Source organism: Leuresthes tenuis, unplaced genomic scaffold (assembly GCF_036924035.1).
Source record: "Leuresthes tenuis unplaced genomic scaffold, fLeuTen1.0.hap1 SCAF_1, whole genome shotgun sequence".
Taxonomy (NCBI): domain Eukaryota; kingdom Metazoa; phylum Chordata; class Actinopteri; order Atheriniformes; family Atherinopsidae; genus Leuresthes; species Leuresthes tenuis.
This window is the reverse complement of record NW_027325355.1, coordinates 16038636-16182814: the sequence shown is the minus strand read 5'-3', so window position 1 is coordinate 16182814 and position 144179 is coordinate 16038636. Positions and strand designations below refer to the sequence as shown.

The 144179-nt window shown below is 42.3% G+C and overlaps 3 protein-coding genes across 6 annotated transcripts; 2 read left to right on the top strand and 1 right to left on the bottom strand.

The window, feature by feature from the left end:
- The first annotated feature begins 64904 nt into the window (after window positions 1-64904).
- On the top strand, window positions 64905-108473 carry LOC140303830 (activin receptor type-2A). Of its 2 annotated transcripts, XR_011915218.1 has the most exons (12): window positions 64905-65284; window positions 84007-84214; window positions 85626-85759; window positions 88856-89010; window positions 99429-99572; window positions 99657-99800; window positions 101643-101788; window positions 101907-102021; window positions 102140-102278; window positions 102373-102503; window positions 103197-104965; window positions 105003-108473. XR_011915218.1 is itself a non-coding variant. In XM_072382799.1 (11 exons), the coding sequence occupies exons 1-11, from the start codon at window positions 65230-65232 to the stop codon at window positions 103389-103391; spliced, it is 1566 nt and encodes a 521-aa protein (XP_072238900.1). In that variant the 5' UTR covers window positions 64905-65229; the 3' UTR covers window positions 103392-108473. The 2 variants fall into 2 exon arrangements, 1 of the variants encoding a protein (XP_072238900.1); XM_072382799.1 differs by having other exon boundaries at window positions 103197-108473.
- Window positions 108474-109237: 764 nt separating this feature from the next.
- orc4 (origin recognition complex, subunit 4) lies at window positions 109238-112936 on the bottom strand. Of its 2 annotated transcripts, none has more exons than XM_072379518.1 (14): window positions 112817-112936; window positions 112031-112104; window positions 111831-111907; window positions 111337-111427; window positions 111158-111233; window positions 110986-111071; window positions 110859-110907; window positions 110617-110768; window positions 110351-110524; window positions 110181-110267; window positions 109988-110096; window positions 109803-109898; window positions 109651-109718; window positions 109238-109572 (listed from the first exon to the last, which is right to left on the bottom strand). In XM_072379518.1, the coding sequence occupies exons 2-14, from the start codon at window positions 112085-112087 to the stop codon at window positions 109390-109392; spliced, it is 1305 nt and encodes a 434-aa protein (XP_072235619.1). In that variant the 5' UTR covers window positions 112088-112104; window positions 112817-112936; the 3' UTR covers window positions 109238-109389. The 2 variants fall into 2 exon arrangements, with proteins under 2 accessions (XP_072235619.1, XP_072235618.1); XM_072379517.1 differs by having other exon boundaries at window positions 112835-112935.
- A 1487-nt stretch (window positions 112937-114423) lies between these two features.
- On the top strand, window positions 114424-141206 carry mbd5 (methyl-CpG binding domain protein 5). Of its 2 annotated transcripts, none has more exons than XM_072382681.1 (10): window positions 114424-114499; window positions 124855-125482; window positions 128598-128700; window positions 131195-131366; window positions 131766-134147; window positions 137862-138082; window positions 138179-139303; window positions 139744-139817; window positions 140077-140152; window positions 140242-141206. In XM_072382681.1, the coding sequence occupies exons 2-10, from the start codon at window positions 125370-125372 to the stop codon at window positions 140302-140304; spliced, it is 4329 nt and encodes a 1442-aa protein (XP_072238782.1). In that variant the 5' UTR covers window positions 114424-114499; window positions 124855-125369; the 3' UTR covers window positions 140305-141206. The 2 variants fall into 2 exon arrangements, with proteins under 2 accessions (XP_072238782.1, XP_072238703.1); XM_072382602.1 differs by having other exon boundaries at window positions 138176-139303.
- The last annotated feature ends 2973 nt before the right edge of the window (window positions 141207-144179 follow it).

Here is a 144179-nt window from a genome sequence, read left to right as displayed (position 1 = left end):
AACTAGATATAAGGTTGATTGCTTTTTTTTTAAGTTGGCAACAATAAGTAGAAGTTTGAACTTCTACTTACTTATAACAAGTGCAGCCATGCTTGTGGTAACACTGACTTTTACATTTCTATGGACCTAACGCACAAACCCAGGGCAAAAGGTTACAGCAGCAGCCTCCACCAAACTTGAAAATACGCTCAAAATTGCTCAAAAATGTCTCAAACGCAACAAAAAAAAAGCCACGGCATTGACCCAGCCTCCAAACTCCCCACACGCCAAGTCAACTGAGTATTTCTGAGATGTGCTGGTATAAGCCCGACCCTTTCCCTATCTTTTCCAGTTCATCTTTATTACTCTTTTTTTAACACCTTTATTTTTCAATCACATTTAGCCACTCTTCTCTTATGCTCCACCTTCCTTTCTGTTCCCTCCCTTATCAGCTCCTTTCATTTTTTAATCTACCTCCCTCCTCTCCCCTTCTCCTCTTTCTGCTTCACTGACCACAGAGCTCCATCATCATCACAAGGCCAGCCCAATTTTTGTTATAAAGGCAATAAATCATTTCAGCTTTCATCTATTGTTATTGATGAATGACCAATTATTTGTCATTTAATGCACTGAAAAACGATGACCCACGCACAGATTTTTTTCGTCCTCCACTGGCTGATATGACACAGGATAGCAGTGATGGATTGTATCCTTAAACTGTTATTACAAGTATAATCTGGCACTCAAATCCAACAGCTTACTTAGTATGGGTTTATTCCACAAAGACTGTATCAGTGGTATTAGGGAGTAACAAAGATGAGAAATCAATCCAGGGAAGGTGCAAATATCCTTTAAATTAGCTGTCGAACAAAAGCAACTTAAAATCTGCAGATTAAATTAATTTATATATAATAGATACAGATATTGTCTGGTTCTAATTCAGATTTCTTACTAGCCATTTGATCGTTTCTTTTCATAAAAACTCTTAAAAGGGTGGTCACAGTATGCAAATACAACTAACAAATTTAGTACATACACAGGGATCGAAATGCCTCAAAATACGACACGGTGTAACGAGAAAAATCACTCATTCCGAATATTTGAGTGCAGACTGAGCTATTGTTTTTGGGTTGGGTCTTTTGTCTAAATTTATTTGGGTTTGTGGGTTTTATTCCATGTTTTGTTGTCTTAGTCAATTTGACTTCTTTGTATATTTAAAGTGTTTTCTTGCACCTTAGTTTTGCTTCCTGTTCTTCTTTAAACCAAAAAAAAAAAGCGTCCTCATCTTCTCGCTCTTCTCGGCTTCCTGTAACTCAGAAATTGATTGCGAGAGGAGATTTGTAAGCAAGGACCCACCAGTGAATCCTCTGAAGTCTTTGGAGCACTTGTGACATCAGAAGGAGATGTAACGCGTTAATCCCACATTGCGATCATCTGACAGAAATCAATAATGGTGTAAGTGGCAACAAAACAATGGTTTGATGATGCAGTTGTATCACATATCATATAGCTAATTGACATAATTTTATAAAAACCCTGTTCAGGGTCCTTATGTGGGGTTAACAATGACCGCTGCCATATGCCTGTTGCCTCGCTTTGCCTCTCTTTGTGTCTCTCCTCAGCTCATATCTCTGGGCGGAAAGATGCAAAGTAAGGACTCAAGGAGGGGAACGGAGTGTGTTTAGTTGAAAAAGAAATGTCATAGAAGGCAGGTCTCTGTTTACTGATTGCCACACCTGGGTATTTTCCTAATATAAAAATATACTGCCCATTCTTTTTCTTGCCCCTTGCCAACCTGTCATAAATGCCTGTTAGATCACCGCCTTTAGGCCCTTGTTCTTGTCCTTCTCTCTGTCATTTTCGAGTGTTTCTTTTGTTTGTTTTTGTGGATTACCTCCTCCAGTGGAGGCCTTGATTTTGCATTGCCTTGCACATGTTAAAGGTTTTTTTCCCCATCCTTCACCTGACTGCTTTCCATCTGTGAGTCCAGATTTAAATCTTTCACTGAACCACAAACCATAACAATGTCATCAGGTGAGCAAAATATTCAGTAACAGATCAGCGGCTCTGGGTTTTACCTTGTGTAGAGTTAACGATGACTTGTGAAAGACATCAGAGCTCACCGCAACTGCATAAGAAGACATAGAGAGAGAAATCAGCTTCCAGGGGAAACACTCAATCAATTTTGGACTGATATTTCTGCTGAGCCTTCAGTTTCCAAGGTGCTCACCTATTAATATTTCATAAAAACCACAAAGTAAATAGCTAAACAAATTCTAAACTAAAGTTTCAAATGAAAATACTGGTGATTGCAAGTTTGAAACATTAAATAAAATATTTATAATATATTTATAATATATAAATATATAATATATAAATCATATACATGTAGAACATCTTCATTTGTTGTATTTGCAGACAACACATGTTCATGAGCTATCGGGAATCATTTGACTTCAGCAATAAAAGTTTAAGAGGGAACAAGGAGGTGTTTATACCTCAAGAGCTATCTATATCTATAGGAACTTTTGTATTTCAAATTAAAAGAATTGTCAGAAAAAAAGATAATTAGTCAGAAAGTTGAATGAATTAATCATTCATTTAATCTTATTTAAGCTTTTGAAACTTAAATGGATGGCTTGTTTCACTTACATTGAGGACATCTTGGATTGCATGGTGTGGATTCACAGCAGCAACCTTCACATGCAAATATCACATGTGGAATCAACTCCAAACCTGGAAAAATATCAATAATTTACGAATTATGCAGTCATAAGGCCTTCACACTCACACTTCACAGCTAAAATAACCAAAACTGTCTCTATTTGCATTTATGTAACTTTAAGTCTCTGTTATGTTGTCCAAATTACTATTTTTACTATTCAAAAATAGCGAGATATAAAAAAGTAATGGTAATGAAGCTGAAGTACATTTTGAAGTTAAAGTTCGCCCAAAATTGTACTTACTGCACAGTAACTGTAATGTCGTTACTTTCCACAAATACTTATATGCTAGTACACTTGATATTTGTCAGCTAGATTTACTTTCAGATTTTGCATTTAAATGTGCAATTTTAAATGGATTTTACCGCTGAAATTATGACTATTCGAATAACTGTACAATGCTTAAATGCCGTTTAAAACGTCAGTTTAAAACCATCAGTGTTTCAAACAGCATTTTCAGCTTAATTTTACTCGTGTTATTTTTCAAACGCAGAACTTTAATTACTTACAGCATAGTTTAACAGTGTGTGACTGCTAAAATTTCGAAAAACATGAAAACGGGCGCTATTTTTATGTAGTACAAAATAGAGACGCGGGTTAGCGCGCTTGGCGCAACGTTTGAGAAACGTTCACCAAAACGTACACAGATCAAGGGTAAACAAGGTGACAAGCGAACATTATAAAGAGTGAAACAGAAAATAATACAACTAACCAAACTCTTAATCATTTCTTTCTCTATTACCAGCTTCCTGTGCTTAATAACTTATGTTGAACTGAAATACTTGAATGCTGACCGTTAAAAAGAATACTTACCGGTGATTGGTCAGGCAATCGACAACTTGTCTAATTAGATACATGTTTGTTTCAAATGACCTGTTATAAGATGAGAGTTACCTCAATCTTAGCAGCGATATGGAAATAAGAAGTTCCTCTTTAGAGTTTCAGGTTCAAGGGTTATGATTATTTAGTTTTCAGATTTTACCAAAGCATAAAGCAAATTCCTCAGTAATACAAATGGTTTGGCTCAATTGACCCTTCGCTAAGCCCCTCCCACAAACGGCTTCTGTCCAATCCTACGTTAGCAACCGTAACTATGCACAATGGGCCAGTTAAGCTTTCAGCAGAAAGCAATATGCCGAAGCGATGAGTTTACGGGACTTGCAAGTCTGACAGTCGATATCCAAGACGTTTGGAGGGTGTTGTTGAATTCTTTGCCTTCCCCAAGCCCAAGACGCAACAAGAAAGATGCCGGGTGTGGATAAAGCAGTGTGGAAGACCACACGAACAGCTGAATCCCTTCAAAATCAATAAGAGCACTTATGTTTGTTCTTAGGTAAAGTGCTAGCTAACGTTAGCTAACCATAGCTCTGAGTGATAACGTCAACAAAGACGTCTCTGTTAAAACTTGACCCACTGTGTAATTTAAGCAAAATAAAAACTAGCAGATAGAGACAAGTTCTGACGTACTTTTATCTTTTAGCATTTTGGGAAGGGACGCCCTACAACTGACTTCCCAAATCCTGTGGCTGCTCTTTCTTCTTCATCATCAAGGAGGGAACATCACGGAGGTGGCAGGAAACCTCAAGAAAAAAGGTTTGCGTTCATATTCAGTGCATATATCATATAAGTGTGTATATCAGCCCTACTATATGTGCGCAATATCCTGGCGCACTGTAGACAAATGCAAGATAGTTTATTTTAGCAAGAAATTGGCAAACAGAACGATAGTTAAAGCTAACATAACATTTCATTTCAATTTAAAGAATATTTATCGAGTTACCCTGCTGTACAAGAATATTGTTGTTCTTGTATGTGCTGTTTTTTTTATTCGAAGTGTCAACATTTGTGGTGCCTAGCGCTTACATTGAGGGCGGTGTACTTCTCCCTCTATTTTGAGTTCCTCTTCGTCGAACTCCGCCAACATTTAATCTGGTGAACTTATCTTTCAAACACATTTTTTGCCAGAAAATTTCAGATAATTCCTGAGGAATATGACTTAACGGTACCGGTAAAAACTCGCTCAAGAAGGGAAAGCTTGACTGGCCTAGCAACAGTAACCAAGTAGGGCGGGGCTTAGCGAATTGTCAATTCTGGCACAAAGCTAATAACAGATAAAAATCACCAAGCCCAATTACAGAATGAATAATAACTTGGACACTCTGGCCCAAGTACTGACTCTGACAGGGACCTGTACAACGAAGCACCTTTAGATGATCAAGTTTAACTAATCCTAACAATAAGATCTTGCTAATACTAGTTAACAATGCAACACTGGCTGGTGTAGTTGCTCATTTTGTCTCACTAATAACAAAACAAAAAAGTGAGTGAGATACTGTAAATGATTTAGTTAATTTATTATCATTCAGGAACTAAACTAGAAATGTAAAAACATTTTAATTGTCCAGTGATGTTAATTAGCCTAGTTTTAAGCATGTGAACATGAAGTTACATGTACCCAGAGCTTTAGATGAAATTTGTCGAGTTTGATACACTGCCCATTCATTTAAGGAGCAAGTAAATCCTTTATAGTTCAGGGATGGTTTTAGATTATATTGTTCATTCCAAACACTGACAAGCCAAGAGGAATAAGCACAGATCAGTGTCTGCTTTTGGTGAAATGTTCTGTTCTCCTAATATGTTTCTCATGAAGTAAATGTCAGAAAGCATAGACTTTCAGAGAGTCAGACATAAACTTTACAAAAAAATTAAATGCCAAGTAATAGAATTGTGTTGTTAAGCAAGACTTAAAAACAGGCTATGTTGGAGCCTGCATAACATACAATAGATCAAACAGTTCACTCCCCAGCTGGACTTTATTGTAATCATTTTAATGGTCTCCAGCAATAATTGTCCAGGCTTTCTGAAAGTATATTCAAAGTCATACTTTGCACATTGGTTTTGGGCATTTCATTCCAGTCGTTGTATCGGACCATTTTCGTGGGAATGTTTTTGTGTTTGGTTTGTTTTCTGTTCTTTTTGTTTTCTGAGCCAGTTAGCACTGACTTATGAATCATTCAGGCATAAAAAGCCACCTAACTCAAGGGATGAACCAGAGTTGCGTCTACTCATAAAAGAGCAGTTAGCAAAGACCAAATTTTAAATAATATCTGTAACTCGCAGCCTGTCAGACAGATACGTTATTAGTTTCCATTTCTTTTGTTGCGTCACTGAAAAATGCCAAATATAACAATTTGATTGGCTCATAATAGATGTTTTGCACTAATTGTTGATTTGCAAAGAGCTATCAGCTGAAAGCTTGACAAATCCTGGCATGGTATGCAATGTGTCTGTTAAAAGAAAAACTAAGAAACCAGAGAGATGCAAGTGGCCCTTTAGTTGATCCATCGACTGTTCGCCAAATGACACAAGAATTGGACTGAAAATCAGTGGCAACAGTGTGGGATCATCTTGATAGAGAACGGAACAAAAGGCAGCCAACGTCCAAAGAAGAGCTTTGGGATGTCCATCAAGAAGCCTGGAGAACTATTCCTGAAGAATACTTAAAAAAATGACAAGAAAGCTTGTCTAGGAGGGTTCAGGCTGTGTTTGAAGAATAAAGGGGAACATTCCAAATGGTGACTTTCAAGCTTTTCAGACTTGTACTGACTCAAATTTAGCTTTTTGTATTGTACTTTCTTTTATTTTTTCAATAAATTGCTGCACCCATTTAAAAAAAATAGTGGCAGAAAGATTGGGGAGAAAGCAGCATACGCAACACAATGAGAGAATGATACAAAAAAGTCTGGGTGAAAACAGAATCTCAAACACCAGCACATCGAACTACACTACACTGCAACACAAACCACAAAAACACGGAAAAAAATAAGCTCATGTGGCAAACTGTGTACAGAAAAACAATCCACATAAACCAATAAAAGGAGAAAACTAAAAAAAAGTTCAATCAAAAAGTCTAAACGAGCCCAAAAACAACTACAATGTTTACATTCTTAGTATTTAGTTTTGAGTCATAGTTAGGGGATTTGAATATAATAATAATACATAATAATATCATCAGTTTGAATAAACACTTGTTTTGTTGTCTGCTCAATAAAGTAGTATCTTCAGCTCCTTTTCATAGGCCCACTATGTACTAGTATTAATCTGTTTGATTTAATAGGTATGCAACAGGTATTAAGGATCTTATTGCAGTTTAAATATGCAGCCAGTAGAGGGCAGCGTTTGACAAGATATTGTGTCTCAAACGCAGCCCTCCCATTCAAATGGTTTAAGTAGGTTATACTAGCTTTAAAAATGCATCATCATTATTGCATTCAGTCAAATTAGTGGGTGCAGTTTTTCATCTATCATGTTTTTAGTATAAACTATTTCTGGAGAAAAGGAATGAAAAACGTAGAGGCGTAGAGGTAGTGTTTCAGGGTTTAAATGAAAAAATGAGTAAGTGTCCTACTGTCCATAGAGAGTGATTATTTCTAGAAATGTACATGAAGATGACTGTTGTTTTCATCTTACTGAATAGATAACATGTGTTTATGATATTCATCCAGAGATGAGAGCTAAATCAGGTGTGTTCAGTATTTTCTTGTTAGGTTTTGCTGTAGTGCCTCGTTGTCTTTCATTACTATGCTTTCTACATCTACTGTCACTTTAGATATAGCCTTACTAAACCCAAGAGAGCAGAGCTTTTATTCTCTAAAGACTTGTGGAAAAAAAAAGTGGCTCAGTTCCATTTCATTTGTCATGGGGCTATTTAAGAATGAAAGATGCCCACCCCACCTTTTTTTTTTTTTTTACCCAAGGACATATGAGCTCATGCTGCCTGGGCGGCTGCCTGGATGAGGAGGAAGAGGAGGAGGAGCTGGATGCATTCATCAGGTGCATTACGTCACCACGGGCCAATCCCCTGCTCTCTGGCACGAGCTTTCACAGTAGCGTCTGTCACAGAGTTAAACATGAGTGAATTTGGCTCAAAAGAAAGGGGACAGAGAAGCATCACAAGGTCAGATCACAGCCAGCAGAGACATCATTTTGCTCTGCTTTCATGTCTATAACAAGTGGAGAATCCCTTACACACTCTGGAGGTTTGATAGGTCTTTAGTCTGTGTTAATAGACAAAGAAAATTATTGATTATTGAACGAATTTGCAGTTTTTAGTGAATTACACATGCTTGTTAACATTTAGGCATTAACAGGAAAATTCAGAGAGGGTGCTCTGAATGAAATGTTACATGTTCACATTTGGAGCACCAGAGCAGGCGATAAAATGGTAAAAATTACTTAATTACTTCTGAAAAAAGAAAAATAGAAATGTCCTGCAATTTCTTGAAAGAACACGCTGCTTTGAAGACTTTAAATGAACCACTTTTCAGTGACTGAAAGGGTGCCGGTGCAACGTTTTCATGAATGTTTTCCATCACACTTGCCATAGGATAATCGCTGTGCACCCACTGGTAAAAGGCATTTTCCATCTCTTTTTGAGTCACTTTGTGTTGATTGGCGCTCATTTTGCTCATTTCATTTGTTGGTTTGCACCTCTCTTCATTTTGAAGGCTGTTTTGAAGGTTGTTTGTTTCTGTTTTGTGCCAGTTTGTGACTGATATAGAAATGTTGAGTCTCTTGGTTATTTTTGACTGATATGTGCAGCGTATCACCGTGGCAACACATGTACAATTGACATGGCTTCCACAGTGGCTGTTTTGCAGCATTTCTTGGTGTTCATTTGGTAATTATTTAGGGTCTCTCCTTTGGTTGTTTTGAATCATTTTGCGGTCAGTATGATTTATTGTATATTTCATTGTTTTGAATAGTTATAGCGATTATATTATGTGGTTTTAAGAAAATTTGGAAACGGTTTGAGTCTCCTTGTTGTCGCTTTGGGTTGTTTGGTTTGTTCTGAAGGCTCTCTTTCTGTTTTGTGCTCCCTCGTCTCCTCCATCCTGTGGCAGTGAACTCAGTCTCATCGAGATGTCTTGAAGATTGGAGACACGGAGGAGCTATGAAAGAGGATACACAGGTGGGTATTTTGCCAAAGTCCTCTTTGCATCTGGGATGTATAAAGAGTTTGTGATGCACTGACACATTATCCCACAATAAATATAGATTCAGATCAAATATATAGATAGAATTTTTTCCATCTGACAGAAAGAATCAGCAGCATCGAACTGACTTACATCACTTAAACAACTTCAAAGCAAGAATGTCTCTTTAAACGTTACCTCAACTTGTCTCTCCTAGTCGAATCAAGGGTGCGCAAATGTGGAAATGAGAAGAGGGCTAAGTGTCTTTGTTCTGGTGCTTTTGAGACATTTAGAGTTTGTGCCTTGTAGTGGTTGTTTGACTGTCAGGAAACATTGAGTCATTTCAAACCCTTGAGTCAGGGGGCCCCTTAGCTGGCTTCGTTAATCCCTCAACAGCTTTTTGTGGCTAACAAGTCACAGGTGGTATTTAGATACAAATGCTTAACACCAAGTCATCAAGCTGGATTACTAGTGTCACTGACTGTCACTAGCTTTTGGCATTTCAGCCACTTAAAAGCAACATTGTCAGGTCAAATTAAACTTCTTTGTCATTGCACAAAATAAACACTTTTAGAAATGTTCTGCAGTTCAAAAGGTGTCGCAGAAAGGAGAAGAAAGCTACGCAGAGACTTTTCTGAATATCAGGATGGGGCTTATTTGGCTATTTGTGTGTTAGTTCAACCTTTTTTTTTTCTCACATCAGATTGTCTCCAGCAGAACCAGCCTTAACCAGTTAGGGGGTTGAAACGAGAGCACAGAGACACAAACGAATGGAACACAACCAAGCCAGGGACACCTGTGATGGGAAATGCAAGAAAAATAAAGTGTGAATGAAAGCAACGCTGGCAGATATATGCATGGAAAGTAAAGAGAGCAAAGTGAGAAGCAGTGCTCAGTGCATCATGGGAGGTCCCCCTCCAGCTCAAGCCATATAGCAGCAAGAGCCAGTGAATAGAGAATGAAACTGGAGAAATGGGATCTCTCCTGCTAATTAACACCACGACTTTCTCTGCAACAGTGTGGATCAGCTGCAAGAATCTTTGGGGCGGCCTAACAAAAGAATTGCAGTAGATTGGGATGAAAATCTTGGATTTTGATAATGTTACAAAGGTGAACAAAGGCAATTGTAGATACCCGTCCCACATGGGAGTTAAAGTATGTATCCTGGGCAAAGATATAAGTAGAATTCATAAAATAGCCTTCAGAAAAATAAATCAATGTAATCATAATCTAATTGGCAGCAGCGGAGTAGACAACAAAATGCTTAGAGGACAATTGATGTCGTAATCAGAGGTTACTGAATGCTTTCAAAAGCAGAAGTAATTAAAAATAAAAAATCAGGTCCTGTATTCAAGTTTGAAACGTACACATTCATGAATAGTATCATTTACTGTGGTATTGATCTGCCTGACACTGAACACAAAGATTCCAGCTTCTGGTGACCGGTAAGCTGATGTGGAAACTTGTTTTTCCACTTTGGAGCAGCAGAGAAACAAATCAATAGGGCTGATGGGAAATGTGGTCTTTGCTCTTTGGTCACAGGGATGACAGCATCCAAAAATGAGGCGCAGCTTTTGAGGTCACTGCTGCTTCAGGATGCTGCACGAGCGAGGCTGTGAAGCTGTCAGCTTCACTCTGCCTCAACCACTGTGTGTGTGCGCGTGTGTGTGTGTGTTAAGATTTTTTTACCCTGACGTGAACCCACCATTCATTCCATGAATTTTCCAAAGAAATGTAGATAACCCTTCGTCGTCATGTGTCCTCAATTCACGTCTCCTTCCAGTCGGAAGCAGGCGAACTGGTCAGCGCTCATCTACTGTACACACACACAGTCAGGCATATACACACACACACACACACATAGTGATATGATTAGCATCACTCGCCCTTTAAGAAAGTACACTGTGCTCATAAGAGAGCATGGAACAGGCTGTAAATCGAACAATGCAGCTCAATATTAGCAATAAAACAGCTCAATTTTTAGGGAAAGTTGCACCATTTATATGTATACGTATACATATATATATATATATATGCAAATGTGAGTATATAAATGAATACAAATTAAGGTTACTTGCAAATCAAGGCTGTAAAAGTGAAGGAAAGGTGGGATGTGGGATAGAGTTTGTAATCCAGTCCATCCTTCAGCATCGGTTAACTCAGCGGATGATTTTTACTTTTTTTTGGGTAAGACTGCGGATTGATTAAATATCTCCCTCGGCTTTTGAATTTGTTTTCAGCTGCATCTGTCAATCAGAGCGTGTGGAAGTGTCTGAGGTCTCTCTCTTCTTCGACGGCTTCCACTGGAGGGCACGAGCATATGTTTAAGCAAGTCTTCTGAATGAAAAAGTCAAAATAGAGGACAAAAAAAACAACACTTTTGTCTCTTGACAGCTCACAGTGCCCTCGTTCCTCCTTTTACTTCAAGTCAACAAAGATGGGTCACGCTTCCTGTGCAGCAGATACAGCTTTGGAGTATGAGCTTTTACTACCTGACAGACTATGTAGAGGCTCAGTCTTTAGAAATACATTCTGACACATTTCACATAACAAGCCTGCAAGTCTTAAGGCAAAGCAAAGTAAGGACTTTAATCTATACATATATACAAATATATATGTATAGTATACTTAGAATTTTTCTGGAGTTAAGGTTTCTAAGGTGCACCAAGATTGAAAAAAAGCCCCAAAATAACCAATTCCATAAATTAAGTGATTTTAAAAGGTCAGAAAAACCCCAAATGTCTTCATTACCTCGCTTGGACTTTAGAACTTTTGTATCCCTTTCCAAGCAGCTGAATTTATCACTGTTTTTGCGCATTAAAGCGCTTTTTTTAAAGCCCCAGTGTTCACAGCTTTAACATAAATTAGATTACAGTGTGAAAGTCTTCAACATCATGGTGGGTCACAGTGCCTGCACTCTTTGTTTTATGTCAAACAAATTTTTTGTGCTTTCGAGTACCTTTCCTCCCTAAAAGGGTGTGCATAGGATTGAAGTCTTCCAGGACTGATCTGCTGCTCCCATGTCTGCTGTTCTGCTCAAAGGATATTTGAGAACCTATAACCAAAACAAAGAGACATTCTGACACTTTTAGAGATGTCAGGGGAACCAAATTGTAGTACATACTCAAAATACTTCACAATACAGAGCAGTTATGGCTTTAAGACGCATAAGGAAGACCAAGCAACCCTAAGACTGAACACCTGATTCAATGTTAAAATGTAAAATGTTGCCCAATGACATCCTAATGCTACATTTATTGAACAAAAGTCACTCTCTAAAGGTTATCACAGTCCGTTAAGATGTTTCCTTTTGTTCCCCTGAGCTGTCACAGGCTATCAACCAATATTATTTCTAAAAAGTCACCGCAGAGCCCTGCGGAGAGGCTGCAGGTCCAAATCAATGAGGCATCTGTGAAAGGGCGGAGCTTAATCGAATAGCCCAACGACTTCCATGCCCTTCCTCCAACGGCCGTGCCAGCTCTCTGCATAAGACGATCACTGTGGTTTAATAGCATGAAGCGATAGTTAGATCAGATACCACGTTGGCAGCGGCTTCCACTGTCTCTCCAGCGTTATCAAGCAGCGTGTTTGGAGGGCCGATGACAGTGCTGGCACAAGCAGGGCTGGCCTCAGACCACTGGTGTTGAGTGTGCATGTCGGTGTGTGGCGCCTGTCTGGCTTTTGGCTGCAGCTCAAGGTTGAAGCCTGTTGGAATCAGGGGAATATGACTGCAGATGCCCAATGTGCACGTCTGTATATTCATTTGTACAGGAACAGAATGTTATTGTTACTTAAAAGCTACGGTCTAAATCTCGTGGGATCTTAATGAAATGACAATATTTGAATGTTGAATGCTTTTCAGGCTCACGGATGTTTTAGGGGGCAAACCAGCTCCTGCGGGTGCATCATGTGAGCTTGCCAACAACGACCTGGCGGCACAGAAAGGATAACAAAAGCTGAATGTTCCGAGACACAGTGAACAACGGTGTCAGATTGAGTTTAAAGGCTGTAAGGACACCAGTTATCTGAAATGCATGACAGAGGACAAATCATTTATATGACATATGATGGCTGGACCAGCTTAGACCGGGTACACAAATGAAGCTCTTTCTCTGTTTTGCCCTTTAGTTTGCATGCAAATGAAGTTTCGGATCACTTGAAAAGTCAGTTTACTGTGTTGAGGCAGACTACAGGAAATAACGATGCAGATGATTTATGACATCCCTATTACATGTCTGCCACACCCAGTCAACCAACTGCCTGCTTCCTGCTTCCAGTATCCATGAGTGAGCACGTTATACGTGTTTTCAGGCATGCCACTGTCGGTAGATTGTTGTTATTGTGAAAAATGCACCAGAAATCTTGAGTGGATCCAGATTGGCGTCATTTTAAAACAGAAAACAATATTTATGTAGACAAGAGCCTCGGGTACATTTGAAATCTAAAACCCAAAAGTGTCCGAGCCCATGTTGCACACATGCAGGAAATAACAGGCTAAATGAAGCAATCAAGTCATGCAATGTATACAAAATTCTTTACATGATGCTCTGCATTTTATAGAACCTATTTAGAATTCATGAAACTGTCAAAAGCTAATATTTTGTCTTCAAACTGTGTTACAGTGACAGCTTTTGCAAATCAGAACCATATATTTAATCTAGCGGTTTGTATTTTCTTCAAACAGCAGAGGACCCTGCAGTATGGGATTTGGCTGAAGTGATCTTCAGGTCTGGATTTTGTATTTTGGGGATTGCAGTTTGTTTTGTATGCTCTGTATTTCATTTGCTTTGTTTCTGAGAACAGCTTCACTTTTGTGCAGGTCACACGGGGTTGCTTGCTGTGTTTGTTGCGTCACATCTGTGTCCGGGGAGTAGTTGACGTAGCCAGAATATTCTCCCGATCGCCACGGGATCGAATTTTGTCCACGACCAAATGGTTAAAAGTCTTCACTTCCCGAGATTCAGCTCGCATATGGATTTGTGAGCTTCAGCTGTTGAGGAAAGACATCAGCAACTAAAGCTCTTCCCTTTATTAAGTCCTGGCATATACCTCATAACAAATCAAATCAGGGATTCACAGTGTCTGTAGGTCATCCTTTGGTATTGGTACAGCTTCCTTGGTAAAAGAAAAACCCCAAAAAGATCAAATTAGCCAGAAAGAACAAATAAGCAGACAAAATAAAAACAAGCCACACTGTGCCATGTAATTGAAAAAATACCTTTTGATAACCCCTCTCTTGCTATCATTGTGTTACCTCAAGATAACAAAAGCTTGTTTTCTGATTATGAAAGATTACTATATTATTTTATCTCGGCAAGGCAAGTTTATTTCTATCGCATATTTCATGTACAAGACAATTCAGAGTGCTTTACATAAAAAATGTTTTGGGAAAAAAATGCATTAAAAAGTAAAAGAGTTGAAAAGAAAAAAAAGACATGTAGACATAAATTAAACAGAATATAAGAAATAAAGATTACTGAAATGCAGCAGTAGATAAAAAGGTTTTCAGTCTTGACTAAAAGCAACTGAGAGTTTCAGCAGCCCTGATGCATTCTGGGAGTTTGTTCCACAGGTGTGGAGCACAAAAGTTGAATGCTGCCTCACCGTGTTTGGTTCTAACTCCGGGGACAGAAAGTAGGCGTGACCCCGACAACGTTAAGGCCCCAGACCATTCAGAGATTTAGAAACCAACAGCAGGATTTTACAATGTATTCTGTGACACACAGGAAGAAAATTGGAGTTATATGGTCCACTCTCTTACTGCAGCTGTTTGATTGATTTTTATTTTTTTTAGGGAGACCCGTGAGAACAGCCTTACAGTCGTCCAGTGTACTGAAAATAAAAGCACAGACAAGTTTCTGTTGAGACATCAGTCCTTTAATCCTCTATATGGTCTTTAGGTGATAATAGGCTGACGTCACTACTGTCGTAATGTGGATGTTAGAATTCAGGTCTGAGTCCAGAACCACTCCCAGATTTCTGGCTTGGTTATTGTGTTTTAGCTTCAGCTTCAAGCAGAATCTCCTTCTGGAGACGTCAAAAATGCCCCAGAGACCTCTGTTATGATTGTTGAAGAGCATCTCGGACTGAGCAGTAAGTCAAGTCGTGGAGGTGGACTCTTGGTTACAGCAGTTTAGTCGTCATTATGGACGAAATCTTTAAGCAAAGATCAAACAAACATTTGTGCCTTTGCTTCAACCAGCAACTGCTCAAGTAAAGCCTGATGTAACAACATAACTGACATCGACATCATCTGTTTGCCGTCTGAAATGTTTTCCAATATGTCATCTGTGCACCTCGGCGGCATCTCTGAAGTGTCATCAAAAGAGAATTTCAGAGAGCATGAAAAATGGCAACAAGCACAGCAACAAAAACTCTTAAAAACCCAAAAACCGCTCAAGAAAAACACAGAAACCAGAAACGTCACATTTCAGGGAAAGAATTCAACCGAAACGCACTCAAGCCAAAGCGCAACAACTTTTGAAAGTGGTATTTAAAGTAAAAAGAGTCAAAAAAACAACAAAATAGAATCATTTCGGAGAATTCAACAGAAAGCAGCAGCCAATCCAAATCAAATCAATCAAACAGTCTGTAGGAGTTGGAGTTTTTCCCTGAGCAAACATGATGAATTAACTGCAGAAGTCTGGTGTAAAACCCATACTTGGAGGTTTTAATGAACAAAAACTGCTCTCTGTGAGCGTCAGAAACCCCTCTCCAGATGTTTGCTTCGACATGCTATCATCTTGATGAATTAGTTTGTGCATGTCTTCATTAGGCTCGGGGGTCAAACTTTAACCAGTTCAATTGCTCCTTTAATTGGAAGCCTTATAAGAGGATTGATTATAATTAAACCTGCCTGATGGAAAGTTAATATCTATCAATTATGGAGGAGATAAAGGAATAACATAGATAAAACACCGCTCATCGTTATTCCCTTGCCACTGATTTGTTTGCAGCTGAGGTTGACAGAGACTCCAGGCTGGCCTCAATCTGTCTCCAAGAAGACATAGATTTGAATATTAAATACTTTTCTTTTAAAAAGATGTCTCTCTCCAGGGAGGGCTGCCTTAACAATGTGTACTCTTTTAAAGCATCTGCTCCATTTATACAGAGGCTTACATATACATGAAGAGCTGTCAAGACCAGACATTATTCTAAACTTATATCTCATTTTCTGTCTGGCTTTTTATGTCGACGGAACATTTTTTAACAAAGTTTTATTCGCTTCGTGAGAAGGAGAGATTCTTTTGAAAACAGAGGTCGTTGTAACGTTATTCAAGCACTACAGAAAACAGATGGAGAGGAATAATATTGGGGATTCGAGTATTGATTATACTCCCAAGTTTGTAAATGAACCACAGCAAGAAAACCGACTGTAGGTGCAGAGAAGGAGGACGGCTTAACAGATAACTATTATCGTTGTTATTCAAGATGTGATGAAGAAAAAGAGGCATCACTGGCTCTGGGCTTTGCTCTGTTGTCACAAAAGCTTTCCTGCTTTGCTCTGCAACTCAAGACTTTTAGAATCAGATTTCAGGGATCTTTTTTGGCATGAAGCGTGGATTGTTTGAGTATTTCAGGTCTTGTGTTTGATGTAAATTGAACAATTTTAGAGGGGAAATCACCGTATAGCTCAACATGCACGTTGGTGACATTGGTAGTCAAGGTTACTTGATTATCAGACTTGAATAGACAAGCCTGTAAATTAGATAGATAGATAGATAGATAGATAGATAGATAGATAGATAGATAGATAGATAGATAGATAGATAGATAGATAGATAGATAGATAGATAGATAGATAGATAGATAGATAGATAGATAGATAGATAGATAGATAGATAGATAGATAGATAGATAGATAGATAGATAGATAGATAGATAGATAGATAGATAGATAGATAGATAGATAGATAGATAGATAGATAGATAGATAGATAGATTGATTTTTGTCCCTTCTAAGGTTTTAAGTTTTCTATCACTAAAAGGAACAACAACACGTGACATGTTGCACGTTTCATTATTCTGTAGCAAAGATTCCGCCAAAATGCTGAAGCAGTGTGGGAAAAACTAAGTCTGCCATGTTGCTTTCATAGGCTTTAAGAGGGTAAGAAGCTGCCAGGCGCTGCTAATGAAATGCACTGAATTAAATGATCATCAGCTGATGTGAGCGCCTCGATAAAAGCCGAAGTTTTGGCAGTTTTCTGGACTGGAGCTTTCAGCTCCGATATCAGCAACGATGTTAGAGGAGGTGTGTCGACATTCGTTAACGCCCAGTTCTCTTAAGGTCCCACCAGAGCCTTTGATGCAGGTTGAGGTCTGGACTTTGACTGGACCACTGCAGCACTTTTCTTTTCTTTTTCAGACACTCTGCTGTAGATTTGCTGCTGTGTTTGGGACCAATTTTAGCCAAGCTTTAGCGGCCCGACAGATGGCCTGGAGAGTGAAAGTTTTCCATCTTTCTTGCCATTGAATGATTAACTCTAAATAGTTTAGAAATTGTCTGATAAAACCTTCCCAGATGAATTCCTAATCGGATAAAAATCTGACATGTTAAACCTTAGAAGTGAAACAGAGAATACTTTCTTTTTTGCAACCATATGTGATTCAGCCAACAGCAGTGCATTTGGAGTGTTTTACTAATAGCTCAAATATTTCTAAGAGACACCTTATGACCATGCTTTATGCTTTGTACTCTTCTAGTCACAGGACTGTGACCATAGGTTTGTAGAAACTGTAGAAACTGGGTGCGGGAGACTTGGAATTGGCTCCGTTAAAGGTGGGCTCGAGGGTGTTTTTTTCAGATGAAGACACAGATGCAGAACACCAACAGATTTAAAAAAAAGAAAGAGTTGAAATGAAACCTGAGGCCGGGCTGGACTTTCAGACCAAAACATGCGGCAAACGTGGACAAAAATAAACCAAACGTTATTTCCTCGATATCACTTTAAAGTTGAAACCAAAAGCAGTCTGTCACCTGTCAGGATGAAAACAGTTTGCGGCCCTGATTTAAACCCACACCGGCTCTCTGGCCCTGCAGCAGGTGAAGTCATGCAGGCGTGAGAAAGCCCAGAGTGAAAACGCCTGTGGTTGACTTAATACACTGCAAAATATTGCGATAAGTGTGGGGCATTCACAGCGAGCCAGCGGGTTGGCCAGATTACACACTCCAAACCGCAAGACAACACCGCCAGCAGATAATATCTGCACTTCACTGTGCAAATCGGAGCACACAAACTGCAGGGCGGATCCTCCCGAATCAACAGTAAATGGTATGTTTTGTGCATTTAATTTCGCCTAAAAAACAACTTATTTGATCGTGATGATTATCTGCTGTTGTGTGCTTCAATTTAACTGCGCACAACACTCATCTGACAGATTAAAGGTCATCTCAGGAGTGTGGCGATACAGTGTGACAGCTGAAATAAGGTGGCAGGAAAACTGCACACACACACACACACACCTCCATCTGTTTACACTCACTCTCTGCTGGCTATCCTGTGTGGTCACAAATATAGCTGTGGGATTTGTTCCCCTCTGGCCGACTCGAGAACAAAAACACTTCATCAAGGGAAAGGTGTGTGTGTATGTGTGTGTGTGCCTCAGTGTATCTTTTTGAGTTTAAGTTTGAGGGCTCTTTCTGTTTGAATGAGTAGGTTTGGGATATGTGGATTTGATTTATTCTGGAGGGTTAATGTTTTTGTACAAGCTGACTGTGTCTGTCTGGTAAGAGTCGTGCACTAAATCATCAACTTAATTCTCACATAACCCTCACATTCACATGGCTATGATCTAAAGTTCCGTTTCCTGCAGTAGTTGCTTTCCGTTGCTGTTTTGTTGTGTTATATAAATGAATGTCAGTAGATGGCTGTGGTCTCCCTCTGGCAGGGCAAAAATGATAGAATCCAACAGCAAGCGCTTAACACAGCAACTGATAATTAGGATAAAGTGCAATATTTTTAAATTTGTGAAGATTCTGTCTTTCAAAGCAACCATCCAAGCCGGACCACTTAAAAATTAAACAGAGACACCATGATCCATTCGTAAAGTGATCTGCAAAATGGAAAATAGACATTTTAGAGTGATATTTCATGACTTCCTATTGGGACAGAACAAACTGAACAAAGCTCTATAAAGTGTCTTTGGTTTTGCTGTTTCCATTGTTCTAAAATGTATTGTGTCTATGATTTTTTGTTTCCTGATGAACTGTTATGTTGTCAGTTTTGCTGGTGTGTTTTTTGGGCAGTTTTGTTGTTTTTCCCATTTGAATAAGACCAAAAATAAACGACAAAACATGCTTTAATCAGCTGCTGTTAAATAATGAGCACTGCGCAAAAGGCACTGTTATGGATTTGTGTCTGAAAGCCCTGCATGAGATTTCATTGTTGAAGATTTTCCCATTGATGTTTGTGACTACAAACCCTCCTTTCACATTTGCTGACATATAGGACAGATAATCCTGCCTTTCTGAGGTAAACCCTGGATTGTAACCTGGCAACCCGACAACTGGAGTAAATCCTCATCTCTGTGTAACTGGAAAGAATGAAAGACAGCAGCCAGGTTTGATGTCAATGACTCCCCACACACTCAATCGATACTCCGAGCCCAAATGAAAGATGAAAGCTTTTTTTTTTTTTTTGCTTTTTTTATCCAACAAAGGGATCTCTGTGCTGTCACACACCAGCAAACATCGATCTGCAGTACTGAGCTAAAATCCCCCAAACCTCCACAAATGGATCTGATTGAACACTCAGCTTCAGGTCAGATGTCTTACTTATCATTTCATGCCTGTTTGACGTTTCTTCGATTTATCCTTACTGATTCTTAAGAGCTGTTTTGGGATTTGTATTCCCAAAATATTTTCAACTGAATGCTTCGCATTACATGTTTGATGTAATTGAATGGCTGCAACAATGTTTTGGCGTCTATTGTCGTGTCTTTTGAAGGGTTGACTCCGAAAAACTTCCGCACAGCCAGGCTTTCACACAAATGGATAAGCTCATATGTGCCTGTTGTTTTAGTCTGAAAGCACAGCTGCACATACAGCTGTTGAAGGTTTGACTCATCTGATTTACAGTCTCCATGAAATGGAGCTTAAGTGTTGTAACCTGTTCTGTGCTGCTCTTTTCCTCCTCCATATATTAGAATCTGCAAACAACAATGAAAGAGAAGTCATTTTGAAGGTATTATCTGTGCTATTGTTGCAGCGTATGTCATTTGCTGGCAGCGATTCAAAAATGCTGATGACTCCTCCTGCAACTTTACATCCAGTGAAATGCTGTGTTGCATTTCAAATGTTTCATTATTTCCGGTTAGAAATGAGATTTTTGGCTGACATTAAAATCCATTTTGGGTCGACTGTATAATAGATTAAAGTGCTGAAAAGATGTCCCTGAATCAACACAATCGTGAATGCATTTGTTGATAAAACTGCCAACATTTGATCATTGTCTGGACGCAGAATGCCGGCTGACTTTGAACATGTAGTCATTCGAATTTGGTTTCAGTGTCAGAGATCATCACAGAATCAATAATTAGGCTTTACAACATTTCAATCCGATCATTATGATTTTGCCATCTGGGATATCATCAGGGCAATATTAACTGTTAACAATTAACAATGTCTACATGCACTATTTCAGCTAATGACCTTAATGTGAATAAGAAATCATTCAGATTACGGTGTTTACTTGAGTTACAGCTAGGATAATCCATTCTTATTCTAGTTTAAATAACAGAGCATCGTTCGATTGATAATGACTCCCGCCCACATTATGCCCCTCTTCCCCACTGTATTATTTGCACCCATTCATAGTCTTTATTATAAGCATATCCCTTGAACAATAGAAACATGGTTCTCCCTCGCCTCAACAGAGCCATTCATCTCTGCACAGATTCTGCTGCTGGAGCCAGTGTTGCCAGTTCTTTTTCCACAAACAAGCAACCTGATTTATGAAAACAAGTCCAAGTTGCCCATAATATGCTTTAAAATGTATGTTCTGCAGCTCAGAGCATGTTCTGTAGGCATCTGTGTGCAGAACACGAAGCAAGGAAAACTGGAAGGATATCATAATGCAGTTAAGTTAACTGACATCCTCATATTCAACATCCTTATACTCGTTTTCAGAGATGCTGTGGAGGTTTTGGTGTTGTTATTGGGCTTTGTTTAATGTGGTGAAGTTTGGAACGTGAGCTTCATTCAGCAAACAGGTGAATGAAGAAGAATTATGTAAAAGTATTCACACACAAAACACCAAACCCTGCTTGTAGGCTGGAAACTAAATTGTGTTTTTAGAGAAGCAAAAGTTCAAATACAAACAAAGCGAAACAGTTAGAGAGAAAGTGAGCTCGCCAAAAGGCGTTCACAGGAAAAAAATCATGAAAACATTTTCCAGCTTTAATAGTTAGAATCTGAATTTAATGTCCATGATTCTTTAGATTTCAGTTTAAAAAGCAGACAGGAAAGCTCTGCCGTACAGTAAGGAACATTAGCGTGTTCTTTTATCTCTAATAACACTGTGTGTATGCGGAATATAAAGCTACAGCCAGTGGAAGAGCATTTGGTTAAATTCAAATGTGACCTGATCAGGTTACTATGGTTCTAGCAAAATTACATTTTCATTTGCAGAGAAAGTTAATAGTAATAGAAGTTTGGCCTATTTACTGTTCTGTGAACAACAGTTTTGGCCCCTAACCATATTTTCCTCAAGCCTATGCATTCTAAGTGAAAGAGATACTGGAAGCTGCTTTGGAGCTGAGCATGGAGGTGCACTCTGAGGACAGATTGTTCTGTTCAGGAAAGCAGCTAATTTAAAGTCCCGCATCCAAGTTCAAGAAGTCAAATACTCTTTTGTGGTGAGACTGCCTCAGTGTATTCTTTTTATTGTAAAATCAGGTAACAAGAGGAAAACAGATCACTAAAAAGAAAGAAAAAGGACAAAGGTTTCTTCCAAAGAAATAATAAGAAAGTGTCCGTTTTCAGGTTGAAAAAACATAAACAAGATTAAATCAGTTTCTTCAGTGCTGATAAGCACAGTGTGGATTTATTTATGAATCTTACCCGTGTCAGTGGAATTTGTCTTGGATAACTCACAGAACACGTTACTTCACGTCCACAGCGGACACGTCTATCTCTAAATTCATCCACCTCGACCTCTTTTTTCAGACACAATGTGAGGCACTCAGGAGGAGGGTGTAATTCACTTTTTATTGCGCCATGTGTGGATTGTAAAATGAATGAACTGCATCTGCCTCCCCATGAAACCAAATCCAGGCAGTTTGGATGGAAATGTGAATGTCTGTGGCTTTCGGTGTCATTACCGTCAGATAAGGTTACCTTATTGTTCATATCTTTTTTTCCTCGGAAAAAAAAAAGGTCAACCTCAAGGTCAATTAGCAACTGTTCTAAATTTGTGTCCCTCAGTTCACTTTTATTCCCACAGCACCAAGTCACAACTCAAATAAACCTCAGGCCAGAATCATTCCAAAACATGGAATACACCTCAACAAAATACTGTATCACATTCGGCCTTTTTGACCGTGAAAGATCAATAGTCTGACTGTTTACAACTGGTTTGGTGTAATTTGTATTACAATGAGTATTATAATGAGTCTCCGGCTCAAAGGGTAGTCTGATACACCTGGATAAAAGTCCTGAAATGTTGTTAAGAGATAAAACTGTCCTGGAGAGATCTCATCTCTCGACACAGGATCCCAAGCCCCACCACAGAGATAAAACTCATGGGGGGGCTCATGTGTAGCTGCAAAGTGTTGAGAAGTCATGCAAATGTGTGGACCTTCCTGCATACTGTTGTCTGGACCAAATAACAAAGCACTGTTTCTTCACAAAAGTCTCCAAATGAACGTTTCCACTCCAGTTACTGCTACGAAAAGCCATGATTATGGAAGCAAATACACAACGAGATCAATCATTTATGAGGATTTTGTTGAAAATCAGAAGGCCAAAACCCACCTACCCCCATTTTTTCAGTTTACAGTCACTTTGGTACTGGATAATCACTATTAACCCTATGGCGTCTGAGCCCATTAATGACGTCATGCGATCTGATCACGTCGGCGTGATCATAGACTTCACAGGGTTAAACTATCCACATTATCAAGAAATAGTCTTAGCCCCGACCACGGCTGCCAGTAAGCTGGACAGCTTTTTTAGTTCAAGTGAGGTTGGCATATAAAGGTACATCAGCGACTTCACAGTCATTAATCACAGGAGACGAGGTGCACTGGACTGTCCAGACACGACAATCCCCTGACAAATGTAGCTGCTATACAGCATCATTAGGATGTGAAACGAAGCATTCGTGAATTTTTCTTACAACGAAAGAAGAAGAAAAAACAGACACAGGCCTATAAGATGACGGAAAGATCCTTTTTGGCCTGGAAATGCCCCACATCCCCCAGAAGAGCTGAGGAGTACCTCTGGGGAGCAGAATGTCTCGGTTTCACTCCTTAACCCGTTGCTAAAGGACTAAGTCAAAACCTGAACCCAAAAGCCCATAGAGCACGAGAAGATTAGCGCTTACACTTCAGTAAGATCTCTGGAAATCTTTCCCTCTTGTGAGAAAAAGGGAATACTATATCTCCTTTAACAGTTCTGTCTTTTTCCATTCAGCAGTTTTGGTTTTGTTTGTGATTCCTAATATGTCAGCTTTTTTTTTTTTTACATTCAAACCTTCTCTTTAAACTTGGCAGCTTTCAGTGTCATGTATATGTAGCTGTGCAAACAATATTTTTCATTTGCAAATTAATAATTAGGGCAGTGTCTCTATCCATTTTTGGATAAAAATGGGAGGGGAGTTCAAGCGTTACGATGGCCGAGATTTACGACAGGAAACCATGCACAAATTTATCAATTTTAGCCTGATATCTTTTAACATCAGTGCCATGACCCACCAGCAATTTCAGATGCCAATGGTTCATTCCATGTACATGCAACAAATAAGGCTGTATGAGAAGGCTGAACAGGGTGGTAAAGAAATAGATTTTTGACTCTAGAATGACATAGCCTACTTGGTTTTCTTTTTTTACATCGGACATAGAGATTTTACTCACTATTTCTATCCTGTCTTAGACCTTTGTTTGCTCAGCTGCAGTCTGGTGAGGTTTAGTCACCAAAACCACATCATTGTTTGGCTTAAAATGCACCTTTTCTTAACGTTGCCTCTACACTTTGAAAACACATTTCAGGGGCTGTGTGAAAGCAGCAGCGAGACCAAGACTTAACGATATCATAAAAAGAAAATAAATTTGGCTTTGAGCTGACAATGACTGAAAGGAAAAACTTCTCTCCGAAAGAAAAAAAGAAGAGTACACTAGTCAACAATAGATGTGAGTATAAGTTGTTTTCAACAAAATACGTAAGCTACAAAAGCTGCGAAATTACCGCCGTTTTGCCTGTGATTAGTTTTTTAACACATGCTGTGCCGTTAACACGAAATGCATGAATGAGGCGTCCTTATGAGCTCAAGCAAAGGCTCCTCAAGGATGACACTTATTGTAAGAACCTGCTTTATCACAGCTTCAAGTTTCAACCTTTATAAAACCGTGAAAGTGCCATGAAGGCGCTTTCTTTCCCCTCGTGGAGCCTAAATGAAAGCTCACACTGTCTTTAATGGCCTTTAAACCTCACTGTGTGATGACAAACGCATCAGGTACTTGGATTTTTGTTTAAAAAAAATTTAAAAGGCGAACAAGATGCTGTCGACTCTTCAGCCTGTGGAGAAAAAAAAACATCTGCAGATGAGGTGTTATTGCCTCCACATTTCTGTTTTGATGTGTTAATCTTCTCCTCCACAGAGCTCTCTCTACAGGCAGCTTATGTACATTTGCTCGATTAACACCTCCTTCCTATTTTTGGGAGCTTGGGGAGTCATTTCATGGTAACCACATTTGCTTAATTACATAAGAGAGACAAAAAGAAGAGAGAAAGCAGTCTGGGCTCAGCGAGGCAGACTGCAGCTCTCTTCTTCAAGTCGGAGATGATGCTCTGACTCGACTCCAAATACAATTAATGCTGGGCAGGAGCCAAGGGCACTTCAGGCGGATGAGGGGGAATTCTGGGGAGGACGAAGACGGTTTTCTGGCGCCTGATGGTTCAACCTGCAACTCTCCTCTTACCAGATTTTAGAATGATATACGCTGATGGACTCTGTTGGATCTCATTGATCTGTAACTTATTTTGTAAGAAAGTGCTCTAATTCACCATCTACCAGCTTCACCTGCCTTTGTTGCAGAACGCCTGAAGCCTCTTTCTCAACTTTGTGTTGCTTAGCCTCATTGAGCCGCATTCCATCTCCTGATCTTGTGCAAAAAAGAAACGTGTTTCTTGTTTGCTTGTTTGAGACGGTCAAATTGGTTGTTTGCAAGTTAATCAATGTTGGGTTTTCATGCATTTAAACTCAAACAAACTCAGGTGTCTGTAAGGGAAACTTCAATGATAGTGAATTACACATAAGGGAGGACGAAGTCACAGCTTTTCAAGATAAAATAATAAATAAATTACAAAGACAAGTGAAGTGGAGCTTCCATCATAAGTCAGCTCACTGCCAGTCATACAAAATGAATGGAGCGCTCTAATACATTATACGTCTGCAGGAACATACACACAGAACATCACTGCTGCACTCCATCTGCCTTTTCCTGGAAAAATAAGAACACACACAAAGATTACATTTAAGAGTAACATCATAAAATGTCTGGGTCATTTTTCCATTGCCTTTATCATGGGTTTACCCTCGTATCTTTCACTCTGATGGCACTGTAGTCTCAAAGTTAACTGACATAAAGATGGTTCATTAAATGTCTGCAGCTGGTTGTGCAACATGAGCAATCAGAGAGGTTCTGCAGAACGCAGAATTTCAAAGAAAAAGAAACAGCTGAGATGAGGGCAAGACTCAAAAGAGAAGCGTTTGAGGAGACCAGCTGCTGTCGTTTTGAATATCAGATGTTTCACCTTCTTTTCTGATAAATAGGGTTTCAGCTGCTCGACAGCTCAGGGCCCTTTATGTCGCATTATTAACTGCATCATGTTCCAAACTTTCAAACTTTTGTAACTCACGCACAATGCAGTTTGTGCTCCTGAAATAAGCAAGACCTTCCCTGAAAAAGATGCTGTCTTCAAGGCAGTGTATTGCGTGTTGCTTCAAAACCTGTAAATATGTCACACTGAGGTGAAAGTGTGGGGCATGTCTTCTTTTGTTTGGTTTCTTTGTCTTGTCATTTCCTGTTTTATTTTGAAATAATAACTCTCCTCTCGTTTCAGGTCACTTACCCTTCCTCACGTGTCACCAGTCTGATTGTCTTCCCTGATTCCCAATTGTGTCCACCTGTTCCCTATTCCCTCCATGTGTACTTATAGTCTGTGTCTCCCTCTGTCCTTTGCCAGTGTGTTCACCCCAGCCTCGCCATAGTTACCAAGCCATAGTGTTCTGCTCCATTGCATCCCTCCGAGAGAGTGATTTTGTAAGTTTTGTGTCATAGATTTAGTTTAATTGTTCAATTTTGTATGGTCTTTTGTTTCCTCCGTAAGGAGTGATTTTGGTTTTGATAAACTTTTCATAGTGCCTCCAGTTTTTAAGGAGTGTTTTTGTTTTTGATGCACTTTTCATAGTGCCTCCAGTTTTTGTTGTGTTTTTGTTTTTTGTGACGTTGCCTCCGTCAAAAGAGTGCTTCCCATTATTTTGGATAAAAGTTAAGTCTTTTGTTTTCCTCCGAGAGTGGAATGGTAAATGGACTTGTACTTGTATAGCACTTTTCTAGTCTAACTGACCACTCAAAGCGCTTCTAACACTACATGCCACATTCACATACGTGCTTTTCTAATCATTCGTACACACATTTATACCCTGATAGAGGCAACGTGGGGTTCAGTGTCTTGCCCAAGGACGCTTTGACATGTAGCCCAGGGAAGCCAGAGTCGGACCACCGACCTTCCGATTGGTGGGCAACTGCTCTTCCTCCTGAGCTACAGCCACCTGTGGCTGTGACCATTTGTTTGATCATTTTTATAGTCACGGTTCTTCCTATTTATTTATTGGAAGAAGTATGTCCTAGATAATTTTGATAGCTGATATTTATTTCTCTGCCTTGGAGATCTATAGTCTGTGTTCTGCCTGGATGTGACAAAATACTGTAGTTCAGAACATGGGATGAATTGAATGCGTACTCCAATAAATGAGGGGGAGATATTACACCTTAATGGTGACTGTCATACAAGTATGATGAAAAGGAAGCAATAACAAGCTACCAAGCAACTTCTGCTTGCCCCTATAACACAGGATGTGACGACTGTCACATTGAACCTTGTCAATGCACCATTTCAATTCTAATTTTGATAAGAAATAAACAGGCAAATACTTTATACATTATCTTCGCTCTGCAGACACACACATACACACACCTCAACTTTTCCCAAGTGGTTTCCTCTTGTCTCAGCGACCCTGCTCGTCACTGCTCTCTGCCTGGCTCGCACACACCCCCCACTCCATCACTGTCAGAGCAGTAAGACTCCACTGTGTGTATACCTGTGTGTCTTGCATCTGTTAACACGTCCATGCGCCTGATTTCCCACGTGTTTGTGTTTTTTCACGTGTATCATTTCCACATCGCTTGACCACAGAGAAAGCATACACCCTCTTGCATTCTGACAGACACACTCCTGCCTGTTAGGTGCAAACATTTATTTCAGCTAAACTTTCTTTTGTGAGGTGCAGAGCGAGAAATAGATCCAACAAAAAAAAAAAACCCAAAGATAACGTTTCAGCTTCAATGCCTCCGAGGAAAGCTGATCTCTCCATATGTGTGCGACACCAGGTTCTATTTTTAAGCCGACTTTAAGTATTTAATTTGAATTGATTACAGAGGTGGCGGTGTTGCAGCTGCCACCATAATAAACATTCTGGGAGCGAGAGAGCTGAAGCATTATTAATGAGATGCTTAAAGGTGAAAGAAGAAGAGAGCACAGAGGAGGTTTTGGGATGAAAAGCAATTAAGATGGAGGTAGGAAAAGGACTGTCTGATATACAACCCCAAATCTGAAACATTAGGACAGTGTGGAAATTATGTCGTGACTGGTATATTTACTCTGAAATGTATTTAACTGCAAATAGTATGAACACAAGATTAATTTAATTTCTTTTTGAGACATTAAAAAGTCTTTGAGGAGGAAAGATAGGCAGAGGTTCTTCCGCTTATCAAAAAAAATGTGTGATAAAATCACTGAACTGTTTAGAAATAATATTCCTCAAAGAAAGACTTGATGGGATTTGCACATTTTCCACCCTCTACCATGCAGAATATCATTAAACTATAAAAATATATATATATATATATTTGAGAGTTTCAGTAGGAAAAGGCGAGGGTGAAAGCCAAAGCAGGAACCCTCAGAGATCTGCACCAAGAATAGTTATTTGTCAGTATCTCATTTAACCACAGGGCAAAGGATTACTGTGGGAAAACTTTGCTAAGCGCTACAATACAAAGTATCCAAAGTGTGTTTTTTCCTGTCCACAGACGTCAGCTTCTTTGGGCTAGGAGGCATCTGGGTTGGACCATCACCCAGTGGAATCATGTATTATGGTCTAACTAATCAGTATTCCAGACTTTTTGGACACTATGTGCTCTGGATCAATCCAAACTGTTGTCCGCATCAAGTCCAAAGCCAGGCTATGAAATGGTATGGGGTTGTATCAGTAAGTAGCAATGTTCTTTTGTGTGATGGCAGCGTTACTGCTGAAAAATTCACCACGATTTAAGAGCAACATATCTTTCCTTCAACATTTTGTCCAAGGACTTCCATGCATTTCTCAAAAGGACAATGCAAAACCACATTCTGAACACAGCAAAGAGGCATAACTGAGGCAGAAAAGGGTATATGTACTGGACTGGCCTGTAATCTGTTGAGAAAAATATGTGGCGAATTTTGCAAAGAAGAATACATAAATGGCAGCCTTGTACTATTGCACACTTTAAGGTGTGTTTGCATGAGAAATGAGACAAAATAACAAGTGAAACACTTCATTGCTTGGTGTACTCAGTGTCACAACGCTTTTCTAAGTGTTGTCAGAAGGAATAGCAGCATCCCGAAGTGGTAAAAGCTTTGTTTTCCAGACTTCTTTTTGGAACGTGTCACAAGCCTGAAGTGTAAAAAATAGAATTGTATTACTTACTGTTTCATATGAGGCCAAAGCCGGATTTTTTCATTTGCCCGGAGAAAACACTTGTCAATAGCTTGTCTGCCACAGTTAATGCACCATGGAGGCTCGTTCATTATAACTTGCTCCAACTATGTGCCACTCCATCAAAAGTACATGGATCTAAACAAGTACGACTGAAAATGTGTTTTTCGGCGAGATGAGGTTTTTTTTTTCTTCACTTTACCTGGAGAAAAGGTGAAGGCCTTTATGCAACACAGCCACAACAAAGAGCTCAAAATAGCAAAGACAGAGACAGGGAATCGAATGATCTCTGTTTCTGTTTCCAACAACTTAACTTTAATAAATGCTGATACAAATCCAAACAGTGTGGATGTATTAATAAAAGTCATCCCTGCGGTGCTGCAAGTGTGTTGCTCATTAGTTTCTGCTCCATTATAGAAAGCCAAAATTGATTATCACTGCAACACCTCCCAAACTCTGCGGCTGGTGCTGCTGCTAGGCAAAAGAGAGAGAAATATTCTCCAGACAAACTAAAGCAGGAGGATCGATTTTCGCTTTGAGGAGCTTGTATCTTTGGAGCTGCGCCCCTTCCTTGAGCTGAAACTTTATCCTCAACATCATCTTAAGACTTAAGAGTTTGTTCAAAGGACCTTCACAGAGCCCGTAGGTTTGTGTAAGAAAACACAGTTCCCAAAGGATCCATGTTGAGATTCCCAACAAGGTATACGTGCTCTTTAAAGAGGAGCTTTTGCCTCTTTCATGAAGTTCAAATCCTGATCGGGAAAATGGTTCAGCTTCACATACAAATGCTACAAAACAGTACAGCGAGAATCTTTAAGGTTGGCTTCGATTTAAAAAAAAAAGAAAAAAAAGAAGAATATTCTCATTTCTCTTTTTGAAAATTTTTCTGTGGGACTGTCCTCGACCGTAACATCCAGACAAGCTTTACTAAAACGTGCTGGAAAAGGAAAGGAATGTGCATGACAAGTCTAAACTGAATGTTTGATGAACACGGGTCGAGCGTCAGTGTTTCTGAGAAGTTTACAGACATAAGACGACTTCAAAGTTATGATCGAGATGCACTGGCGTGCTCACAAACTCGCAGACAGCAGATGCTTGCAAATACTCTTCACAACGCAGGCAGATATTTCCAAATGCTAATCAGAGTGAACGGTGCTACACAATGCTATTTATACCCGTTTTATTAGGGTTTTATCTGAAACCATCCGCAAGGTTTTGACTTTATCGAGTTGAAGAAGAAAAATGAAATGTTTACCCATTTTCATGAGATGACTCCTTTTCAAAAAAACAAACACGTGAGCAGCTTCTCTCCTTGTGCATCTTCTAAACTTTGATAGCGTTGGAAACTGTCGACGCAGGTTTGCATTTTATGTTTGTCACGTCTGCTTTTAGCGTAACTCTTTTTTTTTTTCACAATACAGTAACTTATGCCTCGACATCTGTCACTGCGTCGCCTGATCCAGCAACAAAAACATCTTGAGGGAGCCACAGTTACATCCAGATCGCCTGCTTCTATGTATAATGCACATCATTTACATTCCAGTGTGCAACAACTTCATTTCTGTTCTGACATTGAGGAATGTGCCTTCAGTTGTGTTTATCTTCTTTTCTCCCATTTCATCACACCACTCTTTCTTAGCTCTACATCATCAGGCAGACACACAGCACTGGCACACGCTCCATCAAGACCCATAAACCCTAAATTATAGTTTTAGATGCGCTTGCTTTAAATCCCTCTGAACATATGAGGACACCAGTTGCTACACTGTTTCTTCCCTCTTTTTTTTTCCGGCTCCATTTGACTTTTTTCATGTTACCCAAATGTGACTCCTATTTTGGACCCATCTTCGTGGACATAACATAGGGCCAGCATGGAACCCCATATGGGATCTAGTTTTTAGCCCATTTGTTACCCACTTAGGCCCCACATACACATGTTGTCTGGGATTAAACAACTTTATTTAGCCTCACATCCAGAGCAGTGCTGGTTCCTCACACAAAGCCAATAAGTGCAGCAGAAACAAAAGCTGTGACAGTGCTAAGTCACAGATGGTTAAGCTCCTGCGGTGCCCCTGTAAACCTAAAGACCAAACAGGCAACAACAAGTCAAAAGGCAGAAAAAGGTAGCAGTCGTAACAGGCTGGTTCATAATACAACACAATACAATACAATACACCAAGGAGGGAGAAAGTACAGGATATAACAGGGCAGTGAGAGGCAGAAATGACCAGAAAGTTTGTGAACAGTGAGGTTAAAGTAGGACTGAGTAGGTGGAGGAGAAGGGTCAGGGTCCTGTTCTCCTTCCAAGGATTAGCGTTTCAGATGGATTAAATTGTTAAGAGTTGCTGTGATCCAGGATTTCTCGGTTCTTCAGTCACAGCAGCACATCAGTAAGGTCACAGCAATGTCTCTTAGGATCTCAGCGACGCATCCGTGAGGTCAAACCAACACAGGCACACGGTTAATTCGCTATAAACGAGATTAGCCAACAAACATGAACAGTGTTATTTCAGCAGATCCTACCACGCCAGCTGCGACTGGTGCTCTGACGAAGACCATCTAAAATCAGGCAACTTTACAATTTAAATTAACACATCATATGGATTATTTTGTACAATGTGCAAAATGTACATGTGAGCGTTTTCAGCTCCCCAGGTGACACACATGGGGGGGGGGGGGAATACATGAGGGCAGAGTCCAAAAAAATCCATTGAAAAAAGACAGGGCAACCTGCTGCAGTGTGTCCTTTCAAATAAGAATTAGAAGCTCAACATAAGATGATCCCAACATGGTTCTGTGCAATTTGCAGCTCTCTGCTGTCATTAAGTGGCTGCAGTTTTTTTTTTTCCTTTTCACCTCTTTACATCCATCAAATCAGCTCTGCCGCTGTAATTACGGTGAAAAATGTGTTTTTTCAGTTGGTTCTCCTTTGTCAGAGTTCAGTTCGTAGCTCACTGTTCTTAATTTGCAGCTTTTAATTCTCCCTTTATGCTCAAGGTTCAGATTCTGAGCTCAGTTATACCAAAACCATCTTAAATGGCGTTTAATAATTAATTACCGTGCCATTACTGCAGTTTATTGCTCACCCCAATCGTGACAGCACAGCATTGTAGTTCTGTTCTCCCCGCTCACCACTCGATAGCAGCCAGGATTTTTTAATTAGCACCCCATCTCTCTTGTCATAAAGTCGCAAAAGAGAACGCAAAAACTGCCACATTAATGATGGTCGGAAGCACGGATGAGAAATGCTTGACAGCATGGGGTCCTGGAACTTGTCCTGGTAAAATCTGCTCAGAACTGAGCCAGCACTCTGGACATGGTACACAGTGTTTGCACCTCCATGCACAGCATCACAGTTTGCTCACATGAGCAGGTTTTACCAGCGCAAACAAACAGCCGGCGTTCCTTAAAGGTCAATTTCCCAACATTTTGCTGCAGGAAATGCCAATCATGCATAGACAGCTGCAGATCTCTGCTTTGACCATCGGCAAAGTAACTCGTGTAAACTGTGTGTGCAACCGGCAAAGGAAGTTTTGATTTGTTCGAGCTGAATCTTTTGGCAGTCTCCTTCACCAGAGAGTCACACATTCTGGACTTGCTGTGAGACGTTTGGAGATCATTTCTCTGGTTATATAATTTGTTTTGTAAGTTGGATTTTGCGGAGACATTTGATCATATTTCATACCCCACACCAACAATGACCTGATTGAGCCAATGGGAGTTTTGTGTATCCACCGTGTCCTGCTGTATATCCTGTTGTCCAAAGGCTATTAAAAGCACATAAGTGAGCCACCCTTTTGCACTGGGTTTAAAGTTACTTCTGTGCAGTCACTATATAAAATACATCATCCCACTGAAAGCAGTCCTTGTAGAATACTCTATTTTTTACTAACCTTTGATTAAAAACGACATCAATATGGCCAACGAGGAAGGATGATTTATTTCCAAAGTGGGGCAGGGGACTGCTAATAAAAACCACCAACATGTTACATTGATGACGCACTGCAACGGGCTTCTTATGTTGTTACTTACAGACAAATGCTCGAGTGAGCTGTCGCCAGCAGACCTTGCTGAGAGGATGGTGTGTTGGTATCTGACTAATACGTGAAGGAGAAACAATAGCAAGAAATGTTGTGAAAAGCTTGAAATGCCTTCAAATCCCACTGCGACATCTTTGAAAGTGGTGATTAATGATTTAGAAACAACGTATCTTCACAGTCAGAAATAAACTAAATCGATTTCGTTTTCATATCATTCCAAAACTCTGACGATGTACATTAGTGCGAACGATTTGCGACAAAGAGAAGATGTCAGAGGAAAAATGCGCCGCTCAGAGTTTGCTCCTCTAATGCTCCAGAGACCTTCAGCCTGACTTTGGTTTGTTACCATGTCTGCGTTGTTTTTGTTATTTTTCCTTTCAAAATTTACAAGGAGACATAAGTGGGACATGACCTTTGGCAACTGAATTCTTGCTGGTGAATTAGATTAGACAGATTGTCTTATTTATGGCTCCTTTGTGGGTGATTTTGAAAAGAAAATGAGCAATACTTGGAACTGAACCCACATGACCCACTGTGCTATTTGTCCTATTTGTGTATGTATGTATTCACTGTGCTTGGCTAATTCCAGAAAAGCGCAAAATATTATGAGGAATGTTTTGACATTACATAAACTCATAGTTGGAGTTATAGGGTTAGGGATGTAGTATAGTTTGTAGTATAGTATAGACAGTTGAAGGTTCATTTTCATAGCCAGCCTTCAAATATGGTGGCATCCTTCCTCCAACAAGTTTAATCTGACATGTTTTTATATAATACTGATGACAATTAACAAACAAGTTTAACCAAGAATGAAATTAAGAACAAGTCGAAAAGGGACTGATTAAAAAAGAAATAATCATTGAGAAGCAAATAAGATTGCATGGGAGGAAATAAACATTCTGCTCCACTGTGTTTAAAACGAATGACTGATAATGGAAGATAGAAGTGTGAGTTCATGAAGAAAGAAATCCTGAAAGGAAGAAAAAGAGAACGAGCAAGAAATGAGATGGAAACCTGCCATGATCGACAAAAGAAGATAAATAAGATCAACAGAGGCAGCAGGACTGAGACAGAGAGATGCATCCACAAAGAAAGAGCAATGATCATCTTGAACAAAGAGACAACGAGAAAAGTTCTGCATTGATTCTCAAAAGAAAAGAGAGGGGGGGAAAAAGTCCAACGGAGCAACAACAATGAGAGAGAGCTCTGCTTTTATGAATTATTCAGAAAGATGTGCTGCTGCTTGATGGCTTTAAGATGGAGGTAAATACTTGAAGAGAGGAAAATGGAGGAGTTTGCAGTCAAAGAAAATGAAAATGGAAGACAAATAGATTGCAGGAAGAAAGAGATAGAAAAGGGATAATAAGGTTTGAGGAGGGAAAAGCGACGTCTGCATGCAGATTGCAGATAAAATTCGTTGGCTTGCATCCAGAAGTAATTAATAGAGGAAAGGTTTGGCCAAGGGAGTGACATTTCTGTTTTATGAGTGGATGAGGCCAGTGTTATGTTGGGATTTCTCAAAAGTAATGATTTATCCTGCAATCTTGGAGAAAGGTCAAGACTTTACTCCAATGAATCATTGTGATGAAAGGGCTTAAATTATTAAAGGTAAAGGCCACACTTTGTTCCACAGAACCTGAGAACAGTGATATATATATATAATGAAATGCCAAAGAAAACACTGAAATTCAGTACTGAGGTTTAAAATGTTTTGAAGTTGAATTGTTACCGGTGCTGAATACAGCTGTGACAAAGCATTGACTTCAAGGCTCTGCTCTTTATTCAAACTCCTGACTTTTGAGTGTTTTTGAACAACTGGTGGAATGTTTACGCCGTCATTTCAGGCTGAATATGCAGAGCCTGACCTCGAACTCATTTCTTTTCAATCTGGAACATTGTTTTTTTTGCTCTTTTGTCACAAAGTGCGTGCGCTCGGTGAGACTTATTATGACACAACGGCTGAAAACAGACAGAAAAGAAGTCGCAAAGGTTGAAACTTCATCCAGAGATTTCAGTCTTTCAGCAAAAAAGCTGCAGCTTAATAGAATTTACCCAAATAAAAACAACAAGAGAACAAGTAAAAGGCATGTCAATAAGAAACGGTAAAATGTTTTTCAATCAGATCTTGATTTTGGCTTTGGTGTTTGAGTGGCCACTGCTGCTTCATTTGTTCTCAGTGTTCAGAAATCATTAATCAGAACGAGAGACAACAACAAAATCTCTGTCTCCTGTAGCCAACAGGCTTATCATGGGGCCTAATCCACCCCAGTGCACTTGTTATAACAGCTGACACACTCGTGCCAATCAGACTACCTCAGAAGCCCCTCCACAGCTACCTTCTTCCCCACCATAAACATCTTGTTGACCAATTGCCACCACTGTAGGGCAGCAGATTGAAATCACTGCCCTCGCTGTCCTCCGATTCATCACCCTAGTTTCCGTTACTCTCTTAGGGCAAATTCTCACCTTCTGAATCTATGTAGGGAAAGATCTGAACCTAAACAGCTTTTTTTCTTAAGTATCTTTTTATCAAAATCTACCCCGACATCTTTGGTATAAACACATAACAGCATGACATAATGACCGTGACCGACATGGCGTTTTATTTCATTTAGTTCAATGATTTATTTAATTCCTTCCAATTTTTTAATGTATTTTTTTAATGGGAATATATCTTTTTTATTAGGGTGGGGGGGGGGGTAGAATTCAAATAATACTATATTTAATAATAATATATTTACCATCGAGTGGTAGTGAATAGAACCACGATTTTCAGTGCTTCTTGAGACTTTTAACCTATTATATTCAGTGAGTTCTGCAACGATGGCACTTTGGTCCAAGTCCAAATCTTCTGCCTTGTTCCAGCTTCTGTCTCTTTAAGACACCTTTACTGATCTTGGAAAGCAGTTACTTCAGAAATGTCAACCGATTGGTGAAGTTGCCGCGAGAATGAGCTACTTTTAAGATCGAAAAGCAATTAGCGACGGACTTGGCAAGCTTGTCATCTATTGCATAGAGAAGAAAGTTATCTAGTTGTCTTTGTGCGGTGTGTGGTCCAGTGAGTGAAAAGTATCCTGCAGGCTTGTCACCAGCTGTAAAGGAGGAGGAAATGGAGGAGCAGGTGACAGTTATGAATTAGACATGCATGTACACTCAGTGACCAATCATTAATCCATGTTGTTTGCTCCTCCTCTTTTTTATTTTTGATATGTCTCATACATACACATTTCTAAACTCTGAATATAGATGATTTGTTTCAGTAGGTTTAACACCATCAGTACTTTGTGACAATGGTTTTGTCCCGTGTGGAGCCAGACCATTTGGTCTGTGCATGTGACATTAAAAGCTGATTGAAACACACTTAAACACACTCACACATTCCCCGACCGATCATCCCACATGTCCAAATCTTGAAGGGCGGCTGGAGTCCAGATGGAAGAGCAGTCATCTGCCAGTTGGAGGTTCCACTCCCAGCTTCCCCAGATCACATGTCAAAGTGTCCTAGGGCAAGACTCTGAACCTCATGTTGCCTACTGGTGTGTAAATGTGTGCAAAGGATTTTTGTTTTTTACACTCCAGTAGAGGACAAACTATAACCGTTTTATATGTCATAGCTAAAACAATAGAGCTATACCCTCATTCATAATTTAAAAAAAAAACAATTTTGCATGAGGCATCGCCACACATATTGGGAGAGTCAGAAGAAGGACATTCTAACTTTAAATACATGCACAAACATGTCTGAAAATATGATCTAGTACCTTTTAATGAGTCTAAATAGGTACTAAGTAGTACCATGCAGAAGATTTCTTTTAAAACTGCACCCCACCACCTCCCCTTGCTCTCATTCGAGGTCATGTCATGTCAGACAACCAAACATGTGACATAAATAAGAAATAATGTAACGATTAAGTTCACAGGCGATGTAACCGATAAGAAAAAGATACTGTGAGACACCAGGCTTTATAAACATCCATCCCCACCACCTTTTCAAACAGTGAACATACAAAGAACTTTTGATTTTACAGCATAATAGAGGCAAATGGTTCCAACAAAGATAATAGCCATATATATTACAGCCAATATATAATCATTTCATCATGTAAGGCTTAGCTTGAGTTAAACATTTCATATTGCAGTACGTATACCTTTTGTATTCACGTCCTGGGTGAGCCTTCATGTCAGAAGGAAACGCTCTACTGACGTCCCCGGTTGACAGGTTTTGGATCAGTCTTTGTGGGATGCGAAACTACCCACCAGGTGGGTGTTGTGCAATGTTACATGACAATGTCGTTAAGAAACAAGAAAAAAGTCTGAACTACACATGAGGCATTCATGGGGGCTAAAAAATCTTTTTCTTCTGTGGGATAGCTTTAAGTCCTTGGGTCTAGACTTTAGTTTTTGCAGTTCTGCCAACCTGTTACAGACCTTAACAGAAAGTCTTGCGTTGAATGTCATCATTACTGTTTCAGCAGTCACATCCATAGTTGAACAAATGAAGCCATTAAGGATCCTTCCTTTGCTTTAGAAGCACCTTAAGAAAGCAGGAGGTGGTGTGCATATTTTAGAGTGATTTCAATATTTTTTCTTCTTTTACTTCCCTAAGAACAACATGGCAAACTGACATGTCTTATGAGAAAATTTTCTCTCATTACAGTATCTTCACCCAAATATCCAATCTAACATCAAAAAGTTAAGTTAAGTTAAGTTAAGTTAAGACTTTATCCTGTTTGCTAGTTTTTAACCCGACCACTGTCCCATTTCCAAGCTCGTCCTGACCTGCTTTCCCTCAGCTAAGGACTGCAGCCCAAAAAAGAAAAATAATAATGATACATTTATAAGCATTTTGTCTCCTACAGATCTCAAACTATCAATTCCTGCTTTCTATTTTCTTTTCTCTGGATAAACTCCAGCTCACGCGCCTCTGTCGAGCTGTTTTTAAATTGATTACAGTTGTTACACAGTGCAGATGTCAGGCTTTTAACTAGAACTCACTATCAATCCCACATTTCCGCTTCCTCTTGAAGTATACAACACGATCCTGTAGATTAGACATAAGGCACTGCATGTCACCATGCCCTCATGTATTTTCTGATCATGTTGTCGATTTGCCACTTCATTAATATCTCAGCCTTTGATATCTATTCTGCAATAATACCAGGAAAGAAAATGGTACCTTTGATCAGGTCTTTGGATTGTTTAAGGCAGTCTTTAAAAAGCATCCTCCATCCCTGTCTTATTCTTTTTTTCCCCTCCTGCTTGGGTTTTCCATTTTACTTTATGGAACCATTTGTCTATTTTGTGTGCATTCACCACTTTGTAACAGTACGCTTTAAAAACACCATTTAGACAAAGCTGCATTAACTGAATAACTTTCAACTACAGTAAAGATTTCTCAGTGTTTAATTGCATGTTTCTTTTTTAAAGATATCTCACAGGAAATTAATCTGAATGCTTGTAAAAATGTCAAAGGAAGGTATGAATGAAAATCAAATATATAAACAGAATTTATAAATGACTGAGTGGTGTCTGTGCTTCCTGGCAGCGTGCAGGGACTCGAGTGCAGGGCAGTGCCAGGACCTTCTGGTGGGATAACAACTCCCAGCTGGCCTGGGAGTGACCAGTGATTCCCAAGCAGGAGGTGGAGGATGTTGCTGGGGAAAGGACATTTGGACAGGACAAGAGACTTGGACAGGAGGATAGATGGATAGTTTAAATGTTTAATCAGCTATGTGAAGGTTTGCTGGGAAATACAGGAATTCCCTAAATGAATTAAAAGTTAAGGGATGATTAATACTCCACTACAGGGGGGGACAATGTTGTACACCATGCACTTCTATAAATTAGGGAAGATGAAATCAAACATAAAGGAGAATTAAAACTAAGTTTGTAACATCTACATCTACAACACCCACTTATGTGTTTAACTCATCAATCCACTGTTAATACCTCTGTGGTCCTTAACTATAGTCATTGTGCATTTGTTTTCATCCTCCGATAGTTCAAGAATCAAAGCAGAAGTTTTGTCTTTCAGGCTGTAAGAATCTTAATCAAACCCATGAAAACATGATTGAATTGAATTAATGCTTGTAAGATTATATGAGGTTAGGTCCAGTTTTTTTGTTTTATTATCATAAAGTTTAATACAGCAGCATATACAGAACACTACATGGAAGTGTGATTAATTGGATCATTTTCAGGGGAACAGGGGACTGTCCCTTACAAAATAAATGAATCCCTCTTAAATGATGATAAACTGGCTTAAGTCCCACCTCAGCAGTTATTAATCTCTTACAAACATGCATTTATGTTCCTCAGAATTATACATTTCTAAGTTTTTAATCACTGACAAAACACCTCTAACAGTCATGACCACAATATTTTCCTCACTGAATATTCTACACAATATTTTCATCCAGCCCTGACCTTTGAGTCCCAGTGACTCTCCAACTGTGCCTGCTCACTCTGGCCCCCGGCACACTTCTACCTCCACCAATTGGCTGCTAGATTGAATTATTTTTCTCTCCTTTTCTTGAGCCACGAAAATGAAGCTTTTAGTTGTATAAACAAAAAAAAAACTAGAAAAATGTCATCTCTGTAAAACCTCTGTAGAAAAAGGGAAAAAGAGAAAGAGAAGAACTGGAGAGCATTGTGTAACATCGCCACATATAATTCACGTCGTATATCTGTCAGCTCTCGTGGGTGATGCATTTCATCCTCTGCTTTACAATCCGTCGTGTTTCTCAGTCGGCAGCCTTGAAGGGGAGGAAAATAGATGAAGGCTTTCCACTGATGCAGCTGCATGACAAGTGAAGACCAGATAAATGGGAATCAATCTGTTTGGATTCACAAATCATTTGGTTTTACATGAACACTGACAAGTTGAAAGCTGTTCTGAAGGCATTGTTTCCAGGAAATTAAAGGGGAATTTAATTGATAGTTTTCGCACCATAACCTTCAAATATCTTCTGCATTAATGCTGCTTTGTTTTCAGAGAACTGTCTGCTAATGAAGGGCTATCATTCCCGAGTAACTTACAATCAGATTTCAAAAACTGAACGCTAATTTTAATTAAAAACTGGGTAATGAATGGCTCTCTGAGGATGACAGCTCTTTGGGGGAAAAAAGGCAAGCAGAAGAAATTTACACATGTAACCACACTACTATCGCTAATATTTTCAAAGGGGTTTGACGTCCCGGAGCTTTCACACCTCCACACAAGATGGCAAGCCTCGTAGGGAGGACGAGTAGGAGGAAGAGGAAGCTGCATTCTTCCTCCTTTCGATAGCAGTGAGGCGAGGAGCAGATGGTGTGAGAGATTGGAAACATCGTTTGGAGTCGGCCAACCCTGGGCTAATGGCAAGCTGTGCTGGCAGCACTGCGAGTGTGCAAGGGGTTGAAATCCTTTTACTGAGCATAGCTGGCTTGTTAAAGTGCATTACTCTGTGTATGCACGTGTGAAGTTCAGAGCTGTGTGTGTGTGTGTGTGTGCGTGTAAGGCTTTCAGAAGTTTGTGATTGTGCAAGTGGCACTAACGAAGAGATAAACAAGGATGTGAGCCAGAGAGTTTGGGTGTCATCCTTTTTTTTTTTTGAAGACTTGTTCAAAAAATAACATTAAGATCCAAAAGTTTTAACATTGCCTGGATCCCAATTTGATATTAAAACTAGCGCCTGAGACGGTAAACAAGCCCACAGGAAGTAAACAGGTGTAAACAAAGAGAAGGAGTTTGTTTCTCACTGACAATTTTCCTCCTTAAAGTTTAATTTTCATCCCTCCACGCCTCCTTTCATTTCTGGGGTAAGTTACATGCGGATTTCATAATACACAAGTTCAACTGGTATTCACCTAACATTGAAACTGATCTGGTAAACCCCTGAAGATCTCCCAGAAGCCTGAATTCCCTCTCCTTTCTAGACATTTGATCATTTCCATTGCAGCTATCGGCTGCTACTACAGTTTGGTCCAGAAGTATCTCACCGAAATACGTGCAAGTTGCAGTTAATGAATGAAGACCAGCTTGAATTGCCGACCTCCAGTCTAGTTGTATGGTATTCACATCCAAATTGGAAGAAATCTAATTGGAACTTAAATAACAAAAATGTATGGACCACCGTTCAAGCATTTATGGACCTGTGCAGTGTCAAGGCACCAACATCATGGTCAACATTGATTGATGGAGACTGAAACAAGCTTGAAAGCAAATGCTTGATTTAGATCCACTTATAAGCTTTCTCTCTCTTGATATGACAACATCTAACAAATACTGAAATCTCCAGAAAACAAAGTACTGTGGATCAAATCAAATTGACTGAGCCCATAACCTTCAGTGAGTCTGTCTGTGACTCATCTGCTGGATCACCTTTGTGTCATGTGGGTTGTGAGAAAGCGAGCTACAGTCTAGCTGGCCAGGGCTCAAATTGTTTAACTCGTCTCTCGGCCAAATCCCAGCAGAAACTAAGAGCACAGTGATCGCCTGCTCTTACATTGTGATCACGCTTATTAACGGCGCCATCAAAACAACTTACACAACTGAGCATGTTCTCATGATCTATCCTGAACAAAAAGTCATTTAAATTCAACTGATATGGAAGTTGGTGGGTTTTCTTATGCAGAGCACCCTCACTGCCTTCTGTTTTTAGATCAGCCGAGACAGATGGGCCCAAAAAACATAAGACTCCGTGAGTTTCTTGTTTCAAATTGATCGTGGTTGTTTCTTTCCATCAGGATCATTACAAAACCGTGAAGGAAAAAGGTCCTTAAAGTTTTCTATTTGTAATGTTTGAAGCAAATTTACCTGATTTCAAATGCATGGTCCATCTGTATTCAATTTCTCTGTATCTATAGATATAGACCCTATATATCTAACTAGATTAAGTTAATTCTGAATTAAATTAAGGGGAAATCATTTTAGCCCACCAAGGGACAGAGATTTCCGAAAGTTTCGAAACTGGGTTGTCAGTGAAAACTGACTTTTTTTTTTCAACCAACAAAGATAATCTCTGAATTATTCCATTTTCTCTCGTCTTGAATTTGAGATGTGTTTTCATAGGCTTTTTTTTGCTCTTTCTCCTGTCTTCTATACTGTCGACTCAATACTTTGAACCAAAAAGTTCTAGGGACTTAAGAGGAGTTTTCTTTGCGGTTGGTTCTTTTCTTGGTTTATTTGGTTGCATTTGTAACAGCCAGTTGGCACTTGATAGATGAGCCCAAATTCCATCATAATTCCTCCATTGCTAACCAGCCCCATGGTCTCACTTATTATAGATTAATATAGAGATCAGTTGTTTTTAGATTTATACAAGATTTTATTGATGTTTATTCGTTTGTTTTAATGCCAGCAATGCCGCGTTCATGTGTTTAAACAGGCATTGTCCTTTTGGTGTTTTTGATGGTTGCCGTGAGGTTGGGGAAGCTCCAACTGTGAATTAAAAAAAGACAACTTAAAGAGGAGTCATATGAACTACATTTGGCTGAAGTTCCTGCAATGTGGAAACAAAAAAGAAGTAGGAGACACTCTAAGAGTTATAAGAACTACAAAAAGGTTCCTGCAGCTTTAAAAGCAACTCCTTAAACTTTAAAAGTAAAGTCTAACTAAACCTTTTCTTTATCTTTTTTTTACCAAATATTACATGGTATCGCACTGCTGTAAAACAGACAAAATGTTGCCGTAAACGTTTTTTGTTTTTTTTTGCTTATTCTTTTAAGCAATAAAGATAAGCTTTCCATCGTGATCTCTCTCACTTGGAGAGAGCTGAGATAAACAAATCGAGGAAGAAGATAAGAAACGACTGGAACACATTATCTTTTAAGCAGTGATAAAATACTTTCAGTTTTGGGAATGTGTTGTGCCTTTGTGCTTCGAGCCCTCAGAGGTTACAGTTTATGGAGCAGAAATTGGTCTGCAGAAATGAATTATTCCTTTTGAAAACATTTATGTTGAAGTTGATTTAAACTCTCTGACACACCAGATGCTTGCTCTTACAGTATTTTTCTTTTTACTGATCCCCCTTTCCAGGAGAAGATGTTGTCAGGTGATGTACAAATTTCCTCTGAATGAGTCACAATCCATAACATCGGGGTCAGTCGTGATGACTAGGTGCTGCCTACTCTTTCCAGGCTTTCAGCTAAGCTCTGTCTGTTCCAGAACCAACAAGAGGGCGCTTACCACAGTGTCCCAACCTGCAATCAGCTGTTTTCCTCTCCTTTCCGGCTACTCCTAAGCCCCAACTGCTAACCTTATTTAGAAACAAACAGGTCTGCCAAAAGCTGTTCTCACATTATTGAACTGGGTTACACTATTAAATATTGTTCTTTGTCTTCCAGGCCTTGTAGCATCTGCCTTCTCATTGGACCTCTAGTTCTATGAACTATAAGCACAGGTACATTTGTATGACAAGAAAAAAGTGTTCATAACCGAAACCCATCATGATATACTGTTAATGTGCTGCCTGCAGGAGGCTCTTCTTGGAGAGTGTTTGTCTTCCCTCATTCTTCACCATTGCAGGTTCGCTTGTGATGGGAGACGCAAACTGCTCTCTCCAATGTTTTGGCCACGTTTTTGGGTTTCACATTGTCAAGACTCCATGTTCCATGTGTAGGAGTTTGGCTTGGATCTCTCCTCTGCCTTGGATCTGTTTTCATCAATTGCAGGCGGTGATCTCATAATAAACTGGCAGCTCCAAGGGCATCGGCTTAAACCTGTCGCTAAAATGCGTCTCCGTGTGCGTCGTCACTGACCTCGTGTGATCAGATCTGACTTCCCGGCTCTGTATGCAAATAAACATGAAGGCAATATCTTGCACAGCCAGCTGTTTGCCACAGAGAGGACACCAGTTACGGGACATCTAAAAGATATCATTCAAATTATTCTCGATTCAGACATTAACGTCTTTCAGAGTTGCCTGTGTTACATCAATAGCTGTAAATACAAATGAGTTTCTCATTCACTCAAACACTTTCTTGGGTAACAGTATGTTTACGCTCAATATATGCAGCGCTATTTCTTTCTGCAGTCAGGCTCAGATGAACACATTGGGGACAATCTGGGGGTTCATCGTCTTATCCAAGGTTGGGAATTGGACAACTGGTCTCTTGAATGGAAAATGATGGCTTCTCCATACAAGCCAAGGCCTCGCCCTGTTAGAATACCAGTTTTGAGGACCAGAAATAGGCGTTAAGCTTTTGTGCTGCACTAACAATAGTGGTTATCCATTAAACAAAAATTCAGATGTTCTGTGGTTCTACTCCTGGCTTCCAAAGTCAAAATGTCCCTTGGCAAGATTCCCACCATCAGTTCACTAGTGTGGGGTATGATTGGGAAACTCAATATATAGAATTTCTTGTTCTATATGACTGTGTGTGGATGGGTTATTGGAGCTTTCTCTGTAAAGTGCTTGGAGTGGTCAGTAAGACTAGAAAAGCAAAGTTCCCAACCATGTCCTTCAGCTTTAACACACTTTCTGTTTGTGGCCTTCATCTGCCCACGTGCATTGTGAAGTCATCCCAATGCCTGCACCTCTGACCTGGAATCTCCGTGAATCATCTCAACGCTCATACTCTTTGACCACTAAAGCTGAGACTGTCCACACCGCTGATGTGACGGTTGGCTGAACTGCGAGCGTCCAGCGACTGTGTTCATGATTGTTGTTTGGAAGTGTTATTTTAGAGAGAAGCGGATTTGACGAAGAGTTATTGCAATTCAAGACAGACAACATATACCCTGGAAGTGAACATTACAGCACATTAAAGTGTGTTGACATGCTTTGTGTTCTGTTTGCTGAGCGTCAGTTTAAGTAGACCTGAATAAAGGATCACAAGGGTCATAAACAGTAACTCCTGCACATTTTCACGTGCAGAAGCTCGGCAAGTGCAGAAAAATTGGAGATCAAAATTGTGCTAAAACAGCTAAAACACTTTTTTTACCCCACTGATTGAAAAAGCAGTTGAGATTTTGAATTATGGAATCCCCTTTTTAATGGTATTTCTAAAATAAAATACCCATACAAGTGTTAGCATACATTTAGCAATTACTCTGCAGCTGAAAGAGAGTATTCATAAACCTTAACCAACTGCTACACCAGTTATTTGACAGAAAAGACGGCCCCAACCAGTGAGCTATCATTTGAAAATGTAAAGAGTGTGGCAAAAGAGGTTGGTTGCTGTGTCTGAAATCGGGGGAAAGTACAAACAAAATAGGACGGTTTGAGAAGGGAAACATACAGGTCGACCAAGGAAGACGTCAAAGTGTCAGAACAGAACAATCAAAGCAATATTCATTAAAATCGAAAAAAACAACAACAAAAGAAATGGGCAGAAACAGAAGTCGATGTTTGTGACCGAACTGTTGGAACCAGCTGAAGAAAATAGGATTTATATCCAGGAAGCATAACAGAAACCATCACTGACACATAAACAGACAAAAAAAGTTACAGTGGGCTAAAGAGAATAAGTCATGTGGGTGGGTGTGTCCATGAAAGTGATATCCAGTGATGATTCACCAATCTGCACTGCATAAGGAGGTGATGCTGGAACTTTTGTTGGGTGCCGGTTCAATAAAACATGCTGCCTGAAGAACACAAGAAAATGTACCCAATCACTGATGATATTGGGTGGATGTCAGGTATAGGAACAGGGGAGATGGCAATCATTACCAAGGGGGCATTTAAATGTTGGCACTTCTCTAAATCCATCGCTAAAAGGTAGGTCTGGTGATGCTGAGGTCATTTTAAAGGATGATGCATGTTGTCACAAAACAAAGAGCATTCAAACTTTTCTTTAGAAAGACCTCATCAGCTCAATGACATGGCCAAAAAAACAGTCCAGACCTCAATCTGAGTTCAAATGTATGCTGGAAACGGAAGAGAATGGTCTATGGCAGGACTATATCATGCAAAGCTGATCTGTCAACAGCTATATAAGAAAGTTGGAACCAGATTGATAACAAATAGCATTTTTCTCTCATGAAAAGCATGCCTCAAAGACTCATAAAAGCCAGAGGAGCTGCTACAAAGCAATACTCGCATTTATTACAAGAATTTGAGAAAGTTTCTTGAGATGTGATTGACAAGGTTATCATGTTCAGCTGATAAATAAAAAGGTTTTGTGTCATATCTATGATTTGCTGCTTTTTTACTAAATAAAACAACTGAATGAACATCCTTCAAGATAGCAATTTCTTATTTTTTTGCCAGGGGTTGTGAAACAGCAGTAAGTCTTCTGAATACAGTCACATGAGAGGGTTAAATGAATCAGTGCAGATAAAGACACTGATATGCAAACCATAACATTTCCTGCTTAAGACCAAAACATCCTTGAACGTTTCCCGTTGGTCATGGCTCATTTATATTAGTCATTATCATAACTCTTTAATTCTTGAGAACAAAAGTTGTGTAAGAAAGTCCCAAATAACTAAGTACAATTCTTTAATGGTTCCTTGAATCATTTAAGTTTAACAGTGGTCCGTTTCAGGAAATGCCAGGGCAGCTGGGAGATCCTGCGGAGATAAGTGGCGCCAAAAGGCACCGCTGATGTCGCTCTCCCTCCCTCCCTTCCTTCCCTCACCTCCTCCAGTCTGACAGAAAAAAATGTCAAGTGAGGACTCCAACTCCGAAAACAATGTTAAAGCTAATTCCTCCAGGACAATAGAATCTTTCTAAGGGTGTCATCAAATGAGAAGCTGACAGCTGCAGTTTACCTTTACGCTCACATTGCCATTGTATTTTTCTGTGTGGTTTTGAGCTGCGGCCCAAGTCTGAAAAGATGTTCACATGAGCGACAAAAAGGAGCCGATTTTCCAGATAGTGCAAAAGGAATGAATAACTTAAAAAGCTTTTTATCAATATGTTTTATTTTTCGAAAGGGTCAGAAGACAAATCACAAGATGATAAAGTGGATGGGTAATCAACCCTAACTGATGTTTTTCCCCCTTTTTTTTCCCCATCCTGGTGAATTATAGCCCAACTTTACCTCATAACAAGCTAAGTTGATTTTACCTTATTATTTCAAATAAATCAATGAGCTGAAAACAAAATCGGTCTCGGACAGTGAAAAATGTAATTTTCTTAGAATTGTTTCACTGTGATGTTTGACCTTCCCATTGCAGAATGATGACTTTGAATGTTCTCACACTCATCGGCTTACCTTCAAATCTAAACTGAAGATATTGGGACACGCTTTTCGCATACTGTTCATCGTGCACACTATGTGCGTTGTGGAAACTATGAACCTTTGTGTACAGATACTTAGAAGACATACCATTTCCAATGAAATTATCATTATCTGCGTGGGAACAGTAGGGAGAAGAGGAGCGTGTCATTTTAATAAGTTTAATGAGGTAATTTAACTTGTCTATGGAAAACCAGAGTCTGGAATGGATCTTATACGATCTTTTTCATTGTACCTCCTGACGAGACTGTGTCTTATGGCTTGATTATTTTCTTCATATGATCATGATATCTCAATTAATTATGATAGTTGTTGGTGCTCAAATTGGAAAAACTAATAAATGCGAAAAAGCAATTTTGTTACAATAAAGGAAAATTGTATGATTGCCATGTTTTGTACTGCCTGTTATTTTGTAAGGAGTCGTGGCTGTGTAATCTGGAAGCAGAAAGCTGAGGGCAAAGGGGATATCAAACATAAGTATTTGACAATTTTAGAGTCTAAAACTTGTGCTCATTTTACAATTTTTGAGGCTTTATTGTGAAGCGGTGACATTCTGTAAAGTGGAGCTATTGCTCCGGTATGAGACCAAGAACAGGCCTCGATAACTCACAACAAATACAATTTCTGATATAATACGCTATCTCTCAGGAGGAAAGTGTTGAACAGCACACCGCTGCTCCTACAACACATCAACACTGTGGATGTTACCATATAAGCTAAAAAAAAACAAAAAACCCTGCCACACAGCAGCTATCTTGGTTCCGTCCATTGTTAATATCATATTGGTCTACCGAGTCCAATCCAGTGCAGATACTTCCAATCACAGCGAGGGACAAGGATCGGAAGTTTTCATTCTCAGATACAGCTGAACATACATGCCTTTATCCAACACAATATTTGTCTGCGATGGTGAACATGGATTTTATGCATCTGGATACAGATATTTTAACCTAAATGTGACGTGAAACAGATTTCACAGTCAGAGTTGTGAAAGTTGAGATCGACTGAATGGTGCATCTCAGGTGGCATTCCTGTGAAGAGTTGTGCCTTTTTGCCCAATTTAGCCACCAGAGTAAAATGCTGTCATTTTGTATTAAATTCATTTTTATTGCCATTTTCTTGAAATTACCATGCAAGCACAAGTCTTATCAGCTAGCAAACAAGCTCCTATCTGCAGGTTGGAGGGGTAGTGGTGAATGATAATTGTCCAAAGGGCCTGGGTATTAACCAGAAACTACTAACCTTATTCAACCTTATGTTAGAGACATGAAAAGATCATGATTTATCGTTTCGAAAAAAGATTTTCACAGTATAACCAAGAAGAAGAGACAATGGGATCCAGCTGTGAAACATTGAGATTGAACTGATCTGTACGTCTACAGAAAGTAAAACAATCAAATTACATCTTTTTTTTGTTTTCTGTTTTTTTATGCCTCAAGTTCTGGAAGTGGAAAGCCATCTGTCATTATGACCTTGACAGTAGTGCCTTGACAGCACTGCATTCGACAGAAAATCAGTCTAAAGTGAAAATCTGTCTAATGTTGCAAAAATCGTCTTGCTCTTGCTCCTCATACTCTCATAATTTGCAAAAATCCACTGTGTGAATGAGTGAAAGTAATCAGTCAGGAGGACATATCTACAGCTGCTGTGGTAAATAGCCTGTGCACACATGACCTCTGCAGGGAGGAGCTTAGTGGGCACAGCTGAAGCACAGCAGAGAGGGAGGGGGAGGGACCTGTAAGTTGTATTTACTCAAATTAAGGTCGCCCTCTTTTCAAAGAAGTGAAGATCTGCTTCAACAAAATACTTTTAGAAAATGCCTAGAACCCCCATTTTTTTCCATGCTAGAACCACGTTTTACAACAGAAGCATGAATATACGCAAATTAAGGCAATGACAAAGTATTTGTAATTATGTTTAAAAGTGTTACAATTACCAGGTGTAATCGGATCCAAACTCAGCTCTCCTGAATAAACAGCATTCCACAACCAAACTGTCATCCCTCTGAAAACTGACTTATTCTCTTACTAAAACTGACAAACAACACTTTCATAGCAATTCACAAAATACAATGAAACTTAAGTATATTCCTTTGTGTAGTTATGACTGTGTTCTTCTGAGACAAATTCATGTCCCAGAATAAGAATCTGTAGATTTGCAATTTGCAAACAGCAGAGACAATGGGTTGATAATAAATGTGATGTTTTTCTCAATTACACACATTAGTACAGGTGAGCCATAATGTATGAGGGTGCAGAGGCTATGTTATTGCCAGCAACTCTCTAACATAAGCCGCAGTGGACTGTGGGAGTGCGTAGCCAACCATCTGCTGCAAGACAGAAAGGGTGAGGCACAAAATAACAAACACAGTGGTTAGGTTATGGTCTCAATTTTAGGGTCATGGGGAGCAATTATTTTTGTCCTAAAGTTCTGAATCCTCGAAATATTTTTTGCTTTTTCCTGGCAAACTTTTTTCTGGAGGACAGTGCGTGTACCAGCTAGGAAACGGAAGCTGGCAAAAATCATTTTATAGAAGATGATAAACGGAAAGTAGGTGAGAGGGAAAGAGGATCAGAGCACAGAGAGGGACTGACGGACATGAAAAGAAACAGACAGGAGAGGTCCTTGGCTGAGCCTTGTACAGCTGTTGAGTGCTGTCACAGCGCTCAGGAAGGCCAGAGCTATTATCTATGACCGTACACACTCACACACACGGGACTTTGAGTAAGCCTCCAAGGATCCATGTGACTGGATCCAAACAGGAGGCAGTAATTCATACCCTTCTACTCGTGTAAACATGTGTTCACTGAGGTTCTCATGGATGTGAAGTCTGGGCTGAGGACCAAGTCTCTGTAACACAACAAGTACACTCGCAGTACACTGTGCTGGCTGGGACAGCCACTGGTGTACTGTTTACATTTGGGCATTGACTTGAAGAGCAGTAAACACCCTTTTCAATGATGTGGTTTTAACTCAAGGAGGCTTGATCATGTTCGGTCAAAACTCCAGCAATCTAAATATACTTTGAGTGTACAAGAAGAACTGCTCTGATTACTTAGCCAATTTAAAAGTACACTGGAAAGCTTGCCAACGATCTCGTTTGATCAACACATCAAACAAAAAGCAGCTTCTTTTTCTTCCTGCTATCCAATATCAAATGTAATAACACCTCCTCACCTTTTTAACAGTTATCATTTCATTTCCATCAGGATCAAAATACAGTCGTTATTAAAGGAAACTCAACATGATGGAGTTTCTAACTCAGGCAGCGTCACGTCACATCAGCCAATTTTAGAAAATGCTGCTGTGGCAGAGAGTAAAAATAAGAGGCACGACGAGATGAGCTGCTTGTTCTAATAATGACCTCGTACATGGTGCCAGTTTGACCCTTTGTGATCTTGTGAGCAAGTGTTATGTTTGGTAATAGCTCATTGGCACCCTCCTCAAACTGATAACAGCGTGATCGGATCACCAACTTATGCATGAGCGTAGGGGCTCCAAGAGTCTCCAAGAAATTTACTTTGAATCATCTGTGACTACGTCCCAATAAGTGGGATTCATAGCAAATTAAAAGCCAAATAGGAATGCTGCACAGGTGTTTTACACTTCATATCCTTCTTCTTATTCTTCCATTTGAGTTGATGACAGGTGAGTATGTTCTGTCATATGCCACCAATGGGATTTGAAACAGGGGTGTTGCTATATCTAAAGCTGTAATGGAAAAAAAGGCCCAAATCTCAAACTTAAGTCTTCAACATCTGCTGCCAGTATAAAATGCGCCTCAATATATAACACTAACCAAACCAGACTCAAGAAATTCAACCGCAAATGATAACCAAAATGTTTTTTGGTCATGTCCAAACTGAGATGTTTCAACACTTTCACTGAAATCAAAATATCAATAGCTTTAAAAAGTACTTTGTACCATCACATTATCGTCATCAAATCTTGATTCCTATTTTACACGGAGCGCATGCAGCAAAAACAAGCACTTCACTTTGTAGTTTGGATTAAAATGTCTTGTCTCAACTTTGTGGATTTAATTAAAGAAAAATGTATGAATAATTTGTTTTGACCGTCGCTCTAAATCAATTTACTTCCGAATGTAGGGGCTTGCTGAGACCGTAACTTAAGAGCAACAAGTTCAGTGATGAACTTCAATAGAAAGGGTTTGGCAACGCTTATGTTTTCAACATAAGTTACTGTTACTTGGAATCAACCGTGAATATGCTTAACAGTAAATAATAGGTCCCCTCGGCAACAGTTTCATGCATTGACATCAGACTTGGTGTGTGAACTCGACAGTCCTTAATTAAGTTGTTTAAAATGACATAATTTGGCCAGTGGGGGACCTACAAAAGCCTGAATGTGCATTCCCTGTCTATGCTCACAGCCCCCTTTCGCTTCTCAGTTCTTGTAAATAAAAAATTAGTTGTTTAACTGTCACAAATTGATAATTTTATCAGAGCAATTCTGCCGCAAAGTTTTGCCCTCAGGGGGTTGATGTGACTGTGATTGGAGGGGTGAAATCAAGACCAAATCAAACCTCCTAAGAATGCCAGACAGATGGGGCGTTTTGACTCTGAATCATACAATCAATGAGCCATTTGTTGCTGTTGTGAGTCAATCATCTCAAGTTTAGCAAGTGGGTTTGACGTGTTCTTCTACAACCCACATTTCAACAAAGTTGAAACTCAGTGATTTTTCCTATGTTCTGTGTGTGAAACATCAAATATTGATGTTTGCTCATCTTTAAATTGGTGGCACATATCTCGAAAACGACTGGACGCGGGCCCCACAAGGCTGGGAAAGTAAAAGGTACTTACAAGAAACAGTTTGAGGAACGTGTTGTCACTAATTAGGTCAATCAGCCAATCAGGACGCTATGATTGGGTATAAAAAGAGGACCTTAAGGAGGCAGAGTCTCTCAGAAGTAAAGATGGGCAAAGATTCAGCAATCTGCAATCTGAAAATCAAAATTAAACGTGACCTTCAACTCCTCAGCTGGCACTGTATTACAAAACAGGCATGATTCTGTCATGGGAATCACTGCATGGGCTCAGTTTAAGGAATCATCGTTTATGAGCACAGTTCACTGCGCCATCCACAAATGCAGATTAAAGATCTTGCAAAGAAAAGGACGTGTGAACATGAACCTTCTCTATATCTCTATGTTCTATTGCAAACTCAATATTGGTTCATGGGAGTTTCAAATCACAACACTAGCTATTAAGATTTTGCATCCCACCTTTTTTTCACGGAGTTTGCAATCAGCAATAAACACACAGGTGAAGCTGATGGAAATCCCTTAATTTTGCTAAAAATGCAGCTGCCAAGGTTTGTGCCTAAATAACCAATAAACTTAAAATGTTTAAGATTTGAAAGAAATGTGCTACAGTTCATCTTGGCCTGACTTTTCATGAATGTGAACCTGAAATCAGTGGAAAAGTGGATTACAAATTCTTGAAATCAGTACAAAAGTGGGATTACAAATTCTCAAGTCATTCTCTGAGGACATAGATGCATCTACAGTGATAATACCAGCCAATATGTCAGTCTGGACCGGAGTTAAGAAACAACCAGCGGGTGGATAATTCTGTCCTTGGACCAAAGCTGCGAGCAGGGCTAAAGACTAAATCCATCATGGCATCGCTCAGTGAAGGACAAATGGCAACCTTATAGAGTCAAAAACTACAGTAATTATGAAAAACTGTGGATTCTCATTTGTTCCATCAAGGAGGTGTCTGAACAGTGTGCTGTTCACAAAGAAAAATTATGTCTGCTTTAAAGAAAGAGGTTGTTCCCAATGCGCTTTTATGTGAGGCTTAGCAAAGAAGGAAATAATTAGATAGGCAAAATTAGAAAAGCAGCGTGAGCGATTTCTCCCTCATCTGTGAGTTCTCTTTCCCTTAAAACAATGTCCAAAGTCAGCTAATACTGTGTGGAGGGCAGCTAAACTTGAGTAGAACCTTGTGGCACAAACTTTGACTTGTCAAAGACAGCCACACGGTCCTGGAATAGAGCAATGCACCTTTTTTTTTTCCCTGCTGTGACTCCATTACAGGATATGTGCTCTGTGAATCAAGCTCTTCATGCGATGGAAAGACTTCAGGTGAACCATCTTTTCCACACAGGTGCTGGTTTTCAAGCAATGTCAACAGAGCAGATGACTTTTTAAATGCACATCCTTGAGAAAGGTAATAGCAATATTTGCTCATGTAATTCAAACATAGCTAAATGTGAAGAATATTGATTGAATTGTGAAAATTCCATGACACAAATGTCTCTCTTGCTACGTAGGGGTATTTTTTTCACCGTGTCCTGGTGATTATCTTGTTTCTATACTTGGCACTGATAATTGTCTGCTGAATTTTATTAATACCTGCATACATAACAAAATATATTTGTATTTCTTTATTTTTTTCCTATTTATTTTTATCAAAGGTTCCTGATTTGAATTTGAAATTACAGGATGCATTTTTACCCAGTACAATGCGTGCAAAATACCAGCTACTTTTATCCCTAGGAGCTCTTTTAGGGACGTGAATGATTGCGTCAGTGTGAACTGGGTTTAAGTAGTGGGGTCGATTTGGCCGGTCAGTTTACTGACTCACTGCTGGACATCAGTCTGAGGAGCAGTGAAGCGACAGTGAAAAAAGAAAAAAGAGAGCATCAGCAGTCATACAAATCAGCAATGCGGCACCTTCCTACACAGTTTACACAGAGGTGTTGGTGGTTTTGTTTGTGCTTCAGAACATAACCAATGTGAAGCAATCTACAATCAATTATTTATTTTTCTGATTTGCTCTTAAAACTACTGCTAATTAATGTATCGTTTGTGGATGCTACACCACAAAAAATGTCATTCACAATTGTCATAATTTATATAGAGTGTGGCACTGGTTTAAATACTGGTTTTGAAATGCTAACCTTGCAATGACTTTCAGAAATACTGTCGTTTGTTTGTCACAATGATCTGTGAAGTTAAACTGTGTCCCTGTCCTGTGGTCCTATACAGAAAATCCAAATACACCTGCGAGGTGTTCAAATTATATATTGGAAACTACGTTCAAAGGGGTGTAATGACAAAATCAAACTGGTTCTTATGAGATTCTAAAGTCTACCAGCTCTAAACTGGGTACCATTGGCTCTTGGTACAATTATTCTCCATTGAAGCCAAATTTCCCATGATGGATCCCTATTTTGTTGTTTGATGTTTATCGGTCCTGAAACAAAGTCACGGCTAGTACTAAGTTGTCTCACAAAAGGATCCAAGAGAAGACGTTGAGACAACTGAGCTTGAGTAAAGACAAGGTTTATTAAGAAATTGGTGATGTGGAGAGCCAGAGGAGGAATCCTTGTGAACGGGAGTCTCTGAAAGGAGAGGGAGATGATTAGATAAGGTTTGAGTGAGAGATAAATTCAGGTAATAGCGCAGGTTGTTCTTATATAATCCAGTAGGGGTTCCGGTGCGGAGGGGGAAATTGCTGGCTGTGGTGCAGAGGTTCTGAGCCCACGGTAGGGGGAGCAGGCAGGTTAGTAAAGCAGGTAGGTGATGCTGGTTGATGGTTGTTGAATCCACAGAAGGATGTTGGAACATAGTCTTGGAGAGTGACTGTACCACTCTCCAAGACTACGTTGTAGGGAGACAATCTGGGGAAGTCTGATTGCTCCTGCAGGTCCTTAAGAAGAAGCCAGATGAGGAGCAGTTGTGAGAGCAAGAGCTGCTTCGCCCCAGACTTACTAGAACCTGCTCAACCCCACCTAAGGTTCAGAAACCAAAAAAACACCACAGCAAAGCATGATTGTGACAAATAAAGCCTCATTAATCCTCATTAATTCATTCTGTCAGGAAGGACTAATTTCATTGACCATTCTATACTATTAGAAAGACTAGAAAAATGGGTTGGACTGTCTGATACAGTCCTTTGCTGGTTTAGATCATACCTGCAAGACAGAGACTATTTTGTTTCTATTGGCAACTTTGTCTCCCTGAAGGTTAACATGAGGTGTGGAGTTCCTCAAGGATCAATCTTTGGCCCTCTCTTTTTTAACCTTTACATGCTTCCCTTAGGAAAACTTTTGCGAGACAACAATATCAACTACCATACCTGTGCGGATGATACTCAAATTTATATTCCCCTCTCTCCTGTAGCCCAATTGATTCCCTTTATCACTGTATCTCACTGATAAATGACTGGATGTCCCACAATTTCCTGCAGCTAAACAAGAACAAAACAGAAGTTATTGTTTTTGGTCCTAACAAAAATGAGAGAATTAAGGTCAGTGCTTATCTGAAAACCCTATCACTATAGACTACAAACCATGCCAGAAACTTGGATGTTATATTAGATACAGACTTACACTTAGAAAACCAGATTAATTTACTAACCAAGTCGGCATTTTACCACCTAAAAAATATAGCAAGGATTAGAGGCCTTCTATCTAAACCAGACCTGGAAAAACTTGTCCATGCTTTTATCTCAAGTAGACTAGATTACTGCAATGGGCTTTATACCGGCCTTCCAAAGAAAACCATCCAAAAACTGCTTCGTGTTCAAAATCCAGTTGCACGGGTACTCACAAAAAAACAAAAAATACGACCACGTCACACCAGTTCTCAGATATTTGCACTGGCTCCCTCTCTGTGAGAGAATTGAATTTAAAATTGATTTGCTGGTCTACAAATCTCTAAATGGTTTGGGCCCAAAATACCTGCTAAATCTTCTTATTCCCTGTCAATCATCAAGACCCTTAGGTCATCTGGAAAGGGACTGCTAACGGTTTATAGTCCTAAGACAAAACATGGTAAAGCATCATTCAGATATTGTGCTACTTATTTCTGAAACAAACTCCCTGAAACACTTAGATGTGCCCCAAATGTTGCTACTTTTAAATCAAGGCTCAAAACTTTCTTGTTTTGTCAGGCCTATGAAATGTGATGATGGGTGCTAATGGTTAGAGTTACAGATACTCTTGAGTGTTTATTATCTCCTTTTTACTTGTCTTATCCTTTTTGTTACCAAAGCATTTTATTAATTCTATCTTGCACTACTTCTGGTTCTGGCTGAGTAGATTTTAGATTCAAGGTTTTATTGTTTTGTTTTGTTTTACGTGTCTTTGCACATGTTTTTATCTTTTTATCCTTTCGTCCTTTTATTCTGTTATTTATTTTCCTGCTATGTAAAGCACATTGAGTTGCACTTGTGTATGAAATGCACTCTACAAATAAAATTGCCTTGCTCTGCCTTCCTTTGGATAAGAGAAATATCTATATGTTATGATCACAATTCAATATAGGGCTGCCATTTCTACCGTTCTCAGTTGTTTCGCTTCTTGAGATCTAATGTCACTGTTCAATCAGGGCCCTTAATGATAAGAGAAGAAGTGGAATCACCCCGTTGATATAGATTTTCTCAGAATGACAACCATTTTACTTCACTTATAGTTGGGTTTACCATTGCATTGTATTGTCCCCCTTTTGCCAGTGATACCCTTTTATTATCTTTTCTGGTCTGACAACTAAAGCACTGCATGCTGAACTTTAATGCAATAGGTAGCTGTTTTGCAAGACATTTTCCATCTCAAACAGTAGGCTTAAAATTGGGAAAAATAATGTTTTGTGCCCAGGAGAAACTTGTTTTCTTTCAGTAATAGCCCTTTATGTGCAGTTGCCTTCATAAACGCTGGCAACAACTTGTCTAAAAAGGTTTTAGGGTATTGAGTTGCATTCCCCAAATATCACGGTCTCATTGTGCAATTGCACAAGAGTCACGTCATGCTCGGAGCATGCAGCCGCCGCGGCTTTAACGTGGTGTTATTTTCAAACCAGCCTGGTCATGCTGTAATGTATGTTTGAGTGCTGTGTATTAAATTTGGAGCTGTCAGCGCCGTGTCACCTCCCAATCCCCCCTGCAGAGAGAAAAAAAAGAGAAGGACAAGTCATATTTCAGGAGAGGTGGCTCAGTTCATCAGCATTTGACCGCTTGGTGTCTGATCCAACCTCATAACATCAAACTTCATTTTCTGAATGACTGATCGGGGTTCAGAGAATATGCCGCTGCTGAGGTGACTAAAAATGACTAAAAAAGAAACGATAATACGCTGGGTGGAAACTCTACGAATCAGGCTGCAAACAACTGCTTAGTGCATAGAAATGGAAGGAAAGCAAGGAGAGGTACAGCTTTCATCCAACAGCTTGGCAAAGGTCAAGATTTGCATATAAATTCAGCTGCAGCAGGCCTTGATATGAGTGCAAACAACACTGAGCTCAAATCAGAATAATGAAAAACCATTTAAGGCTGGAGCTTGAAGCCTGACAATAAGCTTGTCCTTCGTTGTCTGTACCATACAGTGTGCATCTCTGCTGCCTGTGTCATCATCCAGTGAGGTTCATCACATCCATTTCGGATAGAAATATTTGCCCCAATAAAAGAAATATTGTTTCAAAAGGTTTTATTCTCGAAGAGAGAGTTGCATGCTCATAAGCCTCATAGTTATATGCAGACACACTTGTATTCATTCACTTTCCGCAGGCTATGTTGTGCTCTGATTTTCTGTTCAAACTGAACCCATCAACCTTTGGGGCACTAGCAGCCCGCTCCCACTTCCAGCCTGCCTTCATAGCCTGGTGCTACAGGGCTCTGCTGCTGACAGCTCTTGCGTGTCTGGGTTTAAAAACAGTAGCTGCTACAGATCACGATAGGCACCCTTGGGGTTAAAAGGACAGCAATACCTGCCCTTACGACGTAAAAATTAGTTGTCATCAACAATTGTTGATGGAACAGAGGATTTGGTGTGTTCTTTTCAGCTGATCCTATGTGTCTTCCTGACCTTGAGTCTCTGACAGCTCTTTCTCCTCAGCTCCATCTGTGCTGCTTTGGAGATGCATGGTTTTCATGCTGCAGCTACAGAGGCGAGTGTTCATTTTTTACTTGCTAATGCCTCCTCTTCTGAGGTTTGCTGTGTAGGTTCACACAAGGACAAGGAAGGCAGCTGGGTGCCAGATGAGAACGGTAATTAGGCCGGTATCCACCAGGCTTTGGTTACAGGTGCAGGTCTGCCTGCAGGGATGAACAAAGCTGTCAATGGAGAAGATCATTCATGCTGAAACAACAGAAAGGAGGGAGGAGGTTGGCAACTGCTACCGAGCACCAGTGCCAAGACAAGATAAATCGCTCTGAGTGGCATCACGACAAGCCCAAAGCAGGCACATAAATCATTTTCCTGCGAGTGTTAAGAGCAAAAGGAGAAGCTTCGATTCTGTTGCCTGTATGTACAAAGAGAAAAAAGTCGCACTGCTGCCCAGCCACTGAACTATCTGCAGGTAGCATTGTTTTTAATTACAAGTGTTTAATTAGACAAGTGGGGCTTTTTGTGTTAACCACAACGCAGAAGTCATGCGGAATTGCTGCCCTGCTGAGTTTTATATTGATGCAGAAGAGTATCAAAAAGGATCCGAGCAGTTCGAGTTCATAACAGAGGCCATTTTCATGTTTTTATAGATGTAGAGGTGCTTTATGAAAGCAAAGACAAGAGGAATAGTGGAAAGGTTTATTGTAAATATGACCAAAAGCACATGCCAATCCCATAAACTCCTGACCTTCTTTTACCTTAACGCACGAGTGCAAGGATATTTTAGACAATACCGTGGCTCCAACTGCGTGTCAACAGTTTATAACAGGCCCTTTCCTTTTTCAACATGACAAAGTGCCTGTCAACAAACCGAGCTCCATAAATGCTCAACCAGTTTGTTGTGGACCAACTTGAGTGACCTGAACAGACTTCTAACCCCATCCTAAAGAGTTCCAGGACTCATCCCCTGAAATAAGCATCTAACCTCGCTTGTTCGCTCATGGCTGAATTAAAGCTATGAGAGATTAAAGCTCTCTGTTTCTGAGTGAAATGTTAAAGAGCAGCTCATCATGATGTCACCCTGGAGAAGATGCCTGCATCAAAGCAGCAGCATAGAAGTTAAATGCCAACATCTTCAGCTGCCAAATTTGGCACAGATCTCTCTTTGTGGACTCACAAGTAGGGATGGGAATCGAGAACCGGCTTCCGGTAGTTCGATTCCCTGGAATTGTTAATCTGCCTGCCTAACGATCCCATTTATAGGTTCTGCGACCATCTTACGCATTTGCTCGATGACGTCTTGTGTACGCTTCGTATTTTGGCTCAGTATGTTTCCAACATGACGTCGAGGCAGAAGAGCTCCAAAGTTTGCTTATATTTCGCCAAAAACAACAATGATGGGGCCAGTTGCAACACGTGCAGAGCTTTGATCACATCAAGGGGGTAAATCGCTTCAACATGCTGCAACATTTGACCACACAGTGGTTTTTGCACAGGTGTAAAGTTTTTGACACGCTGCTGAACATATTCATAACATTTTTGAATCAATATTTCAGAGGAAGCATATTTTGGTAGTACAATAACATCCGATCAAATAATGCTCCTGCTACTCAATGCATTCATGTAAGACTACTAAGCACCTCGCCACCACTGTAGGATGAATGGCAGCATATTCATAATATTTTTTATCAATATATCAAGGGTAGCATATTTTGATAGTACAATAACATCCTATCAAATAAAAATGATAAAATAATTTAAATAAAAATAAAGACTAAGTTCTTCCACATTTTTTGGTTTTCATGCCTCTAATGATGGGACTGAAGGAGAGACAGGAGATGGGGTGCAGAAAGAGGGGGAGTGACACGCAGTGAGGGGCCGTCGATGCGGGATTCCAACCGCCTGCTCGTACAGTCTACATGCTGAATGTACTCTTTAACTAGGCCAAAAGAGGAAATAATCGAGATTTTGCGGATGTTACTCACTGTTAACAGCGTGGACTGATGAGCCGCAACACATGGTCTCAAAAAATTCATGCTGTATGAATAATTTTCATCTGATATTAACATTTAGTTGACGAGAACTGCAAGAGTGAGACAGGCTCAGAGGCAGGATCAGAGGCAGGCTCCCGCATACCTGTAGCTACCGCTTTCATCAAGGCAGGGAAAAGTGAAATGACAGAAGCGAAAATAGACAAAAATGTTGGTGCATACTTGAAATTAAAGTGTTACTGCAACCAAAGCCATTTGTACTGTCTATAACTGGATGAGAATTAGTAAGAGAAGCGATAAGGAACCGAATCGATAAGCGACATCGATCATGGAACCGGAATTGCTAAATTCTTAACAATTCCCATCCCTACTCAACAAGACCTTTGTAGGTGTCCTGTGGCATCCATCCACAAAGGCATCTGCAGCAGGTCCATTTAAGTCCTGAAAACTGCTCGGTTAGGCTGATCACATTTTGCGTTGAGGCAGAGTTCATTATTAAACTGGAAGAGAACACCGCTGCTGAGAAGGGATGCAAGTAGATTCAATCTGTCAAAATAAAATCCATATGATTGAAGCACCCTTGACTCTTTACCAGATCATCATACTGGAAAAATGCAGAATGCATACCAAGAACACCCCCATAATTTTGTGCTTCAGAGACGCACCACCACAGTTGTGCAGCCAGTAGTAGGCCGTTTTCTAGCCTCCAACACATCAGCTTCCAGAACTGACTGTTCACGTGCGTTCTAATATATCCAACCTCCTGACAGGTGCCACTGTAATGAGATAATCAATTACCCGCTGCTATCCAGCTCACCTGTCAGCAGTTTTAATGTTAAGGCTGATCGGTTTGTGGAATGACAGTGCTGAGCTCAGCAGGAAATGAATAAATCTGAAAAAGGAAAAGAAAAGAATATATTTCTTCGTGTATTTTTTTTTTTAAAGTATCAATTTTGTAAGAACATTTTTTTGTACGTTTTTGAAAATTAACTATTCTATTTACTTATGTTTATCTGTTAATTTGTTTGCTTGTCTACATTCTTTTCCCTACTTGACAACATGTAACTATCATGACAGTTATTCAAATGTGAAGCTATAATCAGATACATTTTAAAATATTCTTACATGTATTTTATTCTTTTTCTGTATGCATTTTCTGCTAAAAGAATAGCATGAAACATAAATTATTTTGTGTATCTATTTTCAGTTTGTTTGAATCCATTTTTTTTACAGAATTAATGTCTTTTGCTGCACCCCTCTAATTCCATGTTTTGGGTCATGGCATCTACGGTTGCCATAGTTGCATGACAAGACAATGGGTTCTAAATCTGTGCATTGCTATAGATGAAACTATCCAAAAGTTAGCATTTGTTAGCATTTGCTAGCCTCCATCTCCACCAGCTTCAATGTGAAAATTCACCTCACTCATTCAACCGTTCTTGATAATCGGCAAATGACACAATATTTTTATTATGAAACAAACAAACTTGTGACCTCAACATTTGTGCAGGACTTGATATGGGTAATTCTACTCATCTTATTTATTTCTAAAGCACCTGAACCTGCTCTTGAATGCACATTTTAAAGACATCAAAGCACAGAGCGATTTCTAACCTTCAAAACGGCGTAGCCCCCTTTTTAAAAAGGACCCTTTCAAACGGGACATGGCAGCTGGATTTGAGCTCTGCATGCGAAACTCCATCCTTCCATTCATCATTCATGCTTGAATCCTGAAGTGTCCACTTGCTCCCCTCTTTTGTTCTCACTGTCACACATTATTAGCATTTTTACTGTGTTTGCTCACAGTTACAGATGTATTTAGATCCTTTGTTTCTCTGCAATGCACTTTACAAGCAACCTGCTTTTTGTTAAAAGCACTTTGTCGATAAATTTGACTTCCCTTGACACTCAATACTGAGTCCATTAAGATGCAGAGCCATGGGGTTACTCTGTGCACGAGGGCCACTGGTTCCAGTAAGGTATATCAGCTGAGCTCTCATTAGCAAGCATCATCATACGTAATTCAGGCATGTGTAATGCCATTAGAGGGGATTTGGCATCTGATAGTTGAGCAATGGGATTAGCATGGGCAGTAAATCTCCAAGACTAGAACTGGTAGGTCTTCCCCATGCAAAGGAAGATAGACAGACCTTCTTCTTCCACATCCAAGTCATCCCTTTGTCATTGCCAAATGCATGCGAATACATGCTCGTCCAGGACGTAGATCCAGATGAAAATACAGTTGTACTTTTAAAAAAATGGCCATTTTTTGAAGAAAATCAGATAAAAGAAACAAGTCTATGAAACTGAAGCAAACCCCTCCACTGTTGCTGCAAGACATTTTGGTTGTCACTGGGGTGGAGATGCATCCTGCCACCATGCAGCATCGGAAAAACCTCAGAAGGAAACCCTATCTTTGACCTCATATGCAGTATGCAAAAGCCAGCAGGTGATGTATAAGGTGATCATGCAGCTATTGTTAAAGCAAGAACTTCCTGTGACGCAGGAAAGGCTCTGAAGGGTGAAGTGTAATCTGATTATCCAGCGGTGGTGACCACAGCTATTCTTAAAGCGTCATGATGAATAACTGGAACCCAAGTATTTTCAAAGAATGCTCCTGTCATCTTTTTTTGAGGATAGAGCTGAGCTTTGCTTTCCAGCAGAGTTGGAAATCGCTGAAAAAGTGATCGCATCTCCCGGAACATGAACTGAGCTCCTCCGTTGGTGCCTCCAGCTTTAAGCTATGTACATATTCATGCGTCTTGCTGGAGATGAAAGTCAAAACTCCAATAAAGAACAGGTGACTCAGCTTCCAGCTTGGCAGAGAAATCCTCTGAGACCTTTGACCTCCTAATCGTTTAGCAGCGCTTATAGTTCGAGATCTGCTCCAGGCTATTAGAGAGATTAGTGTCACACAGATTTAGTGACAGGGCCTAGCCTATATCTGTACATCGTGGCATTCTCAGCATTTATTACTTTGCACCCAACCCATGCTGAAATGTGATATGTGGCTTTATAGTAGCACATACTGCTGCATGAGGCCATAGTATGCATGTGCATTTGGTGTTGAGCTACAAGAAGTGATGGGTATATTCTTGATTGGAAACATGATATGTTTTATGGTTTGAACTTCTGAAAGCATCAGTAGAGCCACTCTGGTGTATATGACAGTTTTCCTTTACATTTGCTGTGTGATTTTTGGCAGAAAAGTATATAAACATGACCTGTTTAAAAAATGGAAACAGCCAATTTAAAAAAAAATCGCCTTTAATATATGTATCTATATATATATCTATCTATATAGATATATATATAGATAGATAGATATATATCTATCTATATAGATATATATATAGATAGATGTATATATATATATATGGAACCCTCCCAATCCATTATTAACGATACTAATTTCTAATTATGGAAAAGATGGCCGCCCCTCTTTTCTTGGGACGGCACAAATAGGAGTCCAAAACAAACAGCCTTCTCCAACAAAAACAATCCCTAAGCTCGTAAAGCCGCTCAAGCAAGTTAGCTAGAGTTGGCCAGCTTCTCACCAGAAATTGATAAAGTTTCCTTTCAAAGTTAAAGCGAACCAAAAAAAAAAACAAAAAAAAAAAACGCCTCGAAAGAAAATATGTCAGTAAACTACTTTAAATAATAATACTTGCCTACAGAGTCCGTTCTACTCCATGTGAGTTGTGGCTGGTTCATTTTAGCCCACAAACTAACACAAAATATAATCCTGTTACTTTAATTCTAGCTCATCATCTTAGGATCCTTAGGCCAAAGCTTCTTTTTCAGGCCTTATTTAGAATTAATTTAAACTAATACTGAACACTAATTGGTGTAATAGAGACTTAAAACATGAGGTAACAGCACGTGATTAACCTACATTAATGTGTTACAAATCTCACAACAAATTTTCAGTTGATTACAAACCAAAAGACGATTAATCAGTCAACGAATCGGTTAATGAATTAATCAATAGATAAGTAAATAAATTGTTCAAATTAAATTAATCTAAACGATTAAAGTGAACTTGGATACTGTGCCGTTGCAGGTATCATACATGGTTTTGTAGAGAGAAAACAACAACAACACACAACACAAAAAGCCGAAATAAAATGTCTTAGTAATGGGCCAAATCTAGAGGCAAAAAAAACAGAACCAGCTTAATACACTAAGCCATGTCTCCATCTGTATGACTCCCTCATGGTGGCGTTCGGGTCCTCACATGAAGCCTGTTCTTGGTCCAAATTTGAGGCAGAGCGAGCACGTTCCGATGAAACAATTTATTTTGAAAAGCCTAACCGGAGGTTTAATGTCTCAGTTTGGAAGACGTGACAGTTGCCAGTGACGCCATCTTGAAATTGTCCCGACCAGAGGAGGCGAGGAGGAGACGGACTTGGAAAATCCAGCTCGTCCTAAACTCGGTAGCTGCATTAGCTACACAGATCAACGGGAGCTTTGACGGGAATTGCTATCATTAGATAGTGTTTCCCCTTTTTCATTGAAGTCACTTCGACCGGGAACAGTTGTTTGGTTCACTTTGAAGAGGGCTATCGCGCCGTTGGGATCCTCTTAATCGGTTGTTTCCCTGCTGGAGCTGACGGCGCTGTGGTTGTGGCCGGGGAGCCCCGCCAGACTGTCGGACGAAGCTGAAGCTTCCATACGGAATACAACAACAACAACAAACGCTTTAAACCTACACTCATTCGCGTTTAAAGAGCGGGGATGCTGCTTTCGAATTTGTTTTGACATTTTATAGCTATGCGACAGAGCTCACTGAGGAGAAGTTTGATTGGACAGCGGAGTGCGCTCGATTTCCAGTCCGATGGATGTTAGCCCTGCCCGGCTGTCGCTCAGCTGTGTGCGCCGCTGTTCTGAAAATAACAGCTTATCGGGTACAGGTGATCTGTTCATAATAATGCTGCAGACCTGGCAAGTACACGAAAGCCCTGGCTTTGGTGCCACCAAGTCGCCGTCAATTGCTTGCCTGTAAATCTGGAAATACCACCAGCCATCCCCTCCTCTTTATTCTCCTCTTCGTCCTTCCTTTTTTTGGACTAGTAGGCTTTCATTACCAGGGATTTAGACTGTTTTGATTTATAAAAAAAAAAAAAATGCCCCTTTTCCAGAGACGGTGCTCCTTGGAGCAACAGGACGTTTGATTTTTTTTTTACCCATTCGTTTTGATTTTCTTTCTTTCTCTCTCTCTCTTTTTTTTTTTTTTTTACATTTTATTGCACAGGTGTGTTTGTTTAAGTTCTCTTCCGAGTGAGAGGATCGGATTCGGATGGAAAATGGGAGACGCCACAAAACTGGCCTTCGCCGTTTTCCTCATCTCCTGCTCTTCAGGTGGGTGTGGAGGGGGTTATGCGTGGCTTATTGTAAGCTGTGGGGAATCCAGTGCAATGCTTATTGTTACCTCTGCACAGTGCATTGCACAGCTTGTTGTGTGAAAAGAATGCAGTGCAATGAAATGCAGCCCTGTGGGAAGGGTGGAAAAAATCCCTCGGAGCCTTTCTGCCTCATTATTGGTGCCCTTTCTGTGTATCCACCAGCCTCCTTGTGTGGTTGTGCATGTTGCATATTTAGTCAGCTCAAGATGGGGCCTTAGGCCCTCAAGGGGCCTTTGTGGAGCTCTGAGTGATACATGCTGATACAAATTGGGTTTGTTTAGTTTAAGTTCATTAGGAGACTAGAAGGGACAATGTGAGACTGTATGAAGGAGCCTGTGCAGTGTAAGTGATTAGATTATAAGCCAAACCTAACATTAGAAGTAGGTGATTTAAACACGGAGTAACTCTTGGTGCAAGGCATACAAGTAAACAGATGTTAATGTGTGCCCCACAAGACAAATAACCTTTTGTTTTACTTTGAAAAAAAATCTCCTAACATGCGAGAACACTTTAAAGAGATTGTATAAGCGTGATATAGCTTGATCGGACAGTGTTCCTCTCGTATTATAGTGGCAGCAAAGCCATGTTCATTACCCGTGTTGGTAAACATTCATTACACAATCTCATTTCCTGAAGTTTGTTTTAGGAATGCCATCGAGGCGATTATGTGGAGAAAAAGGTCAACCACGTACTGCTGTTTTCCTTCTCTTGCACAACATTGTTTAGGTGGATGTGGGTGGACTTAAAAGTCAATTCCTGCGTGACAGGGAGATCTGCCTCTACTGGTTTGCACTTCACTTTCTGTAGCCAAACGTTTGGAAAGAAATGCTGCCAAAACGTCACTGTAGCAAGAAAGGGGTTTTATCGAGGTTGCTGCTTCCAATTCTAATAGATAGAACCCGTGAGAAGTGGCGCTCACCCTCATATGATACAATCGGGACTGGAATCAACCCAGATTGGCACATGTAGACTCGTATGACCAGGCAGTGTTCCTCAGATGGGTCAACAAAGTGCGAATGCCGGTGGTGCGTTGCCAAGTGTGGGTTTGTGGCACCGTTAGCTTCCTCGCATGACGGAAAGGTGCCAAATTGCAAACCAGGGATTTTAAACTTCCAGTTGTAACGGTGGCAGTTTGCGTTATCTGTTCATTTGATTGACAGGAGGCATTGCCTAACCCGAGATTGCAAAACAAAAATCAAGCCTGGAGGCAGAATTTCTCCTGTTGTGGTGTGCAGACAGGAAGTAGATTGTTGTAGGAGTGCGCCACATTAATACCGAACAGAGACTATGTTTCTTTTACATTTTTTCTCACTGTGGCCTGTTGTTTTTCGCGTTTGTCCAAGTGAAGAAAACAAGTTTTTTTTCTAAGTTGTTTGGGAGGCAGAAGAGGCCAGAACGACCAGGCTTATGAAAACACTATCTCTGTATTATCCGTACAAAAGCTTGTTGGGTTGAAATTCGACAAGTGCAAAAGAAAAAGAAAAAGTCAAATAAGCACTCAAGTCGCAGCGGAATACTTTGAGTGAGCCCTGGAGTGTCTTTGAGCATTTGGGTGGAAATGAAAAGGTTTCTCAAATTCAGTAATAGTCAGGGTTGCTTGAAGTGTGAGCCAGGTGCTGTCTGTGTTGTAGAGTGCAGCGGATGATTATTCTACTCACTCATTATGGTCTGAAGTGGGGAAATGAATGGTTTCCTCTTGAGGTGGAATAATAATTCTGCATGAAACCCAAGTTGAGTTGGCACAGCTCAAGACCTCTGATAAGGGCGGGGCACTTTGCCCCGAGTGGGTTGATGAGGTGTACTTCAGTGTGCCATTAGGAAAACCAAAATATATTCTACTATTAGCTGCTTCAAGCTTAACTATTGCTTATTTTTGTTCAGATCCAAGCTTGCTGTTGATAAGATAGCAGATGTTGATGAAATAATATTCTTGTTTTTGATGATCCGATCTCAAGTATCGGGTCTGGATCAAAGCTGTGAACCTATACTGTCGTCAGTCACTGTAATTGAGGTTGTTTTGTGGGGAAGGGGGGGGGTTTTGTTGTCACTTTCGTCATCCATAAAGTACGCCATCTCTTGTTTATAGAAATATTTGTGAGTATTTTTAGCTTTACATATGAGTTTAGATGGGAAGCAAAGAAGCAGCATGTCCAGATCCTACTGCGTGAAAATACAAGTTTTACATTGGGGAGAAAAAAAGGTGTCGACCATCTACGTAGGATTCATTTGAATACTTTACCTGCTTGTGGTGTGTACCGTAGCTGTCAGCCGTGTGCTGTAGGAAAATACCAGCCTGAGGCTCTTTTTCAGCAGAGACTCAACCTGAAACGATTGAGATCGCGATCAGGGACACAAGAACAAAGTTAACCGAGACATCCCTGCTGACCGGTGCGTTTAAGGCCTGATTTCGCATTGTCTCCTTGATAACATTTTAGAAAAACGGCGTCCTTTGAGATCAGTGGTTCTGCACGGTGAGCTGATCTGGGATCCTCTGCGTTTTTGGGCTCTTTTGTCGAATTCAGGACCTGAAAAAAAGCGCCTGCAGCGTCACATCCGGTCCCATTGAAATGAAGTTAGCCTAAAATAGAAAATAAAAGCTGTTGGTGCAGAGGAGGGAGTGAAAAAAAAATCTAAGATAAAGGGAAACGATTCTAACTACAAGATGATTGTACACACTTCAGATAGTGAGTAATTGTTCTAAGTCCAGCTGTGTATAGTTAAAGGTATTCCCTAAGCAGCATTTCTGCCTCTTTATTAGCCTGCAGCGTTGCCAAGATTAGCTTAAAAACCTCACAAAACTTGCTTTTCATGATATTAGGGTTGCTGCTTTAGAAGAGACCTGGTGTAATGTTGCATTCGGCAGCCGCTCAGGATCCTGATCCACGCAGGAGTGTCGAAACGCTGCGGTAACACACGGCGGGTCAAAGTGTTGGTGTGACGGGACCGTAAACGGGGGCTTTTTCTGCCTCTTCTGCGTGGAGCTTGAAAACCGCTGAACTCAGAGGGGACGTTTGACTTCCCTGCGGCTGATAATCGGACGTTGCAGCAGGCGCCAGATCACCGGCGTGACAGGTGACCTCTGCCTTACATCTCACGTGGGCTCGAACTGCGAATCGGCAAATATTTACAGTGCGGCCTCATAAGCGACGACATGTCCAGAGATCCACTGTGAACACGAGGTGAGGGGCTGCGAGGAAACTCGAAGATCGGTTTTCATCCCGATGTTTCCCATTTCAGGCGGGGAAATGTGGAGTTTTAATATCATTAATGTCATATGACCCTTTTGACTGTTCCATTTTTTTTCCAGCTGATTCAAAGCTTATGTGTTGCTTAAAGGTGAAGCAATGCGACTCAGTCCTCATCCTCCACCCCCTCTGACAACACTCTGACTCAGGTAATCCATCACTAGCTGTCACATTTCTGTGTGAGGCTGAGCAGTTGATGATTCCAGTCCTGGGCTCTGCCTTTACATTCAGCCTCCCGTTTGTACGCTGCAGCAGTTCCACACAGACATTGATCCTCTTGCGCTCCAGTGTAAGGTTACATCAGTATGGCTTGGTTTTTTTTTTTTTTTGTTGTTTGCTTCAAACAATCCTCAGCAGCAACAACTGATCTGGAGATTCTGTTTCAGCTCTGCTACACATCAAAATTGACTTGAAACAGTATCTGAACTCAGTCGATCACCGGTCCCGGGTCTATGCGTTCCGTCTCATTAAGCTGGGGGATAATTTACATTTACCAGCTGCGCTGCTTTGCTCCGTGGTCCTGCCACCAGATTGAGTCTTTCTGTCATCAAACACTCCATGCCGTGGACGCTCTTTTTAGCTTTACACGCCGCCTGTCGGCTTCACTCGAACCCCGTCTGACTTTCCTTTAGAGGACTGAAGGAGATAAGAGACTTTCGCCTGGGCCGTGTTCATTTTATATCATTTGAACATCTGCTGGTGGTCCTCCGGAGGCTTTCCCCCTCCAGATCGGGTGAAAACTCTCTCTCTGGCTTTCTTTGGCGAGTGACATCCCTTCCCAGACACGGTTCAAGTTTTTAAAGTTCAATGAAAACTGAAACTAGTGTGTAGTCCTGCTCAATGAGCTGAATATTTTCTCTGTGAGCAGTTAAAACGTCAACAAAAGCAGCGACTAACTCTCCAGTTAATTCTATCAAGCTTTTACAGTTATTTGCTGTCTAGTGGCTAAAAAAAAAGCACATTTAACTTCTCTCCAAGTTTGTAATTAGTCTTTCTATAAAAACCTTTCCTGCAACCAGCCTTCATCGTGTCGTATCTTTCTGTCGCAGTGTTTTTGGTGCTTCCTGCTGCGGTCCAAGGCAGGCTTACCAGCTCTTGTCCCATTTTCTTGCCCCCCGATCTATTTCTAATATGTTCTCATGCATTATGCATAAGGTTCCAGAAGCACAGGTGTATTTGTCGAGGCCAGATGTAGCCCCAGTCTCCCATTGGGCCCAACTAGGCAGACTGTTTCCTTCCAGGGCCGTGTATCATTCCGTGCTCCGACATCATGAAAACAAAGCACTCCACCGGGTTCGCGGAGGTGAAATGTTGACCTAAGGCAGCGCGCCGCCAGCACTGGTTTGGGAAATTACAACCCTCGACCAGGTAGAGCGCTGGTTAAATCCAGCCCACAGCCAGGTGTTTAGTGCTCTATGCACGCTATGAGTGGCGTGGATGACGGATTTTGGTGATTTAGGAGTCACTGATTGACCGACTCCTTACTTAAAGGTGCACAGGGTATTTTCACTGGAGGAAATCGCAGTTTTGATTGGTTGAAGATGGGTTTTTCCCTCCATCGTATTGCATGAGGTAAGAAAGAATAGATCGATCTAAACATCAAGGCGGCCGGTTGTCTTTTTAAAGTTAGTTTGGAGACACTTGACTTGATTTCTAACCCAACTGACTGTGTTTATCTTGCGTGGATGCAATAAAAGCAACCCATTTTGAAATCTTGCAGCAATGATTTAAGAGCTTTACGGGGGCCTAAGGCTTCTCAAAGCACGCTGGCCACATGAATGACTGCTGCGACTTTCACTGCGATTAAAAATCATCAGAACGCCATAATTGCTATTGAGGGGATTTTCTTCTGCAGCGGAGATTTGTTTCGACCTGCTCCCGGTGTTGTTCCACTGGCGTTGCCACACAGGGCAGCGCGGTGGAAACGCAGCGCAGAGGTGAAACGACGAGAGGAAATCGTTTGGAAAGCCAGTTTGGTGTAGATATCTGAGGCTGTCACCATCTGATGCAGTGGATATTTGATACTGCAAACAGGTCAAAGCAAGTGAAAAGGATTATTTGCAAATGCTGCAGGCCTCTGAGCCTTTTTAGAGCAGCAGTGTAGAGCCAGTGAAGGGAGTAATAGTCATACATATTTAATTCAGCCTTCACCTCCTTAGAGGAAGCAGCAATGTATGCTTAAAGCGAGATCTCTTGAGCTGCAATGTTCCGATTGTATCATAGTTTTTAATTGAATAACTCCTGGGTTTTTTTGTGGATCCAGTGTTTAGGCATTGATTTAGATCATAGTCATGTGGATATGGCATATGGATAATCCACAAGTGTGTAGTCATAGGAGACGGATGCGTCAGCGCGGCCACGGGTCAGCCTTCTCACATAAAGGTCACGTGTTCGACATCCCCTACAGCCGGTTATCCTGTCAGCGTGCCTTGGACGTAAATTCTACCTGCCCGGCTCATTGTAGGTCCAGCCAAAAGCCTGAAATATGAAATGAAAACAAGTGACAGGGGGAAGATGGTGAGTGTAGGGTGTAGAGTAAAAGCATCGCCTTCAGTGCAGAGCCCCCAAATGGTTTCATCAGAAAACTTTTCAGACATTCGAGGACTATTTTATCTTAGTCTCGGCCCCTTGATGTGTCGGTACCCAAGAGATTGGTCCTTTACTGTAATTAATGCGTCCTGCAGATGTTGCTTTATGTGCTTGGGAGAGTTTCAGTCTAGACTGGCTGGCTGCTCAGACAGAGAGGCCCTGCTTTGATCCTTGATTAAAAACTGCGAGCTGTACATTCATCATGCTCTTGTTTCAGGCTCTCTCAAGGGTCCTCGCCCGCTTTACGCTCCCTCCTTCCTCCTCCTCCTCCTCGTCTTTGTCTTCGGCCATCTCCTGCCAAGTTTCCTCACTGTCATGAAGGTCGCTCTAGCTTCTTATCACCAAAACCACTAAAGAGTAATGGTGTCAATGGGGACTAAGCGGGCCGGGATGAACGCACGACATTGTCGGCTCATCATCATGCCATTGTTGTTTCTGTCACTTTTAGTCATCCTAAAACGACGTCTTTGCTTTGGATAAGAGAATGAGAGGAAGTTGGCAAAACAAAACAGAGATCCACCAGGGAAGTGCATTTAAAGTGCCTTGTATCCTTTAATTTACAGCTTTCATAACTTATTTGGCCTCCATCTGACATGCCAGGCAGGTGAGGAGGGGATTTGTTCAGTCTTGAAACTCCTTCCGGAAATTAAATCCAAGAGGTGCCTGAGTCATCGTCACTGCCGCTGATAAACACGAGTATAAACCCTGCAGATACATCCCAGGCAAATCCTTCGCTTGCTGCACCTGTAATATAATCTCAAATAAAAATACACAAGTGTTGGTGTTTTATTTTGGCCGCTGTGCCTCGTGACTAGTATGTGTCATTAGTTTACACTAAATATAAAGCCGGGAGTCAGCGAGGTCGTCGGATGGCAGGGCGGATGAGAGAGTGGGCTTTATTGACTCGCAGCGTTTATTGGTTTGCCTCGCACAAATGTGACGCTGGCGAGCGCAAACAGTGAACATAATTGACCGGCAGACAACACATCTCGGAGGGCCACGTGAGATGAGTCAGAACGGGGCGGCGCATCGGTCGCGCACAACCAGCAGCAGCCTGGCGTCCAGTGTGGTTTAACCTTCACCACAGAGAGGATTTTTCTGTACACTTTTGGTGTCGAGTTCAAGCAAAGCTGCAGACGGTTAAAGCGATATCATATTTTGATGCCTTTATAACGCAAGCCTGGACTATGTTGTGATGTGTGAAGTCATTTTTCAGCAGTGGATTCTGGGTAATCTCTCCTGAACTGGCCAGGACTCGCACAGAGCCAATCTTCTCATATATAACGGCTCGTCTGCCAGTCTCCTTCTGCGTGTGCGCCCCCTCCCTCCTCCCCTCTTTATTCTGCACTCATTGATTGCCTGTTTTATAGAAATGAATTGAAATGCCCGTGCTGCGGGCTCGGAGAGATTGCAATATAACGGCAAATTTAATACACGGTTCAGCTTTAAGCCCAAGTGGCACTTAACGCACCCTTCAAATAAATCCAAACAATCCAAGCACAGAGGGGATCGGGGGAGGTGGGGAGGTGGGGGGGGACTCGCAGATCCTTCTACAGTACCCTGCGCGAGATAACAAGGCGTTTTAAATTGCTCGTCGCGCAAAGAATGTACGGTATGCAGTGGGTGACTGCAGGGACATGGGGCTCCACTGTTACGTGCTCCTTGTGCACAATTCGCAGCGAAACTCAGCAAGAGACCCAGGTGCTCCCCCCCCCCGACCTGTCCGGCAACTGGCTCCATCAGCACTAATTGAGGCGGAGACCGATGGGCTCGTGCATACCAGCGAGGATTAGAGGGATTGGATTAAGTTGCTGAGTGCGGTGGTTTTTAATGCCCCCCCCCCCTCCCTCCTCCCTGCCATGGAAAGAGTGCAGTCTTTGTGACCAGCACACCAGAGCCAACCCAACCACCCCTGCCATGTCACGACAACATCTGATTGAGCATTAATGTAGCACTCTAGAGAGTTCCTGGCTGCTCTGTAAAATGACTGTACTGTAAAATAGTGCCTGCCTGTGAGCGTGTGTCCAGGCTCAGACTGGACGGTTACCTTTCTATTCATTCGGCAGCAAGATTACCACTGCTGCTCGGGGGGTGGGGGTTAATTTAATTACATAACTTTGCCACGTCCTCTCTTTTTCATGCAGAGAAAGTCTTTATCTGTCACCTTACATCTTTTCCACATTAGATACTTAGGATGACAAAGTTCACTTCGACTGCAGGAATCCTGATGAAGCACCGAGAATTACTGTGTCATCTGTGGGATTTGAGATACTTTTGAAAGAGTGCGCTGTGGTGGTAACCTCGCCACGGGCTAGTGGTCCCCCTTGCTGCCCCTGCTGCCTTATGCCTGTGGTAGTCCAACAGCTATAAATGGTGTTTTGAAAAAAAGAAAAAAAAATCCATTCGTGCCGGCCATGAACTGCCCCCGAGGCAAGTGGTGGGATGCATATCTAACTGGCAGTGCCCACGTTTGGAGCCAGGCAGATAAGATTGATGGCGGATGCGGAGAAATGCAGCTACATTTAGATTGTTAGAGTGATGTTTATTTATCTTGGAGAGTCTTTTGATCCAACTGCCCCATCTTGCAGGGAAATTACACAGCTTGCACATTCTTGGTATGCTTAAAATGAGTTTAAAATGGAATGTATTGTGCAAATAAATTGGATGCAAAGAAGCAGTACAAGTGTCATGAAGTTCAGCTTGGTAGTTTGTGTATAAACTTGGCTTAGGCCGAGCTCCTGTGACGGCGTCAGATTCGATGTCCGAACGTCTTTACTCCTGGTTTCCGGCTTCTAAGTGGTTAACGAGGTCGATCGCAGCCATTCTCGGCCCGGCTCAAGAATCGTCCGCTCCACTTAAAAAATGCGGTCCGTCTGGTTTTGACCGAGGCCGCTTCAACAAACTGAGGTTTGACGAGTCTAGCAGGGAGTCAGTCACGTCAATTTTTCTTTTTTTTTTTTAAATGAAACACCCTGTGCAAACTCCCAATGATACATCACACTGTCACATCGACATAACCTGTGGCACCAGACCAGAAATCAACTGGTAACATGGATAGTGACGGATTCAGCGGTTGTAAAAACTCCCAACATGTCTGCTGTGGGACACCACAGATAGGCTACCTCTTATCAAAGGACCACACCAGAGAGGGCGATGCGTGATAAGAACTTTTTGGGAATAACCTCGTGTTTTTTTCCCTGCACCTTACACTATCATACAGACAACAGGCTCTACTTTAAATATTAATGGATAAGGTTGGTTTTTTTTTTAATTTTCATACTGTCATCGATTCTGCGTATCGATTAGGTTTTCTATTGATTCCCTTATTGATTCTTGACCCAATTTTCTATGAGTAACCGAGTTCATCTGCAGCAGTTGTCAGTGTCAACACATTCTGTTCTATCTGAAGTCCAACAACGGCACACGGCCGACAGGTCGGTGATTGCAGGTAATGGAGCAGCCACAGCACACAACAGTGGCCACCATGTCTGAATGAACCGTGCCGTAGCACTGAACACTTTCAGCAGAAGCTCGGGGGTGGCAGCTGACATTCAAGCAGTCTGTCCTCTTTAATCCATGAGGTACAGGACCTTGTTGGTTCTGCAGTCGGATAACGGAAGCTATTGAAAGGCGGTGCTTAGCAAATTCTTGACGGTAACGCGAAAAGGACACTGACGACGAGAAAATAATCCGCTAATCGTGGTATCGGTTACAATCACCCGAGCTTGTTAGCGCTCTACAGCGGAGAGCGCTGTTACCAAGGTGAGTTTTCCTTCCCCACCAGCCGCCCTCGGCAAACCGCACCGTGACATCGGGTTGCCAGATTCAAGAAAACGGCTCGAGGAGTTGCTTGTTTGACAAACCACCTTCACGCTGAGGGTATTCCATAAGAGCAGAAATTTAGTCGGATTTGTTTAGGCCCGTTGCTCAAAGCAAACCTGACAGCTTACAAAACATTTCATGCTCAACCCCACTTCACCCCAAAGGCATGTCAATTCTTCTCGTTCCTCTCTGCCCGTGTCACTGATCTGCACCCAGTGTAAACCGGGCTGGTGCTCGTGTGCCTCTTCTTTTACTGCTCGGCTGCACATTCGAAGCACTCGCTGCAAAGGACTTTTTTTCTTTTTGCTGCGAATGCAACAAGATGTTAACGCTGCTATGATTAGAAGTTTTCTGCTAAATGCATGTTGCTATTCACACCTGCATAAGCCACATTTAGTTGGGTCTTGATGGATGCGGGGGAGGGGTGTCGGATTGCATCTGCGGCAACAACAGGCGTTGCTGGGAAGGGAAAGAGGGAGGCTCTGTCGATGGCATTTTGACCTGTGGCCCTAGCCTAATGTCATTAGTCAACCCTATTCAAAAAATCACCACTCGCTGTTTCTTTTTTTTTTCTTCTTCTTCTTTTTAACGCTCACTGTACATATTCCCACACAAGCCACCACCACAACAGCCATACATCACTTCAAATGTATTTAATCTCTGCCCGGACACAGATGATAAGTTGATCCTTAGAACAAATTCCATCATAACGAACAATCCCCTGGTCCTGGCAGGCACACAAAAAGAAAAAAAAAGAAAAAAAGGGCTTTGATGAATGACTTGTTTACCTACTTCAGTGCACGCAGTGCCGAGTGCAGGCCTGGCCCGCCAAAATGCCACTTCATTACGAGGCTGCAGAGCAGAGTGCTGTACAGCCTGCCCCTGTGACCGGCCACAGATAGGAAATTAGATATTACTTAATGTGTTTACTTAGTGCTTCTTAGCAGTTATCGGGAAAAACGCACACAAGTCTGAAATGTCACATTTTTAATGTACTTACCGGCCGACAATGAAGTCAAATGTGTTAATTTATGTTTGGGTTCTGTAGGGTCGCGCTGTTACTATGCGGCGTCTTCCACCCAGATAGGAGCTGTCAGCGAAAAAAACCGAGACGTGAAGGTGTTGAGGAAAAGGTCACGGCGAGCTACAAAGCTTTTGCACATCATTGTGGTTTCACAGCTGGAAAAGTTTATTTCTAAAGCATATGAATGGGAGTAATGTGGCTTGTGTTTGCGGCCGTGTGACCGACAAAACGCTCAGGGCTCCGAGCGGTCATCCATTTTTTTTTATTTTTTGGACAAACAAGCTTGAGACTCTTACATTAATTTCCCTTTCTGTGTTTTTTTTCGCCAGACAGCTGACGCTTTAGAGTAGAAAGAACAAAAACCACTGGGTGTTGACTGGCTCCCTGCCAAAGTGGCTTAGTTGAAATTTCTCAAACACTTGGCAGGTGCTCGGCGGTCATTTCCCACCCAGCATCCAACTCCCTGGCCTGGCTTCAGATCAGAGCACCACCGTCTCTGCTGCATGGCTGCTGCCTCCTGAACCTCTGGCTTTGCTGACAAAGACACGTGATCTGGAGGAAACGCTGGAAGAGGAAATTGTTTTTGATTATATTTGACGATTAGGAAGCCAATTTGAGTACATCAATGCTCAGATATCCTGGGATTCAGTGCAGATATTTTCCTTGGAGTGAGCAAAGCGATTAGATACTTAAAGCTACAGGTTTTAGCTGTCTGTTTTAAGCTTTAAGGGGTGCATACGGTCTTAAAAGCATTCATAACTTTAAGGAATGAGGCCGCACTGAGGTGAATGTGGTGCATCACCCCCCCTCCTCCAAAAAAATTCATTCATTTTAGTGGAAACACACAGTCATCCAGGAAAAAACGTGGAATCCAGCTTATCTTTAGCCTCTCTCGTGCGATACTCCTTCTTGAAAACGTCACTTTGGTTAAAAAAACCCGAGGTTATGGGTCGGTGAGTGACGTGCGCAGGTTGAGGGTGAACATTTTGATGCACGGGAAAGCGCCAGGAAGGTCTCCCGAAGGCGCGTTCAGGTCAGCGGCCGGTTGGCTGCTGGTGGCTGTTTTGCTCTATCACAGCACATCTTGTTTATGGTGGAGAAAAGCATCGTCCTCTGCCTCTTCCTGCTCTCTCTGTCGGGGACTGACTCGGTAGAGCTCGCAACTCTCAAACTCAGGTTTCACCGGATTGCCTTGACCTCATGTGACCTCTTTGGCTGCCGGACAAAAGATTGAATTTTCAATCACGGCTGCAGATAATCAGTAATCTCCTCCAGTCGCGGCATCTCTGCCACGTTTGCCATCTTTTCCATCTTCTTATTGCACTCTCCCTGGCGAATCACATCCCCTGTTTGCGGCCTAATTGCTCTTTAAAAAGTCCCTTCTAATGGCCTTCGCCGGCCATTCTGCGGTCGCGCCCTTACGGTTTATTTCTCATATTCGTTTCGGGTTAATTAGCGCAGAGGCATCAGCTCAGTGCTCACATTGTGAAATCTTAAATGTCAGAGTGAATTTGAAGAATCGAGCCAGGGTCGAGAGCCAGCTTCTTTCTGGAAACCCTGGTGAATTGAGAAGTGGGTCGGGGGGTTTTTTAGACTTTTTTTTTTTTTTTTTTACCGGGGAGGCCGAAACGTCCGCAGCCAAAGTAGGTCGTGGTTAAAGTTAATAAATCTCTTGTATGAGTGGAAGAGAAAGATGTGCCTCAGTAAAATGCTACGAGGTCATTTTCTTTTCACAAGGGGGACGGAAATCGTCGAGGGGTGGGCACGCATTTTCTAAGGCAATGCAGAGAATTGACTGATTATGCTTCTTTTTGAGGAGGCAAAGATTTCTCTTGAAGTACGGAACAAAGAGCTGTATTCTCGAGGGAGATGATCAATTAAGCATCACAAAAGTCTTTGGTTTATTGTTGGGAGTTTCTTGGAAGTGGCCCGAGTGATGCATGGACTCCATGCTAGGTTTAAATAGATGTTTTTCTTTTCTAAATAACCTCCATATTAGCTTAGCCTCCGGCACAGTCTCACAGTTAGCCATTATTATCATGTAACGAGACGTGTTGATGTGAAGCAAGTGGCATACCGCTGCTTTTAGCCACTTCGTTTTCCCTCCTTTGAGCATTACTTTGCTTCGGCTCCTTTGTTTAGCTTCTTTTCACTCATTTATTTTGACACATCGGGGGTTTTTGGGAGTGCTCGGCCGCTGTCTGGGCCCGTGGAAGTCGGGGAGTGTGAAATTGTCTTATGGAAATTGGAGCTCAAGGTTTTTGTCTGGCCTTGTTTTGAACAATTTGGCGCGTTTGAGGGGAAAGAAATCGTCCACTGGTGTCGACCAAATTGCACGTTAGTGGACTGACCCCAAAAAAAAAAAAGAAATGCATCACAAGTGGAATAATATTGAGGTTGTTTGGACTTTTGGAGTTCAGGAAGTAAAGTGTCGTTTCCGTGGATGCAGGGAATCCATTTTCGGTTGATGTTAACTCATCGTTATGGTAATTAATTGGTGTCAGGAATTACTTTTCTTTGCCTGATTGGGGACTGGCAGCACGGGAGGCTGTTTTCCACAGAGAGTAAATGCGATTTGTCTGGAGGTTGCTGGATTTTTCTCTGTTTTCTTGAAACAAAACAACTGACAGGCTTGTAAAAGGGCTCCCATCATTTATTATTACTCATGGTTTTAGTTCATTTTTCATAATTCCAATGGTAGGCCTGTCTGCCTTTTTTTAAATGAATTTTTTCTACTTGCATATTATTCACTCAGAAGACCATTAGAGAAAATACGTGTGCTTTTTGAAATGCAGGTAAAGAGTTTAACTGACATCAAGCTTCTCAAAGCCCGGCCGGATGATGTGGTTTGAGGTCCAATCACTCCTGAATTTGTCCGAGTTCATAGTTCACCATTTGAAATTCTCAAGCAAGTTCACAGTCTTAAAAAATAACTTAGTTTCTGAGCTCCTCTGAATTCTCCCTCTGGCACCGCTGCCATTCATTATCCATCATTACTGCCTCAAAGCCAAACCGATTTGAAAGTGAGGTGGAAAAAAACCACAAACCTACATTCTTTGTTACATATATATGGCGAGAATATATTGTTGTATATGTATTATTTCCACCTTTGTCAGGTGCAGAAATGAAGTTGCGCTCACTTAAATTAGTCAGTTTGAAAATCTGTTCAAAATTCTCCTAAAATATCGAACGCTCAGCTAGATTCCGATGAGCGCCAAGGCGCTCTGCGCATGCCTCAAAGTTCCATCGGTTGGCATCAGTAAAGTTACAGCTACTGTTTCTTTTGTCAAACATCATTTCCGGAAGAAATGACCGGAAGCTTCCTCTTTACGGATCTAAAGTGGATCTAAACTTAATGCTGCTGCAGAGGCGACTGGCTTTGCATCTCTACCTCAGACAGACTGCTTCAGATGGCTATTTTCATTTTGTTTTGAAGTCTGAAGTCTGAAGGCTTCCCCCCCACCCCCTCTGCTGCCACGCTGGACACTAGAATTACCAGCCCCACTTCAGCCAGTGTGTTGCAGTCAGGCAGCCTCAGCGCATGTGCCCAAATTCAGAGGCTAAAGTCCTTGTTGCTGCCAGCCTAGGTCGGAGTTCAGCCTGCAGTTGTTTGCTGTATGTCACCAACCATTTTATCTCTCATTTTTCCTTTCTGCCCTCAACTGCCTGCATCACAGATAAAGGCATATCAACTCAAAACAGCAAGGGTACGCGTCACCAGTCCATTTCTTCGGCTTGTCGCTCAACAATAACTCGAGGTTATTCCCCCGTACTTCTCACATTTTCAGTTCGGTCGGATTGAATTCAGCAACCTTGCATCGCCGGCACCTGTTGTCAGCCCAGGCTGTTTGTTTTCCCTTGACTTTTTTTTTTTTTTTTTCCTCTCTCTCTCCGGTAAACCTTATTACAGTAAACAAAGTGAGCCTGTGTTACTCTGTTACTCTGTTTGACATTTCCAAGTGTGAATATCTCTCCGTGACAAAGAGGCTCCTCTCTTTATTGCCCGGCCATGTGCTTGTGGGTGGAAGCTCCATTGTACGTCCTTGCACAATCGCTCATGCAGGCTTTGCATTCTGTGACATTATCCGCTTTGGTGAACTTTAGTGAAAGCTGCGACTTAGTCAGAAGATTGATTCTTCTGCTTTATGTCCTTCATATCCGCAGCACTGCCAGGCAGCTCTCACCCACCTTTTACATTTAGTTGCTATAGGCAGCCGGCCTGCACTGTCACCTTGTTTCAGGAGAAGTGATGGATTTGAGCTCTTAAAGGCTGTATTTACAGCAAAGTGCTGTATTTGCAGTTCACATGGCTCTTTCAGAGACGGCGTAATACCTGAATGGCGGTGTTCTCAATGGAGCTGTCGAGGTGCTGCAGCTGGCCTTGGCTGGAGAATAAAAAAAAAAAAAAAAACCTGACAAGCTTGTCTTGCTTTTTAAATTGGGGAGCTGTCGCGCTTTACAAATGCATCAATAAGGTGGAGTTTGTCTTTATGGGTATGCACTCAAAAGTCTTTTCCTTGGAACTGAAACATTTGCTGTTCCTCCGTTGCAATTTCCAGGTGTCGGTTTATTTTTCGCAGCAATATTTTTCGCCTCGAAGCGGCAAGGATGGGAACATATTTCACCAAGCTGAGCCCTCAGAGGTCTGCAAAAGAGTTCCTATCGAACATCGACCCCAGGGCCCCCCCACCACTGTGTGGTTGATGTGACGGCCTTCCTGCTGTGGCCCTTTTCAGGCCACTTCGGGCTCCGTTTCTACACGGATGAAGGGATGACGCCTAAGCAGAGGGAAGGTGGTCCGCCTGAGGCCAGGGGCCCCGGTGTTCATCAATATCAGAATCAATAGGAATAAAGTTGGGATTTTTGCAGCGGTTATGTAACAGACTGGATGCAGTTCTCCCGGTGGACTCGACGATGCAGAGATTGACAGTGAATGGATCCTTTCCTTCCCTAAAATCCTCCTTCGACTGGCTCGTAATGCTGTCCGAAGCTGAACCTCCGTTATCCTCGCAGCTTAATCCATCTTCAATCATTTTGCTGACATCTTGTCGCTCCCGATCCTTTTTTTTTTTTTTTTGAGCTCTTGAGCTCTCTCTCTCTCTGCTTCTGCAGCTCAGACAAAAGTTGCTTTTCTCTTTCGGTCGCTCCTAAAGCAGCCGCGACGTCTCGGTCGTGCTGCTCAGTTCAGTCGTCGTTTCATTGTCTTTTCACCACATTCGGTCAGTGCGACCCTTGAAATTACACAGGAAAAAAAGGGGATTTAGGGCAAATATCAAAGAGTATAGCTTAGATTTGGATATTTCTCTTTGTAAACACCAATCTGTTACATTTGTGCACATATTCTGAGTTGCTTTGACTGAACTTGGACCTCAGGGGTTGGTGCAGCTGCATCATGTAAAAAGGGTATTCCAAGCATCGCAGTGTGCCATCCAGGGTATCACTGCTAGCATGAAGTGGCTAATGAACTAACTCTCATCCAGTTTACCTTCACATACCTCTCCATCATTTGGGCCTCAGCCCTTATCAAAGGAAAGTGATGCATCCTTCCCCTTCCATAAATAGAAGTTATGGAAACAATGCCCAGTGAATGCAGCTAAAAGGGCTGGTTGGAGAGTCACCAAACACATCCAGGTGTTTAGCTGTTTAGCACAGCTGTATGACTCTGAAGCGGCTCATTTGAATCCAGGATCTTTAAAGGAAAACATCGTGTTTGTTGTCTTTTGTCGCTTTAAAGGTTCAATCATCAGAAATCCCAGCAAAACATCTCAATATGTGGTCGAATCAGGGTTCTAATCTAAATGTGACGCAATGCTGATGGAATCCTCGTCTTATTCGGTGGAGCTTTATTCCGTGCAAAGCTGTTAAGAAGACCTATTAGAGAGGCCTGACTTTTCAGCAGCTCGTCTTCACACGTAATCCTTGCTGAGGATGTGAGTGTCTTGCTTCGGGGGTTTCTTTCCTGGCAGCGTTTTGTTTTGACAAAAGTTTTCTAAAAAGGAAATCGTGTTCTGTTTTTTTTTTCTTTTCTCAAGCAGCTCAAGTTAACGCTGTCGTTTCCCCTTAGTTTGGAGCAGTTATTGTTGTCCAGAATGTTTTTTAATTGAATGGAAAGAAAGATGTAGATTAAGACAACATGAGCCTCATGTCGGATGAGGTAATCCTCCCCTGGGTGTAATTCATGCTCACGTACACACTTTTTCCTTTTCACCCCCCCGGTCCTCGTGTGAGTGTAAGTAACCAATTATTTCTGCATTTCCACCATCACCCATTCCCCAGCCCAGGCTGCATTTTTCTTCTCTTTCACGCCGCTCTCTGCTGCAGCCATTTGCTCACGGCCACAATCGCGCAGACAACAGTTCCCAGCTGCACCTGTTGCCTGTGAAATAGTTTCGTGGGGCCTTCGTGGGAAATGGGTTTGACGAGAGAAAAATGTCGTCGGGGATGCTCGGGGCCCGGCGGGTGGGGGGGGTGAGTGAGGGCGAGGGTGACCTCGCCTGCCAGTGAAGTAGCCACTCTGCGCTCGCTCCCATTCTGCAGCTGTTAAGGTCGTTGAAAAGAGACCCGCGGCGCTTCCGGGTATTAACTGGCTTTGCTAAAGCAGTCCTCTCATTGAAAAATACATTACGTTTCTTAAATCAACCTCCTCCACTCAAACTAAGCCCTAATTTAGAAGCTACAGACGGCACGCTTCTCCTCTGCGCCTGGATTTCACCAGCAGAGGAGGAGCAGATAATCCCATAAATTTGAGCATAATTCTCTTATTTGTTCTGTACTTTTCTTTTGGATTGTGACGCACTTTTCAGACATTAAAAGCTGCAATGAATACAAGGAAATTAGGTTAGGAAGGCGAGTCCTAGAAGGCTAGAATGATAAAAGAAAATCTATAGTAAATTAAGCTGGTATAAACAAAACAAATGACAAGGAAATATTCTGCTAACGGCTCTGAAAACTCTGCCCTGGTGGGTTTCTCTCGGTTTTCCTGCAGCCCGCCCCCCCCCCCCAAACCTCATTAATCACGCATAAGAATCCCAAATACAGCATTTAGCTCAGACAGCAAAATGATTTTAGCACTCCAGACCTCAGCAGAGCTCGTTGGAAAATTATTCAGATTGATAACGTTTGTAGCAATTTCACATCGGCTGTATGTTGGGTAATGGAGGCCGCAGGGTCGGAGGATAGAGCGCGATTTCAGAGGCGCTTTTGACTTTCATGAGCAGGTTCCCTCACCCTTTACATGTAAATGAGCGACCAGACATTGACACCGTAAGGTATCTTTATCATACAGAGCAGTGCAGCAGCTGCTGAGCATGGAGTTCAGCTGGAGCGACAGAGGTGGAAAGGAAAAATGTCAGTGAAACCCTTTCTGTTTACGTCTCACAGCATTGAGCACCAGACGCCACACATAGACCACTGAGAGTCCACTCTAATACTTTAGGAAATGTCTGAAACACACAGGCAAACGGATTGGGTCTATCCTCAGTCTTGTCAGTGGTCTTAACTGGACTAACTCTGACAGGCGACGACAGGCAGCAGCAGCAACGCCACGCTGTCTTTTCCCTGGATCAACCTGCTGCCCGAGTTGATCCGTGGGAAATCAGAGTCGACTTGACTTTGTGTTTGCGAGTTGAGCTGGAGTGGATTTCTCTGCCGTGTCTGGCTGGAACTTATTGTTTTTTTTCATCTGACTGTTGGAAAACGAATGGAAAAAACTTGTTATTACTTCTTTTTGCTTTGTAGAAAAGTCCTTCCGCTGGTTATTCGGACAAAACTCAATGATTTTCTTTGCCGGTGACGAGACAAGACAATAGCTTTTCATCTCGCAGCCACGTTGGTTGTCAATTTCCCCAATCGAAACTGCTGCTCGCCCAAGTTTTTGATGCTGCGCCCGCTGAGCTGTTGTTTGAGCAATTTGATCTCCCTCAGGGAAAGTATCGAAACATATGTGGTTGATAACAATGAAAACAATTTAAGGAAGGCCGCCTTTTTTCTTCTCTCCAGGTGCCATTCTGGGACGCTCAGAGACACAGGAGTGCGTCTACTACAACTCCAGCTGGGAGAAGGAGCGGACCAACCGCAGCGGGATCGAGCCCTGCTATGGCGATAAGGACAAGCGGCGGCACTGCTTTGCCACGTGGAAGAACGTCTCCGGCACCATTGAGATCGTCAAGCAAGGATGCTGGCTGGATGACGTCAACTGCTACGACAGGTACGCCTGGAAGAGATTCCTGTAATAATAGTAATAGCGCCTTAGATCCATCCATCCATCAGCTTTTTAACCAGGTAATGGTTGTTTAAAAAGATTTGAATGTCTGCGGTTGTGCAGAGTTGTGCTAGAATTGCACTGATGCTCACAATATGTCTCGAGTCTCCTCACAGCCCCTTTTCACACTGGGATAATGTGACTGTTTGGTAATAATCGGCAGTCTAAACTGGTGACAGCAACTTGCTGGAGGATCAAGTCTTCTCTTCGTTCATGGAGATTAATGAGGAGAAGAAATGGAGCAATTAGTGTGATCGTGTCGAAAAGCACAACTCTGAACGCAATTGAATTTAATTTGGCAAACGCTAATTTGGCACAGGCCTTTGGGGAGGTGCCATATTGCCAATTTCGTCTCTTCTTTTTCGCCGCAGCGTCACTGCTCTGCTCCTCGGGACAGATTTGTAGCGGCGACCGATTTGCCAAATGTGCCTGAGACCGCGTTACACACTCGGTGCTACCGTGTGTCCAGGCTGATGGGATCCCGCGTGGACCAGCGCTAAGTTCACACTTGCTGTTGGAATGCGTCACCGCGCGCGTTCTTTGTGATCGGATATGTCTGAGATCTTGTTTAACAGCCGTTTGTGACAATCCCAACGTTTATCCCCCGCATAAATCGATCATCGGCCTCTTTGCAGTGAGCCGTCAGCATAGATTCAGTACCTCTGGCTATGCAGCATGTCGGGTGAAGGGCCAACTTTTGGTGTGAGTCATGGAAGGAGTTCTTTCTTACTAACTCTCCAAGAGGCAAAGCTGGCACATCGCAAGCAAATATCGCGAATTGCTCTGTGCAATCCCATTGGAAATGGATTCCTGACGCAAACGTCCGAGCGGCAGATGGATATTAACAGAAGGGAACGTGAGCCTGGTATCAGATGCCGGTTTGAGGCGGTTTGTGTTTTCCTTTTTTGATCGCCGAGCGATAAAGTTGCAGTGGAATCTGCAGCCCGCACAGTTCGGGTACCTCTGCTCAGACGGCGCCGCCTGGCCTCCCCGGAGAGTGTGGAGCAAGTCGAGGGCGGCTGCCACTTCCTTTGGCTTTTATCTGATGACTGTGTGAGAGTGAAATGGAGAATGTGTGCGTGATCGGTGGAGCGCCTGTGTGTGTGTTGGCTTGCGTGGGAGTTATTTTATAAATGTGTTGTTTCATGTCCTCTGCGGCTATAAGAGAATGAAGTGGGAGGGAAGGGAGTGTGTGTCTGTGAGTAGGGGTGTGTGTGTTTTCGTGCTTTTTGCATAACATCGTTTCTTCTGTGTGTGCGATGCACTTTGCAAAGGACGCGGAGCCATTCTTGGATTTCAAAGTGCAGAGGGTTTTGTGTGTTTGTGTTTCTAACTCCCACCTTCATGTCCTCCACAGCAACGAGTGTGTGGAGAGAAAGGAGAGTCCTGACGTCTTCTTCTGCTGCTGCGAAGGCAACATGTGCAACGAGAGGTTCATGTACGCCCCTGAAACGTCCCCGCAGAACGAGCTGCACCATTCAACCGCCTACAGTACGTACAGTCCAGCACAGCAGCGTCCCACCGAGGGTTGCGCTCCGTGGTTTCTATTACAGTTGGTGTTGGATTTCCGTGCGCTGAATTCTTTCTTACACCCGAGCGTTTTAGGTTTACAATATCGTCACTCAGGAATAATAATGAATAGTTCGGCAGCATACTTCCTGTGTAGAATCTAGCGCTCAAGGGGTTAACTTCAAGGCAAAAGAGTACCAGCATCGTCTCGTGCAGAGTGAGTGACGTAAGGTACTTATGCTCTGGACAGCTGCCATCTTCCGAGCCTCCAGGTGTTCAGGTCTCAAAAGATATATAGGATTTCAAGGTACGATAATGAAAGTAGCATATCCTGGTTTGATGTAGACGTGTGTGGGCTTTATTTAGGCTGCGAGAGCCGAAATGTAAACGTTCTCAAAGAGACTGAATTAAGTCATTTAAACAATTAAGCCTGATTGTGTGTGTGTGAAGCGATGAAATTGTTGCTTTTAACTTGTTTAAAGTTTGTTTCCGTCAGCCATCGGCTGGGCTGTGAACGAAAGAGACTTTATTCCTAATCCAAAACATCCAACATACACACATATTGTAGTATATTTTACACCATTCAGTCTGTGGGACGGTTTTAAATGATTTAATGCATGTTTTAACAAAGAATGCTTGAAAACTTGCGGCTTGTTATGACGGATGAAGTGGATTGAAGTCCATTTTTTTGGTAATTTGATTTTCATTTTATGCCACTATGATGGGATAATCTCATTTGAAATGACAAATGCTTTCTTAAATCTTTTCCCGCGCATTGATTCAACCTCTGAAATGCAGTTGTGGTTCATTGACGTTTTGTATTTGATTACACGATCTTTTGTCTCACACACACACACTTCGTCTCAGGTAAGAGGGCTTATTTCAGGGCTTCGTTCCCATTGGCCAGGGAGGTTTTGAGTGACAGCTCTTTGGCCCCTGCATTGTTCAGTTTAGCCGGCAGATTTTCCAGGTTTAATGTGGTGGACTTTGAGCAGCTACGCTGCGTTCCTTCAGGATTAAACTGTGAGATTTTGTCACATATTTTGTCTGTACTTTGGCGCTTTGTTGTTTCAACTTTTAGGTAAAGCCAAGCTTTACAATGTAAGACAACTCTATATTACTTTCTCCTGGGACTGCATCTTAGGTTTGTCTGGGTCCCCGGCTGATTAGCATGTAATATAAGCTCTTAGAATATGCACTTGTGTATCGAACCAGGAATGAACGGAGCACCCGTTGCCACTCATGTTTACTCCTAAACCCAAAAACTCTCCCTCCACACGAGCAGGATGGTCACTTTGCGATTCAATTCAATTCAATTAAATTTTATTTATATAGCACCAGATTACAACAGTTGTCATCTCAAGGCACTTAAGTAATATAGTCCAATTCAAGTCAATTGGAATTCAATTCATTGTAATCATAATCCAATTAATTCATATAGAGCCAATTTTAAAAAAAAAAAAAAAAAAAAAAAAAAAAAAAAAAAAAAAATCCAACTAAGGAAACCAACAGATTGCACCGAAACTTGTCTTCAGTCCAATCTCCCGTCCTGAGCCTGTGGCGACTGTGGAAAGGAACGACTCCCTTTTAACAGGAAGAAACCTCTGGCAGAACCAGACTCAGGAAGGGTGGCCATCCGCCTCGACCAGCTGGGGTTTGAGAAGGCAGAAAAGAGGGAAAAGAGGGGGGAAAAACACCATAACGCCATCCAAAGGATACCGATCAGCTGATATACACCACAAGTTAGCGACATGTCATCAGGCAAAAGCGAACTTTCATTCTAAAGCTTCACTTACAAGTTTGATTCAAAACAACTAGCTGGGTCAATGGTGATGAGATTTCAGAGTAATGTGTCCACCAAAAAGGATTTCGCTGGTACCCCAGCCATGCTGCGCAGTGCAGTAATGAGCTGTCACTCAACATCTCAGGAGCCAATGGCAAACGAATCCCACGGTAAAACCCTCCCACCTCTTCTGTGCCAGTAATGCAAACGGTTCTCAAAGAGAGAAAAGCCTTTCGAACACATAAATAACATTTTTTTAACTTCAGTATTTGTTGTATTTTTTCGATACATCTTAAATATCTTCAAAACATCTGTGCCTGAGGTCCAGTGTGGAGGATCCAGTGACATCTAGTGGCACAAACTGCAAATTACAACCAACTGAAAACATCAAAAGGCCTACTGTCGAGAGAGTGTTTATGAGTGAAGCTGAAAAACAGCTCGGTGCTTGATTTAATGTGTTCCAAACATTTGGTAAGAGAAATATACCAATATTGAGAAAAGGCTACTTTAGGATTAGTCGAGAGGTAAATGATTGCAGTTTGATTTTAAAATGTCAATTTCCATCAGATGGAGGTCAGATTAAAGCAAAACTATGACCAGCGCAGGATAGCGTGTGTTTTCCAACAGTGGCACCTCCGATGTCCTTGGACTTATCACTTAACAGCTAACAGGCCCGTCTGTCTCTTTGTATTCCTTTTGAATTTGACTCGAAGAAACCTGCAGAGATAATAAAGACAACTCCTCGCAAACCCCTCCGAGAGTCCCACGGTGCAGCTGGTGCAATCCCTTTCCCTCCCTGTCTTCTCTGCGCTCCCTGATCCCCCCCCCCCCCCCCGACGATGGCAGCGGTGACAGCACTGCCGAATCAGACCGTCGCACCTTGTGATGGGAGGACGGGCTGAGCCAGCAGGCGTCACCCAGCGACTCCTGCAGGGTCTTACACAGTTCAGAGCTCTGTTATTTTTGGCAGGCGGATTACGTTATGTCACGAGATGGATTTGCTAATCCTGCTGTGTGTGTGTGTGTGTGTGTGTGTGTGTGTGTGTGCGTGCATTGATATGATCTCTAAGCACAGTGGGAGTAAGCTTGGGTGAGGGCTGCACTTAGAGACGATGGTAGCTCAATGTCAAGCCAATCAGGCGTGCTTTACTCTTCCTGTCCCCGTCTATTTCCCATCATCCCTTTGTTGTTTTGACATAGTCCGGTATTTTGTTGCTGTCGCTTTGTTTCAATGCAGATAAAACAAATTCCTGCCTAATATTTCTTTTTTTTTTCTAATTTTCTTCACCCTTCAGCCACCTCCAACCCATATTCCCAGAAGCCCCAGCTCTTCAGCACCCTGCTCTACTCCCTGGTTCCCATCGTGGGCCTGGCCGCCGTCGTCCTCTTCTCGTTCTGGATGTGGAGGCATCACAAACTGGCGTACCCAGCCGCGCTCGTCCCCACACATGTAAGTCTTAACCAGAGTGACGTTTTTTTTTTTTTTCCCCTCTTGTTCATCTTTGTTCCTGTAGTCTGTTTTCAGAGGTCGCCTGTCAGTCACACAGCGCGGCGGGACAGCGGTGTCCCCTTTCTCCAAAGCTGCTGTGGTCGCAGTTCGAGTTTCTCTTTCTGTCTGTTCAGCCGCGGCGATCACCGGCTCCCGCTTTATCTGTTAATTGCAAACAAAAGGGAAATGTAAAACGTCTCGGTTCCCGCTTGCCATGTGATTTCTTTTTCGGAAATCGTACGCTGTAAGCACAAACGCAAGAGCTTGGAAGTCTAACTTCCATTAAAATCTGCCTCAGTCTGGTGGATTTTGTTGACATTTATCTTCTACTTGAGCTTATTAGCTGCTCCCTTAAAGGACTGTAACATTGTTGCCTCTTCCATGTCACCAGCCTTCAACTTGGCCCCTGATCTCATTCTGTCGGTGGGCTCAAACAGCCTCGGCCTCACCTGCTCTTGGGCGGAGCTACGGCCAGCCGAGAGGGACACGTTGAGCGGAGAGTCTTGCGCGGGGATGGCTGTGCTTTTTTGTCAGTTCTCTCTTTCGAAGCAGAGGCTGTGTCGCCTTCTTTTTCTCCCGCAGACTCTTTCAGAACAGACATGTCTCAGACTTGCTTTAAATGCAGCAGCTGAGGCGTCTGGAGGTTTAATAAGTTGTTCGTATTGTGTTGGTTAGTCTTTTCATCACGCTGAAGTGTGACACACTCAGACATTCTTCAGCACTCATTGTGCTGTTAAGAGTTAAAATAAAGACGTTGCCATCTGATAGTGGACTCAATCGCCTTCAGTCCCTCATCACATATTCACAAAGCCGCCTTTTCCTTTCCTGTTATGCTCGCCAGCATGTTTTTTTCCAGAGCTGCTTTCATGTAAAAACCTGATATCTACACGTTTGATCATATTCATGTCTTTGCTTCCCCCCCCACCTCTTTAAACCTTCCAGACATTACTCAAATGCCCTCTCTTCCAGGACTGAAAATAAAGCTGTTTCTCCAAATTCCTCCTTCGTTTAGTTTCTGTGATTTAGAGACTGTTTTTTTTTTTTTTTTTGTTGTTGCTCGACTGCAGCACAGCTATATTCTCGTCTGCTCGGCAGCAGGGGAAAAAGAAAAAGCCATGCAAAGCTCTCCACCGTATGGAAGAGGAGTCAGGGGCCTCTGCATTATTGATGAGGCTTTATATAGGCAAACAAAACTAAACGCAGAGAAGCTCGCAGCTCTACCTCCGAGGGATGGCGGTGGTGGGTTGGAGAGTCGGGAGTGTGGGGGAGGGAGTGAAGAGAGCCATGCAGTTCTCTCAACTTACTTATTGTATTTGCACAGTGCCGAGGCTTAGCAGGAGGGAGATAAAAAGACAGTTACACAATGCAATCTGGAAGCGGAGCTGATGTGCGTTGGAAAAACAACACCGCTAAGAGGCTTATGGAGCATCTTACCTGGAAACGGATAAATGAGTGAAGAAATAAACAACAGAAAACAAGATCACGGCCTAAAAAGGGAGCGGGGGGGGGTCGGGTATCGAATGATGAAATGAAACGAGCACTTAAAGATTCGCAAAGTCGGAGGGGAATGAAATGAAATGGAGTGGCCGGCGTGGAGCAAATGCTTTCACGCTGGGTGTGTGCGTGCACAACTGCGTTATTGCGGGGATGAAGAGGTGTGGATGAGCAGGAGAGGAAAAAGGAGGTCACTCGCACTGGAATGTATTTAAAAGTCAGCTCATATGCATTTCTGGGAGGAAGTGATGTGGTAAACTCCTCCCGCCAGCCGCTTCACAGTCATTAAAACAAACAGACCTATTGGTCTTGATTTGCAATTGATTACATCAGTTTTTTGGGGGGGTTTTTTCTCACCCTGCCTTTTCCTGAGTATAAGTTGGAGAAAACCATTTCGCGGACAGAGACAGATGCAGCGGGAAAAGCGATTTATTTCCATCTCCTTTTTTATTTTAGGGTTGTTGCTGAACGTTGTTTTTTTTTTTTGTTTTTTTTCTCCACGGCTCGCTGGTGTAAAGTCATCGAGGACAGCTTTCAGCACTTGTTACGCTGTTGAGAGTAAAAACACATGACAAACATCCTCTGCTCCAACGCGGGTCACAGAATCGCACAACTCGGCACCTGTCTGATGGCTACACACACACACAAAGAAGAAGAAGGTGCCTAAATCCTCCTCTCAACACCAAAGAATCAGAAGCTTCGAAAGTCACACACGCACACGAGTCTTGATCCTTTTATCAAACTTTCTGCAGGAAAGCAAACAGTTCCGCCTACGCAGTCAGATGCGTCACCAGATGATATCTGAATCGTTTATTTTTGCAAAGGGTTGTTTAGAAATCTGCCGTCGCGCTCTGAGCTTCTGCCACGGCGAAATGTCAAAAATAAGACCTGTTTATTGGAGCCTCTTCCTGCACCGTGCTCCGTCATGTATTTTTAATGTGCCAGCAGCAAATCGGCCACGCCTCTCGGATGCAGACGCTTTGCCCGAGTCTGAGGCTGCGTCACGCCGCACACGTTCAACCCGAACCTAGACGTAGACGAGGGTCAAATAAGAAACCCTCCGGGCCAGTTTTATTGGTGCAGTTTGTGTGGGTTTAAATGCTCCAACAGACTGCTGGGCACAGATTGATCAAAGGCGCACAGAAATGCCACAGAAGCCATTTTTGTAGATTTGCAAATGTTTAGCGTCTTTACAGACTTGATTTTTAGTTATCATTTTTTATCATTTTTTTTCCCTTTCTGCTCAGTTTTAGTCACTTTTAGTCCTTTTCACCCTTCGGGCGGTACATTTTTACCTCAGTTTATAACCCAAAACTGTCTCTATCCGGTTGCTTCGGATCCAGTTTTGGTGTTGTCTCTCTCTTTTATTTTTTATCTCACTTTGGATGTTTTTGTGTGGCACCTCTCCACGGTCGTGTCATGTTAGGTTATTATATGTCTCCTTTGTGCAAATTTTGTGTCCTTTTTTTTCAACTTTTTGTGGTAATTTCTCATTGCTTTCCGTCCCATTTGGTCATTTTTCGTTGGGTTTACATGAATTTGAGGTCCAACTGTGTCTCCTTTCATGTTCGGTGTCCATACTTATGTCTCTGGGACCATTTTGCATCTCTATGAGGTTGTTTTGATCCACATTCTTACATTTTTGTGTCACTTTGCGCTCACCGGATTGCTGCATCGCAGCATTGTGGTCGGTTTCCTTCTCTTTTGTGGCCTTTCTGCGTTTCTCTTTGTTGTTATTTTAGATCTGAGGGCTATGTCGGCATTTCTTTGCGCTCCTTTTGTTCATATTTCTGACACTTGTGGCTACTCTACGTCTCTTGAGGTTAAGTTATGTCATTTTGTTCAGTTTATCTCTCTTCTGGGCTTCTTTTATGTCCCATCTCGGTTGTATTTTTATATTTTACTTCACTTTAAGGTCTGATAAGTGTCTTTCTCATCATTTTGGTAATCTTTGCTTGACTTTGTGGTAGTTGGTGGTTGATTCTTGTCATTTTATCTCACATTTCATTTCTTCATGGTCACTTTCCATCTCTTTGGAGCAACTTTGAGTGTCTTTATATTCATCTCTTTTGTGCCTGGGATAATACCAAGGAACCCACTCATTCTTGGTGCCCCTTGGCCCGATCTTCCAATTGCAGTAAATCACACGCTGAAGGAATGGTATCTATCCATTATTATTTATTTTGCACATTTCTCAACCTTGTTTATCTCTCTCTCTCTCTTTCTATGCTACACCAAGCCACTGCCATTCTTTGCAAGGTAATAAAACTTGCAGCCTTCGCGTTGCCAAAGTAATTGTTCCAACTTAATGATCGTAATTGGATCCATTATCGCAGCTCTGCCGTCTAATTTTACAATGCCGGGCTGTGAAGATAGAAAGATATTAAGAAATCCCACTGAGTGAAAAGAGCTCCTGCCACACTTTCCTGCATGCAGACGTTGTCAAATTAAGATAAGACCCCGTTGGAGGTGGACTTGATAAAGAATAAGGCTTATTTATCACATCAGAAAAGACATGTTTGCTTTTCTGCTGCAAACATTGAATTTGTTGGCTTCTGATCTAGCGTGAAATGCAGAGAGTGACGGGCGGCAGAGGCACACGGTCATTGTGTCTTTGGGATAGTACCGCAGTCTGCATATTTGCCACCAGGCCACCATTATTCGCACCCCAGCGACGAGTGGAGGCAAACTGGAACCGATTGTGTCCGAGCACACAGACCCACAGCTTTCACACAGATCAGTCCAAGAACAAGAATGAGTCTTGCATTTGTTTTTTGTTTTTTCCTCGAACCCCATTTTCACACCTTTATCTGCATTTCCGTTTTGATTCTGACCGAAATCTCACAAACCGCTTTATTACGGACATTCCTAACTCTTGTTTGTCCGAGTCCCTCGGCATCCTTCTCCTTCAGCATGTTTTGTTCCAGTAATTAAATGAGAATTGACGAGATAGTTGCTTTCCCTGACTCGAGCAACAGCAGATCTTAAATGCATGTGTTCTTCTTCTTCTCCTTCTCATCTGAAGCTTTAAACCTCATCAGGTGTGGTACAGTTGGGCTTCTGGTACCAAAACTTGTCTCCTGTATGAGCGCCTCACCAGGGAAAGGACCACCAATCGAACACCATTTTGGTCATTACTCATCAAATAGAAACATAGTCACCTTATGTATGTAATTAACTCAGTTTACGGACCTTTTAATTTAATACTTTTAAGCTTTTTCTAACCTGCCGGAGCTTTCGTTATGTCTCCATCCCGACATTTAAGTAGTCGTTTGATCATTGAAACTCAGCACGTCTTTTCTTCACGTGAGCAAAAACAATCCATTTGTTTCCGGTTTTATTCATTTTAACGTCATATGTATCGATTAAGGCAGTTTACGTCGTCGGTATTGTGTAAGATGGCGTTCCGTATGTCAAACAACTATTGGAACAACTTTAATAATTTGTTGTAAACTAGGCACTGGTGTTGGTTGGGCTTCTGCCATCCTTTGTCTCTCTCACACGTTCTTCAGTCTAAACGTCATCGTTTGAGTTCCTAAAAATGTCTCATCTTGCCTTCGTTAAACCCCCCTTATCTGATCCATGTGGGATAACAAACAGCCTTGACCCTTCACGTGTCCCCGACCGACTCTCTGGGAGCCCTGTTGCGGAGTCTGAGGGGGGTGGGGGGGGTTATTCAGAAGCCACCCATCATCGCCCGCCTCCAACCTGCCTCTGCTTCATCTGCTAACGGACAGAAAGTAGCAATAATTTCTCTGTTTGCTTCTTATGTTCCTTTTTCAACAAGCACGCCTTTCACATTATGGTGGAGGTAAGAGCAGTTTAACTGAAGTTGAAATGACCAGTCCCCCCCACCCCCCCATCCCCTCCCTCCTTTTTGGGTTCAGAGCTTGACTCCATCTCAACCCCAGACCACCGTTTTGTTTGCCTTTTAAACAGTGTCTTGTTTACTCGGGTCCTAATACATTTATTTCTCCTTTTTCTTTTATTCTGCCTGGGTTCATTGCATGGATGGATATCTGCTTTAGTCCCCACCCCCTCCCCCCCCTCTGATATGTATTGTGCATGGCGGAAAATAGCCTCCACGGCTTTGAATGCAGCCCCCTTTTTTCGGTATGAATGTCCACCTGTGATGTTTATGTAACATACTGTTTGTGATGTGACCCAGTTTTGCGAGCGGCGTCTGCACGGCCGACGGTTTCCTATGTGGAGAGACAGCCGAGGTGTCTGAAACTGAAACCGCAGCTTGCTTTTCCATCTCATACGCAGACTGAGAGGGAGTACAGATACATTTTGCATAAGTGGGAGCATTACCGCTTATCTGGAGTGTTTTTTCAAGTCGGAGAGTACTAATAACTGAAGTACAAGAGGAACAAAACCCCTCGGAAATGTGCTTTGACTCAAAATGTATCAAAGTGGAGTGGAAGCACGGCTGCAGACGTCAAAGATTCACATCTGTATGAAGAAAGTAAGGGAACAGCTTGCTGAAATCAAAACTTTCTGAAAGTTAAAACTGTGGCTTATTGTCACTTCAGGTTTGCTCTTTTGAAGGTCACGTCAACGAATGTTGATTTTTAGGTATGGCCTCGAGATTTTGCAGCCACACCAGCGACAGGATGTGACCTTAAGATGTCAGAATGTCTGCTCTTTGTGTTCTTGTGCCTCAAAATCAAAGCTGACATTTTGATTTCTCAACGCATACTTCATTTGCGTTCAAACCCCGACTCGAAACGAGCTAAACCTGGCCCGAAGGACGTGTTTGGATGTGATGGACGAAGGCGTAACCCGATTAGGTCACAGGAGATGGTCGAGAGTCGAGAAGAACGGCGTGAAGCAGCAGATTCGGTTTTCCTGTTTCCTGTGGTCTGCTGACTAAGTGTAATGCGCCCCCCATTGAAGGCCATGGCGCCCTGCGATCGGACAACGGATCCGGTGGCTCCCCCGGGAGCGCCTGGCCTGGCCTGGCCTGGCCGGGGGCGGGCCAAAGCCTAAAAGGAAGACAAAGAGTTTCCAGTAAAAAAAGAAGTCCTGCTGAAACATGTTTCTTGATCAGATCATCAGCATTAGTCATGAGGAACAGGCAGGACTCAAATTCAGCTGTTATCCTTCACATCCTTCACCTCGGTTGCTGTCGGGCATCTCTGTCACCACCCAGGAATTCACCTTTTTAGCCCTAATGATGGCTTGTATTGTAGCTCTGACAAATGCTGCTATTTTGAGCCCCTTCGGGGATCAGTTTTATGTCTCCCATTTCCTGAAGCACACTTGATGAGCGGCCCTTCCTCCTGGTGATGTTTGTGCTGACTATCGCGATCGCCCCCCCCCCCATCTCTTTGGATGCCCTTTTGGAGACTTTGATCTCTCATTCTGGACTGACACAACAGGTCCTTCGGTGACTCTTGAGATTCTTTCCGATCGTTATCAGAGTTGAAAAGTTTGGGCTCGCGCAACAACAACAGACAGGAATGTGTGCCCAGATCGCATCAGACAGCATCTCTTAATAGATTGGCTCCAAGGTAGTCCTTCGAGAACAACCATTTCCATTGACAGGTGTCGACATTCACAGATCCCAGGTATATTATCCTTATAACGCTCCCCCATTTGCTTTTCCTGTCCATATTTAATTGCTCTTGAGACATTTCCAACACATTTTCACAGCTGCTGCATAGTTTTCTTTGCTTTTGTTGCTAATTGAGTCTCTAATCAAGCGTTTACAGCTCATTTTAAAGTCCAAATGGATTTCACCATCTCTTTTATTGGACTGGAAACACAGGCTTCGGCCCATTTACTGGATTACTTGTTTGTTTCTTTGAACTTTCTTTGAACTTTTCCAGCCTAAACTCAAAAAAATCGACGCGGGTCATTCACCGAACCGCAAAGCGGCGCTTTCCGATCACGCGCCGGTCGACTTCGGGTCACAAATTATCACCGTAGTGCGCGAGAAAAAGAAGAAAAAAAATAGTAGGTGAAACCTGATATCAGAAAAGTGAGCGCGAGAACATTCCAAACGCGGCCCTGTTTACAAAAACAGCACTGGAAACAGATGTTTCTGTGAAACTGTAGAGTCTTTATTTTGGTGAGCGCGATGTTGTCGGTGAGGATGTTTTCAAAGTTGCCACACTGAGCCCTTTTTTTTCTTTTCTTTTTTTTTCCCCCTCTCTGAAATCCAGCCTCAGCACCACGGTGGGTCATTTTCCCCCGTCATTTGGCCGGCGTTTGGTGTGAAAGCGCCGCGCAGACAGCAGGTCTGCCTCACAGCTCGCTGCTAGTCTAAGTAAACACATGAGGTCCCTCTCAAATCCTCCCTTCCCTCCCCTGCGCTCACCCTGGCAGCACATCGGACGCCCTGCTCCGGATACCTCCACCTCCACGCCGTGTTTTATTCTTTCAGGGCTTTCAGTTAAGTAGGCCGACGCATAAAACCACATGAAAGTGTCATTTCTGCCTTCAAAGAGTGTGTAAATCGGAGTGAGAGGTGAACTTTGTGCTACTTTATTTAAAGGCCAAAGTTCATGATCGGCCGCGATGCTTCCGCTTGATAAAAATCACAAATGCTCCCTAAATGATATACGGTTTGCTTTCTGTAGCCACAGTAATCCTGTCAGGACAGGTGGTAAAAGCCCCGAAGCCGCTTCTCCCACTTTTACTGCTTAAATGCTTTTTGGCATCGGCTGCTTAGCAGCGATTCAGTTGATTCCTCGTTTCAGGAGCTCTTGGACACCTCCGGTATTTGCCTTTTAAGAGAAGGTCGGGTGCAGAAACCTCCCCAGTAAATTAAGCCCGAGGTAATATGCGTGCCCTGAAACCTTCCTTTTATTCCCCCGGCAGCCGAAGAAAGCTCATAGGTGCGAGGTGTTGTCATCCATTGAGTCCTCTCTGGCTTGTGTCTGCAGCAAACCTTGTAACTGAAACCGGGGGCTCTTTTTTTTAAAAAATTTTTTTATGGGAGGTTAGAAAAACAGACTCGGATTGACAAGCGAGCACTTTTTGATATATTATCGCTGTGTCTGAGAGGAGCCCGAAGGCCCCCGAGGTCTCGAAGTCTGCTCCAGCTTATCAAGCGCCTTGAGTTCAAGTGTAAACCTGAACATCTTGACACAGAGAGAGAGTTCTTTTTTCTTTTCGCTGACAGCCGCCACACGGAGGCATGGAGGCGATGTCGAGATTTTACAGCAGGGTATCTGGTTTCATCAAAGGCCGTCCGTCATGTGCTCCTCTTTCTCCTCTACCTTTTATTCTTTGGAAATGTGACTCCCTCGCTGCATGCTTCTTTTTAAACCCCCCCCCTCCTCTCCTGTCTCCGTGTCTCATCTCTGTATCCCTGCTTGCCCTTCGTCCTTCTCCGAAGTCACATGTGAAAGTGATCAGCTTAATCCCGATCACCAGCTGTGTTTAACCTACTTTAGATTTGGAACGCTCGGATTCCTTGCTTTGGCTTTTGTTTACATGGCATTAGCATGGCCACGGGACACCTGGGGGGGGGCGTTTGACCTGCCGGGGGGTCACGCACCAGGGCTCCCTGGTGTTTTTGGTTTAAATTGACATGTAAAAAAAACCCAAACCGTCTGTTACGTGTTCCGTTGAGTCATAACTTTTTACCAAGAGCTCAGATTGTAATCGGCTTGTTAAGGTTCCGGCTCGTTCACGGTCATTGTTGGGGAAAGGCCAGGTGATGCAAATGTGAGAGCTTCACAGAGGCTCCGCAAAGCCTGAACCCAGCATTCAGCAGCGATGAGCTCTTACACGCAGCTGCCAAACACTCTGAATATTAGAACATCTGATGCCTATTAAGTAAGGCTGTAAGAGGACAGTAAAACACTTTCTAATGTAACCAAGAAACGCTCGTTAGCAGGAGCAGTGGTGGTCGAGCTGAGGTCTGATTCACGCTACTCAAGTGATCCTGGGTGGGTGGTGGTGGGGGGGGCTTACACACTACAAGATGTTTCACCCCCGTCTTGTACCTGCCACGGAGCTTTTTATTTCCCTTTTCCGAGAGTCTCTACCTGCAGATGTTGCTCTGCTCCTCGCAGAGCTGTGACCTTTTCATCACTGAAAGGCAGTGGGCAAAGCTCAGAGGAGCAATACTTCCAAGACGGTGTCACAAAAGAAGAAGCTTATTTTCGGGGGGGGGAATGAACAAAAAAATCCCTCAAACAAGAGCTGAAAGACTTAAGCTGCAGGTTGTCGCTTTTTCCTTTTTCCTTTTTTTGTTGGTTGAAACTGTAAAAGGGGATTAAAGAGAGAAAAGAGGTCGTCTTGGTTAAAATACAAAATGCATTTGTATTCTCAGCAGTGAGATTAGCGTGCTAATCAAGCCTTAAGTCAGAAAGGCATTCCATAGGTATTCTGTAGCTCGCTGGAAATCCAGATTGACGATCTCGAAGCTATCCCTCGGCTTCTCGTTGGAGTCCAACTGGCAACCGTCCTGTTACAACCCCGCTCCTCCAAACTCAAGCAAATGCAGTCCCGAAGGCTTTAATTTAATTTAAAACGAATGGGTCCAAAGCCTACGGGAGTCTGTTGCGTCCTCGCAGCCAACAAAACTTCACAGTGATGGAAACGCGCTGCACCTCCTAAACTGAACTCTCACAAGTGCAAACGGCAGAGATGTGAAATGAAGCGGCGAGGCGCCGCGGCTTAAAAGACAAAGGGGCTAAAGACGGAGCGTTGGCAAAATAATGACAGGAGGGCATCATCCTATAAAAGCGGGTGTAGAAATGCGAGTCTTAAGATGAGAGGGATTCTGCTGGCCTAAGCTTCTCAGGCATGTTGCCGCTGAGCCAAAAGCCCGGTCACATGCGGTGGGAACCTGCGCCGTTTTGACGCTCTTTGAAAGGGAAAGAAATGAACACCTTCCTTGGTTTCTGTTGTCCCTCTTTCTGCAGGATCCGGGACCTTCGCCCCCGTCCCCCGTGTTGGGCCACAAGCCGCTGCAGCTGATCGAGGTGAAAGCCAGGGGGCGCTTCGGCTGCGTGTGGAAGGCCCAGCTGCTGAACGATTACGTGGCCGTCAAGATCTTCCCGATTCAGGTTTCACGGCGGACAGTTTTTAATCAGTTCTGTAAGCGGGAGGGTTGCGGACGAGGTGAACTAACGTCTCCGTCTCCCGTGTAGGACAAGCTGTCTTGGCAGAACGAGTACGAGATCTACAGCGTGAGCGGCATGAAGCACGAAAACATCCTCCACTTTATCGGCGTGGAGAAGAGGAACAACAACCTCGACCTGGAGCTGTGGCTCATCACCACCTACCACGACAAGGTGCGTCATCCAAATGCATCCTTCAGGTTCTTTTGGGGGGGTTGTGTGCAAGGTTCAGACTGAAGCAAAATCTGATCAGCCTCAAGCGTGTTTTCCTACAGTAGTAAAGAAAATGCCTGACAAACCCGCCTGATATCTCACGCTGACCAGCTTGTTTGTGTCTATATCAGTATCAGTGTCTTGCATTGTGTGCTTTTTCTGCACAAATAAAAAAAAAAGTGGGGGGGGGGGGGACCTTTCTGCTCGATGCCTGAGGAGTTTATCCATACTGGCAACACGCCGCACATTATGCCTCCTTTTTATTTAGCTGTTTTTCTTTTCTCGAGTCTTTCTTATGCAGAGAAACTGAGCTCGAGCTCTTGTCTGTCCCCGCTGTGGCATTTGGGGCTTTAAGTGCCTCTGTGTTTTGAGGGTCATTACCGACCAAGTGGAGAGCGATTCTCGTACGCCTCGCTTGCCTGCATTCCCCCCCCCCCCCGCCAGGCCCAAGTTGTGAATCTAGGTGCTTAAGAAGCCTGTCTTGTGTAAAGAAAGGTTGAAAAATTGAAGGTTGTGGGGTGTGGCGTCGAGGCAGCAATCCAGCTCTTGGAAAGCCACTTAACCCTGGAGGGAGCTGCAAGTGCATCTCTGATTTGAAGAGGCTCTCGAGAGGAAATAACATTGGAGAAGTCGGTTTTTTGGAACGGACATGCAACCAATAATACATCGTGAATGAAGCTTCAACTTCTCCTCCTTTGCAGAGGAAAAACGTTGACAGTTTTGACTCCTATAGCTCAGCTTTCTGTTGCTCTGATTGCAGAGTTCAGCGTCTCCTCCTGTGCTGATTTATGCCTCCACCTTTGATGCCTCTGAGCAGCTTTCTGCATTAAGACTCGAAGCAGCCGCGTGCAGAGACTTGCTTTAAAGGCTCTGCAAAAACTCCCTGTGTTTTAATCTTCTCATATCTGTGTGAATATTAAAGGCTGCCTTTCAAAGGGATATTGACTGATTGGTAACTTGAGAAAGAAGAAAGAGCGCAGAATTCATGCGGCTTCATAAACACACACTGGAAGGTATTTATCCTGAAGCAGAACAATAAGACTCATCTCCATCTGTTGGAGCTGCCTGACCTCTAGTGGCCACTTCCTGTAACTGCTTCTGTCTTTGGCTCCGGCAGAAATGACCTTGTGTGATACTCACATAAATTATATATGTAAGATGTAAGATTTAATAAAGATACTCGTCTTTGACTGCATAAGAAGATAAATGAAAAAGGAAATGGACTCAGTAGCCTTGGATACCGAGATCTGGTTGAAGATGAATCGCAGCGAATTAAACTGCTACAAAATGCTACTTTGCTGGTAAACTGCACCAAGATCAGTAAACACTGATTTAAAAACCGAGATAAAAGATCAGTGATCAAACAGCTGCTCGAGCAGATTAATGAATCGAGCCGATCGGAGCCCTGTTCTTCACAGAAACGTGCTGGAAGTTGTTGGTTACTTTACTTGGTATAAAAAAGCTTCTGAACACCCTGAGATGAAATGTTCCACCCCAGAAGTCAATTTCAAGTTCTTTCTCTTCTCTTCAAGCACATCTTGGATATTAGTTATTATTATTTGATTAATGAGCCTGGCCTGAGCACATTTACATTTGTTGGTAATATTGCCGTTGCCATGGAAACATTGCATTTTGAAGAGATGTGGGAGTCATTACAAAGCACCCATCAGTATTCTTACAGTTCGTTATGTTTAATATTTGTAGATAATATTGTTATTTATGGCCCTTTATGGGCTGCTCCACTTCTTCGGTCACGTGTTTTACCAGAATCAGGACACTCTTTCCTCTCTTCTTCTTCATCAGGGCTCTCTGACAGACTACCTGAAGGCCAACGTGGTGTCCTGGAACGAGCTGTGTCACATCACTCAGACGACGGCCCGCGGCCTGGCCTACCTGCACGAGGACATCCCGGGACACAAGGACGGTCACAAGCCCTCCATCGCTCACAGGTACGCTGCGGACGAGTCTGACCATTCAAAATGGTGGCGTCGTCTTTGATTCGTTTTGGTGCCTTCGTGTCCTCCGCTTCTCTTCCACTCAGGATGTGTTTTTCTTTTTCAATCTCAGGGACATTAAGAGTAAGAATGTGCTTCTTAAGAGTAACCTTACAGCCTGCATAGCTGACTTTGGCCTCGCTCTGAGGTTTGAAGCTGGGAAATCAGCAGGGGACACACACGGACAGGTATGCTTTCCCCTTCCTCTTTTTGCCCCCATTACAGCTTATTCCTCAGTTATTTTTCTCTTTTTCTTGACGCTGGCGTTCCTCTCCTGACGCTGACCCGTTTGCTTTGATCCTGCAGGTTGGAACACGGCGCTACATGGCTCCGGAAGTCCTGGAGGGTGCCATCAACTTCCAGCGCGACTCCTTCCTGCGTATCGACATGTACGCCTTCGGCCTCGTCCTCTGGGAGCTCGCGTCACGGTGCACTGCAGCCGATGGTGAGAGCAACGCTTCCAAAGGAAAACCTTCACCTGGTTTATTGTCTCTCTGGAAACATGTTGATTAATGGTGGGCGTGTGTGCACGTTAACAGGCCCTGTGGACGAATACATGCTCCCCTTTGAGGAGGAGATAGGTCAGCACCCGTCTCTGGAGGACATGCAGGAGGTGGTAGTGCATAAGAAGCTGCGGCCCTGCCTTCGAGACTGCTGGCAGAAACACACGGTGAGCTCTGAAAAGATTCTCTCGAAACAACGCCGATTCACTCTGCTTGTTGTTCAGTATTTGCCCCGCAATCGGTGACAAACCAAGCCTGAAACGGACTCAGCCAAACATGAAAACATCCCAAACAATCCCAGAATGTGAAGAAAGGTTTTCATGCGTTTTCGATTAAATGAATTAGTTTGAACCTTTAATTAAAAGATGCAAGTACAAAGGAAATGCTTTTATCCATCTTTACAGATGGCCTTTATTGTTTTATTTAAGGTTTGATGCCAACACACTCAATAAAAGCCGGGCTGGGGGGAATGAATACCATTGTGTTTCACCAGCTCTCCTTTGAAATGACACTTTCTATCATTTATGCAAACCATTTCATGGAATTGTACTCTGTAGATGTTGAAAGAACAAAATGCTTTACAATTTTACATTAAAAAATGTTATTGGTGACCCCTGCTGTTTGGAAAGGCCGAGCCTTTGGTGGGTGCTCCTTTTATATCCAGTTTTGGCACCCTCGCCGATTAATCTGCTGATGATGGAATCTTCCAGGTTTGTTCACATTTTCAAGATGCAATGACGTCGGTCAGAGAAGACAGTCGAAATTGTTTCTTTGGATTTAAAATGTCTGTTAAGTTGAAATGAATTGAAAAGACATAACAGAGCGATTGGATCTGTGACCGGTGTGCCTGTGTCCCTCAGGGTCTGGCCATGCTCTGCGAGACCATCGAGGACTGCTGGGACCACGAGGCCGAGGCCCGCCTGTCCGCTGGCTGCGTCGAGGAACGCATCGGCCAGATGCAACGCCAAGCCCCCATCATCGGCCCCGAGGAGATCGTCACCGTGGTCACCATGGTGACAAACGTGGACCTCCCCCCCAAGGAGTCCAGCTTATGATCAGCCAATCAACCGACACCCGGATGAGCTAACGGAAATCAACGCGAGGAGATAAACAGCCAACCCTGGTCGGTTGGCTCGGTGTGTTTTTTTTTTTTTTTTCCTCTTTTCTTTTCAAGTTTTGTCTTCTTTTCTCTTCCTTTTTTTTTTTTTTTTTTTTCTTTCTTTCTCGTCTTTTCTTGGTTCCTTTAAGTGCGGGCCGCTACTCGCGTTCAGGAAACACCCTGCGCCCTCCTCACCACATCAGTCGACATCCACCTCATTTTGATACGTGTGCCTGAGGAATCTGAACGTCCCCCCCCCCCCCTCCCTAAGTCGAGACTCTCTCATCCCGAGCGGACGATTCAGGATACGACGTCGCTGAGTGACAATACTGACACGCAGGGACGATGACGACACTCAACAAACACTTTTATCATGTATTGTTTTTCTACACACACACACACACACACACAGGAGGGCGCCCCGCTCTGCTCGGATTTCTACGCGGAGAGAAGATCCCCTGCAGAGAGACTCTCGGCGCATTTTAGTGTTCAAAAAAGAAAAGGAAAAAAAACCCCCCCAACAAAACGAAGAGAGAAAAAAAAAAAAAAGAGACGAGCACCTGGCTCTTGATACATTTTGCTGTTTTCTTGTGTGCGTTCTTTTGAAGAAACGACTATCGTTCTGCCAATAAGCAACGGCTTCTGAATGTTTATAGTGTAATGCTGCTGTACATAGTGTATCATGGACCCAGACAACTTGGTAATCAAGCTTATTTTAAAGGGGGGGCGGGGTGGGGAGGGAGGGGGGGGTCCATTTTCAAGCATTACGACGATAAAAAACCATAAACCTCCTTCAACCAGGTATACCTCAGTTCAGATGGACACAGTTTAAATCAGTCCCTCTCCCTGCTCACAGCTCACAAACCTCGACTCTTCATCAGGCGACCCGCTGTCAGTCACGACGCTCATGGGTAACGGAGTCAGCCGCTCATCGACACACGTGGCCACACCCTCTCAAGGTTTCACCCCCCCCCCCCCACCACCACCCCTCTATCATGTAGTTTTGCCCCCTTATTGATTTGATATATTGCTGGTTTTGTTTGACAGTGGGATAACTTCATTTGATCTTATTTTTTTTTTGGGTTTGCCGTGTCAGCCGCCGCCGAGCTTCACTTTGGTCACGAGAACTGGAATTATCAGAGCCGAGATGTCAACCTTTTCCTTTTTGTGAAATCAAGTCGCGTGTCGTCCGACTCTAATTGGAAGAAGCAGATTGCCTAAACATGTCGCCGTGCGTTTCATGATCTTATCGGCGGTGTCAGATTTGAAGTTCACTTCCCAGCCCTCTCTGTATTTAGCTGAGCCAGCTTGCTTTTAATTGATTGCACACATCTTCTTTCTTTTTTTTCTCGTACTATCAAGAGTTTCTGCTCTGTTTTTGATACACCTCAGGAATCTTTGCTACTCACCACACCCCTCGCCTCCTCTTCATCCTCCCCTGTCTCGAACTGGAGTACCTCCTCGCTTGCCTCGTCTCGTAGCCGTGCCGCCGTGCTCATGAATCTAACAGCAGCTGGTCAAACTGTGGCTGTTTATACTGCCCCCATGTCTGAAAACTACAGTTAAGCTGGTCAGCTTTGATCATGTGTCTCTGCTGCTTCAAATCTAAAGGCAGCCGTTTTTAGACTGCTTTTTTCTTCTTTTTTTTGGGTCAATTGGGAAGAATGATATCTCTCGCTTCTCTCAAACCCCAGAAACCAACCAGTTGGGTGCAGTTAAATGTCCCTCACAATGACACTAACCAAACACGGCAGTTTAGATCAGCTGAGACGAGGAATCTCTTTCATCCTGGTGCCATTTCTACTTATCCATACTAGTTCCTCTCGTAGATGTCAGGCAAAACGGATGTATCTGTCACAGCTGTGGCGTTTTTTGACTCTTTATTTCCTCTGAGTGACGTTGAACACTGGTGCCGGCAAGACCTGCAGTCTCTCCTCAAGCCTTGGGGCGGTTTCCGTGGTCGCAGTTTAAAGTCAAAGGTGAAACATGACGAAACTTCTCCCGATACCCAACCCATCTCACGTGCTTTCGTATAAGAGTGCTGGGAATTTTGAGAAGACGCCGTATTGTAGTGACGGTGGAGAAAAAGAGCCAAGTTAAAAGGAAAATTCAGCCGGCTTTGTATCGAATAATCAGAATGAACGGAAGGACAATTTCCCATCAGACAAGGGGGGATCCTCAGGTATCCTCCAGAGTTTGAGATATTATTTCTGCACATGCTTTTGCAACAACACAGCAAACCTGAAGGAAGTTGAAGCCATCATCTTATTTACATACTGTAGCACGAGAACAATAATTGCATTTGTTGCTTCCTTTTGCTGCTGCCGCTTTTTTCTTCGAACCGACGGCTCTTCCAAAGGTGTAGGAACCGGTGGGGGCAGGTGGGGCGTGTCCCCCTCCGATGTTAAACTCATTCCTACGCCCTTGGGCTCTTCACCCGCAGCCATCCTCCAAGGTCCTCGTGAGGCTTGACCAGTCAGGGACGATCAGTACTGCAGACCCCAGCAGCCCTTCAATAAGCACTACCTCACTCGCAGGGATTTCTTTTTGGGGTAGAAAAGTGTGGCAAATAAACCAAAATCGGAGCCATTTTTCCTGCAGTGGGGAAAAACTTCCTCAAAATGTCGACGGAAAGGCTTCGACTTTTCAGGAAGTTTTTCCTGGCTGGAGCCGTAATGAGGTTCCAAAGGAAGTTTCCTCGTTTTCACCGCGATGAGAACAGCAGAAAGTTTTTCGCAGCGCAAAGGAGAAACGCCAGTATTATCCTTTTTCTTTTTTCTTTTTTTTAAATCGCAAGGTTTGCGCCCTCAAAATGCAAAACCTGACTAGTATTTCAACAGCTGAGTGGATCGTTGGTCAGCGAATTGCCAAAGTCACGTCAGCCGCTGCAAACTTCTTTGTTTTTCTTAAAAAACAATTTTTTTTTTTTTTTAAAAAGTCTAAACGTGCCGGAGTGTGAGAGATTCGGTTTGAGTTTAAACTGCGTTCAGGAAACCGACCCCAGCCGACAAAACACCATTCAGGGATTCAGTACTATGCTTTTCTAAGTTCTAGCGAGTTATATGCAACCAGTGCCGCAAACTACCCTACTCCTCTGTAGGATCAGCTGCAGGAGTGACTTTCAACACACACGCACACACACACACACACACACACAAATACCTTGTAGCATTTTAATTCTTTTTTTTTTTTTCTTTTTTTTTTTAACCGTGACCTTGCATATTGATATGTTGTATTTATTTTTTAATTTACTGGCCTGAGGTTTTCGGGGATCAGAGCTCAGGTGCGACTCAGAATAAAGTTGTATGAGTTGGCACAGATTAATGGTTGTTGTTGTTGCGGGGTGGGGGGGGTGGGGGGCGGGTGGGGTGGGGTTTGTGGGCGGGTTATAATTCAGGAAACACTTTCATCGATTCAAAAAGAGAAGATATGAACTGTAACACGCTTCTTTCTATTCAGTCTATGGACAAACGACCGAGAATGAATGTTCTACAGGCTCCTGGATTCCATATATAGTGTGTGTACTTTGATGGATTGAGCCCGGCCCCGTGTAACTTTAGAGGGCTTTGCGTTCGGCTGGTGTCGTGTGATTGTGCCCTGTCCCGTAGAAAACCGTAAAAGCAGCACAGCTGTCCATCCATTCACGCAGCTCTTGGTGAACAACCAAAAGAAAAAAAAAAAGAAAAATTCTCCTAATTTAGGTTACACCCCAAAAATCTCCTCATCCGAGAGAAAACTTCCCGTCTCTGCTCGCATTTATCAAATTCTTCCTCAAACACTTTATAAGTGATTGTGGAATCTTGTCTGCCGTTTTACCATACAAATGTCCCATCAGGCCCTGCTGAATCTGGTCACTTAAAGGTGCGTGAGTGGATCTTCTCAGCGTGCAGGCTTTTGCAATTTTCTACCACGACTTCCTCCAGCCCAGCATCTCACATTGCTGTGCATATAAACTACCAGTGAAACATTTGTGTCTTGTTGCCCCCACTATTTTAAGCAGTCTAGGATCTGTACAGACATAAATACCTGTATCGACTATATACTCTGAGCTGAATCTTTATAAGTGCGTGTTGAACTTCAGTGTTTCCTCTACATCCATTTTGTGTTTTGGCTCAGCGGAACCCCCCCCCCCCCCCCCCCCCCCCCCCTCTCTCTCTCTCTCAAGGTGCAACAAATAAATCAATTTTGAGCTTTGCGTCAGCTGAAAGCAAGAAGCTCACTTGTAAATCGTCCCGAGAAGCACTTAGAATTCATGAAAATGCTGAGCGTTCGGCCTGAGGCGTTCCTCAAGGAGCCTGTTCGGATCCCCTAATGGTTGCTCTCAAAGAGCAGTTGCAATACTCCCCCCGTGTGATAGTACAATCATCCGCTACAGGTATTTCATTCCAGCATCTCGGTGTCCTCCTTTTCCCTCTCTTGGTAAGAATTTTAGAGGAAACATTGAACTGCAGTGACCTCGCCGCTGAGACTGAAAAGTCTGGTTGCCAGGCCTGTGATTTCTACGGGAAAAAAAAACAAACAAAAACAAACACTACAAGCGTTTTTGACCCCACATTTCTCAAGACTTCAGAGTGGCAGCGCTGACCTGAGATCTGCAGTCTCTCGTGATGACGACGACATTCTCTTTTTCTTCATTAAACTTCAACCGGACGCATAAAAAAAGAAGGAAAAAAAAAAAAGTCTAGAAAGGTGAAAATGTCTTGTTTTCTTTACTCCTGATACATGTGACTGTAAATTTCATGTTACTGACGAGAAAAATGTGAAAACGGAAAGAAACCCAGGTCTGATATTTTTAACTGGAAAGTTGTTGGCATGAAGTGAACGACAAGTGTTCTGCTGGGTTTCCCTGAGCAGGAGTGAGTCTAAAGAGGAATCCCTTTGAAGAATAGACGACCCCCCGCCCCCCAGATACATTATCACAGAGGAGACGAGCGATCCCTGATCAGCGCTGCGGCTCTCGGCTAACGTAGCCAAACCATGGTTTTTATCAGCTGAAGTGATCCACGTGTTGTAAATAAATGTGTTTTTAGATTGTGAATGTTCATGCTGTTCTTTTTGTGTCACGTTGACTTGTCTTGACAGGAAGTTAGAATACTTTCAGAGGTAATTTGGTACCAATTAAAAGGAAAAAATAAGACTTTTTACCAACCCTCTCCCCTGCGTATACTGGGGCCATTCTGCCAGTTCAGTTCCTTTTTGTTGTGATGAAATTTATATCCGATTTGTTGTTTTTTTAAGCAAACGTAGGGCTTTAAAAATTCTATAATTTTCTCGAAGGAGTCAAAAATACAACATTAGGAATAACCCCATGTGTGCCTCCATTATTAAGGACTTCTAACTCCTATAGATGCATCTTTTGAGGTGGGGAAACCTGGTTGACATGGAATTTTACACACCACACTAAAATCTAAGTCAATCAGTTGTGTAGCTTTATTTATCTAGATTTGTAGTAACTGCTTGTATGTGCAGGGCAGGAAAATGTGCTCTGACACGAGGATAAATGGCTTGCTCTGCTGTGCAGGCCGATGCTGAGGGCAGAAACTCACCACTAGGTGGCAGCACTAAGCAAGGGACAATCTGACCCCAGGATAACCTCCCCAAAAAGCTCTTTCTAATGACTTCAAAATCAAACTTTAAACTAGATGCTAGGTGTTTTGTTTGACTCGCAACGGGAACAAGTCAAACCATTTCAATGTTTTATCAGTTTTTTTTTAAACTTTCAGTTGAGATGAGAGATATTTTAACTTAGATCATTTTGCATTCACGTGAGATACCCATTTTATGATTAAAAATGAGGTCTTATTGATACAAAACTCCCCATTTCCTTTTATTTCATGATAACTTATCATTTACAGTCAAACCTTACAGACATTTACAAAATAAACTGCATTCTGACAGCTCTGAGAGTCGGTCTTCTCCTGGAGCACAGCACAAACTCCACATTGAGTCCCTAACTAGGCAAATGCCGACATGGCCCACTGCTTGACATCAGTGGGGCATTGTGGGTACTTCTGCAGTGCCTCCATGATCTGACTGTGGTCCAGCGTGAGTCTCATCAGCTGGTACTCCCTCTGAATTTTGGCCGAGGAGCTGTCGACTGGCCGGATCAGCTCCAGCTGCTGGAGGTGCTCGAAGGCCTGCGTGGCGATAAGACGCAACAATGAGGGGTTGATATTCGATCTATTTTTCTGGTGTTTAGTTCCTGTTTTTCTCACCTTCATAACAACAGGCTGTTCAAAGTTGTACATGGAGTTTGACTTCCTCTGCAGGAACTTCTTGAACTCTAAACGTAGGACACGGACAGTAGAAATGCATAAGCCGAGACTATTTGTCCTTTCAGCTGCCTGTTTAAAATGTGTGGGCGTACCATTATGAACCATCTGGAGGTTGAAGGGCTCTCCCTCATAGACATCGTTGAGGTGTTTCATGGCGATGATGAGGCACAACTCCAAGATAGAAAGACCTAAAGAGGTGAAGCGGGAAAACCAAGACGTGACTTGTGGAATTTGTGGCATTTGTCTCTTTTTTTTTTTGTTTGTTTGTTAGTTTTACCATGCAGCATGTTAGCCTTGGCATCAGCAAAACACAGACGACTGGTATCCAGCAGGTCGGCCGGTCTGATGGCAGGTTTGGCGATGGAGATGCGGCTCAGACACAACGTCTAGAGAGGTTCAGTTCGGACAGGGTTTCAGTCATCCAGGTGCTGCCAGTTGCTACAGTGATGAGACCTGTTTGTTAATCTTACCAATAGCAGGTGCAAGGAGCGGAAGTCTTTGCTGGAGTTAAAGTGTCTTTGGAGAACCTCCTCGACTGATTTGTCCTCGCAGAGAGTCTGAAGCGAAAAACAAAAAAAAAGACAGCTAGAAATGCAAGAACTGGGAGGGAAAATTGAACATAAAGACCTGCTTGTTTCACCTTTATTCCAGCATTCCACTCCTCAGCAAACTTTAGGTCGGGGAAATCCTCCGGCAGGCTGAGCTGCACTCGGACGCGCTCCAGGTACTGGGCGAATGTCAGACTGCTCAGCAGGTGGATCTGTCGGTGGGAAAACCGCGACTTCACCCGCTTTTCCAGCAGCTCCAGAACATCCTGGACGGAAGCAAAAAAAAAGGGAAAATGAATAAAATATGAAAGCCTCCGAATGATGAGCTGGAAGGGAATGTGTTCGCTTTCAGGCTCACCAGCCTGCAGGTGATGCCGACCACAGCAATGGGCGCCTGGGCGGACTGGGAGACGTCTAAGAGGTTGTAGAGCAGGGTCTGGTTCTTATGGTGGGCGAACAGGTCGAACTCATCAAGGACGAACAACACCGGCCGGCTGCTGCTGCGGTCACCTTGACGCCACCAAAAGAACTGCGTCAACCCACAGCCTCGATTTCTGCTCAGCATTGGGTCAAATCTTCTATAATTAATCATTTTCTTACCTTTTTTTAACGACTCCAGCAGGAAAGCCAAATTTTCTGCAAAACTTCCCTGAAATTAGACAGAAGACATGATTTTGCTGCACTTTTCTTTTTTTTTTTCAAAACTGTTGACTCAGCGAATACGTACAAAGACTTTGTCACCGACGACATTTTCCAACTGGAGTTGCCTCGTTATTTCTTTTAGCGCTATTCTGTCGTCGGTCTGCAGCAGACCTACAGCAAAGAGACAGTATAACCACGTGAATAAATCAAATTGAGTAAAAGCAGAACAAATTTAAAAAAAAAAAAAAACAGATTACCATTGAGATGAACCTGTAAAAGGTTTTTCTGAGCGTCTTTTTCCTCCAGGAGCTCCCTCAGCACACACCTCAGCAGCTGCAGACGCCATCAAAACATCATTTATCATCTTTGACAGGTTTTTTTTTCTTCTCTTTTGTCTGTAAACAAATGAGACTGTTTTAAGCTTGTCGAGGCTCACCGCGGTTTTCCCCGCTCCTCTGGGGCCAACGATTAGCACAGAGTTACTCTCCCCGTGGATGGCCGTGCGCTTCAGCAGCTCCACCAGGTGTCTGGAGATAGAGTTTTAAATACAGCTGTGAAAAAGAAAAATGACAGACTTTCCCTACTTTTAAAGGAAACGCTGAACATAACGAGCACATTCTTAAATCTCCGGTGTTGCAGGTGGATTTCACTGCTTGCTCTATGGAGCAGCACCTGGGATGTGTCTGAGTCAGCCGGGAGCTTTTCCAGCTGCAAACTGGAACAGCGCTGTCCGCCAGGTAAGACTGAACTGGGGCACTGAAACGCACGCCGAGCTCCAGGTCTCCTCTTTACCCCATCTGACACGTGTACCGCAGCTTTTCTTTTGCCATAAGCTGCTATTTGAAGGTTGCTCTTTGTGCTGCATATTTTTCCCAAATATTTTCTGCATGAACCTGTTAATAGGCTCAATGCTTTGTGAAGTACACCCACTTGTGTTGAGCTTCCACTCCCTCGAGCCTGTTGGGTAGCCTCTGCTGGCAAAACCGCTCCCTTAAAATCTGCTGCGCCTGTAAATAAAGTTCGATAAAGTAAAAATAACTTAGAAATGACTGCATTGTCTTCGTCTCCTCGTGACTGTAATCGATGAAGTGGAGGTAAGATTGTGAAAGATTGTGTTTTTCAAGACGGACCTGAGTGATACATTCTCCTAGAGGCAGATGAGCGTCTTTTCCTTTCCTTTTATTCATATTGATGCGACTCGAAACTGCAAAACATGTTAAATGGTTAATTACAAGACATGAGATTTCAACAACAAAAACAAGACCATTTAGAAAACGATTTCATTCAATTCAGCAACACCATCACAAATATATAGTTTCACACAGGGTATAATTTCGTATCTAGTCTAATTTGGAATCTTTAGAAATTGCTGTTGTCTGCCAAATAAATGCACTAAACGTGAATAATAAGACAATGATCGCCCCCAAAACAAGTTATTAAGTCTTCGTGACGATACGATAAAATCCCTTTGAAGCGTATATGCACTCGCGCGGTAGAGGAAGTAAAGGTCCACAATAGGACAATTTTGACAGTCTTATAATTTGAGATATAGGTCAAGTATCAAGTAACAGCTATTTGCATTCAATTTCTAGTGGCAAATGTCGGCTTAACGGTGAAGCCGAAGTCTTCGTTGGTGAAATGAATGCCGAAAACTAAATCGACTTTTGATTTTTCAAAATCGTCCAAGCTTGCATTCAAAATATGGTTAATGACCATATACACAGAAGAATGTTCTAATTCGTCTTAATCTGAATAGGGATTGCAGCGTCACTTTTTCTCAACGCTCCAGGGCTCGTCACCAGGGCTCAATACACGGAGAAGCGCGCTGCTAATCGGCCACGCTGTATATTTAAGAGTATTTGCACTTTGACTGAATAAATAACGCAACAATAGTGGATACAGCTCCGTGCACTCACATTTATAAAAACACGCACCTGAGGAAACAGCAGTCGAGCCTCTCAATCTTCGCGGGAACGCCGCTCTGCTTGCGATGACGACTTCCTGCTTCGACTGTATCTCAACTCTGATTGGCTGATGCGCGGGATAGCGTGGAATAGGGTTGAAAATAAATTGAAATAAAAACACTTGAATAGAAATTCACCAAGAATATGTATTAACCAATTACTATGGCTGTGAACATAAGTAACAGGAGAAAGAGTAATAGTCAAAGACATACACGAAGTGTCTCTATAAATGTCGCCACCTACAGGCAAAAACAATAATTGCAGTACAAGTATGGAAAGTACTGTTTGGTTTTTTTTAACGAAAAAACTTCCAAAAGTTGACTGTTTTTTTTCTATTCTGATTTTGTGTCGATGTTTTTAATTGTTTCCTGTTATTGTTTTTGTTTTTTAAGTCTGAAATTAACAACAAAGTAGAATATATGTTGTTGTTTATTTAAAAATCACAACTAAATTCAAAATAGAATTAAAAAAAAAAAAACTTTGAAATTTTGGAATGCTTACATCCACAAGTATTCCTTTGTAGTTTTCACATCAATTTCGCACTCAGCGACTTAATCCTAGCCGAAGAGTCACTTGTGTAGAAAATAGCAGTTTCACTATTATATCATGTCGGTCATTTTGTTGTATTTTGTACTGGAACTTGTTCCAGAATGTAGTTTACACAACAACAAAACTTGTTATTTGTCTTTCTGTTTGTGGTGCTACCACTGTTCCGTGGAAACAGGTTTGTGTTTCCTGCATAAAAACGTCTGTTTCTCATTTACAGTGAACATTTCATGCGGCTTTCACTTGACTGATGGAGGGGAAAAAGCACCACAAACTGCCAGATATCTCAGAAATCGTCTCTCAGTCTGGATTCTCATTTATCCTGTCACATTACCGTAAAATACGACCTTCCGCTCACATTTTCACTTTGCTGTTCCTCCCAAAATACACGAACCGCTCCACTCGCAGCAGCCATGCACTGAACTTATTAAATATCTTCTCAGGTTTGACCTTCAGAGGCGCATCCTCTTCACGACACCGAATTTCTCGTTTCTGAGCTTTTATGACTTTTACTAGTCTTATTCGAGCATCACTTTTTGCTTCAGTGCGGCTACTTTCTTTTTTTAAATGTCATTAAAGCTGCAATTTATCTGACACATTTTCTGCGTGAATTGTTTCTAATTCTGCTTGTACTTTGCAAAATGTTAGTTTTTTGTACAACGATGTGGTTTATTTTAATTTCTTCAGTTTTGTTGCTGTGTTCTGAAATGTGTTCCGAGATTTATTTTTTCTGTTTTAGTCATTTTATGTGGATTCATTGTTTCTGTCTTTTGTTTTTCATGTTTTATTTAATTTTTCGCATATCTTATTATTTGCTGTGTCTTCTGGATTATGGTTCAGTTTTGCACCTCGGTGCCACCTGACTGCGGCTCTGTGAGTCATCCCACCCACATATCCAGCTGTTCCCCGCTCATGTAACGGTTTTATTCCTAACTTTTTGCCATGCAGGGCTCATGTATGTGCGCTCTGGAGGAAACGTGCATCACCTCTCCCATCTGCTGGTTGCTCTCGCTGCGCATGTGCAGTGTGGCTCTCCATCATTTCCAATATTCCAGTGTAGGAGAACCAGCAGAGGCAGAGAACTAATGGGTAGGCTTCTTTTTCTTATTTTATTTTAACCTCAGAAACGTTCTGGTACTTATCTGTTTCACTCTTTCAGCACCTATACGCATCCGCTGGAATGTCCGGTTAAGAACGGATAGTTTGCAGTTTGATTTGACGCAGACAGAAACGTTAGTGCCTGAAAAGCGTCTCCCTCTTCTTCTTCGCTGTTCCTCTGCAAACGCAACGGGCTTGCACGGCTGTAGCTAGTATGCTAAGCTAACCTGTGCTAACTCGGCCTGGCCCTTGCCTGGCCCTTGCCTGGCCCCTTGGCTCGAAACCTAACACAGGCCTTGCTACAATTTACGTCGACAATTAAAAGTCGGAATTTGGCCTGTGGGTCCTCAACGTGCGCTAACCCGGTTACGTTTCTCCAATTGAATGCTCATAGGTTATTAGCGTTACCGAGCTTACCGTCTAATTCATTTTCGTTACAACAAGCTAGTAGGCTAGCTCAGTAACGGTAGCTAGACAGCTGACGCTAGTTATGCTAACCCTCAGCTAGTTCAGATGCTGTGTCCAATGCATCAAAAAGCAGTCAGACAGGACTGATTCCGCTTGTTGACACGGTGTTTTTTGACGTGAAAGCCCACCGAACATGGAGTTTGGGCTCTATGTCTCACCTTACCACAAACGAAGCTATCATAAACGCTTAACGGCTGTTGCTAAAATGCTATTAAAGCAACATTTGGCACAGTTGATGGGTAGCCTGGCTAATGTTCACCAAGCTAATTGGCTATTATCTTACATTTAAGCACTTTTGTTTGTTTTGGTAATGTCTGCAAGCGCTTGTCGTGTTCTCCAGCGTTGGGTTAAAGTCTTGTCATCAAGCCAATTTGTATAGCTGTCAACTTTGAAGGCTGCTGCAGGACAGTTTGGCCAATTTGCCCTTAATGCTTGCTTTAGCCAACTCTATGGGGGTTACAGCTAAATGTGAATGCTATGCTTGTAATTAGGGGATTTCACCTGGACAGCTATTTAAATTGAGTTTGTTTGAATGTTGTGGATGAGTCCGAGAAGATCAGCACAGCTTGCTTTTTTAGTGTTGCAGGTTGTGCCCTATTATTTGTCATCAGAACCAGGTTTAAACCCACCAAACAGCAGATGCTTTGTACAGCAGTGCTACTTCATTCTACAACTATTGACAGGTCCTGCTTTGCATTAAAAGCAGTATGTGAAATATGCAGGTCTTCATTCAGTTAGAAATTCACCCAGGGATGCTGAAGACATTGTCTGGGGCATTCACGATTATATGTGTGGCCTGAACTACCCAGTCGACCTTATATCCTGAATGTTACATGATACAGCTACCTAAGTCTGAGATGTAGCTTCACCATCCCCATCCTCCTATTTTACAATCTTTTTGACAAATCAAATCAAACGGCTAATGTTGTTTCTGGCATTGGAATTGATCCATTCTATCTTTTAAGACATATCTGTCTACTTTGTGCGAGTTTTAACAGTATTCAGTGTGTCCACACAGTAACAAGGGTGTTCGTTCACGGTTCACATCTCTGTCCCTTTCAAGAACTAAGAACAAAGAAAATTTTTCCTTTTTTTTTTCCCTCACATTGAAGATAAATCCCCAAAATATCATCACCTGATAGGCATCCCCTCAGAGGTGCTAATCCGCGTTGCCGCCTCATAAATTCTGAAACCTGTCTACCAAAACGCAAACATGCAGTCAACGTATGCCTCCGCAGCAAAAATGTATTAATAAATGCTGCCTTAACCTTCTAAAAGTAAAGCATTTTCTCACAAAATCTGCCCCCTGAAAACTTGAGGGCTTCCAGAAAAATGCGAGTCATCCATGCCCACCAAATCCTTTATGTGCCTTCCCCTGTAACGGATAGAAACATCAGATTAAGACCAACTGGTGGCTTTACCTTTGCCCCGATTTGCAAGAATATTTGAGTGGAAACACATATATCTTAATGGGTGAAAATCACCCGAGATAATGCCGACTTCTTCTTGTTATCTGCCTGCATCTTAACACAGACCAGCATGGTGCGTTTTAACCGTGGCCTTAAATTACATTGAGACAGGTCTGCTGTGAGGCACTAGGGTTCAACTAAGTTTTATCTGTGTCTTTTTAAAGATACGCTGGACTGTGATTGTGCTCACTAGATTTTACAGACCCCAAAACAGCTCACCCCATTACTGTTATCTCTTCTAATTGCCTTTATTCATTTGGCACTCACCGAAGACTCATGTCACCCACTCTGCACAAGGCTTCCTGCCATCGTCCCAAAAAACGCACGCAAGTTTAACTGGTGATTGTAAATTAAAATGTAAAATTTACTACGGCCCTCGCGCTGGCAATTTATTGTCCTGTTCTTTTGTGGTCACCATGAAGGGATTTTGTTCTGACCTTAATCGCAGGTGAAGGTTGACCGCGGCTTGCAGAAGAAAAAGGTTTCTTGTTCTCTTAATGAGTCAAGACTGTGTCAGTCAAATTCAGTACCAGATATTAAGCACTAATGCTTACTAAGATATGTTAAACGCTGTTTGGGTGTATTGCATTACCAATAAAAATGGTTAAACTCTCTAAATATCTCCTTACAGATTACACTGGAATTAAAACCATGTTATGAAATACACACAAGCAACTTTGTCTGATTCTACTCTTTGAAATGTGGACATAGAGATAGATGGCTTTGATTTGCATGAACTGTCATCCTTAATGGACCACAGATTTAGTTACTTGAGCATCCTCAGCCGTGGCTCGGTCGACATTTTGATGTGATTTCTCATCCAAAACATTCTTTTATTTCCTTTCGAGATCGCATTGCTGTTAGGCTCCAGCGACCTTTTTCTGCAATAACATTTTTCTGCAACTGGATTGAATTCAGTTTGTATAGTGTTCCCATCACATGCAGGCCAGCCTGGTGCCAAAAACGTGTACTTTTCCCTCAACCGATCTGTTTCCATTGGTGCTGCATCTTTTTGTTGGTGTTACATGAGACTGGCAGCTATGTCACATTTTGGGTTGTTTTCAGAGGTGTCAGATTCACCTTCCTAGATGGCCCAAAACATACAACTCTCACTATTTCTGCAGTCTTGTCTGGGATCACAGGCATCAGTGACTCTGCACTGATGTTGTCAGGCTTCACATTACCCCCCTTGTCTTTTAATAAGGGGATTTTTCCTCAGCATTGTTTCGTAGCGATGCAGTAAAAACGACAGTAGCACACACGGGGCAAAATTAGAGGAGGATGGACCTTTTTACTTTTTGGGTTAATTTCAGGATCCCCTTTTATGTTAATGTCTCAGATAAATTCTGGGCTAAATCCCTTTTGTCTTTCTTTTCATCCAGCAAAAGCAATTGCTGGTGTGATCAGATAATTTTTAATAGCTGCACTGCAATGACAGGTGTAACCTGACTTATTTATTAAGCTGCTGTTGCTCATTCACACTGACCACACAGAGGCAGCTTTACGCTGTCTCATTGCATGCTTTCATCTTGCTTGTTGGCTTTGCAGAATTGGCATACAGAGCTGCATGTTCTGCCGTACACGGACTCATCTCTCTGACTATCTTTGCAGCAACATTGCCCCCACAATCCAACTTTGGAGTTTTTTTCACCAAAGCGGTTGTAGTGCTGGTTTGAAGTCAGAGCCCAACTTAGAGCCAGTTGTTTCTGTTACAACCGCCAAAGCACTGGCTCGTTCCTGGACCAGGGTTAGGGTTGGTGTAGCTGCTTAATTCAGGAGACAACAAAAAACTGTGCTTCCAGCAGCAGAAAAACACAAGTTTATTTATACCCTCAATCTCCTATTGTTAAATGTTTTGACGTTACTATTTGTGTCTGCAGCTTAATTTTTAAACTGTTTGCAGGCACATTTAATACATTGTTGGGTGTTCCAAAGACACGCAACAATGTGTGAAGCTTTTAACCCTTCAAATTTATAATTTATAAATGTATAAACCCCTCCGGAAACGTGCATAGATTCCATTTATCGTTGTTCGTAAACATCGTTTAATGTTAGAAAGCGTTAACACCACCCCAACTGTCGTTTAAAACGCCTTTAATGAATGAGACTGGTTATATTAAGACATCTATTTGCTGGAAAAATGAGACAAACTCTGTGAACGTAAACATGTGAGAAGAGCTGTTTGAATTGATGGAATGATGTGACTCTGTTGTGGGTATTTGCCTGTGGGAAACCAAACCATTCCTTTGCTAGAACAATCTTAGAACTGGTCAACACCAGTCTCGAACCAGCACTGGAGCAGCTCTGGTCGAAAAAAGGTGCATTTGCTCGACCAGAACAACTGTAATCCTGTCTAAAAATCACCATCGATGTGAAGTCGAAGCAGCAGCGTAAGCAAACGATCTTATTATCCTGCTGTTTAATGCTTTGTTATCACCAGTTGCAGCATCCACAACTGCACTTCTCCGCGAATTTGTAAACCTTGCTTGCAGCTGTATTTATAAAGATTGGAGATTTATGATGCCAGTCGACATTTCTAAATCTTACTTCGTACAGCGTTTAGATGTTACGTGCATTATGTCATCAGACATTTAATTGTGCTTTGGTTACGCCTCAGTGAGAGGCAAAAAGATGGCTGGCTCAATTGCAGCAGGCTTTTTGAGTGGGAACACACCTGAAAAAAACAGCTAAAATGGGGAAGAGCTATTGGGCGAGCGATTATACAGATAGACACAGAAAGAAGTTCAGAGTTTTCTCTTTTGCAGGCTTCCAAAAAGCAAATTAAGAGGCTCAACATTTTTGTGGCAGTTTAGTCAGCGAGTCCTCATCGTGTTGGCAGAACCGCGGTAAGATCGCTTCATCCCGCTTAATGTGCATTCGACTTTGCTGTCCAGTTGAGGGAAATACTGCTGTGTTTCGCTTTGTTTTGTTCCCGACATCCGCTCCGGTCTGTTGCTTCCGCTATAGGCGGAAACTTCGGCAAAAAACAATGGCGTAAGCGTTAGTTCCAAGTCTCTGCGTGGTGAAACATAATTCTCCTCCTGTCCCAAACAAAAAATTGCTAGCTCTTATGTTTAAAATAAATGAATAAATAAAATAGTCGACTGTGTGCGCCCTCGTTGGTAATATAATCATAAATGTATCGTACTACTTACTATCTGAAATCCCAAACAAAACTAAGCTAGCAGCAGCAAACACAGGGGAGTTTTGTGGGTTTTTTTGGGAAATTCTAAATAATTTTAGCCTTTGATAACATATTTTCCACCAGTATATCAAATACTATGTAACCTGACCTAACTGAAATGTGGCTGTTTTTGTTGTTGCGAAATTTGTTTGTTTCACATATTTTTCTGTATCTTCTGTCAAACGTTGAAATGGGTCTGAAATTGTTCCTGGACCCAGTGACCCATGAAGGCAACATGTCGGCTCACGATTATTGCGTTACGTTTTCAGAACTGCCGTTCATCTTTGATCGGATTGTTTTCGGTGTTTGTCTCCTCATTCCGCACCTTAATATCATTTGCTTTGAATTTGTTATTCACTGTGAGAGCCCAAGTGTGTCAGACGCTGAGTTCCAATCTGTGCGTGTGCGCACCAATAGAGGAATTGATAAAATCATCGGGTATGATTCCAAATTTTTGGAATTTTTGGATCTGATTCTCTATTAACTTTTCTCATCTCTTATATCTTGTCCGTTTAACTGCAGTGTTTTTGAATTTCTAGAAAAAGATCTCTTGGTCTGTTTTTAATATTAGCACACATCAGCAAATTAGATTTACACTCTCGGTGACTTAGGATTGTAAAGTTATCTTCAGATGTGTTGAAATGAAGTTTATTTTTGATATTTTGACAGATGGCTCAATCACGCTCCTAACCCTCCTTTTAAATTTTGATCCCCAGCTTCACAAATCTATGATTTTGCCATGGTATGAATCCAGCATGCAGTTTTCATCACAGAAGTGTAGATCATACAAAAACTTTTCGTAGGAGCTGACGTACAACCAGAAAGTCAGTCGGGGTGTTTTGTCACCTTACTTTCACTGATTTATCCCTCTTTGAAGTGCAACCAGGCATCCAGACTTCTACATGTGTATGACTTTGAGTTTTCCCACAGTAGAATTGCGGTGCATGTAAACATCGGGGAAACCTGATTTCTTGCTGCATATTTATAGTCCATCGTGCGCAAATTCTTTGGTAGGTTGCAAGGATCCCTGTTGAAACAAATGGCCTTTAATTGAAGAAGATGTAGATTTTTTAAACTCCCAATTCCACGACTCGTGGCGGCAGCAATGTTGAATATTTTGACGCTCCGGTGGGCTAGTTTAGATCGATTAGTAACATGGGTGCATGCCTTAATGAATCCTAGATTAGATAGATACTTGACTGGTGATTTTAAGTTTGCAGGGAAAAAGAGACAAACCGATGGGTGAAGATAAACTTATCTCCTTGGAATGTAGTCCTTCACAGTAATTCAGAGTACTGTCACTGATATGTGCAAAGGCTGACACTTTGTTCAAAAATAGATATCTGAACCATAAGCTGTATTTGAACTGCAGAAACTTTTGCCAGGAACTTTGGTCTTCAAGGGGGTTCTTTCCTTGACCTTTTCTCCATCAACGACGGAAACCAGAGGCTGAAATTTCGGTGGAGATATTCTCCACATAAAAGATGGCCACTGGTTGGGAAGTAGAACTTGTGGGATTAGCTGGACCCTTCTGTGTGAAGTTTACTGTGCTGAATATTTCTGAACGGTTGAGCATTTACAGTGTTTTCTTTCCACCGTTCCGTCATCTCACGTTTGATATCCAAAATAGCTTGTCAAATCTGCTGTGTCGTACCACATACCACAACAAACATAACATTCATACTCAGTCATTCATGCAGTTCCAGTCAGCTGAGGAGACGGCATGCACAGCGAGCAGCTCCAGCTGAGTGAGCTTGTGAATAAATGAGGAGAGGGAACATTGATCATATCAACAAAGCAATGAATCAAGGGAATCAAACTTTATTGTCTGGTTGTTTCAAAGCAGTGACTTTCTCAGGTGCAGGTATGGACACTGTGTCATAAAAATATGTGACATCAACAGATTTTGAGTTGATCCAGCTGAAGTACATTTTAAAGCAAAAAACGCAAGAAAAGTTTGTGAATCCTAAAATGATGCTCCTCTGAGTCGTTTTGAAGTGCACTGACTTTAGTTATGTGCATTCCGAGGCTTTAATGTGTGCACTGTAGCGCTCAGGGGCTGATAAACCTCACTTCAGAACCTTGGTTTCTAACCCAGTACCGCACCAGTTTGCTAAATGATTGTTTGACATTTTAGTGGGCTTTTGATGGCCTCTTTGCGGCCTCTACAGCATGACACCAAATTAATCTGTACGGCGGTACATGTGCACGGGAGACATGTCCAGTTGTTTTTATGACATCGGAGTTGCATCCCGCGATTCTAGAGGGAGCCAAAGAGCAAAAAAAAGAAAGTAAAAATTCTCAAATGTTTCTTCAATGACCTTAGGATCGATAACGATAACGGATTAATTTGCGTGCCAATTATAAAAAGTGCAGTGTTAACATTAACTTCGACCTCAAATTACTCCCCCTTCTCTCTGCATCTTCATGTTTTGTTTTCCTGTTGCAATAAAAAAAAAAAAAAGATATAATCCCAAATAGAAACATTTGTAGCAGCCGTAGACATCCTCAAACAGCAATATTGCACTAACGATTTGTTGGAAAGATAATAGCTTATTTTTTTTATTTGACATGAACAACAACAGCAATTAGGTTCTCCCTTTGCCAAAAAGAAGAGCTGTGGGAAATTATATTTTAATGATATGGTGTTTTCCTTGATAGGTTGCCACAGACCTCTCCTGAGACGATGACTCGACTGTTGCTGCTGTGTCTTTCCTGATTAAACAGCCTACATTTAACTACCGTCTCATTTTTACTCTGCCACGGTTTGCACTGTCGGTGGTGGAGTCGCTGGGTTTGGCCTCAGCAGCTCATAGACGACTTATGAGTCAGCAGCACCAGCGGCTGAGAGGCAGGAGGCTTTGTATTGAGCTCCATCATTCTCGGACTTATGAGCTCTGAATGGCATCCAACAGTATTTGAACTCGGTGCTTTGAAAGAGGCAGAAAACTACATATTTTGCAGCATGAAATTCAAATGAATATCTGTTTGTTCTCTTTCACGAGTCACATCTTGATTTTTGCCTCAACACCACAGATTTATCCTATATTTGAAATCACAATGCAATAAACTCCCCTCTTTATTTCCCCAAACCCATTTATTTCCATGTACATTTCTCTCCCTGTTTGTATGTTTCTGTGTGCATTTCTGCTTCATTTTGTGAGCGTGTTGGGCTGTCTTACTGTCACAGGCTCAACTTCTCACATTTTTGTTGATCATCAGAATACAGAGATCATGTTTTACAAAATGGCACCAAAAACCTGAAGTATCAATACAGTACTTCCTGTCAGACAGCTACAATTAGCCTGTTTACTCAACAGACTGTGACTGTTTAGCTCTTCTTTACGTGATGTAACGGAGCTAAAGTCCCAAGGTGATGCAATATGCCATCATTTGCATATGATGATACAGCTGAATTCCCCAAAAGCTTAAATGTATATTTAAAAAATGTAGTAATCTGTAAAGTAGCTGCAATTATTTTGTAAATCCATTTGATGGCCAACACTGCTGCTAGCACCTTTAGCCACCCCACTTCCGGTTTCAGTTGCTATGTTGTGAGACGAGCCACCGTTGATACACTTTGAAAGGCGGCTTCCCGCTCTTTTGCATGCTGCAGCACAAGTTCATTTTGGAATAGTAACATGCGATAGATCTGTAAAAAGAAAAACATAAATTAAATTGCTTTGGGGGCGAGAAAATGGGGACTTAATAGTAGATTATTTCATCTATGGAACATAATGTCAATTTGTTCATAAAAAAAATCCATTGTCATAACAATTAAAGCAATAAGGTTAAACAATATGCTTAGTTAAATACAGGAGTATTGAATAAATGATTTGGGATCTTACAAAGTTCTGTGTCTCCAAATGAATACACACACTGAAGCTTTTAACCACTGAAATTCTGACTGCTCACTGGTGGGTTGTCAGCTGTCTTCTACAGAACTTGACTGTGTTCGATCGATAAATCGATACTCTGACAATAATCGATACAAAATGATACAGAAGGATCAAATTAAATAATTATTTACAACAGTGTGTGTGCAATTTATGCCCTCGTAATTGAGAGAAAACCAAAAAAGGCACACCATTGTGACTTGGAAATATTGCCCCAAGTTTATGCTGCACCTCTTTTCAAAAGAAATGAGACTGCCCCAAATTAATTACAGTATGATGATGTTATATCAGCAGTTGGAATAAGAATGCAAAGATGTTCTCCATGCTAAGTGCAAGGATAATTATTTTGCCAAATTCACTGCAAGTAGTAGTATTCCAGTATCATTTAAAAGCCTACTGAGTTATAGTGGGCGCATATGCAACAAACCATTGGAAAACTGGAAATAAAGTGTTTCATGATATGATAACAGTGCATACAGCAGTAAACAATAGTCCAAGTCTTATTGACAAGGGTCCCGTCAATCAAGTTTTGGAAAACTTGTTAACCCCAAAAGTAGTTTTCTCAGTACATACCCGCTGATTGCTGTAGCATCATCATGGAGCCAGCCTCTGTGCCTGATACTTCACGTATTCGTCTTTAAAAGTCCGGTTTGCTTATTAGCATTCTCGGATTTGTTGGCACTCTGACAAATACATATTTCACTGCTGTGTGCTGCACCTGTATGTGGTGCCGTCCACTTGGGATCAGACCACCTGGGACTTTGCAGATCAGGCTCTTCTTGCTGGTTAGCATGAACAGATGTCTTGCTAGCAGACGGCGTTAGCTAGCTCGACACCAAACACATCTGTTATCCCTGAATCTATTGATTTTCCCACATGCTTGTCAGCTACACCAGGCTGATATATGTTGCGGTTCTGACCTGATGTCATATTGAGCTTGTTGGAAGAAAAATTTCAGGTATTTCAGGTAACATTTGGTCAGGGATTGATACGATCGCTGTCTTTGCAGTTCACTGTGACTCAGATGTTATCCCTGATAAAAATCCCACATTAAAGGGAATTATGTCAGCGTTTTTGCCAAAACCAGCTTTTGATGGTTTAAACCTATTCATTGATTCAAGTGTTTTTTTTTAAATGCTAAAATAATGATTTTTACAGTTGTTTTGGTCTTCTTTTGAAATTTCCATGTTTCTTTTAAGTTATTATTAAGGTTGACTGTTGCCTACATAAGTGCATACGTTTTCCCACATTGATTTGACATCGTTTTTAAAAGAATGCAAATAGCTGCTTGGATTTAATACTTTTTTTTTCTCTCTTCTGCCCTCACAGGAACCATGGGAATACCACTACCCAACTGTGTTTGGGCACCAATATGTTGAACACGCTCTACGTATTTGATTGAGGGACTGTTTTCTGGCTGGTGAAAGACTAATGGTTTCAAATTATTGAGAAAGGAACTTCGTAAAAGCAGCGCGTACATCCCATCCCACACCCCCATCCCATCCCTTTCAGCTGGCATCTTCCTGAGTTGGATGGCTCCGAACGGCAGGATACAATAATGGAAGTCCACGTGCCATTCAACACCGTAGCCATGAAGCAGCTCAAAGGGTAGGGTCTGCTGTGAGCTCGCCTCACCCTACCCGCCCAATACCCCTTTTGCTCCAACAGAGAGCAGAGTCCCACATTGTAGCATAATCTTGCAGCCACCCCCTCCCCCCTTTCGTCCTCAACCCTCCCACCACCACCTCCACCACGACTTTTGGAATATGACGTGCATTGCAAAGACACTGGTTGATGTCTGATATATATACCTCTGTGGTGTCGAGCGCAAAACCAGTGGAGCAATGAATGGCGGAAAGGACTGTGAGGCGGGAGATGAGAGGCAGGCCGTTCCTGTCCAGGTCCCCATAGGCTGGCAGCGCAAGGCGGAGCACAGCGGAGGGGTCCTGTATGTAAGGTAAGAAGATCTCATTAAACCATCACAGGTTAGAGTGCAAATACCTGTGATTTGGCTGAAAATCGTAATCTGGTCACCAACTTCATGTTTTTACACAGAAAGTAGCATGTTTGAATGGGTTTCTTTTTCTTAAAGAAGCAGATTTAATCTTCTCTTTTTACGCTCACAGCAAACAGAACTAAAGTTACCTCCAGTAAGAACCCCTGCCTCCCAGGAGACATACTTTGAGCTGCCATAACGTGAAGCAATGGTGTTGCACACATAATCTTTCCTTGCTGTTTCTGAATATCATGACTTTCTGACACGATTAGGCCACTTAATTATTTTCTCACTGGACTGTGGAAGTCACAGACTGAGGGTGAGCTGCCTGTTGTCTCAGTTTTTTATTTATTTTTTTGTCAGCAAGTTGTTCCTTTTTAGTTTCAGAGCCTTATGGCCAGTAAACGTGCGTCTCTGTAAAGGAAAAGGGAAACTGTTCCCACTCCAGCAGCTCCCACCTTCAACCCTTCATAGAAATTTAACGTCTGCACCTGCATGCGCTGTTCTTGTTCCCGTCACTGCTGATTGGAGCCGGTTTATTCCGGTCACTACTGCAGAGTCATTTGACACAAGACTTGATGCTGATTAAACAGTCAGATGTTGGTGGGGTTTTTTCATCAGTTTAAAGAGGGCTGCACACATGTTAGACCTCAGGACCAGGTTCGCCGAACACGGTTTCACCGATTTATTCCGGTCATGTCAAAAACACGCTATTGTTTCTGCCTTAATCGGAGTGTGATTATGTTAAGAAAAGGAAGCTGTGTAATTTATACACAAGAATAAGCAGGTGACTTGCTTAAAAGGCCGAATGATGAACAACTTCCTAACATGTTCCTCAGTATGAGTGGAAAAAACTGGTGAAACATAGATTAGTCCAGCTTTTGCTAAAGGTTTATGTGTAACTTATGTCCCAGGACTGTCAGCATGCTAGTAAGCATGTTGGAAGCCCATAGACCTGTGATCACCTGCCCCAATAATAGAGTCAGACTACTGCAAAATATATGTTAATCAATAACCTGACCTGCAACTGGAATTGCAGCTTATGAATCCCATGCATTACGTATTAATTACGTTAACATTTCCAATTCAGCAGTTCAACTTTAATCAAATTCTATTCCTTTTTACTCTGCACTACAGTAGTCTTTCTATATTCAGCAGCTGTGGGATGTGCAGCCAGATGCAGCAGCAACACAGACTGCCCTGGAAGGATGGGTTTCTGTTATCTGAATCCTTTCTGCACATTAACTTCAACCATTTTGCAGTTATTAACCGTGTGGTGCCACAAAGGGAGACGAGTTTTCTCAACAGAGATGGCATTTTTGTGACGAAGCAAACGGTAAACGTCTGTTTTTTTGGTGTGAGTGCCCAACAGGTTTGTTTACTGTCCACACACACGGTCAGAGGCGCTTTAATTGATTGGCTCTGCAGGAGATGAACAGAAATACGGTGGCTTTACGATGACACTGCTTGCTGTGTTGAGTCATGCTTGTTTCCCCGGATGCTCTAGTGAGGCTGCAGTGCGTTTGACATCTATGAGCTGCAAAAATCTCTTGAACATATTGTGCTTTGGGAGGGGGGGGGGCCCTTGGTAGCACTGCAGTGAGCAGTCTATTGACGCAAGTTAACTGCAAGCGCACGTGTTTGCACAGTTTGTAGATACAGGCCTTTCAAGTCCTTTAAGGGACCAGTCATTCATGAACAAAATCTACTCAGCTGGTGCCACAGGGACAGACTAATGAGTTGGATCCTTTACCGGTCGCCATGTCATGTAGGCTGGAAGCTCGTGTCCTCCCTGGCTCACGTATTTACCAGCCACAATGAACTATAGCAGTTGGCTAGTGTGGAGTTTATTTTGGGTGTTGGAAAGAATCCTGTCTTCTTCTGTGACCGTGGCCTGATACTGTCACAGCACACTTGTATTTGCTGATGTTTTATTACATTTGCAGTGTGCATTTCACTTCAGGGTTCAGCAGCTGTGGACTCTCAGTAGATATCCTCTTAGCGGCTGTGACTGATGAATCACTCACTGGGTGCTTTGTTAACGAGCCAGTGTTTATGTTTGATCATAACTTCCTGGGGTTTATACCGTTGTTCATCCATTGGTGGCAGGTGAGGTGTTTTACTTCAGGTATTTTTTAGGGTTTTTCCCCACCCTTTTGGACACAGAGTCCTGTTATTTAATTTTTTTTTTTCTCTCTTGGGTAATAAAAAAGATCTGCTACAACCGTGACCTCCTGATCACAATTCTGATAATTAGATTAAAATAATGCAAATTTTCTTCAAGTCTAGTACAGGAGAAAATAACCGTATCCCCTTGTTATTTCCAATTCTAAAATAGATTAATAAACAAGTTTAAATATGCAGATGATTTCATACTTTAGAGAGTGTTTGGTGAACTTAACAATCTGCCTGCGTAAACAATGGAAGGGATTATAAACCTCCTTCATAAAGGTAATTCGTACAGATGTTGGTTTTTTCCCAGACAGCTGTGTCCAGAATTTGGAGGAAGTACAAACGAAATGGGAAGGTCATAAAAGGGAAATATGCACGTTGACCAGGGGAAAACATCGAAGTGTCCGAACAGAAAACTCTGAACAACTATGCTTTAATGGAAGAATAAATGGGATGAAACAGGAGTCGATGTTTGTGACTGAACTGTAAGAAAGTGGATGAAGGAAATTAGATTTGCATCCATAACATCCTCACATGAACCACCACTAACACCAAAACATAGGAAAACAAGGTTATAGTGGGCTAAAGTGAAGCAGCCATAGACTGGATGCTTGGATGGAAGTGATATTCTTATTCTAGTACTTTTTACAGTTTTACAGGATTTTACTGTTTGCTTTCAATGTTAATATTTCTGCAAATGTATCGGAACGTTTCAGTATGTAACGGTTCTCTTTCTTAATCTGAATTGGAAACAAATCTGACGGGAGAGAAATTGACCTTGACTTTTATTCAAGTAGCTCAACCTTTGAGTCTTGATAATATCCATCAAACATCACAAATAAGGATTTTTTTTGCTGTGGAACTTTGCCAGCCTCTGCCTCACTTTGTTGCTGTCTGTGTGCAGTCCCAGTGGCTCGGTGCTGTCCAGCTTGGAGCAGGTGAAGACCTACCTGCTGGCAGACGGAACCTGCAAATGCGGCCTGGAGTGCCCACTCATCCTCCACAAGGTAACGTTGCTCTACTTGCTCATTCAAAACACAGTGGCCACGCAGAGACTTTCCATTTGCAGCAAAGCGCCAGAAGATCAGCTTATTTAAGATTGAAGTAGAAATGATTTAAGTCCTGAATATAAAATGTGTCTATACAAACATTCGAGCTAATCGGATGCACCTGGATGATTAGGAATGATCAAATATTCACTTCAGGATGTTTTAAGAAGATTGATTTCAATCATTAAACTGCTACAGTTTGGTTTATTTTATCCCTGCTCTGAAAATACAGACTGACATAGTCCCCAATGTTCACTTTCAACCCAATATTTGAGTAAAGCAGAAAGAATCATTCAGTTCTCACAAAAATGTTGTTGTTAACCACCCAGCCAAACATAAATGGTTAAGACAGACTTCAGGTCTCCTGCTCTTCGACAATGAGGACATGTCTGCAGACTAAATTTGAACACAGCTTGGTTCAAAATGAATCCACAGAGCGACCACTCGTTCTGAAACTTGAGTTCTCTCGTTAGGTGTGCTGCCGTCAAACCGCCAAGATGCGCCGCACACATGGCTGTTGCTGGTGCGGGGCTAATGCATCTATTAGGTCTATTTATAACAATTAAATGTTAACGGTGGGTTGGCTTTTGCTCCCTGTGTCAAAGCTTTGTGATTTTGAAAAGTCCCAACACCACAATTCAGTAACATGCTTCTTGGTCTTTGAGCAGATTTTAATTAGTTTCGTTCTAACCCCATAATTGATATTAAGTGGTTAGAATGAAATGCTATTCAACTGTTTATTGTCCAGTTTAATAGTTACGAATATTAAAGCAGATGGGGATGTTAGCAAAGAAAATGACTCTTGCTACAGGTCATGCAGTACATTTTCATGCACAGTTGAGTCGAGCCATGGTTACAGCTTGACTTGGCCATTTGATTGGTTTACGGTCTTTGTCCTCATGTGCAAGCACAGGAGGAGAATCGATTTATTGATCGATTTATCACCGTATCCATGACTATAGGTAGTGATACGCTCCCCTTTCAGCTTGTTAGTCAAGGGCTTTTTCCATCTGATCTGATAACCGGCAGACCAAACCAGACCTTTCCAGTAACAGATTTGTACTCTGTGTACAAAGTCCCAGGTGGTCAGTGTACTCTGTGTACTTAAAAAAAAAAAAATACAGTTTTGGTTAGACTAACACAATATTTAGCTCCTTTTTTTTTTTTTTTTCATGAAATGATGTAAACCTATTGAGTAAATCAAATAAATGAAAGACTCTTAGCGTTAGGATATGACACGCCCTATATTTGTGGCCTAAGCCAGGACGATGGATAAGAGGAAAAAGGGAGCAATAAAGATGTGTGTGACAAGGTATTGTAAATGTGATGGTTTTTTTCCTTTTGTGTTTTTTTTTTGTCTTTTCGGCATCAAAAATTCACCCTTGTCAGCTTTAAAAGGGCATTAAAGACCTTGTAGTTCTTCCTCGTATGGAGGTTGTTCAATTTCTTTCACTCTGAATGCGCAAAGATTCGTTTTTGTGGTGCAAACATGTTTGAGAAATATCCAGCGAAAGCTGCCCAGCAGAATGATCCACTGCTTCATTCCATATGCTCAGGATACATGACATAAATTCAAGCTGGCCGCTTCACAGATCTCTGAGGGACCACACCACAAATAGTGGGGTTTTTAGAGGTGTCCACTGTGTTATATTTATATGCTTCTTTAGGCTGAATGTTACCCCAACACCCGTGTCTGTTGGGCAGACAATTATCCGGCTGATTTAGTCTTTTCTAGGGATTTGTTTATAGCTTAGTTTATGAGGTTATGTTAAGCCGATGCAAACCTCAGAAAACTTCCCTCCATTCCTTTATGGACGCCTCAAATTGATCTTTAGGTCTTAAGGTGCTTAGAGGATTTTGTGTTTGGATGTTTATCCGTAACTTGGCCGATATACTTTACAGTCTGTGCCGCTAAGACTGCCCCAAGAGATGAGTGTGAGGGAAATGCAGTGTGCTGGTGGACCTGGCTGTAAATTACATAATATTCAAGGATAGTCACATGGTACCTCAAGCAGCCATATCATCCTTATCCTGGACCCAGTTCATCTGTAAACAGTCATCTGATTAGTTGTACACTGTGGTAATAAGCTTACTGTTATCTTTGAATTCCTGACCACAGGTTATCTTAGTTTTTTTCCTGAATTAATTGCAGTTGTTCCAGAACCAATGTATACTCCTCAGAATGTCAAAAAGAAGTAGATAACTTTCAGATGTATGTATCCTTATTGAATTATTAATTTTCAACAAAGAGTTTTGACTTTTGTTAGTGATGAGAAAGAAGTTTGGTGGTTTGGACCTTATTTTACTTTGCACTTTTTCTTAATGCAGTGTTTCTTTTCTTGTTCAAACTATGTGAATAAATTAGACCTAAAGATATGGCAGGGTTTCTTTTTTTTTAGCATCACATGTATGCATTTACAGTTGCTCGAATCACTTTGATCTTTTTCCTCAGGTGTTCAACTTCGACCCTGGGGCAGCCGTCAAGCAGAGGACAGCGGAGGATGTGAAGGCAGATGAAGATGTGACCAAACTCTGCATTCACAAGAGGAAGCTTTTGGCCGTGGCCACACTGCACAAGAGCATGGAGACACACACACCTCTGTCACTGACCAGTCCAGGAGGAGGTAAGAGCACATGAAAATGCTAAATCCACTCGGATGAAACTAAAAGCAAATTTATTTGATGGCAGCTGTCGGTCAAATAGACTTTAAGGATTGGTAGAGCAGCTGCTGATGCTACTGTTTGTTTAGCAACTAGCTAGTGTGGATGGTAATTAAGTATGAATTACCAGCCAGTTTGGTTGTAAATCTCTTGAATGTTGATAGTTTTAATTGACAATATGCAGACTTATGAAGTTGTCCAGTCTTTGTTCCGAGTCATACAAAAGTGAGATTACTTTATGCATTTAATTTGGAAAATGTTTTTTTCATCAAACACCTTGTTATGGTTCAGAGCTTGTGACTTGACTATCAAATATTATTTCCAAGGTGTTGGTATTGATTTAATTTTTTGTCTACCCTCAGGTACACCATCTGTAGTTGCTGTGCATTCCACAACTCAACGAGCAATAAGGACTAAACCCCACGATGGCCTGCCCAATGCTGTTGGCCCCGACTGCAAAAATCCGTTCAAGATGATGATGGTGGCTGGACAACAACAGCAAAGGTTGTATCCACCTCAGGAGGTGGGTGGAGCCCAACAGCCGGAGCTGTACTCTGGATACTCCAGGGGGCAGAGGCTGGGTGGTGGGGAACCTGGTCCAAAATCCCCATATCGGGCTGGATATGGAGGCATGTTGAGCCCACCTCCCTCCAGCACTAAACTTTATGGAGATGGCGCTCATTCTCCCGGTGCAGACACTCTGGGTAGCCCTGAGGGCTTTCCAAGGACCAACCCTTGTGGGTTTCCTGGAGCCGGTAGTCCCGGTTCAGCCGCCATCCATGGGAACACGAGGACACCTCTTTCCCCACCCAGTGTAATGCTCCATGGCTCTCCTGCAGGACAGCCATCCTGTGCCATGACAGGAAGGACTAGCACGCCGCTCTCCCCAACGGCCACTGCCAAAAGCCCTGTCATGAACATGAACATACCACGGGGGAACTTTCCCCCTGGTATGGATATGCCTCGTACAGCATTTCACCATAAAACGCAGCCTCCTGGGCATCCCGTACCCCCGTCTCCATCCATACCGCCACCCTGTGCTCTTCAGAAAAGGCAGTTGACTTATGAAAAGGACCCATTAGGCATCCTAGACCCTATCCCCAGCAAGCCAGTCAGCCAGCCCCCTACCAATGCCCCAAACCCTTCCAACTTCCAGCCTAATATCCACTCTCAGGTACCAATGATGAATGTAAACATACCCCCTCCTGCAATTGTTCCCTTGCCAAGCAACTTACCTTTACCCACAGTGAAGCCTGGGCCTGTGGGACACGGTGGGCATGTGCAAAGGACTCAACAGTGTGGTCCAGCCTCCTCCATGTCGCCCTCCCCTGTCACATCCCCTGTCCACATGACTGGGCCTGTGCTTGGGAGGATGGAGGCCTCCCCTCATCGTTCACGCTCATCCTCCACCTCATCTGACCATGGAAACTTTGCTATGCCCTCTGGGCACCAGGCCCCTTGTGGCACCATGAAGGTTCCTCCTCGCTCTCCCAGGTCAGCTATGGGATCTCCCAGACCAGCCATGCCCTCAAGCCCCTCCACCAACAAAAATGACCCACTCCATCAGTACAAAGACTCCCAGCTGCTGCCGGGAATGGTAACCTCAGTTGTCACCCATCAGCACAGCAATCCCATGTATTCACCCACCTCTTCGTCAGCATCGTCATCCTCTCTGGCAACCTCTAGCGCTTCCCAGAAGGGCCACCCAGGACTCCTTGGGATGCCCCTCAACCAGATCCTCAACCAACAGAATGCCGCTTCCTTCCCAGCCAGCAGTCTCCTCTCAGCTGCAGCCAAAGCACAGCTAGCAAATCAAAACAAACTCAGCGCTACGGGCAACAGCACTGCTGGCATGGCTGGTGGTGGTGTTGGTATGTCAGGCATGGGGGCAGGTGGCGGAAGTAATGGAGGGGGTGGTGGGCATCCTGGCTCTATGAGCGGCCCTCGAAGCATGGAGGGACACAGCACTTTAAACCCCATGCTCCCACCAAACTCCACCATGCTGCTTAACACTCCTGAAGGTCAGAGCGGTCGGGCAGCTCTTAGAGACAAACTCATGGCCCAGCAGAGGGATCCCACCCGGAAACGAAAACAGTCATCTGGCAGTGCTGTAAACCACGACAATGGTAACAGCATGGCTTACAGTATGCTTAACAAACCAGGCATGGGGGCTCTCCACATGCTTGGCCCTAGTGCCACTGAACAGCTTCGAAAAGTGGGCCGAATTGGAAACTTACACCCGAACACCTCAATGGCTCAGCTTCTCCAGTCTATGAGCTGCCAGAGCTCCCACAACATCGCCGGGAACAGCCATCGTCCAGGCCTTAGCCCAGGGTCCGGCTCTCAAGGAACAGCACAGCTTCACTACAGCGACAGCGCGGGCATGGTCACTGGATGCCCTCAGAACGTCCTAGTCCAGCAAAGGCTGCGGGGTCCAGGCGATCCCATGCAGCACTGCCAGAACATGGATGCTTCTGGGGGCCATCTGGTCTCCCGTCCAGGCCAGTTTCCTGACATGATGGCTCAGATGCAGGTCTCCTCCATGAGTAACTGTGGGCCTATGGGACCAGGCGGTGGACCAGTGGGACCCGATGGCATGCCTCTGGTACGCCCCAACACTAACCCCCCACCGCTGTCCCATCCCGGCCCTCACCCATCACAGCTTCACAGTATGGGGCGGACTAACATGGTTCTGCCACATGGAGGTGGTGATGGAAGCTGTAACCAGACAGTCTCAGATACAGGTGAGACACCAGCTTTAGATCACGTGAGCTCCGTTTTTGTAGCTTTATGCAGACAGGACTGGAAAATGCTATCATTTAAATCATAAATGTGACTTATCTTAACATTTAATACAGCATTGGTTTAATGACTGCAGCTGTCATTTTCTAATGAATTTCACAGTGTTGATTTCCATTATACATGCCGTTATATTGGCTTGTTTTCATTGATTCGCCACCATGAACATGCTCTGTGGAGTATCCAGCAGCACATGTGAAACATTTCACAGTGAAGCCCTAATGTGTTAGATTTAATTAATTTGGTGAAATTTAATTATCGTTTCTAATTGCATTGATGACACATTTGACATTCAGGTTTAAAGGCCTAGATAAATCCTGTTAGTTTTCTAAAATGAACATGACAGATTGCAGCCATGTTCTTTTCATGTTATTGGCTATTATAATTTAGTTGAAAAGGAAGTCGACAAAATATATAACGCTCAAAACGTTATATTATGAAAGGTGAGATATAAACTAGATAACTGCAGTTTGTTCCTGACTACCCTCTAGCTTCAGGGTGCAGATGATGCCCTACGCAGTAAATAAGTGCATACACCCTCCCCTCTCTCCCTCTTTTTTGTGATAAGCCACTGCCGTGATGAAGATGTGGTTTCTATGGTTATGAGTGAACTAAAAACCAAAGGATTTAGGCGATAGGCCCCGAGCCTAAACAGTCGGGACTCTTCTTGTATCTCTGAGCTAATGAGCAGGCCCCTCATCTTTGGAAGCTCAGCTAATTGTCAGTCAGCCAGTGTTTCTCTTTGTTTTATTTGTATTCGAGCATCAGTCAATGGTGCAAGAAGATGGAAATGGGATCCGCATCACGCTTTAAGGGAAGCAGCCCAGATAGGGAGCTCTAAAGAGCTTCTCCCAGCAAGCTGGTCGCTATAGTAACGATAGACCCTGAATAGAGACCAGAGTGAAGCCTTTGATGAGGGTTTTAGGCCTGTGTGTGTTTGTGCATGTCTGTTACTACTTGTGCATTACAGTCTGTGTGCTTCTGTTTTTTTTTTTTGTTTTGTGTGTGAATATGAATGACTTGGTGTGTGACTTTATGAATTTGGATATGTGTGTACATTCACATTAGTTTGATTGTTCTATAGCCACTGAAAAGACCCAGATCTTGTATCTTTTCTTTTTCCCCTGCCTGCTGTAGATCTGAATGCAATTTATGTATTCATTTTGCATCCATGTGTCCTCATATGGTTTATAATGGAGATATCAGCAAGGTCTGCCGCGGGCCACCTGTTCTTATCACCAGGTCGCCTGTTATTCAGTATTTCTCCCACATCGAGTCATTGAAATTCAGCTGGTCTTGTGAAGGCCAGGAGGCAGAGTCTGATGTTTGTCGTCAGTCGGAAGAAGAAGAAACTGTTGCGTATTTCAAATTAAGATTTTTACAATTTTGATGTCCTCGTGATGATGTCGGAAGCAGATGTTTGAATCAGCTTATTTACAAATTATGATTAAATTTCATCGGTCTTAAGAGATGCTTGAAGTACTGGGATGAAATATTGTGAATATCCAAAATGATGCTGGATTATTACTGTATGAACATGCAGTCGAGCCTTTCTGACTCAACACCGTAAGGATCAATCAATCAGGTTTACGCGGCTATTTTTTACTATCGTATTTTTCTGCTTTTTGAATGACTTACTTTGAAGTCTTGGTCATTGTTGACATGCTTACAGGGTACACGACCCCGTGTTCTGTTGTGCATTTTTGACAACTGGTGTTTATCATGGAAATGCCGAGCAGTCTCCTTCATAATGCCTCCCAGTCTTAAAGATATCTCGCTCTCCTCAATAGTCATTTTCACACTTGTGGCCCGGAGGCTTTGCATTTGAGACATGTACATGTCTGGGTTCTCAGATATTTTTGTGTGAAAACAGAGTTTTCATTGTAACCTGTCACTTTTTCTTTTTTTTTTTTTTTTAAATAAGGTTCATTCATTCCATACAGTCATTTTTTTTCTCGCTGAAATACATTGAAAATACGTCCTCTGGACCCTGCTGAGTCGACACCAACTTGCAGTCCTCTTCTCCTTTTTTTTTTTTTTTTGATTTCCATTTCATTTGTAATGTGTGACAAATGTTTGGGTCTGCAGAAGTGTGCCCACATGTGCACATCTTTGGGCCCATGATAGCAGGGCAGGTGATACAAGCAACACTGTTCTGCAGAGCTTGAAAAGCTGAAGGAAACAAATGGTCCTACCACAGGTGACCTCTCCTTCCATGGTTGCAAAAGCACCCAAATGCTCATCGGATGAGAAATATTTTGGCTCTAAGCAGCAGATGTCATGCTTTGGAAGATTTTTTTCCCTTTTCTTTGGGTGATGTGTTAAAGATCTTCAGAGCAGTGAAAAGTCTTTGAAAGTGGCCTAGTCAGTGGCGTCTTAGCTTTAGCCTCTAACCATCTGTTTCTATACAGCTCGAGAGCTTTGAACCCCCATCCCTCTTGCTCTCTCTCTCTCTCTCTTTCTCTCTCTCTCACACACACACACACACACACACTCTTGCCATCAACAAATACTCCAAAGTTCATTGTAAACCCCCGTAGACCCCCTGCCACACAGCTGACCGCCGCCCCCATCCCCCAGCAGTCTAAAATCACTCCACCCGACCCTCCTAAACACCCCCCCCTCATCCACCCACCCAGCTCCCCCAACAAGCTTCCTGGCAGCGGACAGCACCACCAATCATCACTCGGTTCCCATGGCAACCTCCCCCGGCAACAGCCGTCACTATATCATAGCAGTAGCGGAGGATGTTGGGAGGAAGGGGGAGGGGGTTGGCCGAGTCGTGGCTCTTAGCGTTTGAGAGGAGAGACGGGGGTAGAAAGAAAAGAGGGGGGGGGGGGGGGTGAGAGAGAGAGAGAACACACACAGCTGCCCTTCAGCTACGTAGCATCGCACCAGCTGCTCCAGTCACCACTCATCCACACACACACACACACACACACCCACAAAACAACGATAGGCCTCTGAGATTTTGTATTTGCTTCGGCTTTGTCTGCATAACATTGCTGCTGGGCTGTCTCTTCATTCATTGATACATCTGTGGCCTTGATGTATTATATTCATGTTCTGTCCTTGGATGCTTTGCTAACAAGTCTGGCCATACTGTTCATCTGGCAGCTTGTCCATCTGTTAGTTTTGGGCAACAGATTGTTAATGTGGAACTTTTTTCTTTTATTGTAAGTCCATGTCAAGCATTTTCTCAACAGCTTTGCCATTGATTTTTCTGGTGGAAGTTTCGAAAAAGCACAAATTCCATTGAAGTGCTGTGTACAGAACACAGGAAAAAAAAGACCAAATAGAAAAGATACTCAAGTGTGACATTTATACTAGAGTTTCCAATAGTCTGCTTACTTTGGTCGTCTGTTGCCTGCAAAAAACCTGAATTTAAATCCATTAGAAAATGCAGATCTCACTGATTCATCTGTTTTTGTAGTGTACATTGATGTGCTGTCATGTTAAGCTGGGAAAAAACCTCAAATAATTAACAATTAAAGCATAGTTATTTAGCCAAGAAAGTCATTGGTTTCAGTATTCATTTGTTTTGATGATTTTCCTCCATGGCTCAAACTTACCCCATCCGACTTTCTTCCTGCTTTTGGCGTCAGTAACTTCAAATCACATCGGCACAATTTTGGGGTTAATTTTTAATTGTTTTTCAGGAAACCCCTCATCTATGGGCTGTGGTATGGGCGCCCTACAGCAACACATCAACGCCGGTGGAGGCCCGATATACCAGCAGGTCCACCAGGGCATGCAGCAAGTGATCTCCTCGCACCCAGCCTACCAGGGGCAGCAGCACTTCTCAGACAACCCTCCCTACACAGACAGCAGCAGCAGCGCCAACGCCAGCTCCATGGCCTGCCTCTATCAGAGCTACCAGGTGGACTGAAGAGTTGCATTTTGATGTTGGCAGCGTGTTAGATTGTTTTCTCCTTTAATAAATAAGTTGTTAAATGGATATTTTTGTCCACAGCAGGGGGTGTTGCCGCACACACAGTTTGGGGAGGAACAGCAGCCCCAAGGTGAGGGGCATCCAGCAGCTGGTTCTGACAGGGGTCCAGGTAGAGGCCCAGAGGTGGTGGATGCCATCTACAGAGCTGTGGTGGACGCCGCCAGCAAGGGCATGCATGTTACCATCACCACCACGGTGAGCGGCACCACACAGGCGAGTCCGGTGCCTGCTCTCAGTGCCATGAGTGCCTTTACTGCTTCCATTGGGGAACCTGTCAACCTGCCCCAAGCAGTTAGCGCAGTCCTGCATGGGCACCAGGAAGGCGAGGTGTTACCCCAGCAAGCCAGACCAAGGCAGGTGAGGCCGGGACGGGGTCAGAAGGTTATGGATCCAGGGAAGAGCACTCCAGACGGCCCTGAGACAAATGGCTACTTCCGTTCCCCTGGGCGTGGAACTCCTAGAGGACAGTGGGATGGGGAGACGCAGCACGGGGGAGGCTTCGACACTCACAGCAACAACAGCGCCTGGGGTGGCGAGGAGTTTCTGGAGTGCTCTACCCAAGTAAGAAGTAGTCCCTGCATAGAAAGACCTGCCAGTCTGGCACCTGCCCCACCTTGTCCCACCGAGGGGTCCAATGACCACAGCCTGGTCATGGGCCACGATAAGGTCTATCTCGATGATGGCTATCGGTTCAACAACTGCAGCCGGACACCTGCTAACTACAAGGAACGTCTGGAGCAGACGGTGGAGCGTTGCGCCCACATCAATGGCACCACTCCACACTTTACCACCCGGGGTTACGGAGAAGTCCTGGGCCCCCCACGGCAGGAGCTGACGGGGGACGACCAGTCGCCCAGTTCCTCTACGAGCCTCGAGGGACCCCTGGCCACAGCCAAAGACTATAGCCACTACAATGGCCACTTCAACGGTATGGCGCCCAGCCCCTCAGACACAAAGAGCCTGAGCAGCGAGGAGGATCTGCGGCAGCCAGACTCTCCCTCGTCAGAGCTACTTCACTACCGGTCTAGGACCTTCAACATGGGAGAACTGGTCTGGGGCCAGCTGAAGGGCTTCCCACCCTGGCCTGCCAAGCTGGCCGGGGACGAACAAGTGCACAACGCTGCTATGCAGCTGCGAGAGCAGGCCAAGGTGAGATGCCCATCTAGTGTGTGACCACCTGTCACCATTTTACCAGCCAAATTGAATTTTCAGCCTGAATAAGACCGAAGTGACCGATTATTAGAACAAAGTTAGCTGTGAGCAGAGTTCTTTTTGAGACCACATTTTAATTTATTTCAACACTTTTTTTCTCTTCTTGTCTTGGCATATAGCAAACTTTTTTCTGTCTGAAAAAAGCAGTTTGTTCGTCAGTTCAGGTGATAAAATAGCTTGTTTTTTAAACTGTAACGGAGTTTATGCAAGATTGAAAATGTAAAGATTGGAGGGAAACTACTTTTGTTTTGGTCCACTGGCCATAGTGGCAGACGGATCCCAAAACGCTCCAAATCAGAACTGCGGAACAGAAAAGGTTGTTCGCGGGCACAGATTAGCTCTGGATGTACTCAGACGTTTCTCTCATCTCCCTGCAGGTAGAGCCAGAGAAGCTAAAAACACTAACTCACGACTTGGAGGCGCTTGACCGAGCCGCCAAAAGGGGCCTGAAGTAAGAAACTTGTCACATTGGATCTTCAAAAATAAATATTGCTGATTTGATATTTGCACATTCCAACTTGAGACTGAAGTTTTTCTGTAGCTCGTATCGTTGCCTTAATTGACACTTATGCTGTTCTTTGTTGCTGTTTGTCTAGGGTAGCATTGACACCTAGTGGTTAAAGATGGTGTCCTGCAAAAAGCGTGTGAATCCCTGCCTGGTTGCATCAGCTTAAATGTAAATGATGTAAAATGTAAATGTTGTCCAACAGACCGGGGAAACTGAATAATCACTTGGAAGCTGCTATCCACGAGGCCATGAGCGAACTTGATAAGATGTCGGGCACAGTGAGTATTGTCTGATTTTCTTTAAAGAAGAAAAAAATGGGTTTACCCTCCCGTCCAGCTGTCGTCATCGTGCTTGTGTTCGTTATCAGATCCCGTCAATGGATCGGCAGGTGAAGCTCCCCAAGCCCAAAAGGAGGAAGATATCCAGATAACATTGAATGTGTCTGCCCAAGAACGTCCTCAAAGCCTTCGGAGACTTCATCCGCTCAGCCATGATGCGATCTGAGCTCTTTACCAGGTGCTACACGTGGACTTTCAGTGGTACATCGTATGTTCCATGATATCAACTTGACTTTTGACTGACCACAGAAAGGTGCTGGGAATTCCAATCACCCAATACAGTTTTAACTGTAGAGAAAACAACAGGAAGAAGGAAAAGAAGAAGAAGAAAAACGACATCAAAAACGGTTGCAATTTGTCTACAGCTCACTGAATTAACTATTTTTTTCTAGTATAAGATAGTAAAATAAACACACAAAAAAAAAAGCTACAAGCATTACCTTACATATTTAAGAAAAATAGACAGTCCAAATATTTCTGATACATTTTCAATATGTATATAGATAATCCTGAAATTTCATGCTATTAAGAATTGTATGTAAATATTGTACATTGTCATGTACAAGCGTACCTAATGCACATTTTATCTTTTATTGTACAAAAACAAAGCAGAAGAAGTGTACCAATGTCTTGGTTTCTATTCAGAAGTGCGGCTGCGTTCCGGCCGCACGCATAGGATAAATAAGAATACAGCCTAAAGCTTTTATATGACGAACTGTAAGTCGTGCTGTTTTTCTGTTCTTTTCTTTGCTTTGTGAGGGGAACAGCAGTGGAAAGGCATGAGTATTTGAGTTTCTCACTATTACAATAAGTCACTTCACGCCAGTTAAGTGTTCCGTTTGTACCGGGGGGGTGAAAACGACATAAAAAACCAGAATGAACTTTACCAGCAGGAAGTGTTCAGATGTTTCCCAGAGCGGGGCGGGAAGTGATCGGCGGCCGGGCGATTGTTGTTGAAAGTTTTGGGAGTTTTTCCACTAATTGCATTTTTTTTTCTTCTTTTTCTTTTTTAAGAAGGAAAAATCCACCCTTTTTGTTTGAACTCGCATTGACAAAGGCAGCTGCGACACTTCTTTAAGTGCACGTAAACGCACTAAAAACATGGCTGCCATTCGTTCCGCTGCACTTTCTGCTCTCCCGGGGGCGTGGAAATGGTCTGGACCTCATCTCGGACGCCTTCCTCCTTCCGATTGTCGTTGATGGTCAGCACAAATTGATGATAAAACAAAGGCCTCTTTGTCCGCGTTGGAGTATCTCTCGTTTACGGTCATACTTCCAACTGGACGTTTTGCAACACAAAAACAAGAGAAGAGCTTCGTCCGGGTGGATTTTTCCTTCTGAACCACGAATCACAGGCTGCGTCGATGAAGTTGGGAGTTTGGTTGTTGTGATTATGTTTCTTATGCTTGTGTGTACAGTGATTTTTCTTTTTTTTACCCTCCATGACACGTCACTATAGCTTTGGGTAGAGTAACCAACCTCAGGCGGAGTCTAGATCATGAAAAACAACACTAACTCGAAAGCATTTCTTTTGCATTTAGGGGCCTTTTGTTTGTTTGTTTGTTTTTGTTTTGATTTTTTGGATTGTTGATGTAAATTATTTATGTACAGTACTCCATATTTATTTTAAGCTTTACAAATATGCTAGATGGCAATAATACTACCAAGAGTTGAGAACTCAAGCCTTATATGTATATATGTATGTTTTTGTTTTTTTTTAACAGGTGAATAGATCATGTATCCGAAGTCTATTACAAAATGTCATATTCCCTTTTTATTTAAGAAATGACAGCGTTACAGATAACACTTTGTTTTCGTTTTGTTTTTTACAGCAAGGTTCTGTGGTTGCTTGCGTTACAGATTGTGTCACAGCTTTCTCAGGTGAAAGCCGTGCTATTTATGAATGCGCAGCTCTTAAAAGGCAGGTGATAGATGCAGTTTAAAAGCGACAAACTGAAAAGCAATCCCCGATCAACTCTTGTGAAACGAAACGCCCCTCAAAACAGCTGCTCTTCCAGATCAAAACTGACCGATAATGACCTGAAATCACTACCGAAAAATACCAAGTGCAATAAACCGATCGACTGCTCAGAAACACTGCATCTCTGATTGTTGGAAGCCTGCTCTTTCTCACGCATCTTCAGCGACCTTTGCTGTCATACGTTGCCTGTTTTCCTCTTTGATAAGCTCAAAGAATCTGTCACTCATCTTCTTTTTTTTTTGCCACAAGCACTACAAAATCGTCAGGTGTCGTTTAGGGTTTGAATCCTTAGAAATATCTGATCCTCACATAGAACCTCCAAACTCAAAAGCAAGACATTTCACTCACTATAATCAGCATTCTTTTTCCTCTAAGACACCAAGCTATCGAGTGCAAACAACTCGATAACCTTAAGACCAAATAATACACTAAATTAAGAATGTTTTCCATCTTTTTAAGACCGTAAAGCATCGAAACACTACTACTGACACATTTTAGATGTGCAGACAAGCTTTAAACCTCTCCCCCCACAACATCCTGGGTTCAAATTGTACTGTATTGTTTTTCTGTGAGGTCTCTGAAAACCTTCCGTATGCTGTGCTCAGTGGAAGGGAAGGAAAAAAAGAAAGAAAAGTCAGTGACATTTACTCAAAGAAATGAAATAATCTTACCTACAAATTTGTATTTCATCGTCTGGGCATAAATACGGTTTTCAGACGTCAGGTTTTGTTTCTGTGTGCACGCCGTTTTTAGAAATTCAAGACTTGAGTTTTTGCTGTAATCTGTAAGGAAAGTTTTGGGGGGGGGGGGGGGGTTTCAAAGAAAAATGTGACGTTTTGTTTCAAAAACACGTGAACTCTTTCGGTAAAGTTCATTCTGCTCTTCTGCCCCGTTATTATCATTTTGTGTGTGTGTGTGTGTGTGTGCAATGACTTGCAGGAACCTGGTCGTATCGGGAACCCGTGATATGGATCTGTTTTTATCAGTTTCATGTTGTTTATGGTCAGACGTTCAAAGCATTTTTGTGTGGTGGTGCAGTCTTTTATTTTATTTTTTTTTCTCCCACGCCTGTGATTGTGTGTGTGTGTGTGTTGAGGTGTGTGTGTGTGAATTTAATTTTTTCCAGTAAACTTGTTTTTCTGCTCTTTGGATCTCATCTTCCTCTTCCTCCACCCTTTTGTTGTCAGTATTTTATTTCTTCAGCTTGTAATTAAGTATATATTTTCTCACTAATATATACTTGACAATAAATAGACTTGCGTGAAGTATGATGTGCACTTGATTGCTCTTGTTTGTTTTCCTTTTGCATTAATGTGGGCTAGGGATAGTTTGTCCATTATTTTGAGATTGTTTGGACTTTTTTTTTTTTTTAATGGTTTGATGTAAGCAGCATTTTTTTGTAAATATTGTGAAACATTACAGGTCATGCAGTGATGTAACATTTTGAATAATGTTGCACAGATGTTTAAGATATTAAAACCATGTTCACTCTTACTTGAATGATCTGGTTTTGTCATATGTGTGTGTGTGTGTTCAAATTTTGTGTGTACAGATTTTCATGTTTTAGTTATAAAATCTACTGAGTCGCAGTACTTTTAAGTGTAGGGGGACGTTTCTTGTTACACACTGCCCTCTAGTGGGCAAACTATGAAGTACATTTGTCATGTCTTAAATGACTCGTGAAAAAATAAAAATATGGTGAATAAACTGATAAATTAATTAAAATGAACCTAAAGTACAATAATTAACACAATTAGATTAGAACAGTGACATATCTAAGTAAAAATAGAACAAAATGCTTGAAAGTATACAATCAGATTTTAATTTTTTTAAAGATAAATTAAGATAAAACAAATTATTGGCAAGCATAACAGTTTTTTGTCATATTATGTTAACTTGATACATTTTCTAGCATTAAGTATTATTTCTTGTCATGGGCAGCAGCTGGTGATCACGTGATCATCCAAAATCTATTACAAAAATTTT

Coding starts and splice junctions, on each gene's coding strand:
- mbd5 (XM_072382602.1), top strand. CDS start 125,370: ATGAATGGCGGAAAGGACTGTGAGGCGGGAGATGAGAGGCAGGCCGTT. Junction 125,483..128,597: donor GGAGGGGTCCTGTATGTAAG/GTAAGAAGATCT, acceptor GTCTGTGTGCAG/TCCCAGTGGCTCGGTGCTGT. Junction 138,083..138,175: donor GCCTCTATCAGAGCTACCAG/GTGGACTGAAGA, acceptor TTTTGTCCACAG/CAGGGGGTGTTGCCGCACAC.
- orc4 (XM_072379518.1), bottom strand. CDS start 112,087: ATGAATAAAAGGAAAGGAAAAGACGCTCATCTGCCTCTAGGAGAATGT. Junction 110,525..110,616: donor TCGGCATCACCTGCAGGCTG/GTGAGCCTGAAA, acceptor GCTTCCGTCCAG/GATGTTCTGGAGCTGCTGGA. Junction 109,573..109,650: donor AACAGCCTGTTGTTATGAAG/GTGAGAAAAACA, acceptor ATCGCCACGCAG/GCCTTCGAGCACCTCCAGCA.
- LOC140303830 (XM_072382799.1), top strand. CDS start 65,230: ATGGGAGACGCCACAAAACTGGCCTTCGCCGTTTTCCTCATCTCCTGC. Junction 65,285..84,006: donor CCTCATCTCCTGCTCTTCAG/GTGGGTGTGGAG, acceptor TCTTCTCTCCAG/GTGCCATTCTGGGACGCTCA. Junction 102,022..102,139: donor CAGGGGACACACACGGACAG/GTATGCTTTCCC, acceptor TTGATCCTGCAG/GTTGGAACACGGCGCTACAT.